The following is a 144,179-nucleotide window of genomic DNA, read 5'->3' as shown; positions in this document are numbered from 1 at the left end:
CCTCAATAGCTCATTCTGAGCCTTTATTTGCTTGAAAGAAGCCTTGGTGCTCTTGGGCTTCTTGCTTTGTTGTGAAGGGGAGGATACCTCCAAGCCAAGCTGTAAAGTTTGCTCCTGCTGAAAGGAGCTTGTCCCTGTGTGCTGGCTGCCCTCCTTGTCTCTTGTTGTACTGTTCAAGACATATTCAGTGATGTCTTCCACCTCTGGGGAGTCTGCCCTTTGCCTTTTGGCTTCTGGCTGGTGGGAGGATCCACTGAGAGGAGTGGACTCTTCTCTTTCTCTTTTCATTCCCCTTTCTTCATGTGCTGGGGTCTGCAAAATTGGGGCAGTCAATGGCTCAGTTTGTGGTGGTGGTGTTTGCATTATGGGGGTTGCTGGGGGCCCAGTTTGTGGCAGTATAGTTTGTCCTTGTTGCTGCTCTGTTTGCTGCTCAGTCTGCTGCTCAGTCTGCTGCTCTGTTAGAGGGGCTGACTTTTCCTTTCCTGCTTCATCTTCTGCACCCATTATGCCTTTCCCTTTGTCTATCCCTGCTGCTGATGTAGAAGGTGCCTGTGGTGCTGTCCTTGTAACCGAGGTCCCTTCTCCCACTGAGTGAGGCGGTCTGAAAGGTACCTGCCGCACATAATCCAGGTCAATAGTCTTCTCAAGCTCTTTCATATTTTTAAGCATTCTTTCTTCTTCAGTTAAGCTCTCATCTAGAGTGTCCAGCTGCCATTCTTGTAAGTTGGCATATTTTTCTATGTGTGGGTAGTGGCAGTGCTTAATACCTAGGAGCCTATACTTATTTCTCCTAGCAGTGATGAAACCTTGAGGGTCATAATGGACCCATCGAAAACTATAAGAGAGCTTATATTTATCCTTGAGGATCAGGTCTGCAGCTTCCCACCCTTCTTTCTTGTTCATGATGAAGGGGCCCAATTCATTTTTGAAATTAAGGTGGGCCTTTTTCTTGGAGCTGTGGAAATGGGTGAGGTCTGACTGAATTAATTGCCTGTAATACTCCAAGGCAAACAACCTCATAGGTACATATTTGGGGAGCCTGTATGGACAGAGCTCACATCCATAGATCCTGAATACAGTATGGTGTTCATACAGGTACCAGTCACCTATTTTATATTTCTTAGAGAGCTGCAGAGCTTTCTTAATCTCATTTGATATTCTGGGAGGAGGGGATTTCATCAGCATGCAAGAGATTGGGTACACAAATTGGTCAACAAATTCACAGTAAGTGTAGGGTGAATTTGTGACTTTGTGATAAACTGAGGTCCAGAAGATAACAGATCTTCTCTCTCCTTTATGATCCAGCCTTCTGATGTAGCATGGGAAGGCTTCAGAATGATGAAACATGAACAGGTGGTAGATGTAAGCTGAGTATCTGAAGACCCCCTGTCTGTCCACTTTGCTCAACTGATCATGGATCTTATTTGCTATGAACTTAGAAAAGTTATACTTTCGGGCAGGGGGTTGGCGTGGGCTGTAAACAGACAGCAACACTAGCATGGCTTTATCCACATGCTCACTGTTTTGGTATCCCAGCACATAGGTTATCATGTCTAGTAACAGCCTGCCTACATCATTGAAATGTGCATTCAGATAAGGGGGTGGCCCTGTAGGCTGGCACTCAGGTTTCATGAAGGTCCAGGTGACCTTTTGCAGCTCCTCACTGGTCATCTTGTCACCAGTTTCCAGTAAATAACTCATGGAGAATGGGATCAGCAACTCTGTCTGATCAAACTGTAACATCTTGTTGATGGACTCAGCGTTTATGTAGAAAAGGATCCTCCCTGATGGAGTATTGACAGCTCTGTGCTGCACATCATAGTGTTGAGCACATAGGTGAATGATCTCAGGGAAAACATTCACAGCTGGGAGACAGTAATAGGGCAGGTTTGACTCCCATATCCCATGTGTACCATGACCATCCTTATAATCTTCCCTCAGTTGAGTGAAGGTCTGCAAGAAGTCTCTTTTTCCCTCAAAGTCTTCAATGAGACAATCCTTGTCAATCAGTGGCAAGGCCTCCAGCTCCTTATTTGTTTGACTTAATGGAGCAACACTGAGGGAAGAGGATGCAGAAGCTGCCATGATGTAATCTGAGTCTGTACAGGAAAAGGTAATGATTTGACAAGTCCTTAAAGACTTTTAGCAGCAGGTCAACTGTAAACCCAGTCTGGTGTCCTCCTTTCAGTGGAAAATGTGAGTTGGCTTTTGTAGTTTGCTGCAAATTCACAAGGATGTGAATTGCTAAATGGCAAGCTACAGAGATAGTGAGGTTTCTTTGGTAAGAATGCAGGTGGTCTGTACTTGGCAAAAGGGAACAATGCCGAGCACTTCGGGGGCAATTTTACGGTTTCAGCCCGTGGAATGACCGCTCCAATGTCAAATTATAGTTCAGGGATGGTGCAGGTAGCTTTGGTTTACTTTGGGTGACAGGCAGAGCTGAATTCAGGAGTTTTACCAGTCTTTTAATGGTGAATTTACAGAGAATTTGGAAAGCATGGGAAAAAGTGGAAAAACTGGTGAAATACCTGGAAAGACTGGCTTGAAAGCTTGCGGGCCTGACTATGGAGGCTTAATGCCGTCGAATTCTGGACTTGTAGCGGTTGAAATGTTGAATTTGATGGCTGGAGGACAAATTTCGCGGCAGCTGGTCGACAACGGCTACTTCTTTTGCGCGTGAAAATGACCGAAAACGGCTCATTTGATTGCTTATAACGTTAAATTTGGAAAAAATACGAATTTGGCGCTTTTCCGCCGATGACGTCAGCATGACGTCATGGCGGGGCCCGGGTACGGAGGTGACGTGGCTGCTGAGGTGTCCGCCAGGGTGGCAGGACACGGTGGCGGGTAGATGCGGTGGCAAGTCTGCGTGGAGGGCCACGGGACGCGGGAGCGGGCATAGGTGAGGTGACGTCAGGATGACGCGCCCATGACGTAGGAGGGAAGGTGGAAACAGGAACGGTGGTAAGCGGGTTCCCCGCACCACCTTTGGGCAAAGGCGGTATCGGGGAGGGGGGCTCCGAACAACCCCACTGCCTGCCACGCGTCCCCTGTACGGAGCGGCAAAAACCGCTTTCCCCGGACGCTAAAGGTCGACAAGTCGGGGAACAGAAATGACCGCCCACCGTTGGATGATGGGCGGCAGGAGATCGACGGCTGGCGGGTCCTCCGACGGATCGTGCAAGTTGGGGGGGGACCCGCAGGACGAATAAAATATTCGATTTAATATTTCGGGCGGGGAACTTTAGAATAGTGGGTTTTTGTGGGTTTTTTGGGATTTGGCATAATTTCAAAGGGGTTATGGGTAGGATGGGGTTTCTATAGGGTTTTTTCTTTACAGATGAAGGTTTATGAGTGAAATGATTTGAAAATAGGGAGAGAGATGAAGTGGAGGTTCATCATAATGACCAGGTGCCATTTTGATTCCTTTTCAGAGAACATATGGCTATAATGCCAAGGGGAAGAATATTTATAGAGAATTTGGGGTTTATACACCATGGTGTTAATACTAGTAGGGGAAAGGTAAACTAGGGGAGTTACATAATAAAATTAGAGGTTAATATGGATGAGGGGAATGAAGGGGAAAACACTGAATCTGTTTGTAAAACACTTGGTTTAAAGAGTAGATCAAAATGAAAAGATTTTTACACAAGAAATGTGGCTTTTGAATGAACAAGAACTATCATGAAACCATGATCTTCTTCCATGAATCTCAGCTGATAAGGGGATGTTAGTAATGAAAAGAAAGGGGGAAGGAGGGAGGTTAGTCATGCTCCTTGCTGTAACTTGATGAAGATGAACACCTTATCAATTCATAGACTTTGCCTTGGTAAGCATATTTAATACATTTACAATGGTAAAGACAACCTTTCTGCAACCCCAACTACCTACCCAACTACTTGCCTAGCATTTTTTGTTTCTTCTTGTAGGGTGCACTTGGACTTGCAGACCCTTTGTGTGCCTTTTCTTTTCTTTGGCTTTTTCTTTGTTATTTCTATCTACTTCTACCCTTATCTCTTCCAAGGTCCCAGATTAAGCTGTTGGGAGCCTTTTCTTCTCTACCTAAACTACTTGTCTGCCAAGATTAAACAGTTTGGACAGACTTTCTTCTCTATTCTACAATTGCAAATTTAAACCATGGAATGATCCAGATTAAGCTGTTGAATCATCCATCAAAATTTGAAGCTCATACCAAGCTATAAGCATAGATTGGGTTCTCTTGGAAATATGTGATCTTTGAGTCATCAAAGCAGAACAAATTTGGACCTTCCATAGCCAATCATGAAATATGAAACCTATTGGTATAGGTATCTAACAGTGGCTCCACATGGGGATGGTTTTTCTTTTGAAAGACCAAGAACAGCAGGTCAGATTGCCTCGGTCCATGGCTGCCCAAATCATTTTTGAAGTTTGCTGCTTTGAAGTGCCAAATTTTGTGCTTCTCTTCTTGGTAAACCTCTGATTCTTTTCTCCTTTTGCTGACCAACTAATAACACTTGAGAGACTGCATTTTTCAAATTTAAAACAGAAAGTAATATATACATTTGGGTATGTACAATGGAAGCTCATGCTGTTCTTATGGGTGGTATTCAAAATAGTGCTTCAGCATCCTGCCATTCACAGGACCTTCATCCGAGTCAGTTTCACTAAGACTCTTTAGGAAGTAAGTGTTGTTACCTTGTACTGCCTGGACAGCAAATGGTCCTCTCCATAAGGAATCAAATTTTCCATGTTTTCCTTTCTCTTCTCTTCTTGCATCCCACTTGAGGACTTTATCACCAACATTAAAATCTTCTGCTTTGGTTCTTCTGTCAAATGCTTTCTTTAGTTTTTCTTGTAATACCTGAACTCTGCTGAAAACTTGATCTCTGGTTTGATGCAGACATATGATTTGATTTATCCTTCTTTGCATATTATTTGGTTCAGCTTGACTTTCTTGAAGAAGCTTCATAACAGGCACTCCTAGTGAAGAGGGGAATTTGGCCTCTAATCCATAAACCAATTCATATGGGCTGGTCCCAATCGATCTCTTGGTTGTTAGTCTATCTGCCCATAAGGCATTGACTAGTTTCTTGTGCCAGTTCTTTTTGTTCTCTTCACGTACCTTCTTTATAATGTTTACAAGGCTTTTGTTTGATGATTCAGCAAGGCCATTTCCTTGGGGATAGTATGCAGTAGAATGTCCCAAAGTAATATGGAATTTGTGACAGAAATTCACCATTTTCTTGGATCTAAAAGCAGCAGCATTGTCTGTAATGATTTTATCAGGGCAGCCAAATCTAGCCAGTATGTTGTTCTCCAAGAACTGAATGATTACTGAATCATTTGCTTGTCTGCATGGGGCAGCTTCAATCCACTTAGTGAAGTAGTCTGTGGCTGTTAAGATCCATCTATGCTGGCCTAAAGATGAGGGATGAATTTCCCCAATAAAATCCAATCCCCATTGTTGAAAAGGTCTCTCTGTTGCAACAGGCCTTAAAGGAAGTGGCAGCAGTTGTCTCTTTCCTTCAAACACTTGGCATTTATGACATGATGTGATAAATTTCTTGACATCAGAGAACATGGTGGGCCAGTAGTATCCAGCCCTTAGTATTTTATCCACAGTGGACTTCCAGTACAAGTGTCCACCACAATCTCCTGCATGAAACTCTTGCATGATACTGTTAGTTTCATTTTCAATTAAACAGTGGAGCAATATCCCTTCATGGTTTTTCCAAAGTAAATTGCCATCCATCACACAAAATCTTGATGTTTTCATTTTTAGGAACCTACACTTAGTTTTGGACAGTCCTGGGGGAGCACACAGGTTTTGTAACACATAACAGATATCAGAATACCAGGGGGATTGTTCAAAGGCTGCATTGATCTTTGGAGTCGCCAGCTCTGTTTCACTGTCCAGCTGATTGATTTCTAAGGCTTGAAAATTTGTCTCTGTCATTAATTTGGCCAAGCCTTGCCCTTTTATTAGTTTTGTAGGTTTTATCTCAATGTCAAATTCTAAGATGCTGGCAATCCATTTTCCTCTTCTGCCCTCTAAATTCTCTTGGGTGAGAATGTCTTTGACAATAGGGCTTGGCACATATGCTTTGACATGGGAATAAAGGATATAAATCCTAAAGTCTTTGATTGCTTTGACTAAAGCATAAGCTTGTTTTTCGTACTTCAAAGGTGCATCTTTGAGAGATTTGCTAAAGAAAGCAATTGGTTTCTCATTTCCTTGGTCATCCTTTTGTAATAAAACAGCTACAATAGTATGTTGGGAAGCAAAAGAGAAAATGATAAATTCTCTGTCAAACTGAGGGTTGGTTAAGACTGGGGTTTGGGTGAGGGCCAATTTTATGCTTTCAAATGCTTGATTGGCTTCAACAGTCCACTTTACTTTTGAATCCTTTTTCAGCATGTTGTTTAATAATCTGGTTAACTCTGCTAGGTTTGGGATAAACCTTCTTAAGAAATTGATTTTTCCCAAGAATCCTTGTAATTCTTTGACATTCCTTGGGTGAGGCATTTACAGGATAGCTTGTATCCTATCTGGGTCAATTCTGATGCCATCTTTTGAGATGATGTGTCCTAAAAGCTTGCCTTCTTCTAAACCAAAGAGGGATTTCTTAGGGTTCAAGGAGATTCCATATTTTCTGCATTTTAGGAAGATCTGTCTTAGATGTTTTATATGTTCTTGGTCTGATTTTGAGAAAGGTGTTAGGTCATCTAGATAAATGACTAAAAATTCATGAATCTCTTCTGCAAAAGCAATGTCCATTGCTCTTTGAAATGTTGCCCCTGCATTTTTCAAGCCAAAAGGCATCTTTACATATTTGAAAGTTCCCCATGGGGTTGTAAATGTTGTTTTGTCCTGATCATCAGGGTGAACTAAGATCTGGTTAAAACCTGAAAATCCATCCAGTAATGAGATCCTTGAGGCCCCCACCACCCTTTGAAGAATGTGATCCATCTTGGGTAAGGGGTAGTTGTCTTTTAAGGATACTTGGTTTAGATTCCTTAAGTCCACACACAGGCTGATCTCACCAGTCTTCTTTCTTGTAGGGACTAAATTTGAGATCCATTCAGAGAATCTGATTGGTGCTATGATGCCTGCTTTGAACATTTTATGTACCTCTTGTTCCATTGCTGGGAGAAGCATTGGGTTGATTCTCCTCAGTTTTTGTTTAAAGGGCTTTTGATCAGGCTTAAGAGGGATAGTATGTTGGATAACAGAGGTGTCATAGGACTTCAGGTCCTCATAACTCCAAGCAAAAACATCTTGGAATTCTTTAAAGAGGTCAATGTATTTAGGCTTTTGGTCAGGGGGTAAGGAAGCAGATAATTTAATTATCTTGGGTTTGTCAATTGTACCTATGTTGCATTCTTCAATGGCTGCATTTATGGGCTGCATTTTTGGCTTTCTGGGAATATCATTTGAATCAAATATGTCCTCCAGTGGAGTTAGGCCTGTGGGTAGAAAATTGTCTTTCAGTTCTATGACTTCAGTCTCAGTATTGGCCACCCCCTCTTCCCAGTCAACTTGTTGAATTTGCTGGATGCTTTCTGTATTGAAAATAGTTGGATTGAGCATTTGTTTTGCAGTTCTAGGTGACATTGGCTGAGCAGTCTGTTGAAACTGTATTTGTGATGGACTTGCTTCATTAAATATTTGTGATTGACTTGCTGTCTCAAGAATTTGTGATTGACATGCTGTCTCATTGTCAATATTTAATCCTGCAAATTCTTGCTGTAGAGTTAAAAAATGGTTTATTTGCTTGTCATCCTCAAATACTTGCCAATTATTGATGTTGTTTGGTATGGAAGGTCTGTGCTTTACCTCAGCTGTGAAACAATGGTGGGGCTCAAAGGGAAACTTGCAGGTACTTGCAAAGGTGGCTAAACTATGAGCATGTAGATTTTGGGTTCTGGGAATTTTAGTGATTTGGAATTCAGAGAAGAAGTTTAGTACCTCGGCAACAGCAGACCTATAAGTCCTTAGTCTTTTGTCATTGGTGACAAAGTTTCCTTTCACTTGTTGGATAACTAAATCTGAATCTCCCATGATTGAAACCCTGGCAGCTTGTAAGAATTTTGCCAACTTGAGTCCTAGTAAAAGAGCTTCATATTCAGCCATGTTGTTAGTACATCTGAAATTCAATCTATAGGCTCTGCCTTTTGCATGACTACTTTCTTTGTTGTGTATCCAAACTCCAGCTCCTGCCCCTAATTTGTTGACTGAGCCATCAAATTCAAGGAACCATAGAATATCCTGTTGGGGAGGAGGTTTTATGATCTGTTCTTGGGCTGGTAGTGTAAGTAGCAGTTGTGGTTTTTTCTCTAGCTTGTCTTCTAGGACAGTTCCATCATTCAATTGGATGTTCTTGACAACTAAGGCAGCAGCACTATCAAATGTTTGTTTGACTGTTGTTTCATGAGTGATACTACTCTCCATTGCATCTCCCTCCTGTATGGATATCTTGGTTTCAACTTCACCTTTTGAGGGAGTAGTTGCATCGTTGAAGAGAATGTATGAGTCTATGTCTGAATGGACAGCATATATAGGAAAATTTTGAGGTTTTTCTTCACTGCTGACCATGTACTTCATTAGTGTTTCTCTGTACAGTCTTTTTGGTTGCCCAAACACAGAGATGGTGGCATACGACATGTCTAATTGTAGGGAACCTTGAAGTTTGGCTCCCCATGATCTTGATAACAACATTCCATACTTAGGTGGGATATCAGCAACTACCACGTCCATTAGGATTGTCTTGTTTGGGTATTGAACTAGAGACACACATAAGTCTTTTATGAGACCTAGGCACTTGACTTGGCTGGAGTCAAAGGAAAACAGATCCTTGTATGGTCTTGTTATGTCTAAATTCAATCTCTCCATGACTGCTTTTGGCATAAGATTGTGAGAGGCACCTGAATCAAACATTGCATTATGTAGTATTTTGTCATGAATATGTAGACTGACATAGAAAGGCAGTACCCCTATGACTACCGTTTTCCCATCTACTTCTGGGCCAAAGAGGAGTTCTGGGGTGTCATCTAGTACATTGACATCATCTTTGTTGCTAGTGAGTTGAAGGGACCTTTTGATTTGCAATTTATAGCTGTCATGCTTGGCTAATTCCGAGAGAGGAATAGCTATTTTTATTTTGCTAATTTCTGTTTCAAGATCAAAAGGTTTTTCAGACTGGGTTTTGGGGTTATAAGTGACAGTTCTTTCCTTGTTCATTACATCTTCTTCTTGATTTTTATTTTGTCTTTGGGACTTATCCTTCTTAGTCATCTCTTGAGGAGTAATATTTGAATTAGGATGAGAAGATGAAGTGTCCAGAGACTGTTGTCTTGAGGACAGTGGTTCAGTGATTTCTTCAACAATCACTTCTTTGGTAGGTAAGTTTAGTTTGTCACCAGGTTGTGTGACTATAACTCTTTCAGGCTGCTGATTATCCTTTTTCTTTTCAGGCTGGCTAACATTCACAGTTCTGCTCCTTAACTTGTATTGTTTGTGTACTTCATAAACAGCAGTGTCATAGCCTTGTTTAAAGTCAAAGGATTCACCTGATTTAGTTTGGAACAGTTTGATTTCCTCATCCTCATGATCTTCTTGTGTTAAGAAAACTTGACTTTCACCGTCTAGCCCTATTAAATTAATCTCAGGATCTTCATTGGGCTCTGCTGATGTGGAAGTTTCTGCATAATTTTCTTGAAAAGGGGGTCTGATCTCTGGATCAGGGTTGGGCCTGCCAACATTCGGGTTTGGATTTCTCCTAAAATTTGGATTCCTAGGAGGATTGTTTTGTGGTGCTTCCCATGATGCTTTTCTTTCAACTGATTCCACCCTATCACCCAATCTTTTCATGCTGTTGAGTATGGCATCAAGCTTTTGATCAAAGGCTGTGGTTTCTTCTTTGTATATGCTTTTCTTTTCTAACCTTGCCCTGTTTCTTTTGGCAATCAGGTTTGCTTCTACTGTGACAGCAGCCTTCTGGGCGTCTTCAAGGGTCTCAGGTTCTCTTTCCTTTAACTGATATGCCATGTCAGAATCAAATCCATCAGGGAATTTGTATAAGGCCAAATCAGGAGGGGGTCTTAGGTTTTGTGGTATTGCATTGTACACATTGTTGAATCTAGCACAATACTCCAGAACGGTCTCTTGAGGACCTCTCTTGATTGTTTCATATTCACCAAGTATGTGCAGGGGATCTTTCTTTTTCTCCCATCTGGTGGTGAATGCCTGATAAAGCTCATCAGGGGTTGTGATAGTATTTGCAGCAATCGACCTGAACCAGGTTCTAACATCACCTGTCAGGCTTTGGACAAAAATTCTCATCCTCACACTGTCATCATCTATCTCATAGTTTTCAAAGTGATCTTGCATCCTCTTAGCATGTTGGATGGCAGAGTAAGGGCCAGTGGAGTCAAAATATGAGATTTTGGTTTGGTAATCCTGGGGTAGAGCTGGTGGATTAGCAGGTAGCCGCAAGGGTGCATATCTATTTGCCATATTTGGTGGGTTGGGTGTATTTATAGGGACTGCTGGGATAATAGGAACAGTGGGTACCACAGGGGTAACAGGTGAAGCTGAACCTGAATGATGGTTGAAGGGGATATGTGCAGTGAATGAGGATGAGGGAGGAGGACTTTGAGATGTGGATGGTGAACTAGGAGAACTTGGAACAGACCTAAAGAGGACTTTAAGTGGAGTAGAAAGGTTGGGAAAATCTGCAACTGAGGTCAAAATAGCAGGCTGGTCCTACTTTTGTTGCTTCCTGATGTTTCTTGGAATAGTGTTTGGATTATCAACAATGATGGGTGGATTAGGGTCAGGATTAGCCCTAGTATGTCGAGGATTTTTCTTAGGAGCCAGTTTCTAACTGTTTTTCAGGACTTTTATAGGAAGTTTTTATATATGCAAGGACTGGATGAAGATTTTGGAATGGCTATATATGTTTCAAAGCTAAGATGAAGATTCCCTAACTAGCTCTTCCCTAAAGCTGTCACTGTGGTACAGAAACAGTTCTAAGGCCTCTTGGCTGGTTTCAGGCTTGATGGTATCTTTGGAATATAGATAGTAATTGAAAAATCCTAAGAAGTCCCCAGTGGAGTCGCCAATTATGTTAACACCCAGGTTGTTCCCTATGACTCCCAAGGGAATACGGCCGGGGTAACCACTAACCAATCTTTGAATTGCAGCTTCTAGCCAAGCTGTAATCAGAGAGGGCTCTCTCTTAATGATTTGTCTCTGTTCTGTTTGGTGTTTTAGGCTAGCTGTGAAGTTCAACTTTGGTTTATTTGTTTGGTTGGAAAAGTTTCAGTCAAAACTTGCATGCTCTTATCAAATCTTATATAACATTGGGCAATGGAGTCAGAGGTCCTTTGGTTTGGTGTGTTGTGTTGATACTGTAACGAAAACTGCAGAGCGGGCTAATTGTCTGGGAAATAACGCTTTGAAATTGAGCTGAGGTGTGATATGTTCAGGATAAGAAAGGCACTTAAGGATCTTTCTATAAACTGATATGAAAGAAAGTAATTGTTACCTGGAAGCATTGAAGAATTTCTAGATAATAGTCACAACATGGAATTAAATATACCATGAGCATTTAAGAATTCATGTCTGTTTTAATCCTGAAGAAAACATTTACAGCAATATCAGATTGAGCACAGGGTGTGAAGAAACATGTCCTGAACTATTCTTTTTCTTTATTGCTAGATATGATGAAAACATGAAAATGAAATAACATAGGGAAACAGAACAGAGTTTAAAGAAAACATATCATTCCACCAGACAACACAGGGATTCTGCAACAGCACTTAGATCATCAACAAAACACCAGAGTTCCAGGAAATCACTGAGCTGAAATTGCTCTTTGTATTAAACTTTTCTGAAAGTACAGAGTATACATGCCTCAGAGTAAAAATTACCAACCCCTTATGCGTTACTAAGGGGAGTATATATACAGATTTACATAAGAAAATATCTGAATAGAGAGTGATTGTTCCATAAATGCTCAGCTAAATGCCAAAGTGTAGCCGCTGAGAGAGTAAATGCTGTAATCACTTTTAGTCCCTTAGCTGTCAGAAAAGGGTCAGAAACTGCTGACTTGGTGGCTGTTGGAGTTGGCTAAGGGTGCACTGCCAAAATTTGCGCATCTCTTTACCTTTTGGCTAGCCGTCATAGTTTGTATGCTGAGTTAGCATTCAGCTGCTTTTAATGCTAACTTTATCCTTCTGTTTGTCTGATAGTGACCTGGAGCTGGCAGTGACCAAACAGCTGGTGCTACCGTGGCAGAATTTGAAGCATTGCTTGCCACCAATCTTCCTTTGGCATCTGATGCCTCCTAATCTTTATTAAGGTCTCATCGGCCTCTGTATACCTGTAAAAATTAGGAGGAGTCTCAAAAAGGTGGTTCACTTCATTCTCAATAAAGAATAGGCCTCCTAGTTTATCATATAAGCTTTGTCCTGAGGGAGGCCCTGTCTGTTCAGACGTACTGCTAGATGCAGTGATCTGGTTCTCAATGTATGTTGCCATTCTATTGGCAAATTGGTCCTGGGAGACTAATTTTCCTGCACCAGTTAGGAGGCTGGGCAGGCCTTTTGCTTGCAGTTCTGCCAACTTAATCCTGAATTCCTCCACCTCTGCTCTGATCTCATTGCACTTCGTCTCCACAGTTTGTACATAGTTCCTGAGAGTGAGCACTTTCTTGGTAGTGAGAACGGCTTCTGTTCTGTTGGGGATACCTATGGCTGCCAATTCTTCCTGTTCCTGCCTATTCAGGAAATCTATCATCCTGTTGGCCTGTTCTGGTCTGTTTCCCAGCAGTGTTTTGGCCTTATTGATTTCTGTGTGTGCTTGGCCCAACAATTCCATCTGTTGATGTATCGTTTTTATTGATTTCCATTGTTGGGTAATGGATTGGCCTATTCTGGCCCATAAGATTCTTTTTATTTCGGCCAAAGCTGTTTCCAGGTTCAGTTCCTTTTCTAAGGCCTTTATCTTGTCCTGGAGGGCCTTTATTTCTCTGGTCTGCTCTGCCACAGTCATTTTAGACTTGTCATACTTGGAATCCAGCTCTGCCAATTTCTCCTTGGCTTTCTTTATTTCATTGGCCTGGAGTTCCATTTCTTTGACAGCCTTGGTCAATTCCTCTATGCTTGGGCTGGCATCTTGGGCTTCAGTTGTGTCTGCGGCTTCTGTTGTGGGGGCCCCTACTGCCCCTGACATTCCTGCTGTCGTGGAAGTAGTTGGAGGAGCTAGGGAAGTAGATTCCCCCTGTTTATCTTGTATTGCCCTTTCCAGCTCTTTCTCCAATTCTCGGATTCTCTGGTCCTGCTGCAATAGGAGGTCTAGTTGGTCCTCAGCCCGTTTTTCTTTTAGAAGCTCGGCTGTTTGTGGGTGCTCTGTGGGCTGCAGCTTGAATCTCTTCTTCATTGCATTGAGGTCATCATCTTTCTTCTTTAGGAGGGCCTTCACACCTGTTGGATCACTAGGATCATGTCCTAGGTCAACAATGATCTCCTCAAGAGACTTTATCCTATTGTCCTTGGCCTTAGAGGACATTCTCTCAAAATCCAGCTGAGTATTGGTGTTCTTTAGGGACTCTTTCAGCTCATGGGCCAATGTGGCCTTTTCAACCAAGGTAGCATAGACCATCTCCCCAGTCTGCTTGTGGAGTTCAATCTGGTCCATGGGATGTATGTCTCTAGCTAGGACCTCCACCCTCGTTTTTATGAAATCTGCAGCTGTCTTAGGCTGCGGCCCTGTGGGCTTAAAATGACTGAATATCATTTTTTCTTCCTTGATGTCATAAACAGACATCAGTCTCTCTTGCTGGGCTGGTGTAGCATCTATGAACTGTTTGTAGACCTCAGCCCTCAATAGCTCATTCTGAGCCTTTATTTGCTTGAAAGAAGCCTTGGTGCTCTTGGGCTTCTTGCTTTGTTGTGAAGGGGAGGATACCTCCAAGCCAAGCTGTAAAGTTTGCTCCTGCTGAAAGGAGCTTGTCCCTGTGTGCTGGCTGCCCTCCTTGTCTCTTGCTGTACTGTTCAAGACATCTTCAGTGATGTCTTCCACCTCTGGGGAGTCTGCCCTTTGCCTTTTGGCTTCTGGCTGGTGGGAGGATCCACTGAGAGGAGTGGACTCTTCTCTTTCTCTTTTCATTCCCCTTTCTTCATGTGCTGGGGTCTGCAAAATTGGGGCAGTCAATGGCTCAGTTTGTGGTGGTGGTGTTTGCATTATGGGGGTTGCTGGGGGCCCAGTTTGTGGCAGTATAGTTTGTCCTTGTTGCTGCTCTGTTTGCTGCTCAGTCTGCTGCTCTGTTAGAGGGGCTGACTTTTCCTTTCCTGCTTCATCTTCTGCACCCATTATGCCTTTCCCTTTGTCTATCCCTGCTGCTGATGTAGAAGGTGCCTGTGTTGCTGTCCTTGTAACCGAGGTCCCTTCTCCCACTGAGTGAGGCGGTCTGAAAGGTACCTGCCGCACATAATCCAGGTCAATAGTCTTCTCAAGCTCTTTCATATTTTTAAGCATTCTTTCTTCTTCAGTTAAGCTCTCATCTAGAGTGTCCAGCTACCATTCTTGTAAGTTGGCATATTTTTCTATGTGTGGGTAGTGGCAGTTCTTAATACCTAGGAACCTATACTTATTTCTCCTAGCAGTGATGAAACCTTGAGGGTCATAATGGACCCATCGAAAACTATAAGAGAGCTTATATTTATCCTTGAGGATCAGGTCTGCAGCTTCCCACCCTTCTTTCTTGTTCATGATGAAGGGGCCCAATTCATTTTTGAAATTAAGGTGGGCCTTTTTCTTGGAGCTGTGGAAATGGGTGAGGTCTGACTGAATTAATTGCCTGTAATACTCCAAGGCAAACAACCTCATAGGTACATATTTGGGGAGCCTGTATGGACAGAGCTCACTTCCATAGATCCTGAATACAGTATGGTGTTCATACAGGTACCAGTCACCTATTTTATATTTCTTAGAGAGCTGCAGAGCTTTCTTAATCTCATTTGATATTCTGGGAGGAGGGGATTTCATCAGCATGCAAGAGATTGGGTACACAAATTGGTCAACAAATTCACAGTAAGTGTAGGGTGAATTTGTGACTTTGTGATAAACTGAGGTCCAGAAGATAACAAATCTTCTCTCTCCTTTATGATCCAGCCTTCTGATGTAGCATGGGAAGGCTTCAGAATGATGAAACATGAACAGGTGGTAGATGTAAGCTGAGTATCTGAAGACCCCCTGCCTGTCCACTTTGCTCAACTGATCATGGATCTTATTTGCTATGAACTTAGCAAAGTTATACTTTCGGGCAGGGGGTTGGCGTGGGCTGTAAACAGACAGCAACACTAGCATGGCTTTATCCACATGCTCACTGTTTTGGTATCCCAGCACATAGGCTATCATGTCTAGTAACAGCCTGCCTACATCATTGAAATGTGCATTCAGATAAGGGGGTGGCCCTGTAGGCTGGCACTCAGGTTTCATGAAGGTCCAGGTGACCTTTTGCAGCTCCTCACTGGTCATCTTGTCACCAGTTTCCAGTAAATAACTCATCGAGAATGGGATCAGCAACTCTGTCTGATCAAACTGTAACATCTTGTTGATGGACTCAGCATTTATGTAGAAAAGGATCCTCCCTGATGGAGTATTGACAGCTCTGTGCTGCACATCATAGTGTTGAGCACATAGGTGAATGATCTCAGGGAAAACATTCACAGCTGGGAGACAGTAATAGGGCAGGTTTGACTCCCATATCCCATGTGTACCATGACCATCCTTATAATCTTCCCTCAGTTGAGTGAAGGTCTGCAAGAAGTCTCTTTTTCCCTCAAAGTCTTCAATGAGACAATCCTTGTCAATCAGTGGCAAGGCCTCCAGCTCCTTATTTGTTTGACTTAGTGGAGCAACACTGAGGGAAGAGGATGCAGAAGCTGCCATGATGTAATCTGAGTCTGTACAGGAAAAGGTAATGATTTGACAAGTCCTTAAAGACTTTTAGCAGCAGGTCAACTGTAAACCTAGTCTGGTGTCCTCCTTTCAGTGGAAAATGTGAGCTGGCTTTTGTAGTTTGCTGCAAACTCACAAGGATGTGAATTGCTAAATGGCAAGCTACAGAGATAGTGAGGTTTCTTTGGTAAGAATGCAGGTGGTCTGTACTTGGAAAAAGGGAACAATGCCGAGCACTTCGGGGGAAATTTTACGGTTTCAGCCCGTGGAATGACCGCTCCGATGTCAAATTATAGTTCAGGGATGGTGCAGGTAGCTTTGGTTTACTTTGGGTGACAGGAAGAGCTGAATTCAGGAGTTTTACTAGTCTTTTAATGGTGAATTTACAGAGAATTTGGAAAGCATGGGCAAAAGTGGAAAAACTGGTGAAATACCTGGAAAGACTGGCTTGAAAGCTTGCGGGCCTGACTGTGGAGGCTTAATGCCGTCGAATTCTGGACTTGTAGCGGTTGAAATGTTGAATTTGATGGCTGGAGGACAAATTTCGCAGCAGCTGGTCGACAACGGCTACTTCTTTTGCGCGTGAAAATGACCAAAAACGGCTCATTTGATTACTTATAACGTTAAATTTGGAAAAAATACGAATTTGGTGCTTTTCCGCCGATGACGTCAGCATGACGTCATGGCGGGGCCCGGGTACGGAGGTGACGTGGCTGCTGAGGTGTCCGCCAGGGTGGCAGGACACGGTGGCGGGTAGATGCGGTGGCAAGTCTGCGTGGAGGGCCACGGGACGCGGGAGCGGGCATAGATGAGGTGACGTCAGGATGACGCGCCCATGACGTAGGAGGGAAGGTGGAAACAGGAACGGCGGTAAGCGGGTTCCCCGCACCACCTTTGGGCAAAGGCGGTATCGGGGAGGGGGGCTCCGAACAACCCCACTTCCTGCCATGCGTCCCCTGTACGGAGCGGCAAAAACCGCTTTCCCCGGACGCTAAAGGTCGGCAGGTCGGGGAACAGAAATGACTGCCCACCGTTGGATGATGGGCGGCAGGAGATCGACGGCTGGCGGGTCCTCCGACGGATCGTGCAAGTTGGGGGGGGGGACCCGCAGGCCGAATAAAATATTCGATTTAATATTTCGGGCGGGGAACTTTAGAATAGTGGGTTTTTGTGGGTTTTTTGGGATTTGGCATAATTTCAAAGGGGTTATGGGTAGGATGGGGTTTCTATAGGGTTTTTTCTTTGCAAATGAAGGTTTATGAGTGAAATGATTTGAAAATAGGGAGAGAGATGAAGTGGAGGTTCATCATAATGACCAGGTGCCATTTTGATTCCTTTTCAGAGAACATATGGCTATAATGCCAAGGGGAGGAATATTTATAGAGAATTTGGGGTTTATACACCATGGTGTTAATACTAGTAGGGGAAAGGTAAACTAGGGGAGTTACATAATAAAATTAGAGGTTGATATGGATGAGGGGAATGAAGGGGAAAACACTGAATCTGTTTGTAAAACACTTGGTTTAAAGAGTAGATCAAAATGAAAAGATTTTTACACAAGAAATGTGGCTTTTGAATGAACAAGAACTATCATGAAACCATGATCTTCTTCCATGAATCTCAGCTGATAAGGGGATGTTAGTAATGAAAAGAAAGGGGGAAGGAGGGAGGTTAGTCATGCTCCTTGCTTTAACTTGATGAAGATGAACACCTTATCAATTCTTAGACTTTGCCTTGGTAAGCATATTTAATACATTTACAATGGTAAAGACAACCTTTCTGCAACCCCAACTACTTGCCTAGCATTTTTTGTTTCTTCTTGTAGGGTGCACTTGGACTTGCAGACCCTTTGTGTGCCTTTTCTTTTCTTTGGCTTTTTCTTTGTTATTTCTATCTACTTCTACCCTTATCTCTTCCAAGGTCCCAGATTAAGCTGTTGGGAGCCTTTTCTTCTCTACCTAAACTACTTGTCTGCCAAGATTAAACAGTTTGGACAGACTTTCTTCTCTATTCTACAATTGCAAATTTAAACCATGTAATGATCCAGATTAAGCTGTTGAATCATCCATCAAAATTTGAAGCTCATACCAAGCTATAAGCATAGATTGGGTTCTCTTGGAAATATGTGATCTTTGAGTCATCAAAGCAGAACAAATTTGGACCTTCCATAGCCAATCATGAAATATGAAACCTATTGGTATAGGTATCTAACACAAAGCAAGAAAAACCAAAGAGACAAGACAAACTCCAAGTTGTTTAGTCCGTAAACCAAACCGGAGATTCCTTGAAGTGGTGTTGATCTACTTCGCTAATGCAAAGCAATAGCGTTTCGAAGGCTACCTGGCCGTACTTCAGTCTCCGTCTAAAGTTTACAAATCAAACAACAAGATCTCCCCAGTGGAGTCGCCAAATTGTTGTGGAGGTAAATCCTCTCTGCGGACAGAGACGATGCCTACTAGCCCGGGTCTAGCAACAATCACACAATTCTACCACGCAAGTTCCTAATTGAAAATACAAAGTAGATGATGAGAACCTACTTGGATTCCAACGCTAATATTCGTCGAAGAGATGTCGCCCTTGTTCCTTTGCCTTGGCCGGTCACGATCCTCACGATCTCCGTGATTGGACACCTACACATGCAAAGAACAACACGAAAACAAGTATAAAATCTAGTAGATGCAATTATATATCAGTCAGAAAAGATATAACTCAACATCAAACATAGGACAATGAGAGTGGAACCATAATGATAGTCATCTATTATTAATAAATAACAAAGAAGAATACAACCATTGTTCTGACATCAAATCCTCCTTTGGCTGGGTAATCAACTACACAAGTCTTGCAAAGCTTGTTGGGATGAGGAACAAGCCTCTTTCTCTTTGGGTGACAAGAATCTCCTTACTTAGATTTGGCCTTATGGGTACAAAGAAGGCTCTTGCGGCTTCAAACTCTTAAACTCCTGGAACTATTGTAATTATGACTCTATGACTCTAACTACTAGCTTGCTCAAGGCATAGAGGCAAGCTTTTATAGATAGAGAGGGAAAGAGATAGGATCAACCACATTATTCATGGGATTGGCTTTTGTTGAGGGCCCCGAAATCGGGTCAAAAACAAGGGGGATACCCACCCGGTCGGGAACCTGGTTGGTGGCTCCGTGCCTGTTTGGTGTAGCGGGTCCGACTGGGGATGATGGGACTAGCTTCCCGTTCTAAGGGGTGTGTGTGTGTAGAAAATGGTGATGTGTGTGTGTAGAAAATGATAGTAGAAAATCTGTAATTATTCCTTAAACTAATCTAATTCTAAATTCTGAAATGACTTTATACTACTTTAATCTAACAAAAACAATACATCTAATCTACACTAACCCGGGACAGAATTTTTCCATTTATGCAATCTAGAAAGATTTCACAGAATAACTGGTAATGAAGATTATTCAGCTATTATGAGAATATAAATCAATTAAGATGAACCATCTTGCGTAAGAAGTTAAGCAAAACGGTTGTGAACAGCATATTGCATAATCAGCTATTCATGTATTAAGCACAAATCAATGACTCCACCGTACAAAAGTGCCAAATGGTAGTCCACTCATTCATACGTTAACATATAAATAACGTCAGCTGTATATTGCTCTAAGAATGCAAGCAGAAACTAGTCAAGAGATAAAAGTACCATTTATGACTGATTTTAAACTTACAGACCTTAAGCAATAATGATCTATTTCTACTTCCTTCTAATGCCTACTAAGAGTACAGAAGTGCAACATCAGTAGCAGGTATTAAAATGAAAACATAAATAAATCTTGATCCGTCCATTCATCAAAAACCCCCTCCGAGGGTGAAAAAGTGCATGTTCTGAGGACAAGTTTTTTGACAAAATTTCGGACCCTTCTCCAATGAAACGAGAAGGGTTAAATACTAGTAACCGACTAATTTTACTTTACACAAATTCAGGGAACGGCTTCAAATGACCGCTCTTTTACTAAAAACAAATTTATTTCTAAAAACTGAATCTAATTTCTAACCGTTTCTGTATCTGCTCCTTAGTGTTGTAAGCAATGTGTTGTTCGCCCTTAAAGAGTCGGCTGGTTGTCCTTTCCTTTTGTTCGAGCTTGAAAATTAGAAACAACAAGTGCTGACACCTCTTTCTGTTAGATTAGAAGATATTTTCGAAAACCTTTCTCTAGTTGGGTGTATTCGCTGTGCGCACACTTAGTACAACCTAGTTTCTTTTCGAACTGATTTTGCTGTTGCTATTTCGGTTTTCGGTCATGTGAATGACTCAATGAGTTAGAAGTCGCTGTATGGACAATCCCCTGTTTCGAGAATTGTTTCCGTTCTTTGTTCCAGGCTTTTCTGGAGCGTCTTTCTTCTCTTGCGCTTCTTTCTCTGCTTTACCAAGTCTGAGCTTCAGGATCTTTTGTAAACACGCTGCTTTTGTGCGCCTTTGACTCTGAGTCTTGGACAGTCTATTTTCATCAGTGCCTGTTGGGCGATACTCTGGAATCCGCGGTTCTGCTGCATGCGACATCCAATTGCGGAGGCATCTTCTCTCTGTTGTCTTATTGGCGCTCTTCCCTTCTCCTTATATGTTTCCTGTATATAGATTTATATCAGTTGCATGTCTTGCAGTTTACGCAAAGAATAAGGGAAATGACGAAAAGATTGACATGAAAGCATTAAATTCTAATGAATGTGAAATTAATGACATTCATCATATCTTGACTCTTCGATAAATGCGATGCAATCATTTCTAGATATTCGAGCATGCGATCATTAATTTCCCTTAAGGCGCGCTTTCAAATTTGGATCTACCGTGTATGTCGGAGAATTCTTGCGATGAGTTTTTTCTGCGATTGGTATCACAGTATCGATGGCTGTGACATTATTAAGTATTATCGCAGATCGCAGATCGCAGCTTTGTATGGTCACAGATCGCAGATATCGCAGATCGCAGCTTTGCATGGTCACAGATCGCAGATATCGCAGATCGCAGATATCGCAGATCACAACATCGCAAGGTTTTCACTTTGTCATTTTGTGTTGTTCGTGTGGCATTGCGACATGCGACGTCGCATATTGGCCTTCGGCGTTTCTTTAGGTTCTCCTTTTTCAAACGCTCTTAATGCGCGCGATGCAATGGGTTCTCGTATCGCTCCTTTTTAGTGTATTTATGCGCTTTGGGCAAGCGCTCCTTTTTCCGTTGCGACGCGATATAGCTTTTAGGGAGCTGATACAAAAGAATTTTTTAAACAAAAATATTTTTTGGATTTTTGGCTAAGGGTCCCCCTTTGCTTGATGTTATTACTAATATAAAATGAAGAGGGGGGTTGTTGGTGACCACAACAATGGCGATTCACTGTTAAGAACCAGTTATCTCTGCATTTCTATTGACCGTTCACTTCCGAAACAACAAAATTCTTATATGTCTAAATTTTGTTATGAACAGATAGAGTAGACTACCCCTCACCTTGTCAACGATACTTTGTCTCAACCTTTTTATATCTCAATTGCTTGCTTCCTCAGGTTTTTTCTTGCATTCGCACCAGACATTACTTGGTTTTGATTAAAGATAAAATAAGGTCTTCTCTGCGTACTGGCTTAAAAGTATACTCATTTGTCGTAGGTAGAGCCTCTGCTGCCCGCAAGCGTCCATAGCCTCAACAGGGTTACCATGTTATCCAGCAATGATCCTTTTTCCTGCTTGAGGTTACTTGCAACATTCCAGAGAAAAATCCTTTTTTACACACTTTTCCTTTTTTAATTCTCTAAAGAACAATGTCTTGGTTTGGTGGCCAAATTATGACACAGTCATTCACTTGATTTACACTTTTGCTGAACAAGCCAGCTCGTGATGAGACCTCTTGTCTTTTGATTGCAACAATCTTAAGTCGTTGCCCTGTTTTGATAGACAGTATTGGCAAAGTCAGCAAGTTATAATATTTGTGATCATGATAAGCCGGCTCGTGATGAGACCTCTTATTCTTTGAGATATAGTGTTTTGCTTGGATTATTTCTCTGAATGCTGCAATTCCCTTTTAGCAGGGAGGAAGTCATTGTTTTTCCTTAAGAAAGCTCTGGACGACAATAATAGAGTTTTTTGAAAACACAGCTTTGGAGAGAGTACTTATTTTATTATTGATGATACCTTTCATGGTGCTGATACAAAACATTTTTTTTTTTTACCAAAGGTTGCCTTCGTCAAAGTTCTTTGAGGTTGAAACTAATATCATAATCAAGGTGAAGTTAACTCTATTTGTTAATAATAAAATTCAGATTTTTCAAAAAAATTTCTATTTGTACAAGCGAAATCAAAATCTGATAGAGAATTGGCGTGCTCTTTTCATGAATCTTTTTCATATGATCATCTACAACGGGTTTTATTCATCAAAAAGAAAAAAAGCAAAACTAAATGAAATATAAAAACTAAATCTATCCTACAAAAACTAGAAGAATTTCTCTTCTATGGAAAGTATAATTTAAGAATCAATCCATTGACAGGTAAAGAATCTCTCCTACCTGCCAGATCCTGCAACATGAATGTGGACGGGCCTACGAATTCTACAATCTGAAAAGGGCCAAGCCACAACTTCAGGAATTTTGTATGTTTGCCCTTTTCTTCATGTTCCTTATCCCATTTCAAAACTAAATCACCCATCTGAAAGTTTTTTCTGGTTATGATGCTTGAGTCAAAAGAAGATTTTATTAGCGCTTGGTGATGTGCATGGGTTTTCCTAGCTTGTTCTCTTTGTTCTTCTAGTTTGATTATTTCCATTTGTCTTAATTGTAATGCGGAAGTAGGTACTTCATCGATGTACTGCACTAAAGACAAAGAGGGAATGACTAAGTGAGTTGGAAGAACCACTTCCCGCCCGTAAACTAAATTAAAGGGAGAAGTGCCGATCGAAGCTTTCTTTGTGATTCTATCAGCCCATAAAGCATTTACCAGCGCTCTGTGCCAATTCTTTTGGTTTTGGTCAACTGTTCTTTTGATAATTCTGATTAGGTTCTTGTTTGTTGATTCAGCCAATCCATTACCTTGCGGATAGTAGTTGGCAGAATATTTCAGTTTGAACCCTCTTTTGAGCGCAAACTCAGTCGTAGCATTTCCAGAAAAATATGAAGCGTTATCAAACATTAAGGCCGATGGCAATCCAAACCTAGTTATGATAAATTGGTCTATGAATTCAATAATGTTTTCAGAATGAACTGTCTTGAGAGGAACTGCTTCTACCCATTTGGTAAAATAATCAGTTGCCGTAAGGATATACTTATGCTGCTTAGAAGAGTGAGGAACGATCTCACCTATTATGTCCAAGCCCCATTGACTGAATGGTTGGTCGATGTTGACCGGCTGTAGCGGCATGGACGCTTTCCTTTGTTTTCCTGCAGCAGTCTGGCAGACTTGGCATTTCCTTACGTGATTGTATGAGTCTTTGAACAGCGTGGGCCAATAATATCCTGCACGCAAGATTTTGTGTGCAGTCGCATCTCCGGCATAGTGTCCACCTGCTGGTCCATCATGAAGTTCCTACAAAACCTTTTCGGATTCAGTTTTCTCAAGACACCTAAGAAGTACAGAATCATAATTCCTTTTAAACAGGACATCATTTATGAGCTGGTATTGTTTAGCTTTTAATCTCAGAGCTCTTTTCTTGGTATGATCCAGGCGTGATGGAGCATACCCGTTCTTAAGAAAATAAATGGTGTCAGCATATAATGATTCTGTGTCGTTTAGGCTTACCTCGTACGCGTGTACCTCTTCAGATGAGTTCTCGGGGATTTGCGATGCTCCAGCTAACATCTTGCAGAAGCCTTGACCTCTTACCATGTGTGCTAGCTTGATCTCAAGGTCGTATTCTTGTAAGGAGGTGATCCAATTCGCTCTCTTCTCGCCCACATCCTTCTGTATCAGGAGGTTTCTTACCGCTGGAAACGGTACTATGACTTTGGTATGGGCTTTTAGCAAGAAAGGTCTGAAATATTTGATTGCTTTGAAAACGGCATATGCCTGTTTCTCGATGTCAGAATAATTGAGTTCAGCACCTTGTAAGTTCGAGCTAAAGAATGCGATTGGGGCCTCTACCTTTTCGTGATTTGCTTGAGTTAAAATCGCAGCATAAGATTTTTCTGAGGCAAACGTGTATAAGATGAAAGGTTCTCAAAAATTTGGGGTAGCCAAAGATGGAGCGTTGATGATGGCTTGTTTGATTAAGTTGAATGCTTCGTGCTCGTCTAGACCCCCTTTGAAATTTGAATTCTTTTTTATCATATTTTGTAAGGGTGAAATAATACGTGAAAAATCCGGGACAAATCTTTTGACAAAATTGATCTGTCCAAGGAAGGATTGCATGGCTCTCTTGTTATGAGGTATGGATATTTCAGAAATTTCCTTGATTCTGTCGGGTTCTATGTGAATACCAGATTTAGATACTATGAATCCGAGCAATTTCCCTTCGCTTAATGCAAAGAAAGATTTCTTTGGATTGAGTGAAATCCCGTACCTCAAGCATCTTTGAAAGATTTGCTTCAAATCTTGGAGATGGTTGTTTCGTTTTCTGGAGTACACTGTTATATCATCCAGATAAATCACTACTGATTTATTGACCAATCCTTTAAACGCGATGTCCATGGCTCTCTGAAAGGTAGCTCCGTGTTATAGACATTTTTGTGCCTCGCATCATGGAGCATGAAATGTCAATAATCACAGGGATCCTCAGTCCCTAAACATGTTGTTCTTACCCCTAAAAGAACAAGGTCATCAAACAACAGCACTTCCAATCAGTTCTCCGCCTGAAAACACTTCAAAACAGGCTTATTTTGGATCATGTCAGCTGCTCCACTGAGCTTCTGCGCTGGAATGCAACTGTCCCTCCTTGTACCTGCGCTGGAAGTCAAATCTAATGAAGGCTACCTGCGCTGGGCGAGATTGGCCAAGTGGCACAGTCATTCTGCAAGGTGTCAACTGCCCAGGAAGCTTCCAAACTGACACTTGGTTCATGAGATTCGCCCTGTGATGAGTAAGAGGTACTTGATCACCATGTGTAAGCAAGGATCTCCAAGTGGACTCAAGAACTAAAGATTAACTGAAGAGGGAGAGGACACAAGGCAGCTTCATGTCAGTCTCAAGCTGACTCATCCTCTCTTCTTCTCTCCTATATATAGAGCTCTTCTATGAGGTCTAAGGAGGCTGGAATTTTGTGTAAAGCAAGGAGGTGCTGTTGGATTACAGTTAGAGCTATTGGGTGATTGTTTTACTAGAGGTGAAGAGGAGAGTTCTTGCTGCTGGGGAGGTGCTGCTGGATTGGAACCATCATTGGTTGTAACCTTCTCAGAACCCTGTTACTTCTATCAATAAAGCTTTGCATGTTCTCCTATATACTTGTATTACATTGATGGATTGTATTTACTTGTATATTTGATTCACTCTAATCCATGCATCAGTTATGAGTACATGTATCTTGTAGTTTCCTCTCTTGTTTTGTGCAGGATCTGTGTGTAGCTGGACCGGCAAAGAGAGCAAGGAGCTGGGAACAAGAGACAAAGAGAGAGGACAAGGATCGACTAAGCGAAAGACACCAGGTTGGTTAATCTTTCTTCATTCTCTTTGTACTTTCATAAAGGAAATCATCAAAACTTTACTTTCAGTTGTTGCTAAAGACTGTCACCTTTAGAGTAGGGATAGGGTCATCCGCATCGGATACTTTTCCCCACAACAAACTGGCGACTCCGCTGGGGAACCCAGTATCTTGTTGGTGTTTGTAGTATTTTTCTATTCATTTCTTGAAGAAAAGAGTACCAAATCGAAAAGCTTTTGACTATATCAAAAGCGAAGTAGAGGGTCTGCTACTCTTGCTCATTTGTTGAGCAAATTCAAGATTTGAAGAGCTGATCTACAAAAGACTCTTTACTCTTTTTGATAGATCTTCATCCTCTTGATCATCCCTTAGCCTGTACTTGACCTATAGCTTTTTATTTCAGCAAAAACAGTGCATTTTTGAGCTTTTTATGACCCGGAATTCTTTGTAGACGAAACTCTCGTGAGTCAGTGCAGGCTGTCCACAGGCAGTCTGCATTACAGCGCAGGTGCTCCCTTCGGGAACTGCGCTGAGAGTCAAACTGGCAGACTAGAACCTACGCTGGTCCAGTTAGCCTTTGTCTTGCTCAGTTTTCCCATTGTGTCTTGGCCCTGTTTTCACTGATTTTTTGCTGATTGCTTGTTGGTCATTGTACTTGCTGTAAACCACTTCTCCTTGACATTATTCCACCTCAGTTGTATGATGAAACTGTGAATGTTCTTTCAGTATTTCTTGTTTCAGTTACAGTTTCCCATTGTGAAAAGCGAACCAGTATAGCTGTGACCTCTTAGATCCTGAACTGTAAAAGTGTCTTTGTGATCTTATGAGCTAGTTTTATTACTGTTCATGGTTGTTTGAGTTTGTTTGCTTTTCATTTCATGGTTTGAATCTATACATTTCCTGTGTTTTAAACAAGTCTATCATAAGGTGTCTTTTTGATTGTGGACAAGCTGGTTTATTTCTACTTGAAATTAGATTCAAAATTATACAACAGTTTCCTTTCTGTCTAGCATCAACATTAAGGATAACGAAAAGAAATACATGCATTGTGCATTTTGCATTTGACTGTATGCTTGACGATTTAGGAAGATGTGCATTTTAGTGTGTGTTCTTTGATCTGTGGAAAAAGTTGTGTCTTTCTTTTCCCTCAAGTAGATTAAGGTTTTTCAAAGTTGAAAGATTGAAAAGATTTGCTTCTCATTCTTAGATTGCATATAGGAAGTTGTATATATACATCTCGTGGCGAACCTGAAAGGCAAACTGTTAAGAAAGATCAACATTAAAATAAACTCAATTTACATAACAACGCTTTGGAATTTAACGCAAACATCTAGAGGTCTAGGTAGAGACGTGTTCCGGCGTCGTTAAACATAGTGACTGTCGATCTCTACGAAGGTGGGTGATTCCTCCTGAGAGTCGGTGGCACTAACACGGACTTGAGCTCCCGCGTACCGTCGCGTATATTGGGAGACCCCTATAGGCTTTTATCCTTTATCCTTAGGAAACCGTGTCGGCCGCCCTACTGATCGCGATGCAGTGAACACAGCATTCACGAAGATCGACCACCCGTACCGTAAAACGTATTCTGTGGTTTCGCGAAAGGTTTGGCACACCCTCTGCCTAGATCTCCAGAGCAGTTTCTTTTGGCCCTTTTCAAACTCTATAACTGAAAAGGTCCAACCGAGCATTTGTCACTTCGGGCTCGTTAATACATCGAAGGCGACTAGAGTCATCTTTAGCTTTTTCTCGACTCTTAAAACATGAAAAAGCAAGTTTGTGTCTAAAAGCATCGTTAATAAAATTTATTTTAAGCGGAACATAATCACCTGTTATTCCCACGTTGATCTTTCAGTTGAAAAGTATGGAGCCCACCAACCAAGGAAGTAACCTTGGCGGAAGTCCAAATCCTTTCTCCTCTTGGGGAGATGTTGGTGCGCCTCATATGGCTACGTTGTCACTTCCAGGATTGACAATTGGCCTCCCTGTATGGCTCTTTTCAACTAATGTAGTCCAGATCGCCACTAATCCTAAGCAGTCGAATCAACAGTCAGAACAATCTAGAACTACCCACCAGCCTTCCACTTCTTATGACACTTCCTCTGATCCTTCATCTTCGCAAGGTAGAGCTGGCAAAAGTCAGCCTCCCAAGGAGAAGAAAGAAAAGAAGAAGGGAGAAAAGAAGCAGAAGGAGCCTCTGGCGAAGGCGACTGGGGGCAAGCATAAGAAAGCTGACAAAAACACACACACTGCACCGACCGGGCCTAAATCGCCATGTGTCATTTGCAAAGGGATCCACTTCCATCGTGATTGTCCTTGTATTCCCCGGATACTAAGGGACTGGTCCCCAAGGTTGCACAATCCGGTAGCATCAACCTCTGGTTGTCATGTTGATTGCATTCCGTCAACTAGCGAGAGTGAAGGACGAAGAAGGGGACCAAGATCACCCTGTCTATTGTGTGAAGGCAATCATGCCATCCACAAATGTCCATTCTTAGATGAGGCCAAGAGAGTTTTGGAAGATCGCCCGGTTTCACCGTTACGACTTCCTCCTGGATATCGAAAACTCGCGCCTAATCCCTCGATAGTTGAAAATCCAGTTGAACCACTCAAGTGGTCAGCTGAAGTGTCGGTCATTGAGAATGAACCTACTGAATCTAGACCAGACGAAAGTCTAAAGGTCGATACGGCAGTTGGCCCGGTTCTTCCTTCAGAGGTTCTACCGTCCAATGACTCCGTCATTGAAGACCCGTCTTCAAATGACACCGTCGCCGAAGAGTCATCTTCATGCGACACCCTCACTGAAGAGAATAAAGATGACACCATCCAGGTTCTTTTCATCAGCACCGACTCCGATGAGGGTCAGGGCAATGTGCCCATTCCTTTATCGCAGGAAGGAACATCATCAGAGTCATATCCGGCCGTATATTCGGTCCCACCACCAAGCAACCTGGTTGTATCCTTTGATTGGAATCAACTAGGCAGACCCTGGTTACCAGCCAGTGTACCATTCAGAATCATTGTCCAGATCTATAGAATGATCATGGCTGGTACTATCATTGATGAAGGGGCGTCTGTGAGTATCCTTTCCTCTGTTGCTTGGAAAGCACTGGGTTCCCCAGCGCTTTTACCTGAGTTGAGAAATCTCTCAGGTTTTGATAAAGGAACCAGTCGACCATTAGGGATCCTCCCCAATGTACCTGTTACATTGAAAGGGAAGACCGTCGAGATGAACGTGATGGTCGTCCAAGGACCTTTGGATTATAACTTACTCCTTGGGCGGGACTATATTTATTGCATGGGAGCGATAGTCTCCTCACTCTTTAGAGTAATGTGTTTTCCACACGAAGGAAGGGTGGTCAAGCTCGTAGACCAACTTTCATTTCCGGGATCTCGCATCGCAAATAGTCAAATACCATTCCTAAATGGTCTGTTCACTCAAGATTCGCCTCCACCCCCAGTCCTCCTTCCCGATGAGCGCGAGTGATTCGGAAAGAAAGACTAGGACCCAGGGGGCATGCACCCTGGTCTGCTTCGGGCAGAAGAAACTCCGGGTATAAGACAGAATTTCCGCAGAAGAACATGACTAGTCCGTACCCCGTCCGTAGGAAGTGGGGTTGTTCTGGAATAATGATCTTTTGTTAAAGTTATGTGTTTGACAAAAGTCATTCACCTTTGTCTAAAAAGTGGGCAATGCCCAAGTAGGAATTCCCTTATTGCAACAAGTAGTAACCATCTTTGAATTCAAGCCTCGCCCATCGAAACATATGTTTTGAAGGATAAGCAGGGGCAGTCTACGAAGAAGGAAACCATATTGTTGTGACAGAGGGTAACCATCTTTGGACAACCCAATGATAGACACCGCCGAAGAAAGAGATTGATCTGCGGCAGCAAATCGAACCGTTTTTGGAATAATAAGAAAGAGGAAAGCCTCCCTCAATAATACCAATGTTTTATCTTTGAGTGGTGTTCTTCTATTGTCACAAATAGTTGTTTATTAAAAGTGGGCAAGACCCCTTAGAATAACAAGAAGACAAGTATCGTTAACATTAGATTGGCAAGATGACAAGTAAATGTGAACACCCAGAGAAAAGCAGAGGTAGGGGAGAGGAGGGGCAGCCTCGAAATTCTATCCTATACCTGGGGGCATGCAAACCTTCTGGAGTGCAAGCTAGGGGCGGTTATTTATCTGGTTTTAAGATTAGCCGTTTCCAAACTTGCATGAAAGAAGCCTGTGGGGCAAAAGTAAAATTTGCCAAAAGTGAGCATAGCTGTGGTAAGGCATAAGCTCTATAAAAATTGGTCCTTACGGGAGGCGTTCTTTTTATGACTGGTATATCGAGCAGTTTTAGCATATAGTTCATGCTCGTTAAAAAATAAACGCAAAATTCGAGCAGTTTTAGGACTGAATTTATGCTCGTTAAAAAATAGAAAAGTGTGAGCAAACGTTTCCTCCAGAGTTCAAGCTCATGGAAAAAATGAACCGGTAAATAACCTTTTGAGATCGTAAATTCATCAGCCATAAGAACCTTGATCGTGTTTTCATCCATCACCTCCACTGTTCATTTGGCTGATCATTCACTTCCATTTGTGTGTTTACCTCTTTTGAGAAACAGCTGCGAAGAGTGATTTCACCTAGCCATCCTCGTAACACTGCCGTGATTGGAAAATTCCAACTTGTACCTGGAATCTGTAGCTATCCCTGTTTATCACTCGTTCCTCAAAAGACGAGTCTTCTTTCAGCTCTTTTCACTGACTCGTAAAATATGAAAAGTTTGCCGAGTTTTGGCCTTCCAGCTCGTTAAATGACCGGAACGCTATCCCTCCTCTAAATTTTAATCTTTTTGGACCTGAGGGATTATTACACAAAAAGATCGAGCGCTTGTCTTGTTCGGCTCGTAAAAGTACCGAATAGCCATCCCTTCTGTATTGTTTTATACTTTTTCGGACTTAAGGGATTAGATGACGAAAAAGGAATTTTGGAGTTAACTTTCTGTACCTTTTCAGACTCTCTAAAAATGAAAAGGACCGAGTTTTCTTTGTCGTTAGACTCGTTAAAATGATTAAATAACGACAAACTTGTCTTTAGACGAGAACGAGTTTCCCTATCGCTAGGCTCGTTAAATCATAGCGATGGGCTTGCCCGAAGGGCAGGTTATAGAACAAGCATATGTTATCCTCCTCAAGCTTGACAAAAATAAAGAGGTACTGGTCAGAAATGACTGGGGAAAAATTGGGAGAACATCAAAGTTTAATGGTAGCAAGTCACTCTTGAACATGACACTTTTCCTCCGTACCACATCGGGTTGGGTTGTTTCATTCACCGGTCTCATCGCCATGGTCCTCGCCAAACCATCCACGTTTGGGGTAATGCTACCGATCCATCGCATCAGTGTCGTTATATGTTCAAGAGGGGTCATTCTGAAAGTGTCAACCGTGTCCCATCCACTGCCATACATTATCCTTCATCCATTCATGATCGCCACCCTGAATCATATGTCACAGTTTGTTTTCACCTCCACTAAAGTCATTAGCTCCGTTCCGTGTCATTGATGTGGGATTCATTAAGGCCCTCCTTTGACGGATCGCTTCTTGTCGACTTCAGCTCATTATCCAAGAAGTTGATCTAGGAACACCCCCATCAGTACTTTGAAGCTTGCATGCCTCAATGGCAAGTTTCTCACTTCCGGCGACAGGTATACATCAATGACCTTCGACCAGAAAATTTTGCGTGGCGTTCGACGCCAAGTCCTTTATTCACGCCACGTGAATTGTACTGCAATACCTTGAGGGTCATCGTCATTATTGGTGATTCCTCTCGCACTTGTTAACGGTTTTCATTATTGACCGGTAATCAAGCGATGTCTTTCCATGTTCGACTTCAGCGAAATTCTCACATGGATCGACTTGTACTTAGAGTGAAGATCGAACGAGTTTGAAGACCCCGGATCTAGTTTCATCCATCCGGGCTGCGATATATATTCAGGAAAAATAAAAGCATTTGTCATGTACATCATTGCAGCAGATGATCATCCTATTCAAAGGATGATAATTTCAGCAGAAAATTATCAGTCTACCTTCAGACGATCGTCTGTCATATGTACCAAAATGTATTTATAAAAGCTGAGCATGGGAATGCCCGCCTCAGCTAGATCATGAAAATAGAATGAAAAATAATGTATTGTATTGTATTGTATTACAGGGCGCCTCCTCAGCACTGGAATGAACTTCGGACCCTCTAGATAAAGCATTTCACCCGATAAACGGCCTCATACTTTAGGGGGCAACTATTATAGACATTTTTGTGCCTCGCATCATGGAGCATGAAATGTCAATAATCACAGGGATCCTCAGTCCCTAAACATGTTGTTCTTACCCCTAAAAGAACAAGGTCATCAAACAACAGCACTTCCAATCAGTTCTCCGCCTGAAAACACTTCAAAACAGGCTTATTTTGGATCATGTCAGCTGCTCCACTGAGCTTCTGGGCTGGAATGCAACTGTCCCTCCTTGTACCTGCGCTGGAAGTCAAATCTAATGAAGGCTACCTGCGCTGGGCGAGATTGGCCAAGTGGCACAGTCATTCTGCAAGGTGTCAACTGCCCAGGAAGCTTCCAAACTGACACTTGGTTCATGAGATTCGCCCTGTGATGAGTAAGAGGTACTTGATCACCATGTGTAAGCAAGGATCTCCAAGTGGACTCAAGAACTAAAGATTAACTGAAGAGGGAGAGGACACAAGGCAGCTTCATGTCAGTCTCAAGCTGACTCATCCTCTCTTCTTCTCTCCTATATATAGAGCTCTTCTATGAGGTCTAAGGAGGCTGGAATTTTGTGTAAAGCAAGGAGGTGCTGTTGGATTACAGTTAGAGCTATTGGGTGATTGTTTTACTAGAGGTGAAGAGGAGAGTTCTTGCTGCTGGGGAGGTGCTGCTGGATTGGAACCATCATTGGTTGTAACCTTCTCAGAACCCTGTTACTTCTATCAATAAAGCTTTGCATGTTCTCCTATATACTTGTATTACATTGATGGATTGTATTTACTTGTATATTTGATTCACTCTAATCCATGCATCAGTTATGAGTACATGTATCTTGTAGTTTCCTCTCTTGTTTTGTGCAGGATCTGTGTGTAGCTGGACCGGCAAAGAGAGCAAGGAGCTGGGAACAAGAGACAAAGAGAGAGGACAAGGATCGACTAAGCGAAAGACACCAGGTTGGTTAATCTTTCTTCATTCTCTCTGTACTTTCATAAAGGAAATCATCAAAACTTTACTTTCAGTTGTTGCTAAAGACTGTCACCTTTAGAGTAGGGATAGGGTCATCCGCATCGGATACTTTTCCCCACAACACTCCGGCATTGATCAGACCAAATGGCATCTTCTGATATGCATAAGTGCCCCATTTGGTTCGGAACGTAGTCTTTAACTGATCATCGGGATGCACCAGTACTTGATTGTATCCTGAAAATCCATCCAGGAATGACATTAATTCTGAGCTTGCTACTGCTTATAGAATTTGCTCTATAGGTGGGAGGGGAAAGTTATCTTTCTGACAGGCTTTGTTGAGATTTCGGAAGTCGATACAGATTCTAATGTCTCCGTTTTTCTTCCTAACGGGCACCATATTGGATACCCATTTGGAATGCCTAACGGGAAAGATTATTCTGGCTCTCAACAACTTATTAAGCTCAGGTTTTATTTGGTTTTCTAGGTTAGGGTGTATTTTTCTGAGCTTCTGCTAGACAGGTTTCTCGTTGTCAGTCATAGGGATAACATGCTGAATGATGGAAGTGTTGTAAGTCTTCAGCTCATCGTAGTTCCAGGCAAAAACGTTTTTGTACTGTCTCAAAAGGCGGATATATGCTGATTTTTCTTCAGGGGCTAGGCCCTGGCCTAGATTAACGTTTTGCGGCTTTTCGTCGGTTCCTAGATTGACTGATTCGTAGTTCAGAGTTGAACTATAAAGCTTGGCATTAGCCTACCTTTTGAACCGACTTTTCAAGTCATATAAGTCTTCTAATTTGACCACCGATTTGGGTATAACATTATCAGTGATACTTTGTTGTATTTGGTGATCATGACAGTCTTCGTCAATTATCTGGTTTGTGTAGGATCCTTCAGAGGTGAGGAAACTTACGATGTCTGGGTCGTCATTGAACACTCTCCAGTTGGTGATATTGTCAGGAATGGAAGGTTTAAAAATTAATTCTATTGAAAACCTATCAGGACTAAAATCTTCAGAAGGGATAAGTCTAGAGGCTACGTTAGCTAACAGGTCTGCGCTTGCGTTTTGAATTCTTGGAATTGACGAGATGTTGAATGCTATGAAATGTGAAGTGAGATCTTGCACTAACGATTGATAATGCTTTAAATGACTAGACAGGCAATGTATGGTGTTACGTACCTGTTTTACGACGATCTCAGAATCTCCAAAGACTTGAAGATACTTAACATTCAATCTGATTGCTTTGTATAGGCCTTGAACCAAGGCTTCGTACTCCGCTGTGTTGTTCGTGCAATCGTACTCAAGTCTGCATGTGAGCATAATCTTGTTCCCATCTGGGTTGATCAGAACGCATCCTGCTCCTGCCCCCTCATTGGATTTAGATCCGTCAAAATATAATTTCCAAAATGAAGAAGTATTTACAGAATTATCTAAAAAACTAAAACATTTTGAGTCATCAGTTTGGGAGAAATTTTCAACTTGGGATAAAACTGAATTCTCTAAGTATGGCGAAATATGAGCACTGAAATTGCTTAGGAAAGAATCTATTGCGTAATTGCCTACAATGCTGCTATTGTATGTGATGGCTTCATTTTCTCCTTCTAGTTCTGTCACGATGTATTTTTGGTGCAACTCTCATTCAACCTTTATCTGATTTGGTTTACCATTGTATGGTAACCACATGTGCGACCAGTCGGTTGAGAAATATCCGTGGAGTTTCTCCGACCAATCCCTGCTAAGAATCAAGCCGTAGAAATCAGGGATATCGGCTACCAGAATGTCGATAACCTGACACACTTTTGGGTTAGACGACAATCTTATGGTCACCTGATTAAGTTCACCAATCACTTCGACCTGGGATCGATCAAGTTGAACTATACGTACTGCAGATTTTTGAGGTTGCACATTCAATTTGGCACATATTGACCTGGGTAAAATATTAGTTGAAGCACCAGAATCGACCAAGCAATTGTGCACGTTTTTGTTGAAGATTTCATATGTGAGAAGAAAAGGAGGAGTATGAGACCTTGATCTTCCTCCAATCAAGGCGATGTCATTTGGATCAATTTTATTTATCGTATTGGTTGGAGGTCTTCCCAGATTGTGGGAAGCCACAGCTATAGGTAAAGATGTAGTAGATACAACATGTAATTCTTTCATCATGATTTTCTGCTGGTGTTTCAGTTTACTCAATTCATACAGAGTGATATTAGCCCTAGTCTTCTTCATGTCGTCAATGATGTTATAATCCATTTCATCCGACACTATTAGTGTTCTTGATGGAGGTGCTTGTTTAGATTGGACTGGGCTAAACTGGGTCGCTTTAGCAGTTGTCTTTTTGGTTACGACCCTTTCTTTTGTTGCAGGGCTTGCGCCCTTTTGTTTTGGGGTAGTTTGGGGAGGATCAAGCTGATTTTTGCTTCTCGTGCTAACAGGAAATGCTTCTTGATCCTCTTCCTGTGGGAGGATGAAATCCCACATTCCTTGAAGTTCTACAACTTCTTCCTCGTCGGTCTGCCCTTCAGTGGTATTCTTTTCTTCTTCGTCTTCTTCAGACTCAATGTTTGAGACGACACTGGGTGGTTTTACGTCCATGGGAGGATTTCTTTTAAAAGTCCTAAAGGGATTTTTCGAAGAAGTCTCTGCTACTTGTTTCTTGATATCGACCATCTCATTGGACATGGCTTTCAACACTTTTTGCAACCCTTCCAAATCGAAAGGATCTTTCGTTTGCTTCTTCTTGGTGTCTTCTTTGAAAGAGATCTTCTTTGATTTGTGTTCTTCTATAGCAGATCTCTTTTCTAGGGCTACCACGCGTCTTTCCACTGCTAACGCTTCTGTCAAGTTGTCAACTAATGTGGTCTTGTTTGCCATATCTACGAAGATAGCCAAGTTTGGAGGTAAAGTCGTGATGTACCATTCACATCTTACTTCCTCGCTGGGTTGTGAAGCAGCGGGGATTTTGTTGAGGATCTTATTGAACCGTAAGTTAAAGTCTTTAATGGGTTCTCTAACCTCAGCCTTAAGATTAGATAGGTCATTAATCAATGTCACCGTAGATCGGTCATCACCAAACTTAGTGAGGAACTGACTTTGAAAAATGTCCCATCTTGTGATGGATCCGGAAGGTAACGAAAAGTACCATGACCCGACCGTTCCTTGCATTGTATAAGGGAAGAGCCGGACAACAGTTTCTTCGTTAGTAACTCCGTTGAGATTAACAGAAAGCATGAAATTATTGATATGTTCTTCGGCTAGCATACTTGCTTCTGGGTTGAATTTAGGTAGCCACTTCTCTGGATGGGCCGGTATAGGGCTCAGGGGTGGAGGCATTAAAACCGCCCCAGGATTGTTCCATGGAGACTGGGCCATCGTGGAGCTGCTAGCTAATGGAAGTGCAGAAACTAACCCCTGATGCTGAGAAGGTGAAGAAATCAGGATCTTTGATGTTTGAAGAGGAAGGTTTGTGGAAGACGTGTGAGTGAGTTGGAATGGAAAAGTGGGTGGTTGACTTCGCGGTGAGGGAGTTGATATGGACGAAGTGGATGAGAGAGTCTCTTCGTCAGACTCTTGAGGTGTTTTCCTTGCTCTTTTTATGGTAGGAAGAGGGAGTTCACTTGGTTGTATGCCAATTTTTTCACTCTTTAATCTAGTAAGGGGATGAGCAGGGTTGTACTGCGAAGTCACACTGCTTTTAGATTTATCAGACTTCTGGTTAAAAATGGAGAATTCCTGAAGTTTACGAATCAAAGTTTGAATTTAAGGGGGTTCAATAATAGATGGGTCTGATATATTCGAATATGTAGCAGTGGTGGATACTCGAGCGACTTCAAATTCCGGGTTTAACCGTGTTGGAGAAGTCGAGGGAGTTTATGAGGGTGTATTACTCTCAGAATGGTATTTGGATATTGCTTTAGGTGCCATTCATAGTTCGTGCCCTCCTTCTAGCGCCAAAATATGTTGAGGGCCCCGAAATCGGGTCAAAAACAAGGGGGATACCCACCCGGTCGGGAACTTGGTTGGCGGCTCCGTGCCCGTTTGGTGTAGCGGGTCCGACTGGGGATGACGGGACCAGCTTCCCGCTCTAAGGGGTGTGTGTGTGTGTAGAAAATGGTGATGTGTGTGTGTAGAAAATGATAGTAGAAAATCTGTAATTATTCCTTAAACTAATCTAATTCTAAATTCTGAAATGACTTTATACTACTTTAATCTAACAAAAACAATACATCTAATCTACACTAACCCGGGACATAATTTTTCCATTTATGCAATCTAGAAAGATTTCACAGAATAACTGGTAATGAAGATTATTCAGCTATTATGAGAATATAAATCAATTAAGATGAACCATCTTGCGTAAGAAGTTAAGAAAAACAGTTGTGAACAGCATATTACATAATCAGCTATTCATGTATTAAGCACAAATCAATGACTCCACCGTACAAAATTGCCAAATGGTAGTCCACTCATTCATACGTTAACATATAAATAACGTCAGTTGTATATTGCTCTAAGAATGCAAGCAGAAACTAGTCAAGAGATAAAAGTACCATTTATGACTGATTTTAAACTTACAGACCTTAAGCAATAATGATCTATTTCTACTTGCTTCTAATGCCTACTAAGAGTACAGAAGTGGAACATCAGTAGCAGGTATTAAAATGCAAACATAAATAAATCTTGATCCGTCCATTCATCAAAAACCCCCTCCGAGGGTGCAAAAGTGCATGTTCTGAGGACAAGTTTTTTGACAAAATTTCGGACCCTTCTCCAATGCAACAAGAAGGGTTAAATACTAGTAACCGACTAATTTTACTTTACACAAATTCAGGGAACGGCTTCAAATGACCGCCCTTTTACTAAAAGCAAATTTATTTCTAAAAACTGAATCTAATTTCTAACCGTTTCTGTATCTGCTCCTTAGTGCTGTAAGCAATGCGTTGTTCGCCCTGAAAGAGTCAGCTGGTTGTCCTTTCCTTTTGTTCGAGCTTGAAAATTAGAAACAACAAGCGCTGGCACCTCTTTCTATTAGATTAGAAGATATTTTCGAAAACCTTTCTCTAGCTGGGTGTATTCGCTGTGCGCACACTTAGTACAACCCAGTTTCTTTTCGAACTGATTTTGTTGTTGCTATTTCGGTTTCCGGTCGTGTGAATGACTCAATGAGTTAGAATTCGCGCTGTATGGACAATACCCTGTTTCGAGAACTGTTTCCATTCTTTTTTCCAGGCTTTTCTGGAGCGTCTTTCTTCTCTTGTGATTCTTTCTCTGCTTTACCAAGTCTGAGCTTCAGGATCTTTTGTAAACACGCTGCTTTTGTGCGCCTTTGACTCTGAGTCTTGGACAGTCTATTTTCATCTGTGCCTGTTGGGCAATACTCTGGAATCCGCGGTTATGCTGCATGCGGCATCCAATTGCGGAGGCATCTTCTCTCTGTTGTCTTATTGGCGCTCTTCCCTTCTCCTTAGATGTTTCCTGTATATAGATTTATATCAGTTGCATGTCTTGCAGTTTACGCAAAGAAGAAGGGAAATGACGAAAAGATTGACATGAAAGCATTAAATTCTAATGAATGTGAAATTAATGACATTCATCATATCTTGACTCTTCGATAAATGCGATGCAATCATTTCTGGATATTCGAGCATGCGGTCATTAATTTCCCTTAAGGCGCGCTTTCAAATTTGGATCTACCGTGTATATCAGAGAATTCTTGCGATGAGTTTTTTCTGCGATTGGTATCACAGTATCGATGGCTGCGACATTATTAAGTGTTATCGCAGATCACAGATATCGTAGATCGCAGCTTTTCATGGTCGCAGATCGCAAATATCGCAGATCGCAGATTGCAGATATCGCAGATCGCAACATCGCAATGTTTTCACTTTGTCATTTTGTGTTGTTCGTGTGGCATTGCGACGTGCGACGTCGCATATCGGTCGTCGGAGTTTCTTTAGGTTCTCCTTTTTCAAACGCTCTTAATGTGCGTGATGCGATGGGTTCTTGCGTCGCTCCTTTTTAGTGTATTTATGCGCTTTGGGCAAGCACTCCTTTTTCCGTTGCGACACGATATAGCTTTTAGGGAGCTGATACAAAAGAATTTTTTAAACAAAAATATTTTTTGGATTTTTGGCTAAGGGTGCCCCTTTGCTTGATGTTATTACTAATATCAAACGAAGAGGGGGGTTGTTGGTGACCACAATAGCTTTATCACTTGGAAACTTCCATGAAAGGTGGCAAACCACTTTCCCTTCTATGGAGATTCGAAGCCAAACCATCCTAGCTCAACATAGACTCAATTGGTGAATGGGTTGAAGAGAACCTTCGGGAGTTTGGCAGTTGAAAACTTTACTCAATTCAGTTGGCGCAAGTGCGACTCTGGGACAGAGCGCCAATGGCATGCCCTTTATGGAGGATTTCCCTCATTGGCGCGGGCAGTGAACTATGGACCTGTGCTAATGCAAAAAGAGCTGTTTTCATGAGTATTTTGCAGGAGATGTCTTCAGGGCAAATGAAGCTCATACTCAGAGGAATATAATGCAAGTGGTTTCAGGTTATGTCACTTCTCACAGGTCCCGGAATGAGTCCTCCAGTGTACAAGTGACGGGTAACAAGGACGGTGACAAACGGTGACAAATTGCTGTGTAACACTTCTTCTCTTCCTCTGTCGTTTTACTACATCTTTATGCCTTGGACTATGGAAGACATCCAAGGGAGGAATCTCTTCTATCTACAAAATGATTTGATCGGAGGGGTCCTTTGGTATTATTTCTACTTCCTTTGAACTGGGTAGGCCGCTGGTTCCACTTGGAACCTGTTGTGAAGTGGTTTCCTGTGTGTCTGCAGCTTTCGAAGTTTCGGTGTCCTTTAAACATTCTATACTATTGATAATAGAATCAAATTGCTGCCATTCCTGGAGCAGTTTTGGATCAATATGAGTATCCAAATTTACTTCTATGTTTCTCTGTTTCTACTCTTTAGTCTGGGTCTCCTCCCGCACTTTCTCCTGCTCTTTAGTCTGGGTTTCCTCCTGCGCTTTCTCTTGTTCTTTTGTTGTAACCGGAGGTTCCTTTGAATGTTGTTGTTCAGGCTCACTTGGTTTTGTTGCTGGGGTTGTTGCTAATAGATCTAGAGGCAGAGTTTGCAACCTCTGTTCTCTAAGTCTGTTGAATTCAGTTAACCCTTCATCTTTGTATTGCATTATGGCCAGCGATCTAACCTGATACATTGATTCAGCTGAAGAGAACAGGTCGTCAAACTGGTCTTCTACATGATCAAACTTTGTTAATTTGGCTTGTTCAAGTGCATTATAGGCGACTTTGTTGGGATCAAATCGCCTACTTGGGAGAGTTGCCAGAGTTAATGATTTGATTTTTGCAGCTTCTTTTTCTGCATGTTTGAAATCATGCAAAGTGTAGACACCACATCTCAGAGGAAAGGAGGGCAAAACCTGCTTCTTATTTTTCTTGAGAGTCTGTGTAACTCCCTCGGTAATGATCTGATAGGCTATCTCCCTTACCAGCAGTTTGTCAGGTATGTATAAAGGAAGGACATGAGGTTCGGCTTGGCTACCAAAAATTCTTACATAAGTAAATTTCTCCTCTCCGAACCATCTTCCTATTGATGTTAAGTCAATCCCTGCTTGGTAAGAAATTTTGGGAGTAGGTTTATAAAAATAGAATAATGAATGGGTAACATGAAGCCGTTACAGACTTGGTACAAATGGTGCTTGTAGGAAGTCTTCCACAATTTCTGGTGGTATATGTGAATAGGCGTGGGGTCTTGTGGAGTCCACCTCCAGCCGAGTACAGGAAACCCAGAATTAAAACACAGGGTATCTAGAATATAGGCACTGTGGTAGAATGGGGGAATAATCCTTTTTGAGACGGAAGTTTTAGTTCTAAAACTAAGAACTTTTTTCGCTAGCTTATCTGATAGTATGGTTTCCAAATCCATTATCCCGCTATTACATGTCGCTTCCATCAAGGGAACCATTTCTATAGTAAAATTAGCGGAATCGTGCAACCCCCACAATCTACACATCATTATCCCAGCATAACAATATAGAGAACAAAGAGAATCCATAGAGTACTTACCGGAAGTTTCATGCTTGTGTTTCACTGGATTTTGCCTCCATTCCCGAATGGGTTCGGATTCAGTTTCTTTCTCATTTCAGAATTTCTCCAGAAATGCCTTGTTGTATTTCTTTTCTGGCTCAGGAAAATGATGCATTTGCCTTAAATCATCAGCTTTGAATGAACCGAAGATTCTCCCATCTTTGGTGCAGAAAGTTCTATCTGTAATTGGTATTTCCTCAATTGCCCACTTTACTACATCCGTATATGGGAGAATTTGCTCCCGAGCCGCTATCCGATGAAGGAAAGAATCGGCCAAGTCTTTCAAAGTGCCATCAGATTTTCTACTGGAACCCGCTGTAGCTTGTACTCCCGTTACCTTTGGTTCTTCGGCTTCGATCAAATTATAGATACTTTGCCAAGTGCACTTGGCGAGTCCTAAGCATGTAATATCAGATATTAATCCTTTCTTTTTATTTGTTGGATCAGCGACGGCTTGTCCTGTGGCTGGTGCAGTGGAAGTGACTATGGTTTTCTTAGACTTCTTCCCCATTCTGCTTGAATCTATTACTTCAGAAGAATTTTGCACAAGAGTGAAAATAAGCGTAACACAGAGAATTGGTAGCGAAAACCAAATACGAGTGAGATATATTGATCAATGCGTGATGAGGGATTAACTTTAAAGTGGCCGCAGATACAATTTATGAGAAGATTTTAAGACTTGCTATTTCATTAAATGGCTGTTAAAACCTGCCAATCCTTTAAATGCCCATCATATCATTAATTGGCCGAATGATTTGTTTAAGCGTGCCTTGGATGTTTTGGCGGTTGAGTGCAGGTAAATCACTATTCGAAATATAAGTCCTTTAATATGAATAAATCGTAATATCCCTCTGCTTTAACGGTTTTTTGAAGTTTGCGCTTTTGGCTTTATCGCAATCGGGCGTCAAGGAAAAACTTAAATCATTATATTGACACCTTTCGAAATCCCCGATCGCCGATAGCGATATCGCATCGCATCACATTGGGAGTATGGGCTCTTTAAAAAGCATGCATGGTATATTACCGATTGCCGATAGCGATATCGCATCGTATCGAATCGAAAGACACTTTAAAAGGCATGAATAGTGTATCGTCGATCGCCGATAGCAATATCGCATCGCATCGGAGCGAAAGGAACTTTATCGCATCGCATCAAGAGTAAAAGGGCTTTTGTTATGCAATCTTTTATCATTGCCGATATCCGATAGCCTATTGCGTGTTGTCGCGCTGGAGAAAACCAATGGGCCTTTAAAGTATGCCTCCTATGTCATTGCGATATGCGATCTTGCGATCGCTTTATCGCAATGATAAAAGATTGATTATTTATATTATAAGACCAAAATTGGTTTGTTAAAAAGGTTTTTTTATAATGTTTTCATTTTTTTTTCGGATCTTTTTTGAATAACACAATGTTGATACCAATCAAAACTAAAAGGGACCCATTTCATATGATAGTTTTTGTGAATAAAAATGATATGAAATGGGGGGTTGTTGTAGAGCACAACACTCCTTTATCCTTTTTTCAAGAGCCCTTACCTCTCTTGTTCTTTCAACTATATTCTACTTTGATTTGTCATATTTTTCTTCCAGCGTAGCCAATTTCTCTTTAGCTACCTTTAGTTCTGCCATCTGTGCTTCAAGAGCCTCTAGTTCTTTCCTCATACTTTGCATGTCAAGGCTGGGTACCTGTTCTGATGTTGTTGTTGGTGTTGTCGCTTCTGGAGCTGGTGCTGAGCCTGAAGGGCATGCCTCTGATGTTTGTCCAGTGGGAGGACCTGCTGAAGTAGTTACAGGAGGCACATCTTCAATGGCTGTAGATGTCTGCGCTGGCTGAGTTGGTAATTCTCCTTGTTTTGCCTTTAATGCCACCTCCAAGGCGCCCTCTATTTCCACCAATCTCTTATGCAGGGTCAAGAGTAGAGCTACCACATCTTGATCTTTCTTTTGTTCTGCAACCCTTCAGTCTGAGGGTGATGGGTAGGTGGTATTTTAATCTGCTTTCTCAAAGCTGATATATCCTCATCTTTTTTCTTCATCAATGCCTGCACACCCTTAGGATCATTTGGGTCATGTCCTAGCTCTATAATAATTTCTTCCAAGGACTTGATTCTGTTGTCCTTGGCTTGAGATGAAGCCTTCTCTAGTTCTAACTGGGCAGTAGTGTTGTGTAGAGAATTTTGTAAGCGGTGTGCTAATATAGTTTTATCAGCCAATGTAGAATAGAGCATCTCCCCTGTTTGCTTGTGTAGCTCGATCTGGTCCATGGGGTGGATGTCTTTGGAAAATACCTCCAAGTTAGTTCTGATGTAGTCTGCAACTGATTGAGGTTGCTGTATAACAGGCCTAAAATGACTAAGAGTCATTTTTCCTTCTTCAATATCATAGGCCGACATAAGCCTTTCTTGATTGGTTGGTGCCATTTTGAGCAGCTGGTTATAAAGCTGGAATCTAACCGGCTCATTTCTTGCTTTTATGTCTGTAAACTGCTTCTTTATGCTAGAATCTGCCTTGGTGTGCTGCCTTGAAGAACTTACTTCTGTTCCTTGTTGCAGTTCTTGCTCTTGCTGTAAGGAGCTGGCTGATGTTTCAATGCTAGGAGGGAGCATAGTATCATTTGGCCTTTCAGGCATTTCCTCCTCAGAAAAGGGATTCAGCCTTTGCCTTTCTCACCCTGTTGATCTGTGGAGGTGGTAGGAGGAGTCTGTTCTTGTCTATCTCTTTTCCTTGTTCTTTCCTCGTTTGCAGGTGTCTGTAAGACTGTAGTTTCAACTGTCACCTCTTGCCTTGGAGGGATCTGCTCTTGGGTTTGCTGCTCTGTGGAGGCAGGCATTTTAGCCATTTCTTCTTGCTGCTCCAAATTGGGAAGTGACTCCTCTTGTTGTACTTCTTTGCCTTTAGTTATATTTGTTGCTTGACCAATTACTTTGGCAGACTGCTGGGGAACAGTGGAGGATGAGGCACTTTCTCCAAGATGTCGAGGGGCTGGAGACCTAACCTGTCCAAAATATTCCAAGTCAATTGCTTTTTCTAAATTTTTAATTGCTCTTTCTGCTAATTCTTCTTCAGAATAGTCCTCCACTAATGTGCCTTCTTTCCACTCTAGTTGGTTAGCATATTTTTCAATTTGTGGAATGCTAAAGTGATCGTAGACATCAAGCCTATACTTGATTCTTCTGAGCCTTATGAAATGATTAGGGTCATATGGTGCCCAATAGAAGCTTGTTTTCAACTGGAGGCTTTTTAGGATCTTATCTACTTCTCCCCAAGCTTCTTCCCTTTTATTAAAGATGAATGGACCCAGTTGGTGTTTAATTTTCAGCTGTGCTTTTTTATTTCTGCTATGAAAATGGATCATGTCTGCATTTCCAAATCGCCGGAAATATTCTAATGCAAAAAGTCTCATGGGAACATACTTTGGTAGTCTATAAGGGGCTAACTCATAGCCATATACTCTAATTACTGTGTGGTCTTGGTAGAGGTACCAATATCCAATGCTATAATTCTTTGAAAGCTAGAGGATCTTCTGCATTTCATCGGTGAGTCTAGGAAGAGGAGAACTCTACAGCAGAGACAAGGCTAGATAGATGAACAGATCAATGAACTCACAATAGTTGTATGGAGAGCAAGAGATATGGTGACATACTGGTGTCCAAAATACCAGTAACCTCCTGTTTCCTTTTGCATCCAGCTTTTTTAAGAAAATAGGGAAACTGTCAGGTTGATAGTATAATATCAAATGATATATATAGGATGTGTACTTGAATACCCTCTCTCTCTCCAAATTCATGAATTTCTCATGAATTTTGTCAGCAATGAACGTGGCATAATCATACTGGGAAGCAGGGGGCTGCCGTGGAGTGAACATGGATAGCATTACCAAGGTTGTTTCATCCACAAACTCACTGGTATTGAATCCTAAAATGCAGGATATCATATCCACTAGCAGTCTCCCTGTTTCATTGAACCAGACATGTAGATAAGGAGGAGGTTGCCGGGGCTGATATTCTGGCTTCATGAACAACTGGCCAATCCTTGTGACCTCTGAGCTGGGCAGCTTTTTTGAGTAGAAAATTCATAGAAAGGGGCACTCGAGGTTTAGTTGGCTTAAATTTTAGCATCTGATTTATGGATTGAGGAGTGATGTGAAATAAAATAGTCCCAGATGAACCCAAAACTGCTCTTTGAGAGGGTTCATAGTGTTCACAACACTGATGGATGAGGTCTGGGAACACATTGACTTGGGGAAGGTAATAAATGGGCAAGTTAGACTCCCAGATACCTATGTCATCAGCACCACTCATGTATTTTTTCTTCAGCTCACAAACAGTTTGTATGTGATATTTGTTACTTATCTCAACTGTTTCTTTGATTTGGTAATCTCGGTCAGCAAGGGCCAACCATTCCAGGTTCTTATGTGGGGCATTCAGGCGCGTAATATTCAATGCCACTAGGGTCTCCATTGCTTATTTCTCACTTGAAGTTGAATTTGTTCTTTTGTTTTACCAAACTGGCGGTGAATAGTAGATTATGGTCGAAGAGATGACTTGCAGAGATCAGAATGAAGGTGAATTGGGCTAACAGGGAGCAACAACTTGTTGAGAGGGTGAAAGTGACCAATGCTGGGGGTGAGTGCTGCCTTTTCAGTGGACTTTGTCTGCTAGTGGTTTTGAGTCGCAAATGCGCAGGAAGCTGTGAGAATTCAGTGGAATTTGACCAATGAGACCTTCTCCAGATGAACTTGGGGCTAAGCTAGCAGATGGAGGTTCTTATTAGTCAGGAATTTGAAGAGTTCTCATGCTTTTTTCTTTTCCTTTAATATAGTGAACTTGGAAGACCAGGGTATACAGAAGAAATAGGTAAATACCTGAGGACTGTGAGGACGACGGTGTTGGAGGTTGATGAACTCACAGCGCCAGCAGCTCAGGGCGGGAGTTTTGCGGTTGGCGGACAGATGATGTAAACGACATGCAAGGGTACATGGCAAGTGTCCAAATAGAAATACGAAAAAACGATGATTTTGGGTGAATATATGGAAAAAATAGGGATTTGGCGCCTTTTGGTAAATGACGTCAGCATGACGTCATTGGTCGGGCCTGAGTACGGTAGGGATGACATGGTGATGTATGACAGGGCTGACGTGGAGGGATGACGCGGCGGCGATGTCGGATAACAGTGAAACGGAAGTTGGCATGTCTACTGAAGTAGGCAATGACATAAGGGCGGGAAGCCGATGGTGGTAAGCGGTATTTATCGGACCGCTTTTGGTACGGGCCTGGTAATGGTCAGAGGCCGCCCAATCCACTAACAAATGGGCACGCGTCCCTGGCTCTATGTCATCCTCTGACAGTTTTCGGGCACTAAAGGATGGATAGTAGAGGGGCTCCGAAATGCCCGATGACCGTTGGATGAGAGTGCCCAATCCGACGACGGACGGGAGGACAAGCCACCAGCGCGATAGCGACGGGACCACACTATTAAAAAATTATTTCTTTTGATACCGCACGAAGAAACAAAACTTTGGGTAAATGGAAAATGTGGGTTTATGGAAAAATTACACAAGTGATGAAGAAACGAGGGATTTTAACATTAAGGAGGGTATAGCTGTTAGGCCCCTATACTACTAGTGTAACCCCTTATTGTTATTAGTACAACCCACTTATTATATTGATGTACCCATGTAGTGCCCATATTGTTACTATTGTGCCACATAGAAGCCCACTATTGTTACTGTTGTGCCCTAGAATATTATTGTTATGTAGGCTTTGATTGTATTGGGACCACTTAGACTCCTATATATAGAAAGGAGGTATTTTCATTTGTATCATCTAAGAATTGTTCATTTATGTAATGTAAAGGAGGTTGCCCCCTCGAAGAGGCTGAATTCTAAGGCGTGGATCTCTCTTTTCTATCTTTTTGTGAGCTGGTTTCATAACATTTGGTATCAGAGCTTTGGATTCTAGGGTTTCGCTGCTCCAAACAGACTCCTGAATTACACTCAAAACAGGTGACCTGGGGAAAATCGTCATAACTTTCTTTCTGAGCATCGGATTGAAATTTCGTAAGAAGGCCACTGTGGGAGATTGTGCATAACTCTTTCTTGGAGAATCCAATTTGGATCAGAATTGTGGAATTGGAAAGAGGACACAAAGGGCTACTACAGGTCACAATTTCAGAACTTAAAGATCTGAAAGTACAGAGTTACAGTCGTTCCAAGGTAGAGCTCCTAAAATCAAGAAAAAGCAAGATGAGGAAGTTTGATGGGAAGGATCCGGTAAATTGGATACTTCAGATGGAGCAATATTTTGATATACATGGTGTACAACTGTTACAAAAGGTATGTATTGCATCTTCATATTTAGAACCAGATCAATTTTTATGGTAAAAAGGGCTTTGTTCTCGTAAAAAACTTGTTACGTGGTCAATTTTCACAGAGGAAATGATAGCACATTATGAGGATACAAAGAGCAACACCTTCTTTAGAGCAACACCACAACAATTGGAAAGAGTAAAAGGGCTTTGTGACATAATGGAAAGCAAAATTATGGAAACCAGGAAGCATACCCCTCACAACTATAAAGATGGAAGTGTTGTTTCTCCCAACCTTCCACAACCTACAAGGGTTACACCACAACAATTGGAAGAAAAAAGAGAAAAAGGGCTTTGTTACAATTGTGATAGCAAATGCACTAAAGGTCATAGGTGTGCTGAGAAGAAATTATTTTACATAGAATATGAAGAGGAGGAAGAAAAGGATCAAGAAACATCAAAAGAAGAGGATATACGTCAGGACACTACCCCAAAGAAAGAAGAAATGAATCAGACCATATCTTGTAAAGCATTGGCAAGAATTACCACTCCTCAAACTCTCAATATAGAAGGACATATAAAGAAGAAAAAGGTGCAAGAAGTGAAAGATCACATCGAGAAAGAAGAAATGAATCAGACCATATCTTGTAAAGCATTGGCAAGAATGACCACTCCTCAAACTCTCAAGATAGAAGGACATATCAAGAAGAAAAAGGTGCAAGAAGTGAAAGATCACATCAACAAAGAAGAAATGAATGTAGCCATATCTTGTAATTCACTGGTCGAAATTACCACTCCTCAAACTATCAAGATAGAAGGACATATCAAGAAGAAAAATGTTCAAGAAGTGAAAGATCATATCGAGCGTCAAGAAATGAATCCAACCATATCTTGTAAAGGATTGGAAGAAATTACCACTCCTCAAACTCTAAAGATAGAAGGACATATCAAGAAGAAAAAGGTTCAAGCAGTGAAAGGTCACATCGAGCATCAACAACAAGTTCTCCAACTTTTAAAGGATAACACCACTTCAGCGCAAAATCAAATAAAACAACAGGTAGATCAACATCATAGTGGAAAATGTTTTGATGTAGGCGATTGGGTATTTTTACGGCTACATCTAAAGCAAGCTATTTATGAGAAGGAAATGTTGGCAATACTACATGCACTTAAAAAATGGCGACCTTACCGAATGGGAAGACTCTTCAAGGATGAGGATGTGGAAGCATTGTTTTGTGCTATTTCTATTATCCATCCAAATTGGATAAACAAAGAAAGGGATGAATGGAAGAAGGACGAAGAAGTATGGCCATTTATTCAAAAGTTACAAAAGATCCCAATTCAAACAATATTGCCAGAAATTGAAGAAGAAGGAAAAATCATATTGGAACTTGGAGCAGTCATAGAAACAAGAACCCAACAGCTACGAAATCGATCAATTTCAAAGTATCTCATCAAGTACAAGAACTTAACCACTGAAGATTCCACATGGAAGGACAAGAATCTTATACAGAAGCATCAAGAACTACTCAAGCGTTGAGGACAACGCTTTTTGAAGGAGAGGGGCATGTTAGGCCCCTATACTACTAGTGTAACCCCTTATTGTTATTAGTACAACCCACTTATTATATTGATGTACCCATGTAGTGCCCATATTGTTACTATTGTGCCACATAGAAGCCCACTATTGTTACTGTTGTGCCCTAGAATATTATTGTTATGTAGGCTTTGATTGTATTGGGACCACTTAGACTCCTATATATAGAAAGGAGGTATTTTCATTTGTATCATCTAAGAATTGTTCATTTATGTAATGTAAAGGAGGTTGCCCCCTCGAAGAGGCTGAATTCTAAGGCGTGGATCTCTCTTTTATATCTTTTTGTGAGCTGGTTTCATAACAATAGCACGTGAGGGTTATTAAATTAACCAGGTGTTAATTTAATTCCCGAACATAGCCTAAAGAAATGTACATGAAAGCCTTGGATTTTCTCATGCTTGTCGAACTTTGAAATATATGGCTATAATGCCCAAGAGGGGGGTTATGTACATATTTTTGGGTTTTTGTATAAAATATGATAATAGTAGGGGGAGGGGAACACTTAGGGAGTTAAATAGTAAGGTTAGAAGTAAATATGAATTGGAGATGTGGGAGGGGAACAGGGAGCTAAGGTTTTGAGGAGTCAACTTAGATTTAGGAGCAGATGAGAGTAAGCAATGATTTTACACAAGAAATGTGGCTTTTTTGTGTGGTAGAAACTAACACCTTGGATTAGTATTTCACAGAAGGTAAAGTGATGCTAGGACTTGTTGAGTGAATTCCAAGGTTTATTAGAGGGATGTTAGAAAAATATTTCCTGGGAAAAAGGGGAAGTTAGACATGCTTCCATATTTTGTTATCGAAATGCTAAGTAACAGATTTGTTCTTGTTGATATTAATTTTCTTTGTCAAGCTCACTCATGAAAGAAATCAGGCTTCGGCAACCCCTGACTACCTACCCATCTTAGTTCCTAGCATTTTTTGTTACTTCAGGGAAGGTGCACTTAGACTTGCAAATCCTCAATTGATCTTTTCTTTTTCTTTTCAAATAATTTTCTATCTAAGACTACCCTTATCACTTCCAAGGGCCCAGATTAAGCAGTTGGGCACCTTTGTTCTCTACCTAACTACCAATCTGCCAAGCTTAAACTGTTTGGACAGATTTCTCTTTCTCTAGTCTAAAACAAGCAATTTAAAACATGGCATGGCCCAGCTTGCACTGTTGGGCCATCTATCAAGATAGCAGTGGCATTTTGGTTGGCCACTTTCCTGGTCTTTCTTTGGGGTTCATTTCAATTATTTTTTCTGACCAATTCATTTTTCTTGCCTTTTGATTATTCTTTTAAGGCATACCCTCTTTACATTTTTTTTTTAACTCTCTGTCTCCTTCACAAAAATAGAACCTTTGTGTCACCAACGATGAGCACTTTTGGCACTTCCACTGTCAATCATGAAAAATGAAACCCTATTGGTATAGGAGGTTAACATAACGAGCTTGAACTCCATATAAAAATTGCTCATGATAATGGTCATTGATTTAATTTCATCGTTAATCACTTTGTTCCTTCAAAGGTTGTACTGCATGTTCAATTGCTTCATCAAAACCGATTAGAAATGAACAATATATGTTTCAAAATGAGTTAAAACACTAATATTTTACTCGAATTACGTGAAAAGTAATTTAAAAGTGGTTTTTTACCCCTCATTTTACCATTTCATTTGAACTTTGTTTTGTTAGAGCTCTGGAGGTGCTTTTCCCCCTTGATTTTCACCAGCTAATTTCGGGAGATTCTGTGGATGATTCTCGGCACCGTTTGGACCAGGTAGGAGCTAAACCTGAGCTCTTTAGTTGCATTCCTTCCTTTTTGAATTTTGTGCATGTTTCCCTATTTCTCTGAGCCTCTAGGGTTTGAAAAATTCACCTTGGCTCCATCGCACCCTTCCTATATCAAAAGTTGCGATGCATAATGGCTTGGACATTGGCTAGTCAGTATGCATCCCACCCAATACATTGTTGAGGGTGCTATGGGTGTGAAAAGGGAAATTTTTGCACTATTTTCTCGTGGGATTTTTGCCTTTTTTTTTTGCCAAATCAGGATCCTGACTCTTCTCTTGCTTGTTTTACAGAGATTTATTGGAGAAAAATGGCTGATAGATGGCGAGAATGCGAGCATGAAGAAGAGGACATGCTTGCTTTACATGATTCGATTATGGTAACTGCACTGCGGAATTATGGCCTGTTCAAGTTTTTCTGCATCTCTAGCATGAGGTAACTAATCAACTTGTTGCAATATCTTCTCGATGCATGGGATCCTACCAACTAGATGTTTCAGATTAGAGACAAATCTATCCCCTTGACTATCGTGGACATCTATTTTTTGACCGGTTTATCGAGGCGTGGTGCCCCTCTTTCACTATTAGGTTCTGCCCATGGGGGTGAATCCGTGAGAGATTATGTTCACCGTTATTGCAGAAAGGGATCTCAGTCGAGTAGGGACGGCAAGATCAACATCTGAGATGTCAATGACCGGTCCTTGAGGACCATTCTGTTCACTTTTGCTAGACTGGCTGGTAGTGCGGTTCCTCACGTGGCTAATAGGTCCTATATGCAGTAAGCCTTGGAATGCCTTGAACCAAAGGTGTTCAACTAGTGTGACACAGTACTCCCTGTGATGAAAGAATAACTGACAAAGGTAAAAAATGGAAAATTGAAGAACTTCGACTATGGTTCTATTTTGACCGCTTTCACCGTGGAAAAGATCCCACTGATGCAGTCGCAGTACATCTCACTTGGCTTACCTCCACCGACTAAGCCACGGATGTAGAGATGGGTCGACCTTATGCCCCGACATGCTGGTTAGTCCCAGGTTTCCTTTTCTAATCCTCTTTTCGAGTGGTTCAACCATTAGGAGATGGTTTCTTCCGAGTATCCATATGCTGGTATGGATTTCCGGGGTGACCCAGATTTCGCATTGCAGGCTGGTGAGCAGTAGGGTGCTATCGGTAAATTCTCTGACCATATCCCTATTCATCATTTCTTTTTATAATTTTCTTGTGCTTTCTTCTATCAGGACTAATCAAAACTCATGTGCTCATGCAGATATTGGACTAGTTTGGCCAGTAGTACGTCTGAGAGTACCAGCTGCCGCTCCAGCAGGAGAGGCTGTGGGGAGGGCTATCCTTCGCGACCTTGATGTGGCCGAGACTCTTTTAGCATTGCAGGATCAAGTCGAGGGCCTCACTCTTGGTATTCTGGACGTGAGGACCGACGAGATGCCCCTAAGGTTGCAGCGACATTCTACTGGCGTGCCGAGTTGATGGACTAGGCTTTTACGCATGATTGCAAAGACGGTGACTTGTTATCACTAGCATTATTAGACTAGGGTGCCCCTGGCATTTTGAGTTTTGGGTCATTTGACGATTTTTTGCTGGTTACAGAAAATTATGTATGAACCATAAACAGTTATATATATATATATATATATATATATATATATATATATATATATATATATATATATATATATATATATATATATATATATATTTGATTTTCGAAGCTTTATTTTCTTTTAGTTACATGATCTTGATGCAAATATTTGATGAAATGCTTCTTTTATAAATGTTGCAAATGTCTATCTAACACATAATTTGCCAATGAGTCTGTTAATGTGTTTAAGTTTCTGTAAATATGTTGATATTGAATAGAATCAAATTTCCTTTCCAAAATCTTGACCCTTAGGAACATGCGATAGATAGCTGGATTCCGTAAGGAGTAGATACCAGTGACCTGTAGGATGACGAGTTGTGAGTCTAGCATGACGACTAGTCGGCGTATGCTACGTGTAATGGCATCAGAGAGGAGCTCTATCAACGCATTGTATTCAGCAATATTGTTCGTTGACCGACCAATACATACCCCTCTGAAACTTACTAACTTGCTTCTTGGATCTAAGATGGCCCAGCCCGTAGAAGATAGGTTCCGCAAAATACGACTTGCTCCATCGACATATCCAACAAATGATTCCAATAGGTTCGACATTTGCAACAAATGTAAAAGTGGATCACTTAACCAAAACAAATACCCTTAGCGAAAACAAAAATGTAACAAAAGCATAGGGGTTACTATCTTGAGTCGAGCATAGTAACGCTTAAGGTACAACCCGTTGCGAGGTTGTGCCAGTGGAAAATCCCATGATCTGTGACTATGGCCCGTGGAATGCCGAATCTGGAGACTACATGATTGAAAAAAAAGAGGGCAGCCATTTCGCTGCTGTTTTTTAATGTAGGCATCGCCTCGACCCATTTGGTAAAATATTCTACTGTGACTATGATATACCCATGCCCCCTAGCCGAGGTAGGGTTATATGTCATGAAATCTATGCCCCATTTGGCAAATGGCCCAACAACAACTACTGGTTGAAGAGGTGCGGGTGGTATTCTAGTTTTTTGATCAAAGATTTGACATGCATGGCAACTTTTGACTACAGTTATGCAATATTTAAACATTATTGGCCAGAATTATCCTACTCGTAAAATCTTTTGTGCCATAGCATAACCAGATTGATGCCCCCCACACGTGCCTGAATGGCAATCATTCAGGACTTTTTTGGCCTCCTCGTGTGTGAGGCACCTCCTTAGAACTGTATCGACACCACGACGGTAAAGTGTATCACCGATGATCATGTAGTCTTTTTATTGGTATCGAATGCGTCATTGTTCCAAGAAGGAGGTATTAGACCTATATTTTTGGGTTTGGAGATAGATTATTATGTCACCATACCACGGATTGCTTGAAGATATCAAAAACAAAGATTCGTCCACAATTTCTTCTTCTGACGTTACATCGTTGGACAACGATGGGAGATCGCATAGTAACTCTGCAAAAACCAGGGATTTATTCAATTTGGATTTTATAAATTCCATATCAAACTCTTGTAGAATTGCTATCCATTTTGAATATTTTCCCCTGAGAAACTGTCGCGACAATATATAAGTCATGGGGTTGGAATATGACAGAATGGTAGTTTTTCGAAAGAGGATATAGTGTCGAAATCTCTGTATCGCTTGAATAGCTGCGAGAGCTAGATTTTCAACGTAGGAGTACTTGATTTCTGTATCATTTAAGTTTCTACTTAAATAATATATAGGATTTTCAATTCCATTGTCTTCTTGAACTAAAACCATTGCGATGGTTGTACCCGCTGCAGCTAGATACAGGTTAAAGTCCTTTTGATAATCAGGAGCGTACATTAATGATGATTTTATTAGTGATTCTTTTAAAGCATCAAAGGAAGCTTGCGTGACCTGATCCCAGATGAAGGGTACTTCTTTTTTCAATAGACGAGTATAACCTTTAGCAAGTTTGGCGTAATTTGGAATGAACCTCCTCAGAAAGTTTGCTTTCCCTTGGAGTTTCTGAATCTGAAACAAATTTGAAGGTGGAGGCAAATTAAAGATTGCCTGAACCTTACATGGGTCGAGACGAATCCCGTTCTTTGAGACCACAAAGCCAAGTAAACAACCAGAACTGACACAGAATACACATTTGTGTGGATTGAGTCGTATCTTGTAGTGTCGGCAACGTAGAAATATCGCTCTCAAATGTTGTGGGTGATCGGTCCGCTTTCGAGAATGAGCCGGAAGATTGTCGAGATGTGGTTGAACGATGTTTTTGATGTCATGGGAGGCATAATTCATTGCCCTCTGAAATGTTTCCCCTGCGTTCTTTAAACCAAAGGGTAGCTTGCGATATGCAAATTTGCCCCACGGAAAAATAAATGCAATCTTTGACTGGTCCTATGGGCGGATATTTATTTGATTATACCCGGAAAATCCATCCATAAATGAGAAGATTTCACATCCGGCGCATTCATCAATTATCTGGTCAATGAAGGGTGTAGGGTAGTTGTCTTTCGTACAAGCTTGATTTACATCCCTATAATTGATGCACACTCTAATCGTTCCTCGTTTTTTCATTACAAGAACAATATTCGATACCCAATCGGTTAGAGGAACTAGGTAAATAAAACCAGCATGGAGAAGTTTTTCAAATTCTGCCTTGATGGCAACGGCTTTCTTAGGGTGCACCTGTCGTAGCCTTTGTCGTACCGATTTGACATCTGGATACATCTTAATTTCATGTTCAACTATGCTCGAGTCAGTGCATGGCATTTCATCATACAACCAAGCAAAGACATCTCTGAATTCATGAAAAAGAGCGTTATATATTTCTAGTTCTGAAGGAGAAAAAGATTTGCAGACATTAATATTCTCTACAACATCTGTTTTGGTCGAGATATTTATGGCGATAGTCTCTTCAATATTGGACAAGTTTCTCTTGGAATCCACCATGTTTACAGTATTTGATAGGAAACCAAAAACTGAGGGATGATGAAGGTCACTAGGAGTATCTTCTTTGTAATCTAGAAGATGGGAATGATGGTGGTAATCTTCCCATGGTGCCCCGTCAATCATAATTGACTGAACAATTCCTTTGTCTGTATAATGTACTTGCGACCAAGGATTTGAAGGGGTACCATATTCCTTAGACCTATCTATCCAAACGCTTGATAAGCGTTAATTTGGGTTTGCCTCCCATGCCAAAAACATTGATTACTACAAGATTTCTATTAGGCTTCGAGGCAATACCTACAGATGATCCATTTTAATATCATTTTCAGAGATCTTTTGAATATAAGATATCATATTGTAGGTTCCCACCATTTCCACTTCCGCCAGATTGATTGGAGGCGTTAGGGCAAAAGTTCCCATTAATATAGGGTCTTTTAGTAGGCCTACTGCAATATTTTGAAGCGAGTGAGGGCTTCCGTGGATCATCGGAATGCTTCCCATAACTTGTGAACTATTGGATAGAAATGTCTATTGGTCGATGATTGTAATTCCTCCTTGAAAGGGAAATACAATCTTCCTGAAGTATGTTGAAACAACGGCTGCCATAGCATATATCTAGGGCCTTCCCAGTAGGATGTTGTAATCGAGGTTTCAGTCAATTACTTCAAAATCTATTTCTACTGTTTTCCCCCCACTTCAACTTGCAAGTTACTTGAAATACCATATGGGGTGTATGTTCATCCATCAAATTCTTTTAATGTTGTCGAAGATCGCGACAAGGGTGGAGATCCTAAAGTTTTCCAGCAACTCATCGACATAATACATGTAGATTCCCCTCATCAATAATTGTTTGATGAACAGTTTTTTTGAGGTCTTTCACTTGAATAAGGAAAGCTAGTTGAGCTGGTAACTAAGGGTCATATCCTTTATGATCAAAGGACACAAGATTGGAATCCGTTGGGTCAATCCCACCTATCACTGATAATAAAGCCTTCTTTTGAGAGGGGCAATTTTGCAGTACCTCAAGTGTCGACATAGCGGATGGAAATTGGGCCAGATCCTCCACTATATTATAATGTTGTGCTGCTCTGGAACAAGGATTAAATGTCGATTTGTGTACTACTCCCTTTGGCGGCTTTATCATTAGTTCAGGAATGATGGGTGGCACAACTTCGGTCGAAGTCATTGTCGAACTACTGGGTTGATCATTGGCCTTGTTGTCTGATAGCTATGGATTTCCGTAATCTTTATTCCTTGTCAATATCAAAGCATCATTTTTCTGCTTTGAAACTGACAACATTAGCACTTGGGACGGGGAAGCATTGTCACTAGCAACCAGATTTGTTCCTAGATTTGGAAACAGATCAGTCAATACTGCCGAGGTTTTTGAATTATTGAAGAATTTTCTAAGCTCAACTTTATACGGACACTCTCTTGTCCAATTATCCTCATCACATATTAGGCATGGACGATTTGGTTTCCTATCTCCAGAAGGGTTTGCAGAAGATTTTTCAAGGGACGACTCTTCATGTTTCTTCTTCTTCCCTTTCTTTTTCTCCTTGGCTCCTGGTTGCTTGGTTTCTTTGCCTTTGTTAGTCAATATGGCATTTACTTCCGAGGCAAGAAGTTCTTCATTTTCATTTTGACCTGAAACCGTATGGCTTTCTTCGACTTAGCCTTTATGGTTTTCGTTCTGGTCATTCCTATCACGCCGTCCCCAACATGAGAGTCTTTGTTTGATTTAGGAGATGGTGGAATGGAAAATTCCGATCTAGGAGCATCAAGGATTTTATCGTAGAGCATGCCAGACTGAGTATAGATTAAGTGTAAATATTGCGCATGAGAATTACTTGCTCTTTAGTGATGACTCCTCCCTTTGCCACATCTTCCGTAATAGAAGGTAACAACGACTTAATAAACCATTCAACGAACAACTGATCAGGAACATATGTTTTTACCATTCTACGACGACGTCGCCACTCATGAATATGATCGGATATGTGAGTGGCCATCGTTTGCTTGAAATTGGTAAGAAGCTCTGTTCCCATTTCGTACCTTATGGGTAGCTGAAAATGGGTTAAAAAGGTTGTGGCTAGGGTACTGAAGTTATCAAACGAAGCTCTAGGCAATTCAATATACCATTTTGTTTCCGAACCAGTTAATGTTCGCTGAAAAAGGAAAATCCTAATCGAATCATCATTTAGAGTGTTAGATGAACACCACAGGTGAAAGGTCATCACATGATTCAATGGGTCTTCACCAGGATTTCCATTAAATTTAGGAATATCTGACGGAAGTTTATGAGGAATCTCTGGCCACCAAGGGGTGTAAGCGATTGGATCGTTTGTTAGCCGGTTTAGATCTGGTAACTCTAAAGTTGCCATGAAGGGCAACTGTTGATTCAGGTTTGGTGAAGCATACCCAGGATAAGATGGGATTGCCTGAGCAGTGGGTCTTTGCATACCAGCATAGTGCATTTGATGTTGATAACTTTTGGTAAAGTTGATGGGCATAACCATTATAAAATGGTTGAGGTTGACCATTTTGTATATACGACTACCCATTACTTGCAAAGACTTGGTGCTCGGATCCTTGGTAAACTTGTTGGAATTGTGGTTGTTGATATTGCACCAGCCATGGTTGTGAGACCATGTGCTATTGTCCAATACTGGCTGGTTTGAGCCTGGGTCATTCTAGTTAAGGAGCCACTAACCGATGATTGTGGTGGCATCGCAGGGACAAGGGGTTGTTGGATTGTGACCTAAGACACTTAACGTTGGCATACAACAGGTAACGCTTGTACTTGCGACACCGTCACAATAGCCAGCGTAGTTGGGATATTTGACATAGGCATACTTTGTTGCATTGAGTATACAACTCTTGGTTGTTGAGGCAGTATTGGTATCCAACCACTTGGCGTAATTCCAGCATAACCTAAATTTTGTTGTGAACTCTCGTATGTTTGACCTCCCGAAGGAGACAATGAAAGGGCATATTGCCCCCCATATGGAGGTAATCCAGTACTTAAGGGAATTATTTGCCTTTGAGGACCGGACTACCCAAATTGACATTGCAAAGGATCAATTCACTCAGACTCAACATAAGAGATTCCAAATATTATTCCAGATGAAAAAATGGGAACAGACCATACCGTCGAAATAGCCCCTGGATGGATCCCATCCAGTGATTGAGAGCTAGTTGCGACAGATGGTACGCCGGTGAACATTGTCAAAGTAGTAGTAAGACGTTATTTTGTTGCTGTGTCAGATGACACAGTCCTAGATGTCAATGATTGTTCAGACATACCTAGTATATCCAAAAGGTTTCCTAGCGATTCTACAGGAACTTCCGATAACAGTGTTAGAGTTGGTCTGGTTAGTCCTACGTCAGAGATCAAAACTCTTTATGCATTTCATTTTTAGGAGTCCCACTCCATTCACTCAACTACATTTCGCTAGGGGCATGCCATAGTCTGACGGAAATGGTCATGCTAGTCATTCCCCCCCGTGTCTGGCTCCTACTGGCTTAGGCCTTTTGTCAATGATCACCAAAGTCCATGACAGTCAAGGTCTGGTCCTTTAATGGACAAAAGTCATTTTCGATCATTAGGTCTAGGGATTAATCAATTTGGTCTTTAAATATGTCTAGTAAAGCCATGCAGGCTAGAGTGAGGCCCTTACAAAGTAATGATTCAGAGACTTTCATCGTCATATTGATAAACTTCAACTGTTCTTCAAAACTCTGTTTTGAAGAAAAGTCAAACAATGTCATTTGTGATAAAATTTTCAAAAGGTCGCCAATTGATTTCTTCAGATGCAGTCATGGTTTCCGTGGCCAAATGTCCTGTCATGCAATCCCTGCAAAAAGTGCCGAAAACTCCATCATTTGAGCTAAAATTTCAAGCAAAAATGAAAATCAGTGTTGCTTTAAGTCAGTGAAAAAGTGTCAAAACATAACATTAGAAAAATGGGTTTTTGGAGAAGCAAAAATTTAACCCATCACTTCCAAGTCTTTATAAACAAGTTTCCACCAAAATCAAAGTCATTGTGTAAAGCAAGTTCATAGGGAAACATTGCAAAGTGTTTGAGTGTGCATCGTGTGTGTAATGAGCAAGGTTGGAGGCGGATTTCAGGGCGTGACGCATATACACAGGGGCGCAACGCACAAAGAGGGCACGACGCACACAGAGCCAGCCCTCAGTGTATTTTTCCAATGAGCACGGTGCACACCCAGGGCACGGCGGACTAGGTTTTGCGTGCGGCGCACACCCAGGGCGCGGCGCACTGTGTTTTGCGTGCGGCGCACACAGACAAAGCGCTCAGAACCTTGCCAAACTTCCTCAAATATTTTGTGAAGCCCACCAAATTGCAAGGTAGGCTCTATAAAATCACTTGTTTATCAAAGTTCATAAATGATATGGTAGTTGTATGCCTATGATTGAATGTAAAAAAAAACTCATAAAACCAACCACAAGAAAATACCAAAAAGTCATTGTTGTTAGGGTTGTATATGTACGGTGTTGATGCCAAGGTTCCATTTTCCTTCCTCACCATTTTTTCCTATCCCCCTATGCTATTGTTTCCTATTCCCACTACCCTAAAATAATACCAAACTCATATTCCTTATCCCTCCACTATTTGGTCAATATAATAACCAAACCCTACCTCATTAAAACCCCAAAAAACCTACCTTATCAAATACCCAAACCCCCTACATATCCCTAAACAATTTTCTTCCCATAACCCCTATTCCCATCACATTACTCCCCTCCTAATACTCCTTTTGTTTCATTGTTCCCCTTGGTATCACAAAAAAAACACTCAGCTTCACCATCGTCAAAGGGTAGCCTAACTACAGTACATAAACAGTAGTCATGACATCTGAGGGTTCATCAGAGTATGAGGTGGAAATTCACAGTGATACAGCTTCAGGAGAACAGGCTCCTAGGAGACATCACAAGAGTGGCAAACATGCTAGGGATGATCCAAACACCCTCACTGAATTACAGGGATGCTCTCTTGCTATGTCATGTTTCCAGCACCTAGCATGTTTTGAATTTTGTCAAAGGGTGGCTAATGTTAGAGTTCATCGTGAGTTGGCCCGTCTTTTTTTTCTTCATCTACATGGAGGACAGTCTATCTTGGCCGGGGTCACCTTCACATTGACACCCGAAACTATCTCAGTGGCAATAGGCATACCAAATGTTGGAGAATAGTGGCATAAGAAGAAGAAGGTGGATAGGCAATACTATGAGCCTTGCATTAAGGCCAGTTGTTTGAGGCAGCTCACAAGAGTCTTCCCATTCAAATATTTGAAATATGAGTATGCTCCGCTCATGAAATTGATCATGAAGTACTTCAGTTGTGAGGGGAGTTTCTCTCGCCTATATGCCTATCACATCAGGTTGCTCATGCACTTTACCAGGGTGTGGGTGATGAACCTCCCATTTTTCATTTGAAGGAACATAGAGAGGATGAACAATTTCATGCAGCATAAGACCCCTCAACAACAACTTAACAATGTTTATCACTTTGCTCTTATCCGGATTTTGGTGGATCATCAGTTGGGATTGTAGGGCATTGCTTGGGAGGACTTCATCTCCTGTGAATTCTTCAGCACTCCACAGGTAGTATCAGAGGCAGAGCATAAGATAGGTGGTCCTTCTCACCAGTATGAGCGCCATGAGGCCGCTACTATGCCAGTATTCATCACCTATCAGATAGGCAGTAGACATTTGTTTGTAGCAGCAAAGCGAGTGTTATCTCCACCCGGGGTGGAAGGGGCCTCGCTTCCGGCATCAACGACACAGGAACAGGACAGAGGTAAGGAGCTAATGCATGATGAGGGGCCTTCAGGTGAGCCATCAGGTGAACGAGAGACTGAATTTGTTCTCCTTCATGATGATGAGACAAATACAGAATCGACAAATGCAGAGCTTAGAGAGATCATCCAGGAGCAGCAATCAGATATCGAAGCCTTGTCCCTTGATCTAGAAAGAGCCAGATGGAACATGAAATATCTAGAGAAGAGGAACAAACAGCTTGAGGATCAGCAAGCGATCATGGAGCTACAAAACATTCATGAGCAACGCCAAGCTGCACAAAGGAGAAGAGCTGAGCTCACATCATTGGAGCAAGAGATAAATGAGGATCGGGAGGCCAATCTCAAGAGAGTTAACATGCACTTGGAGAGGCTTCTGGACAAGGCCGACAAGGACCATGCCTTACTGAGAGACACAGCCTTCCATTACAGGGCATGAAATATGAGTGCAAAGGCCTGGATAAAGATCTTGAAGGCAAAATTGAGCAAACCAACAAAAGAGGCAAAGAGCAATATCAACTTCAAATATTGGCTGAAGCTTCCTTGGCATAGCATAGCACTTCATAGAGGACCTCCAGCCCAAATTTCAAGAAATTTGGGGAAATTTTGGTCACATGAAAAAATTTTGGGCAAAACACAAGTTTTTTCTCCCAGTGGCGCGACGCTAAAAATTGGGAGCTCCAAATGAAGAATGGTTTGTATTTTTGGATTCAACATGAAAAATCACGACTACTGGTGCTTGGAAAAGAAATTTGGGCAAGATCCGAGTCTCCAGGAAGTCAAGAACACCCAAAAAATGACCTCTCTGCCCCTATTTTGACACACAGGAAGCAGTCTTGGGAGAATGAAGATTTGGAGGGGCAAATGAGCATCAAATTCAGAAATTCCACTTGGGTTAGAAAGTAGACAGGACAGGATTTCCATCAAGCACACTTGGGCACATTTTTGACTCCTACAACTGCCTCCAAACAGGCTCCAAAGTGGCACAGCGCACACAGAAAATGGTGCAGCGCATACAAGAAAAAAGCCCAATTTTACCTCTGTTTTGCGAAATTTCGATTCGCGACTTGTCCAAGTGGGCCCGCTCATCTACATTTCAGATTTTTGGCACCTAAGGTGGCATTTAAAGTATTTTCACTCCAGATTGTCTTCTATCCAAGTGGCAAAGGAAGGAAAACGGTTACCCAAGCCATTTGTCATGTTTGTAACGCTGCACCTGTAGCTAATGGTTGGCTTTCCACTTCCATTTTGTAATGATTTGAGTAACTCCCCAACCCCTGGGCATTCTATCTCTTCATGGCACATTCTATATATTGTATGAAAACCATTTGTAAAGGGTTGGTTGGCTGGTAACTTCTGGGAGACTGTGGGAAAGAAACCTTGTTTCTTCATTGTATGTTTTTGACAGAGAATTAATGAAAGGCAGCTGCTCTGTTTCATGAGATTCATGTGGTTGTGAGTCCAGTGAAATTTTCTGAGTTAGATAAGGTATAATTCAATTTTATTGCTCTGCCTGTGGGAAAATTTCATGTTCAGTGTTCTTCTTCTGTTGAAAAGGATTCATGAACGTATGCCCTTTTCACTCTCCTAAACAATCTCTCCATTCCACGTTATTTTGAACTAAATTGCTACACTTTCCACCTGTCTTTCCTCACGAAGTAATCTGTGCCTTTGTATTAAATTCTCTGTTCATTGTTGTCTGTTGGTCCCATACCATCCCAGAAACTCAGTCATTCATAAAAAATTGTTTCTTGTATCCATATTCACTTACTAGCCTAAGATCAATATTTCACTGTAAGTCATCTCAGACTGTTTCGTTTATCTATTCACTGAGCGTGACTCGGAGAGATCCCTCTCCTGTTATGGTAGTGTTAGCTACCAGACTGAGCGTGATGTGTGGTTACCCTGAATTTTGCCTTCCTTCAGCCTAAGGCAAATTTAGGTGCTAACATAGTGGCGACTCCACTGGGGATGAAAATGGTTTGCTTGAAGATTGTTTTGCCCCAGTACATATCTCAAGTTCAGAGCTGATTGTTGATGGTGAACACTGATCAGACATAGGAAGACGACTGAAATAATTCACCTGGCAACTCCTTTCACTGAAGAATCCAGCAACCGGTGCTTCATGGTGACTCCACTGCAGAGGGATCAGTAGCTTTGATATTTTTTAAAATGGAGTAGATTGCAAGAAGATACGCTCCCATGAGCCAAGATCACATTCCAGGCTTTCCAAATAAAATTCTGAAGGTAGATTGGTCAAGGAATCTACCTACGTTTAAAGATGATGGTAAGAAGGACGTTGCTTTACATCTAGTTCGATTTCACATGCATATTCGCAAGTTGAAGGTTGATTTTCCTTAAGATTTCTTGGTGAAGATATTCATGGCCACTTTGGAAGGTGAAGCCCAATCTTGGTATGAAAGTTTTCCACCTACTTGTATTTACTGTTTAAAGGATTTTCATGCCATGTTCATTGAGAGATATAAAAAATCTTATCCATCATTAAATTTAGTTCAGGATTGTTGCAAGAATGCTTATGGTTTTATTGAAAACCTTGAGAAATATTATGAGGATGATAATTTTATGGATGATGAGATCATGGAAGCCTTGTACGAGAATCCATTTCAGCAACATGAAAAGAAACTAAAGGAGTCCCATCAAGATGCTCAGGAAACGTTGCAGCAGAATCAAGATCTTTGTACGGTGGAAAATGAAGGAATTTTTCATCTTGACATTCAACAAGAATTACATGAAATGGATCAGCTATATGAGGAAAATTTGTATACCCCTTCACTTGAAATTAATGTAGACAATCACTATTTGAGCAAGAGAAAACAAAAAGTGTTATCTCTTCTGTCTGAAAATGAGATAGATCAACTCTTGAACGATCAGGTTACAGCTAGAGTTAACGCAAATTTGTAGTGTGCACATGGTCAAGATGGTGACAATAGAACTTCTTCCTCTGGTGAAAATGATGATAGTATTGTAAGCAGCTTTATAGATCAGCAGGTTGAAGATTTCCATATGGTTGAAAGTGATGAAAGAAAAAGTGTCGTTTCAGATCTATCCATAGAAGAAGACAACATGCAAGGAAGTCAAGTTTCAATTTCAGAATGTGATAATGTCCAGTCAGCTATTTCAGATCAAGAGACAGATGATGAGGAGGAAAAAAAGAGTTGCATGGTTGAGGCTGCCTCAAATGGAGAGAACGGAGGTACAAACCTAACTGACCTTATCTCACCAAAACTAGACCTTCATGAGGAGGTAGCTCATTCCCTCTATGAACAGAGAGATGAGATCTTTGTTCAAGTAAGTGAAAAATCTCTGGATGAATTTATGGTAGATGATATAAATGATTGTGTTGGGTTTCAAGAATCATTTGAGGTTTCTTTTCTCATGATTGATGAATGCAAAGACAATCTGGCTGTCATATCATATGAAGATGACCTACAATATATCCAAACTTCAGTAGACCAGACTATTCAGGATTCCCTTTCAGACTCTTCCTCATATGTCTCATGTTTTGAAATTTTCTTTGAAGAGGAAATATGCTCGCCCATTTGTTCAGAATTTTTTGAAGACCAGGAGCATACTCTTATTTATGAAGAAAGACTAGAATCAAAAGAAAAAGACATCTTGTTTCCTCAGTAGGAGGTAAATCTTCATGTTTTTCATGATCCAATGGAAAATTTGTTGCAGTCAGCAGTGAAGGTGATTATTGTAGTATTCACTGATGAAGGGGATCATGGTCAATTATGTTTTTGGATGCCTAGTTACCAGTATCAATTGTTGACCAGAAGATCTGATCAGAAGAATCAGTCAACAAGCCATCTTCTTGATTTGTTACATTGGCAGTTTGATATAGTTTGATGGTATATAGTCTTGTAAGAAATGCAGGTGGTCATGTACTACCACCAATCTTTAAGTTTTAAGTTCAGTCCTTAGTATTTTGAGTTAGTTTGTTAGAGTCAAGTTTTTTCAGTCATGTCAATTTGCATTGAGTCAGTTTCAGTCAAGTTTCAATCAATAAATTGAGTCATGTTGGTTTGTCGGAATAATGGACTCCATAGCCCAATGGATGGAGGCACTTTCTAGCTCTTCCAGAGATCTGCTATTCTTGGCACCTCCAAGGAGCTACCATCCCCCATTGGAGCAAATGTTAGAGTCGGTCTTGTTAGTCCTCCGTCAGAGATCAAAACTCTTTATGCATTTCATTTTTAGGAGTCCCGCTCCATTCACTCAGCTGCATTCCACTAGGGTCATGCCATAATCTGACGGAAAGGGTCATTCTAGTCATTCCCCCCCATGTCTGGCTCTTGCTGGCTTAGGTATTTTGTTAATGATCACCAAAGTCCATGACAGACAAGGTCTGGTCCTTTAATGGACAAAAGTCATTTTCGATCATTAGGTCTAGGGATTAATCAATCTAGTCTTTAAATATGTCCAGTAAAGCCATGCAGGCCAGAGTGAGGCCCTTACAAAGTAATGATTCAGAGAGTTTCATCGTCATATTGATAAACTTCGACTGTTAAGAAAAGTCAAACAGTGTCATTTCTGATAAAATTTTCAAAAGGTTGCCAATTGATTTCTTCAGATGCAGTCATGGTTTCCATGGCCAAATGTCCTGTCATGCAATACCTACAAAAAGTGTTGAAAATTTCGTCATTTGAGCTAAAATTTCAAAGGGAAAGTGAACATCAGTGTTGCTTTAAGTCAGTGAAAAAGTGTCAAAACATAACATTAGAAAAATGGGTTTTTGGAGAAGCAAAAATTTAACCCATCACTTCCAAGTGTTTATAAACAAGTTTCCACCAAAATCAAAGTCATTGTGCAAAGCAAGTGCATAGGGAAACATTGCAAAGTTTTTGAGTGTGCATCGTGCATGTTAGGAGCAAGGTTGGAGGCGAATTTCAGGGCGCGGCGCATATACACAGGGGCACGGCGCACACAGAGCCATCCCTCAGTGTATTTTTCCAACGACCGCGACACACTGGGTTTTGTGCATGGCACACACAGACAAAGCGCTCAGAACCTTGCCAAAATTCCTCAAATCTTTTGTGAAGCCCACCAAATTGCAAGGTAGGCTCTATAACATCACTTGTTTATCAAAGTTCATAAATGATATGGTGGTTTTATGCCTATGATCGAATGCAACAAAAACTCATAAAACCAACCACAAGAAAATACCAAAAAGTCATTGTTTCTAGGGTTGTATAAGTGCGGTGTTGATGCCAAGGTTCCATTTTCCTTCCTTACCATTTTTCCCTATCCCCCTATGCTATTGTTTCCTATTCCCACTACCCTAAAATACTACCAAACTCATATTCCTTATCCCTCCACTATTTGGTCAATACAAACACCAAACCCTACCTCATTAAAACCCCAAAAAACCTACCCTATCAAATACCCAAACCCCCTACATATCCCTAAACAAATTTCTCCCCATAACCCCTATTCCCATCGCATTACTCCCCTCCTAATACTCCCTTTGTTTCATTGTTCCCCTTGGTCGCAGATATCACAAAAACAACACCCAGCTTCACCATCATCAAAGGGAAGCCTAAGTACAGTACATAAACAACAGTCATGACATCTGAGGGTTCATCAAAGTATGAGGTGGAAATTCACAGTGATACAGCTTCAGGAGAACAGGCTCCCAGGAGACATCACAAGAGTGGCAAACATGTTAGGGATGAGCCAAACACCCTCACTGAATTGCAGGCATGCCCTCTTGCTATGTCATGTTTCCAGCACCTAGCATGTTTTGAATTTTGTCAAAGGGTGGCTAATGTTAGAGTTCATCATGAGTTGGCCCGTATTTTTGTGCTTCATCTACATGGAGGTCAGTCTATCTTGGCCGGGGTCACCTTCACATTGACACCCGAAACTATCTCAGTGGCAACAGGCATACCAAATGTTGGAGAACAGTGGCATAAGAAGAAGAAGGTGGATAGGAAATACTATGAGCCTTACATTAAGGCCAGTTGTTTGAGGCAGCTCACAAGAGTCTTCCCATTCAGATATTTAAAAGATGAGTATGATCCTCTCATGAAATTGATCATGAAGTACTTCAGTTGTGAAGGGAGTTTCTCTTGCCTATATGTCTATCACATCAAGTTGCTCATGCACTTTACCAGGGTGTGGACGATGAACCTCCCATTTTTCATTTGTAGGAACATAGATAGGATGAACAATTTCATGCAGCATAAGACCCCTCAGCAATAGCTTAACAGTGTTTATCACTTTGCTCTTATTCGGATTTTGGTGGATCATTAGTTGGGATTGCAGGGCATTGCTTAGGGGGACTTCATCTCCAATGACTTCTTCAACACTCCACAGGTAGTATCAGAGGCAGAGCATGAGATAGGTGGTCCTTCTCACCAGTATGAGCACCATGATGCCGCTACTATGCCAGTATTCATCACCTATCAGAGAGGCAGTAGACATTTGTTTGCAGTGGCAAAGCGAGTGTTATCTCCACCTGGGGTGGAAGGGGCTTCGCTTTCGGCATCGAAACACAAGAACAGGATAGAGGTAAGGAGCCAATGCATGATGAGGGGCCTTCAGGTGAGCCATTAGGTGAATGAGAGACCGAATCCGTTCTCCTTCATGATGATGAGACAAATATAGAACCGACAAATGCAAAGCTTAGAGAGATCATCCAGGAGCAGCAATCAAAGATTGAAGCCTTGTCCCTTGATTTAGAAAGAGCCAAATGGAATATGAAATATCTAGAGCAAAGGAACAAATAGCTTGAGGATCAGCAAGCGATCATGGAGCTACAAAACATTCGTGAGCATCGCCAAGCTTCACAAAGGAGAAGAGTTGAGCTCACATCATTGGAGCAAGAGATTAATGAGGATCAGGAGGCCAATCTCGAGAAAGTTAACATGCACTTGGAGAGGCTACTGGACAAGGCCAACAAGGACCATGCCTTACTAAGACACATGGCCTTCCATTATAGGGCACGAAATATGAGTGCAAAGGCCTGGATAAAGAGCTTGAAGGCAAAATTGAGCAAAGCAACAAAAGAGGCAAAAGAGGAAAAAGAGCAAGATCGACTTTGAATCTTGGCTGAAGCTTCCTTGGCACAGCATAGCACTTCATAGAGGACCTCCAGCCCAAATTTCAAGAAATTTGGGGAAATTTTGGTCACATGACAAATTTTTGGGCAAAACACAGGTTTTTTCTCCCAGTGGCACGACGCTAAAAATTGGGAGCTTCAAATGAATAATTGTTTGTATTTTTGGATTCAGCATGAAAAATCACGACTACTGGTGCTTGGACAAGAAATTTGGGCAAGATCTGAGTCTCCAGGAGGTCAAAAACACCCAAAAAATGACCTCTTTGCCCCTATTTTGACACACAGGAAGCAGTCTTGGGAGAATGAAGATTTGGAGGGGAAAATGAGCACCAAATTCAGAAATTCCACTTGGGTTAGAAAGTAGACAGGACAGGCTTTCCATCAAGCACACTTGGGCACATTTGGACTCTTTCAAGTGCCTCAAAACAGGCTCCAAAGTGGCACGGTACACACAAAAAATGGCGCGGTGCATACAGGAAAAAAGCCCAATTTTACCCCTGTTTCACGAAATTTCGATTCGCGACTTCTCCAAGTGGGCCCGCTCATCTACATTTCAGTTTTTTGGCACATAAGGTGGCATTGAAAGTATTTTCACTTCAGATTGGCTTCTATCCAAGTTTCAAAGGAAGGAAAATGATCACCCAAGCCATTTGTCATGTTTGTAACATTGCACCTGTAGCTAATGGTTGGCTTTCCACTTCCATTTTGTAATGATTTGAGTAACTCCCCAACCCTTGGGCATTCTATCTCTTCATGGCACATTCTATATATTGTATGCAAACTATTTGCAAATGGTTGGTTGGCTGGTAACTTCTAGGAGACTGTGGGAAAGAAACTCTGTTTCTTCACTGTATATTTTTGACAGAGAATTAATGAAAGGTAGTGGCTCTGTTTCATGAGATTCATGTGGTTGTGAGCGTAGTAAATGTGTATCTTATGTTTCATATGTATTTTGTAATGTTCATAGTTCAATTCATATCCATTTCCAGTGAAATTTTCTGAGTTAGATAAGGTAGAATTCAATTTTATTGCTCTACCTGTGGGAAAATTTCATGTTCAGTATTCTTCTTCTGTTGAAAAGGATTCATGAACGTATGCCCTTTTCACTCTCCTAAGAAATCTCTCCATTCTGCATTATTTCAAACTAAATTGCTACACTTTCTACCTTTCTTACCTCATGAAGTAATCTGTGCCTTTGTATTAAATTCTCTGTTCATTGTTGTTCGTTGGTCCCATACCATCCTAGAAACTCAGTCATTCATAAAAAATTGTTTCTTGTATCCATATTCACTTACTAGCCTAAGATCAATATTTCACTGTAAGTCATCTCAGACCGTTTCGTTTATCTATTCACTGAGCGTGACTCAGAGAGAGCCCTCTCCTATTCTAGTAGGGCTAGCTACCAAACTGAGCGTGGTTTGTGGTTACCCTGAATTTTGCCTTCCTTCAGCCTAAGGCAGATTTAGGTGCTAACAAATGGTAGACTAATTTCTGATGAAGAAGGATATAGAGTGACCCCTACTCCAAATTGCGGTGGAGTACTAGATGGTGGATCCTCCATAATCTCTTCTATAGCAATCAAACTAGGTGGAAGAGGTAGACGGTCAGGTCCATAAAATATTTCCAGTGCCAAAGAAGGTATAGATTCTATAGTGACTGATGTTTGGGGAACAAAACCTTCTGAATCAGCTATAGATTGAGCCGGTTCAAGTATACTAGGATCAGTTCTACTGACCTCTAGTGGCTGCAGAACTTCTTCTATAAAGGCAGGGGTACCAGAGATGTTTGGAGTAACCGGAGTCTCTGAGGGTGTCGGAACACTTGTTCCAACCCGACCAGGGGAATTTGAGCCGATTAAATGAGTTCGCTTTGTCCGGAATAGTTTTGATTCTGGATACAAAGACGGTTGACTCGTAAGTCTCCGCGAATGACGGGGTTTTAATTAACTTTCCTCCACGATTGCGGATTACTCAATCAACTAAAAATAAAGGGGAAAATGTTTTCGAATTAAATTAATTTTAGACACTTTGACACAACTTGTTTTTCAATTTTTAAGAGTTGAGAAAAAACAATAGATGACTCTAGTCGCCTTCGATTTTTAATGAGCCTGAAGTGACAAGTGCTCAGATGGACCTTTTCTTTTAAGGAGTCTAAAAAGGAATGAAAGAGACTACTCTGGAAATCTAGAAAGAGGGATTACCAAACCAATCGCAAAACTTCAGAATACGTTTTACAGTATGGCAGTTAATCTTCCCGAATGTTGTGTTTAGTGCATTGCGATCGATAGGGCGGCAGACACAGCTTCCTATGGATAAAGGATATAGCCTATTATGGTCTCCCAATATATACTCGACGGTACGTGGGAGCACAAGTCCATACTGGCACTTGTCATCTCAAAGAGGAGGAATCACCCAACCAACAGTGAAAGCGACAATTACCAGGCTTTACGACGCCAGAATACGTCTCTAGCCTAGACTTCTAGATGTTGTGCGTTAGGTTCCAAAGTGTTTTTAGGTTCACTAAATTTATTTTACATTTGATATTTCTCTAGAAATTTTCCTTTCAGGTTCACCGTGTGATGTAGATGTGAAATTCCTAAAATGAAATCTAAGATGATAAACAATTGTTTAATCTTCTTTTTGCAATGAAAATCCTAGCTACTAAAGAAAGAGAGATGGTATTTTTTCAACATAGAGCAGAGAGCACACACTAGATGCACTGTCCTAAATCAAACCAACAAGCAGTCTAAATGCAAATGCACATGCATGTCTTTGTTTTTAGCTTTCTTAATTTGTGAATGACAAGAAGAATGCTAAGTACAAATCTGAATTATCTTTTCAAAGAGACAGTACTAACAAATTTCTCTTCAAAAACGAAAGGAAGATAATGACGACACTTTACTATTTTGAATTGAAAGCTGCTTTCGACACTTGAAAAACTAATAATTCAAATCAAATACAAGAGTAACTATATAATCGACCATCAAGAAAAATAGAATTCTTTTCTTTGACTAAAAACGACACTTGCGACACTTTCAAATCAAAAGACGACAGTTCTACTATGCTACTACTTTGTAAAAGAGAACTAAAAATGGCGGAAAATACATAAAAACATTCACAGTTATTTGCACAATGGAGGTGGAATGATGGAAAGTAAGGGGGTTTCCACAGTGGTATACTAATCACAGACAACAAAACTCCTGAATAGAGCTGAAGAGAGTGAACACAGAAACCAAAATCTGAGAGGAGAAGAGCTCTTGTCTGATCAGCACACCTGTAACATAGGGAAAGTGCGATGCAGCACACCTACTGCACACGGGAAGTGCGATGCATCCAGATTCCCAAGAGTAAAAGGTTCGATGGTCCAGGGATGAGACTTCAACTAGGTTTTGGGTCACAATTTGTAGCTCAGTTCATGGATTTAGGTCGGGCAAGTGATGCATAGTAAATAGAAATCACAAGGGCTGATCTAATGAGGTTACTAGAGCCACCACTAGGGGAATTAGAAAGTTTGCAAATCGATTGTTCAGTTTATAAACAAAACTTGGAGATAGACTGTAGTACCATTGATCTACTTTGCACTTGCATAGAAAATGCAGTTCACCAACGAATTCCAATCTTGTGTCCTTTAATCACAAAGGATATGACCCTCAGTTACCAGCTTAACTAGCTTTCCTTATTCAAGTGAAAGCCCTCAGCAAAACTGTTCATCGAACAATTATTGATGAGGGGGCATCTACATGTATTATATCGATGAGTTGTTGGAAAACTTTAGGATCTCCACCCTTGTCATGATCTTCGACAACATTAAAAGCATTTGATGGACAAACATACACCCAATACGGGATTTTAAGTAACTTGCAAGTCGAACTGGGGGCAAAAATAGTAGAAATAGACGTTGAAGTAATTGACGGAAACCTCGATTACAACATCCTACTAGGAAGGTCCTGGATATATGCTATGGCAACCATTGTGTCGACCTATTTCAGGAAGATTGCATTTCCATTTCAAGGAGGAATTACAATCGTCGACCAACAGACATTTCTCCCCAACAGTTCACAAGTTAGGGGAAGCATTTCGATGATCCACGGAAGCCCTCACTTGCTTCAAAATATCGGAGTAGGCCTACTAAAAGACCCTATATTAATGGGGACTTTTTCCCTACCACCTCCAATCAATCGGACGGAAGTGGAAACAGTGGGAACCTGCAATATGATATCTTCTATTCAAAAGATCTCTGAAAATGATATTAAAATGGATCATCTGCAGGTATTGTCTCCAAGCCCAATAGAAATCTTGTAGCAATCAATGTTTTCGGCATGGGAGGAAAATCCAAATCAATGCTCATCAAGCGTTTGGATAGATAGGTCTAAGGAATATGTTACCCCTTCAAATCCTTGGTAGCAAGTACATTATATACATGAAGGAATTGTTCAGTCAATGATAATTGACGGGGCACCATGGGAAGATTACCATCATCGTTCCCGTCTTCTGGATTACAAAGAAGATACTCATAGTGACCTTCATCATCCCTCAGTTTTTTATTTCCTATCAAATGCTATAAACACGGTGTATTTCGAGCGAAACTTGTCCAATATTGAAGAGACTATCGCCATAAATATCTCGACCAAAATAGATGTTGTAGAGAATATTCATGTCGGCAAATCTTGTTCTCCTTCAGAACTGGAAATATATAACACTCTTTTTCGCAAATTCAGAGATGTCTTTCCTTGGTCATATGAGGAAATGCCAGGCATTGACTTGAGCATAGTTGAACATGAAATTAATATGTATCTAGATGTCAAACTGGTACGACAATGGCTATGGCAAGTGCACCCCAAGAAAGCCGCTACCATCAAGGCAGAAGTTGAAAAACTTCTCCATGTTGGTTTTATTTACCCGGTTCCTCTAACCGATTTGGTATCGAATATTGTTCATGTAATGAAAAAACAAGGAATGATTAGAGTGTGCATCGATTATAGGGATGTAAATCATGCTTGTCCGAAAGACAACTACCCTACACCCTTCATTGACCAGATAATTGATGAATGCACTGGATGTGAAATCTTCTAATTTATGGATGGATTTTCCGGGTATAATAAAATAAATATCCGCCCACAGGACCAGTCAAAGACTGCATTTATTTGTCCGTGGGGCACATTTGCATATCAGAAGCTACCCTTTGGTTTAAAGAACGCGAGGGCAACATTTCAGAGGGAAATGAATTATGCCTTCCATGACATCAAAAACATTGTTCAACCATATCTTGACGATCTTCCGGCTCATTCACGAGAGCGGAATGATCATCCGCAACATTTGGGAGCGATATTTCTACGTTGTTGACACTACAAGATATGACTCAATCCACACAAATGTGTATTCTGTGTTAGTTCTGGTCGTTTACTTGGATTTGTGGTCTCAAAGGACGAGATTCATCTCGACCCATGTAAGGTTTAGGCAATCATTAATTTACCTCCACCTTCAAATTTTCTTTAGATTCAGAAACTCAAGGGAAAGCAAACTTTCTGAGGAGGTTCATTCCAAATTACACCGAAATTGCTAAAGGTTATACTCATCTATTGAAAAAATAAGTACCCTTCATCTGGGATCAGGTCATGAAAGCTTCCTTTGATGCTTTAAAAGAATCCCTAATAAAAGCATCATTAATGTACGCTCCTAATTATCAAAAAGACTTTAACCTGTATCTAGTTGCAGCGGATACAACCATCGCAATGGTTTTAGTTCAAGAAGACAATGGAATTGAACATCCTATATATTATTTAAGTAGAAACTTAAATGATACAGAAAGCAAGTACTCCTACATTGAAAAGCTAGCTCTCGCAGCTGTTCAAGTGATACAGAGATTTCGACACTATATCCTCTTTCAAAAAACTACCATTCTTTTAAATTGCAACTCCATGACTTATATATTGTCGCGACAGTTGCTGGGGGGAAAATATTCAAAATGGATAGCAATTCTACAAGATTTTGATCTAGAATTTATAAAATCCAAATCGAAGAAATCCCTGGTTTTCGCGGAGTTACTATGTGATCTCCCATCATCGTCCAACGATGTAACATCAGAGGAAGCAATCATGGACCAATCTTTGTTTCTGATATCTTCAAGAAATCCGTGGTATGGAGACATAATAATCTATCTCCAAACCCAAACATATAGGTCTAATACCTCTCGCTTGGAACAATGACGCATTCGATACCAAGCAAAATACTACATGATCGTCGGTGATACACTTTACCATCGTGGTGTTGATACAGTTTTGAGGAGGTGCCTCACCCACGAGGACGCCGAAAATGTCCTTAATGATTGCCATTCAAGGGCATGTGGGGGGCATCAATTTGGTTATGCTACGGTGCAAAATATTTCACGAGCAGGATACTTCTGGCCAACAATGTTTAAAGATTGCATAACGACGTCAGAAATTGCCATGCATGTCAAATCTTTGATCGAAAAACCAAAATACCACCCGCACCTCTGAAACCAGTAGTTTTTGTTAGGCCATTTTCCAAATGGGGCATAGATTTCATGACATGTAACCCCACCTCGGTTGGGGGCATGGGTATATCATAGTCACAGTAGACTATTTTACCAAATGGGCCGAGGCGATGTGTACATTAAACAACAACGCGAAACAACTGCCCTCTTCTTTTTCAATTATCTAGTCTCCAAATTCGGCGTTCCACAGGCCATAGTCATAGATCATGGATCAAATTTTAGCAATCACATGATGGTTGAGATGGTTGCTAAGTTAGGTCAATCCCACAACAGCTCTACTCCATATTATCAGCAGGCTAATGGACAAGTTGAGGCAATCAACAAGGTCCTGAAGTGAATGCTGCAAAGGATGATTGGAGTCCACAAAAGGAGTTGGCACCTGATCCTGTACTGAGCCTTGTTGGCATATCGAACATCGGTGAGGAATGCAACCGGGTTTACACCTTTTCAATTGGTGTATGGCCTGGAAGCAATCTTAATGGTTTAGTGTGAAATCTCGTCCCTCAAACTTGCAATTGACCTTCTCCCCAGAACTTCAGAAGAAGAGGCTCGTTTCTTGGAACTAATCCATTTGGATGAAACTCGTCGTGATGCTGCTTTGGCTAACGAAGCCCATAAGAAACGAGTCAAGGCGCAGTTCGACAAGAATGTCAAACCCCGTGTCTTCTCAGAAGGTGACCTGGTCTTACTTTACGACCAGGAATCCGACAAATTGGGAGTAGGTAAGTTCAAATCCTTATGGATGGGCCCCTATATTTTTAAACATGTTGTTAGCTACCTATACCAATAGGTTTCATATTTCATGATTGGCAAGGAAAGTTCCAAATATGCTCTGCTTTGATGATGCAAAGATCCCATATTTCCAAGAGAAGACAAGCTGTGCATATAGCTTGATATAGACTCAATTTTGATGGATGGTCCAACAGCCTAATCTAGATCATGCCATGTTTTAAATTTTCAGTTGTAGAATAGAGAAAGAAGTCTGTCCAAACTGTTTAATCTTGGCAGACAAGTAGCTTAGGTAGAGAAATAAGGCTCCCAACTGCTTAATCTGGGACCTTGGAAGAAATAAGGGTAGCATTAGATAGAAAATCAAAAGGAAAAAGCCAGAGAAAAGAAAAGGCAAATAAGGGTCTGCAAGTCTAAGTGCACCCTCCAAGAAGGAACAAAAAATGCTAGGCAAATAGATGGGTAGGCAGATGGGGTTGCAGAAGTGTCATTCCTTATAATTGAAGGTGTGCTAACCTATTTCACAAAGCAAAATCAATCGATTGAGAAGTCCTTCTTCTCTATTAGGTTGCAGCAAAGCAAAGAAGTATGTCTAACTTCCCAATTTTCCCCTTTTCCATTCATTACTAACATCCCCTCATCAGTTGAGATTCATGGAAGAATTGGTGGTTTTATGGAGGTTCCTAGTCCTTTGAAAGCCACATTTCTTGTCTAAAATTCTTTTCATTTTGATCTACTCCCTAAGCTAAGTGATTTTCAAATGAACTTAGTGTTATTACTCCCCATCCACCCTTTTCATCTATATTAACCCCTAACATTTATTATATAATTCCCCTATGTTACCCTTTCCCTATTATTATAACACCATGGTGTATAAACCCCCAAGTATTCTATAAATATCCCTCCCCTTGGAATTATAGCCATATGTTCTCTGTCAGGGATCAAATTGACATCTGGTCAGCTTGAGAAACCTAAGCCTTACCCCCCTTCTCCCTTCTGAATCCAGTTGACCCATTAAACCCTTTTTTGGCTAGGAAAACCTTATGTACAACCCCTTTTACCCATAACCCGCTTAATCCGAAAAAAGCACATAAAAACCCACTTTTTGCACTTATCCAAAGTATCGGCGCCATATTGTTTTTATTTGAAAATGCATTGAAAAACCATTACAATCCGCCTCATCCCAAAGGTTTCCGCCGAGCACAAATCCCGAAAGAAATATTAAATTAATCCCGCCCCCCTTCCGTATTGTCCGATCACCTCACCGATCCGTCAACCGTCGGATCGGACCCCTTTGATCCGACGGTCGTCATCCATATCGGACCGGCCCCGACGTCCGACAAATACCTTCCGATGTCTGTCAGAGGGTGACGTCAGGCCTCTGCCACGCGTCACCCCCACAGCGTATCGGAGGTACGCCTGACAATTCTACCTCCGTATCAAAAGTGGTGCGATGAGAAACCGCTAACCACTTCCGGTTTCGGTCGATCCGCCCGTCCAGCGTCATCACCACGTCAGACCCACGTCAGTGCCACCCCGCCGTCGCGTCAGCACCCTTGTCCGCCCCTGCGCTAATATGCCTGCCACCTCATTATCCCCGTGGACCAATCACAGCTTGCCACATCACCCGATGACGTCATGCTGACGTCATCCGGCCTTGACCCCACCCGATGACGTCATGCTGACGTCATCCAAAAAAGGCGCCAATGTCCCAAAAAATCCATATTTTGGCCGAATTTTCGCGTTTTTCATACTTTTTTCCAAAACGCTGTTGCTTTCTCTGCATGGTTTTTACGTTCAAGCGTTCACCACCTTGTTGAATTCGACTTGAAGACCTTCAGTGCGTCATTCCTACCTGCACTCGTGACCGTTGCTCACTATATACCAGGTATTTATCCTCGTAAATCCTTCATACACTTGATTTGTCTGTAAATTCCCTCAAAAATCTTAAGAGACAAAGAAACCTGCAATTCACCGGCAAAATCCCCGTGCCTAGTCCCCATTTGCAACTGTAAGGTCGAAAATCATCAGCTGAGCCTTGTTTGCCTAAATTTTCACCAAAAAATGCACTCTGTTCGCGCAATCGCGAACCGGTTACTCAAACTGTACCTACTTGCTATAAGAGAGAGATTAAGACCAGACATTAGTCTTATCCGCACTTTAAAGCAGTATTTCAATTGCTGCAGCTGAGCATTGATCCTTTACCCCTGAAAAATTCACATTTCTCTATTAAAGAAGACTCCTTTGTGTTGCTCTGCATAGCAACTCCCATCTATAATCCTAGGAGAAACCATGGATCCACCAGTAGCTCCTGTAGCATTGAACATTGCTCCATTGAATGCCCCTCAGAGAGAATTGGAGTGGCAACCTCTAGCAGACATGGACTATCAAATCTCAGAGGAAATGCTAATGAGAACCAAGTTCCACATCCACCTGCTCAATGAATTGAAGGCCAAACATGAGACTGGAACAGATGTGCTGGGCATATGGGACTCTTTTCTCCCTATATTCAAGCTTCCACAGGTCAATCAGTTCCCTGATTTGATCCACTTATGTGCTGAAAACTATGACCCTACTCAGAGGGCAGTTCTTGACCCTTCAGGCTCAGCTGTGTTCTATATCACTCCAGAAGCTATCAAAGAGATGCTCTGCTTCAGGACTGAGAAGAAGTTGGTCCCTCTATCACACATAGACTTGATAAATCAAGGAGCTAGATTGACAGATGCTCAGGTCACCAAATTTAATCAGATGTACATTGGCTCTGACTCTGTGAAGTATCCTCCTATCAATCAAGTATACCTCAACCAATTGGGCAGAGATCTTGCAGACATGATTAGTCCCACTTTGGGCTATAATTCGATTGAGTTTGTTGATGAAACTGTATTAGTAATGATGCTTATGTTTGCCCCTGGCAAGTCTCCTATCTGCTATGACTATGCCACCTATATATCAGACAAAATACATGAGCAATTAATGAACCTGGCAAGAGAAAGGGTGTTCAGATACACCTCTTACATTTACCACTTAATCTTATATCATCAACATCAGAAGTTCTCTTTTCCAATCAAAAGAGTGGATGCCCAAGGCAATCCAAGATCAGTGGTCTATTGGTCCTCTGCCTTCCACTACAGATCTCACTCTCCATACACTTACTGTGAGTTCATAGATCTCTTCATCCACCCAGCCATGTCTATGTTGATGAGCTCACCTCCTCCAAGGCTCACTGATGACATGCAAAGGATCCTTCAGTTATCCAAATCATACAGCATTGGGGACTGGTACTTCTACCAGAACCACACAGTCATCAGGATCTATGGGTGTGAATTGCCTCCCTACAGACTACCCAGATATGTGCCTATGAGGCTGTTTGCCCTAGAATACTTCAGGCAGTTTGGCAATGTTGATGTGATTCACTTTTCAGGAAGAGGCAAGAAAGCACAGCTGAAGGTCAGGAACCAACTTGGCCACTTTATCTATAACAAGAGGGAGGAAGGTTGGAAGGAGGCGGATAACATGTTAGAATCCCTTGGCCTTCAAACCAGTTTCCTTTGGAAACCTTATGACCCCAACCACTTCATAACTTTGAGAAGGCTCAAATATAAGCTGTCTGGCTATGATCATGTGAAGATTCCTCACATTGAAAAATATGAAAACCAAGTAAAATGGAGGAGAGGAACCTTAGAAGAGCCTGTTACACAAGAAGAGCTGAATCAAAGAGCGGTGAGGAATCTAAAGAAGATGGCTGACCTTGAACTTTGTTCACAGGTACCCACTCTTCCAAGCACACAAGTGGGAGCAGTTGCATCCTCCTCGACTGCAAATCAGCAAGCACCCAAAGCCACTGAAGATATATCTAGCAAAGGCCAGGAAAAGGAAATGGAGACAGAACAGCCACCTCATGAGAAGGCGCAGCAACAACAGCAACAGGTAGAACAATAACAACAACAACAGGAATTACAGCAAGAAGAAGGGCAGCATGACAAAGAGCAGCCCCCACAGCAAGAAGGGGCAGTGGAAGCCCCAAAATCGACTGAGCAACAACCACAACAAACTGTGCCTACAAGGCAAGAAACATCAGCTGAAGCATCAATCCTCCAAACTCCACAAAAGGAGGATATAAGCAGGAAAAGGGACAGAGAGACTCCCTTAACCACATCAATAAGTCATGGTGAGAAAAGACAGATATTGAATCCTTTCTCTGAGGAGGAAATGCCAATAGGGCAGTCTCTGGGCATGGGCCCACCTAGTAGAGAAGCATCTGCTAGCTCCTTCCAGCAGGGACAAGACAGAACAATAGGAGGAGAAGTTAGCTCCTCAAGCCACCAAAGAGAAGCTGAAGGAGGAATCAAACAGCAGTTTATTGATATTAAAAGGAGAAATGAGCCACTTAGAATACAGCTCTACAATCATCTGCTGAAAATGGCTCCTACCAACCAGCAAAGACTGATGTCTGCCTATGATGTACAGGAGGGAAAAATGATCATGAGTCATTTTATGCTAGTTGTAGCACAGCCCCAGTCCCCTGCAGATTATATAAGGACCAATCTTGAGGTCCTTGCCAAGGACATCCACCCAATGGACAAAATTGAATTACATAAGCAAACGGGTGAGATGGTGTATGCCTCCTTGGCAGACAAGACATTGGACAATTATAGGCTAGAAAATAGCCTTAATAATACAGCTGCCCAACTTGAGTTGGAGAGAGCATCCTCTCAAGCAAAGGACAACAGAATAAGGTCCTTAGAAGATATAATTATAGAGATTGGGTATGATCCCAAGGATATCAAGGGCATACAAGAAATATTGAAGTTGAGGGATGCAGACATGGCAGCTTTGAAGAGAAAGATCAAAATTCCAGCCACTATTCACCCTCAAACAGATGAAGTTTCCCAGCAGAGGCACGATCAGGATGCCTCAGCTTTGCTGGTGTCCCTATATAAGCAGCTAATCCAGACTCAAGAAAAGCTGGGAGAATCAGAGGCTGCACAGGCAGCATTACAGGTAGCTTTGAAGCAAAAAGAAGAAGGTCAGACCTCCCAGCCTTCTCCTGAAATAATAAACCTTGAGGAAACTACTCCAACTATTGTTCCTCCTCCTCAACAAACAGAACAGGCAACACCACCCACCTCAGCACCACCACCAACAACAGAGCAGGCCCAAAGCCTGGACATGCAAAAGCTGAGAAATGAGATTCAGGCCTTGGAAGCACAAATGTCAGAACTAAATGAGGCCAGGGAGAAATTAGCCAAGGTAAATGAAAGATACGACAAATCCAAGCAGACTGTGGCAGAAAAGGGCAGGGAAATAAAAGCCCTCAAAGACAGGATAAAGGAGCTAGAGAAGGAGCTCCAACTGGATAAAGTAGTGGCTGAGATAAAGACAGTGCTATGGGCCAATATTGGCCAGTCTATTACTGACCAATGGCAGTATATTGAGACAATCCATGAGCAGTTGGAGCTCATTGCAAAAGCACAAAAGGGAATTCAGAGATCAAGGGCAGCTCTAGGCAATATGCCTGAAATTGCCACTAGGATGATCAATGTGCTCAATAATAGAACAAGTGCTCAGTTAGCAACCATGGGAATTTCTAACAGAACTGAGACTATTTTGTTGATAAAGAGGGTCCTTACACTAAGAAGTTTAGTGCAGACATTAGAGAGAAGGACCCAAGACATGTAGACCGAGGTGAACAGATTTATGGACAAATTTGTGGTATTACAGAACAGAGGTCTCCCTGGCTTACTGAACAGTGCAGGAAGACTGCTTACCCATGAACAATATGCCAAGAGGGTCAATACATTCGCCACAAGTCAGATCACTGAAAGGCCCAGCACCTCAGAAGAAACAGGGCCAGCTACAGGGCAAAGTCTCTACAACAGAGTGGAGAATCTATTCTTTATAATGAGTGAAATTACACAACTGTTTGAAGTGCCTCCCAACTTCTATAAATACACAGAGGCGGATGAGACTATGGATGCAATTCTTAGGCATCAACTGCCCACACAGGAATGGTGGACAAAGGCAATACAGATGATTCTATAGACCAGGAAGCCATTCTTCAAGTTTTTCATCAAAAAATACAAATGGGCATGCACAGGAAAACTTAGTAAAATCAGCATGCATGAAAAGATAAAAGCTGAGCCAACTCAGCGGAACTTTCGGCCAGCAAATCAAGATGGACAACTGCAGGTGACAGGGCCGAAAAGTTACAGCAGAGCAGCCACATCAGCGCATTTTCCAGCATTAAAGCAGATCATTCCAACCGACTCAGTGGCCTCCAAAGGCCAAAATATCTTATGACTGATAGAAATGAGCATTGATGTTGTATTAAAAGCAGCAATAACTTCTTATCGGCTGTTCTGTACAAAGTTGGTGAAACATTTATTTCTCAGATGACTCAACGCCTTGGATATTTTGTATTACCGATTGTATATATTTGCCCCTCGCATAAGCTTGCAGGGATGGTTGTTGATCTCTTTTGAAGAAATTTCCTATGCTGTAATCTTTGCAGAGTTTAATAAAAGAAGTGATGGAATTTCTGAAGTTTTGAGTTGTTTGAATGCGTTCATGGTGTTTTTTTGAAGTTGCAGGATCCCTGTGCATCTCATATACAATAAGTTTTCTGTAACTCTCTTCGTTTGTGTTTTCAATCTTTTACAACCCATAAATGTTTCTAAGTTCTAAATATTTAGCAGCAAAGAAGAAGAATAGCCTTCAGGATTTATTCATGGAATACCCTGGGCTCAATCTATGTTGTTAATGAATGTTTTCCTCAGTTATAATCTTGATAAGTGTAATTCTGAATTGCTACACTTTCAGAATATACCTTTCACAGTGACTTTTGTTTCAGGAATTCAAGTTTGCTCCTGAACAAGATATTTCACTTTCACAACATTAGCTTAATGAAAAATTCTTGATTGTTTTCCATTGGCTAAACATGCATCATCATACATCATCACTTAAGCTTTAAATTTTGTTTGTTGAGATACCCAATAGGCCCTGCAGTCTGAACATTCCCAGTGAAGCATTTCAAACATTTCACAGCCCTAGACTCCATTGCCCAATGAAATACAACCGTCTAAACATTATATCTTAGATATTGAAAGACATCCTTCAACCAAAACATAAACAAAAACCTGAGCATAATAGCTAGCCTAAAACACTATCATAACAGAGACAAATCATAAAGAGAGAGCCCTATCTGATTACAGTTTGGCTAGAAACTGTAGTCCAAAGATTGGTTAGTGGTTACCCCGGTCGTATTCCCTTGGGAGTCATAGGGAACAACCTGGGTGTTAACATAATTGGCTACTCCACTGGGGACCAAGCATACTTTTCAAACCGTTGTCTATCCATAGACAGTGGTTCTAAAAAGGCTTAATCAGTCCCTTAAACAATTCTAAAGTATCTTAGAAAATACCAAAAACGAATTCAGAAGCTGGCTCCTAGAAGGGAAAACAGGCACACTAGGTCAAACCCTGACCCAAATCCACCAGCTGTGTTTGAGAATCCTAATATAATCCCTAGAATCATTAGGAAGCAGCAAAGGGAGGAAACTCCTACTGATTTGACTCCTGAGACAACCCACCCTGAGCCAGTTCCAACCCCAATCAAGGTTCTATTTAGGTCTACCCCTGTCTCCCCAGTTCACCATATACATCTCAAAGCCCTCCTTTCACATCTTCACCCACTGCACATATCCCCTTGAACAACACTCTAGGTGCTACTACACCTGTTACCCCTGTGGTACACATCGTTCCTTTTATCCCAGTTTCTCCTGTAAATCCCCCAAACCTTGTGAATATGGCTAACAGATATGCACCCTTGCATATACCAGCTAACGCTGCAGCTCTACCCCAAGACTACCAAACTAAAATCTCATATTTTGACTCCATTGGCCCTTTGACAGCTATTCAGCATGCCAAAAGGATGCAAGACCATTTTGAGACCTATGAAATAGATGATGACAGTGTGAGAATGAGGATGTTTGTTCAAAGCCTAACTGGGGATGTAAGAACTTGGTTTAGATCCCTGAATGCAAATTCCATCACAACTCCTGATGAGATTTATCAAGCCTTTACTAGCAGATGGGAGAAGAAGAAGGATCCTCTGCACATACTTGGTGAATATGACACTATCAAAAGAGGTCCCCAAGAGACTGTTTTGGAATATTGTGCAAGATTCAAGAATGTATATAACGCAATCCCACAAAACTTAAGACCTCCTCCTGATTTAGCCTTGTACAAATTCCCTGATGGTTTTGACCCTGACATGGCGTATCAATTGAAGGAAAGAGCCCCAGAAACCCTTGAAGAGGCTCAAAAAGTTGTTGTCACAGTGGAAGCTAACCTGATTGCCAAAAGAAACAGGGCAAGATTGGAAAAAAGAACCACTTTTAAAGAGGAACCCTCAGCATTTGATCAAAAATTGGATGCAATACTCACTGGTATGAAGAGACTGGGTGATAGAGTGGAATCTGTTGAGAGAAAGTCATCATGGGAAGCACCACAAAACAACCCTCCTAGGAATCCAAATTTTAGAAGAACTCAAAACCCAAACGTTGGCAAGGCCAGTGCTGACCAAGACATAAGACCCCCTTTCCAAGAAAACTATGCTGAAACTTCCACATCAAATGAACCCAATGAATATTCTCAGATTAATTTAATGGGTCTAGATGGTGAAAGTCAAGTCTTTTTGACACAAGAAGACCATGAGGATGAGGTAATCAAGCTGTTCCCAATCAAATCAGGTGATTCATTTGACTTTAAACAAGGGTATGACACAGCTGTTTATGAAGTCCATAAACAATACAAGCTAAGAAGTAGAACTGTAAATGTAACACAGCCTGAAAAGATAAAGGATAGCCTGCAGCCCAAAAGAGCCAGAGTCACAGAGCCAAAGGACACAACGGAATTACCTGCAAAGGAAGTAACCATTGAAGAAATCATTGAACCATTTTCTTCAGAACAGCAACCCATGGCTACATCATCTTTGCACCCTAACCCAAGTGTCACTCCTCAAGAGATGAGCAAGAAGGGCAAGCCTCAAAATCAGGATAAGAATCAAGAAGAAGAGTTAGTGAACAAGGAAAGAAATGTCATCCACAGCCAAAAGACCCAATCCGAAAAATCCTTTGACCTAGACATTGAAATTAGTAAATTGAAGATAGCAATTCCTCTCTCAGAATTGGCCAAACACAGCATTTACAAACAACAAATCAGGAAATCCCTCCAACTTACTAGCAACAAAGATGATGTTAATGTGTTGGATGATACCCCAGAGCTACTTTTTGACCCTGAGGTGGATGGAAAGACAGCAGGTGTAGGCATTCTACCTTTCTATGTCAGCCTACATGTTCATGACAAAATATTACACAATGCAATGTTTGACTCGGGTGCCCCTCACAACCTGATGCCCAAATCAGTCATGGAAAGACTAAACCTGGATATTACCAGACCATACAAGGACCTGTTCTCCTTTGATTCCAGCCAAGTCAAGTGCTTAGGCCTAATAAAAGATCTATGCGTGTCTCTTGTTCAGTACCCAAACAAAACAATTCTAATGGATGTGGTAGTTGCTGACATACCACCCAAGTATGGGATGTTGTTATCAAGATCATGGGGAGCTAAACTTCAAGGTTCCCTACAGTTAGATATGTCATATGCTACCATCACTGTTTTTGGGCAACCAAAGAGATTGTACAGAGAAACATTAATGAAATACATGGTCAGCAGTGAAGAAAAGCCTCAAAACTTTCCCATATATGTTGTCCATTCAGACATAGACTCATACATTCTCTTCAATGATAATACAACTCTCTTAGATAGTGAGGGTGAACCCAAGAGACTCATACAAGAGGAAGACACTAATGAGCAAACTGCTATCCAAGAAATAATGATTAAGCAAACATTAAACACAGCTGCTGCTCAAGAAAGCGAACAGGTTCCATCAAGTGAGGAGACTGCCCTAGAAAGCAAACCAGATGGAAAACCAGAGCTGCAACTTACAATTCCAGCACACAAGGAGGTCATCAAATTCTCCCCGGAACAAGAGATCCTATGGTTCCTTGAATTTGATGGGTCAGTCAACAAATTAGGGGCAGGAGCTGGAGTTTGGATACATAATAAACAAGACAGTCATGCAGAAGGCCGAGCCTATAGACTGAACTTCAAGTGTACTAATAATATGGTAGAATATGAAGCTCTTTTACTAGGCCTGAAGCTAGTAAAGTTCTTACAAGCCACAAAAGTCTCAATTATGGGGGATTCAGATTTAGTCATCCAACAAGTAAAGGGAAATTTTTCACCAATGACAAAAGACTGAGATCTTATAGATTTGCTGCTGCTGAACTACTACAGTCCTTCACTAAATTTCAAATTACCAAGATTCCCAGAACCCATAACTTGCATGCCCACAGTTTAGCCACATTTGCAAGTACCTGCAAGCTACCTTTTGAGCCCCACCACTGTTTTACAGCTGAGGTAAAGCATAGACCTTCTGTCCCAAACAATGTCAAAGACTGGCAGGTATTCGAAGATGATGCACAAATAAACAACTTCTTGACCTTGCAACAAGAATTTGCAGGACTAAATATTGACACTGAAAGAGCAAGTCAATCACAAATACTTGAAAGAGCAAGTCAATCACAAATACAGTTTGAACAGACTCACCACCCAATATCACCCAAAACAGCAAAACAAATGCTAAATCCAACTATTTTCAACAAGGAGAACATACAACAAATTCAGCAAACCAATCATGAGGAAGTAGTTGTGGTAGAGGCTGAAATCATAGAGCTGAAAGACAATTTTCTCCCAACAGGACTAACTCCATTAGAAGACATCTTTGAATCAAATGACATCCCTAGAAAACCAAAATTGCAGCCCCTAAATACAGCCATTGAAGAATGCAACATTGGCACTGTTGATAAGCCCAAGATAATAAAGCTATCTGCATCTCTACCTCCTGACCAAAAACCCAAATACATTGACCTTTTCAAAGAGTTTCAGGATGTCTTTGCATGGGGTTATGAAGATTTAAAATCCTATGACACCTCTGTTATCCAGCATACTATCCCTCTCAAGCCTAATCAGAAGCCATTCAAACAAAAATTGAGAAGGATTAACCCCATGCTCCTCCCTTCGATTGAAAAGGAATTGCAAAAAATGTTTAAAGCAGGCATCATAGCACCAATCAGGTTCTCTGATTGGATTTCAAATTTGGTCCCTACAAGAAAGAAAACTGGTGAAATAAGGCTTTGTGTGGATCTTAGAAACTTGAATCAAGTGTCCCTCAAGGACAATTACCCCTTGCCCAAGATGGATCACATTCTCCAAAGAGTGGTAGGTGCCTCAAGGATTTCATTACTTGATAGATTCTCAAGCTTTAATCAGATCCTAGTACACCCTGATGATCAGGACAAAACTGCATTTACAACCCCATGGGGAACTTTCAAATATGTAAAAATTCCTTTTGGATTGAAAAATGCAGGGGCAACGTTTCAAAGAGCAATGGATATTGCTTTCGCTAAAGAAATTCATGACTTCCTTGTCATTTATTTGGATGATCTCACACCTTTCTCAAAATCAGACCAAGAACATTTGAAACATTTGAGACAGATCTTCTTAACATGCAGGAAATATGGAATTTCCTTAAATCCCAAGAAGTCTTTGTTTGGTTTGGAAGAAGGCAAGCTGTTGGGACATATCATTTCAAAGGATGGCATTAGAATTGACCCACATAGGATACAAGCTATCTTACAAATGCCCCACCCAAGAAATATCAAAGAATTGCAAGCATTCTTGGGAAAGATCAATTTCTTGAGAAGGTTCATCCCAAACTTAGCAGAACTGATCAGATTACTGAATAATATGCTAAAGAAGGATTCAAAAGTGAAATGGACAGTTGAAGCCAATCAAGCCTTTGAAGGAATAAAATTGGCCCTTACCCAAACCCCAGTCCTAACAAATCCTCAATTTGACAGGGAATTTATCATATTTTCTTTTGCTTCCCAACATACTATTGTTGTTGTTTTATTACAGAAAGATGACCAGGGAAATGAAAAGCCCATTACTTTCTTTAGTAGAGCTCTTAGAGATGCTCCTCTAAAATACCAAATCATGGAGAAACAAGCTTATGCTTTGGTCAAGGCTATCAAAGAATTTAGGATTTACATCCTCTATTCACATGTTATAGCTTATGTACCAAGTCCCATTGTTAAAGACATTCTCACCCAAGAAAATTTAGAGGCAGAAGAGGAAAGTGGATTGCCAACATTTTGGAATTTGATATTGAGATAAAACCTACAAAACTAATAAAAGGACAAGGTTTGGCCAAACTAATGACAGAAGAAAACTTCCAAGCCTTAGACATCAACCAGCTGGACAGTGAACCGGAGCTGGCGACTCCAAAGATCAATGTAGCCTTTGAACAATCCCCTTGGTACTCTGATATATGTTATGTATTGCAAAACCTGTGTGCTCCACCAGGATTGTCCAGAACTAAGTGTAGGTTCCTAAAAATGAAAGCTTCAAGATTTTGTGTTATGGATAGTAATTTGCTTTGGAAAAACCATGAAGGGATATTGCTAAACTGCTTAATTGAGGATGAGACTAACAATATCATGAAAGAATTTAATGCAGGTGACTGTTGTGGACACTTGTATTGGAAGTCCACTGTGGATAAAATACTGAGGGCTGGTTACTATTGGCCTACCCTGTTCTCTGATGTTAAAAAGTTTACTACATCATGTCATAAATGTCAAGTGTTTGAGGGAAAGAGAAAGTTACTACCACTTCCCTTAAGGCCTATTGCAACAGAGAGACCTTTTCAACAATGGGCCTTGGATTTCATTGGGGAAATTCATCCCTCATCCTCAGGCCAGCACAGATGGATTCTAACAGCTACAGACTATTTCACTAAGTGGATTGAAGCTGCTCCATGCAGACAGGCAAATGATTCAATAATCATTCAGTTTTTGGAAAACAACATATTGGCTAGATTTGGCTGCCCTGACAAAATAATAATAGACAATGCTGCTGCTTTCAGATCTAAGAAGATGGTGAATTTTTGCCACAAATTTCACATTACCTTGGGCCATTCTACTGCATACTATCCCCAAGGAAATGGCCTTGCAGAATCATCAAACAAAAGCCTGGTAAACATTATAAAGAAGGTGTTAGAAGAAAATAAAAAGAATTGGCATAAGAAGCTTGTCAATGCCTTATGGGCAGATAGGCTAACAACCAAGAGATCAATTGGGGTCAGCCCATATGAGTTGGTTTATGGATTAGAAGCCAAATTCCCTTCATCACTAGGAGTTCCTGTTATGAAACTTTTTCAAGAAAGCCAAGCTGAACCAAATGATATGCAAATAAGGATCAATCAAATAATATGCTTGCAGCAAACTAGAGATCAAGTCTACAGCAGAGTTCAAGTTTTACAAGAAAAGCTAAAGAAAGCTTTTGACAGAAGAACTAAGGCAGTAGACTTTAATGTTGGAGACAAAGTCCTCAAGTGGGACTCAAGAAGAGAGGATAAGGGAAAACATGGAAAATTTGACTCCCTTTGGACAGGACCATTTGCTGTTCAAGCAGTACAAGGGAACAATACTTATTTCCTCAAAAGTCTTGATTAAACTGATTTGAATGAAGGTCCTGTGAATGGCAGGAAGTTGAAGCACTATTTTGACTACTATCCATGAGTGCAGCCTGAGTTTCCATTGTACATATTCAAGTGTATATACTACTCTCTGTAGGATGTAGAACTGCAGTTTCTCAAAATTTTATTAACTATCAGCAAGAGGCAAATAGGATCAGAGATCTACTAAGATGGGAAGAGCACAATTTTGGCATTTAAAGCAGCATACTTCAAATATTGGTGAAAGCAGGCAAAGGCCAAGGCATTCTGACCTGCTGTTCTTGGTCTTTCTAATGAAAAACCATCCCCATGTGGAGCCACTGTTAGCTACCTATACCAATAGGTTTCATATTTCATGATTGGCAAGGAAAGTTCCAAATATGCTCTGCTTTGATGATGCAAAGATCCCATATTTCCAAGAGAAGACAAGCTGTGCATATAGCTGGATATAGACTCAATTTTGATGGATGGTCCAACAGCCTAATCTGGATCATGCCATGTTTTAAATTTTCAGTTGTAGAATAGAGAAAGAAGTCTGTCCAAACTGTTTAATCTTGGCAGACAAGTAGCTTAGGTAGAGAAATAAGGCTCCCAACTGCTTAATTTGGGACCTTGGAAGCAATAAGGGTAGCATTAGATAGAAAATCAAAAGGAAAAAGCCAGAGAAAAGAAAAGGCAAATAAGGGTCTGCAAGTCTAAGTGCACCCTCCAAGAAGGAACAAAAAATGCTAGGCAAATAGATGGGGTTGCAGAAGTGTCATTCCTTACAATTGAAGGTGTGCTAACCTATTTCACAAAGCAAAATCAATGGATTGAGAAGTCCTTCTCTATCAGGTTGCAGCAAAGCAAAGAAGCATGTCTAACTTCCCAATTTTCCCCTTTTCCATTCATTACTAACATCCCCTCATCAGTTGAGATTCATGGAAGAATTGGTGGTTTTATGGAGGTTCCTAGTCCTTTGAAAGCCACATTTCTTGTCTAAAATTCTTTTCATTTTGATCTACTCCCTAAGCTAAGTGATTTTCAAATGAACTTAGTGTTATTACTCCCCATCCACCCTTTTCATCTATATTAACCCCTAACATTTATTATATAATTCCCCTATGTTACCCTTTCCCTATTATTATAACACCATGGTGTATAAACCCCCAAGCATTCTATAAATATCCCTCCCCTTGGCATTATAGCCATATGTTCTCTGTCAGGGATCAAATTGACATCTGGTCAGCTTGAGAAACCTAAGCCTTACCCCCCTTCTCCCTTCTGAATCCAGTTGACCCATTAAACCCTTTGTTGGCTAGGAAAACCTTATGTACAACCCCTTGTACTCATAACCCGCTTTATCCGAAAAAAGCACATAAAAACCCACTTTTTGCACTTATCCAAAGTATCGGCGCCATATTGTTTTTATTTGAAAATGCATTGAAAAACCATTACAATCCGCCTCATCCCAAAGGTTTCTGCCGAGCACAAATCCCGAAAGAAATATTAAATTAATCCCGCCCCCCTTCCATATTGTCCGATCACCTCACTGATCCGTCAACCGTCGGATCGGACCCCTTTGATCCGACGGCCGTCATCCATATCGGACCGGCCCCGAAGTCCGACAGATACCTTCCGATATCTGTCAGAGGGTGACGTTAGGCCTCTGCCACGCGTCACCCCCACAGTGTATCGGAGGTACGTCTGACAATTCTACCTCCGTATCAAAAGCGGTGCGATGAGAAACCGCTAACCACTTCCGGTTTCGGTCGATCTGCCCGTCCAGCGTCATCACCACGTCAGACCCACGTCAGTGCCACCCCGCCGTCGCGTCCGCACCCTTGTCCGCCCCTGCGCTAATATGCCTGCCACCTCATTATCCCTGTGGACCAATCACAGCTTGCCAAATCACCCGATGACGTCATGCTGACGTCATCCAGCCTTGACCCCACCCAATGATGTCATGCTGACGTCATCCAAAAAAGGCGCCAATGTCCCAAAAAATCCATATTTTGGCCGAATTTTCGCGTTTTTCATACTTTTTGCCAAAACGTTGTTGCTTTCTCTGCATGGTTTTTACGTTCAAGCGTTCACCACCTTGCTGAATTCGACCTGAAGACCTTCAGTGCGTCATTCCTACCTGCACTCGTGACCGTTGCTCGCTATATACTAGGTATTTATCCTCGTAAATCCTTCATACACCTGATTTGTCTGTAAATTCCCTCAAAAAGCTTAAGAGACAAAGAAACCTGCAATTCACCAGCAAAATCCCCGTGCCTAGTCCCCATTTGCAACTGTAAGGTCGAAAATCATCAGCTGAGCCTTGTTTGCCTAAATTTTCACCAAAAACTGCACTCTGTTCGTGCAATAGCGAACGGTTACTCAAACTGTACCTACTTGCTATAAGAGAGAGATTAAGACCAGACATTAGTCTTATCCGCACTTTAAAGCAGTATTTCAATTACTGCAGCTGAGCATTTATCCTTTACCCCTGAAAATTCACATTTCTCTGTTAAAGAAGACTCCTTTGTGTTGCTCTGCATAGCAACTCCCATCTATAATCCTAGGAGAAACCATGGATCCACCAGTAGCTCCTGTAGCATTGAACATTGCTCCATTGAATTCCCCTCAGAGAGAATTGGAGTGGCAACCTCTGGCAGACATGGACTATCAAATCTCAGAGGAAATGCTAATGAGAACCAAGTTCCACATCCACCTGCTCAATGAATTGAAGGCCAAACATGAGACTGGAACAGATGTGCTGGTCATATGGGACTCTTTTCTCCCTATATTCAAGCTTCCACAGGTCAATCAGTTCCCTGATTTGATCCACTTATGTGCTGAAAACTATGACCCTACTCAGAGGGCAGTTCTTGACCCTTCAGGCTCAGCTGTGTTCTATATCACTCCAGAAGCTATCAAAGAGATGCTCTGCTTCAGGACTGAGAAGAAGCTGGTCCCTCTATCACTCATAGACTTGATAAATCAAGGAGCCAGATTGATAGATGCTCAGGTCACCAAATTTAATCAGCTGTACATTGGCTCTGACTCTGTGAAGTATCCTCCTATCAATCAAGTATATCTCAACCAATTGGGCAGAGATCTTGCAGACATGATTAGTCCCACTTTGGGCTATAATTCGATTGAGTTTGTTGATGAAACTGTACTAGTAATGATGCTTATGTTTTCCCCTGGCAAGTCTCCTATCTGCTATGACTATGCCACCTATATATCAGACAAAATACATGAGCAATTAATGAACCTGGCAAGAGAGACGGTGTTCAGATACACCTCTTACATTTACCACTTAATCTTATATCATCAACATCAGAAGTTCTCTTTTCCAATCAAAAGAGTGGATGCCCAAGGCAATCCAAGATCAGTGGTCTATTTGTCCTCTGCCTTCCACTATAGATCTCACTCTCCATACACTTACTGTGATTTCATAGATCTCTTCATCCACCCAGCCATGTCTATGTTGATGAGCTCACCTCCTCCAAGGCTCACTGATGACATGCAAAGGATCCTTCAGTTATCCAAATCATACAGCATTGGGGACTGGTACTTCTACCAGAACCACACAGTCATCATGATCTATGGGTGTGAATTGCCTCCCTACAGACTACCCCGATATGTGCCTATGAGGTTGTTTGCCCTAGAATACTTCAGGCAGTTTGGCAATGTTGATGTGATTCACTTTTCAGGAAGAGGCAAGAAAGCACAGTTGAAGGTCAGGAACCAACTTGGCCACTTTGTCTATAAAAAGAGGGAGGAAGGTTGGAAGGAGGCGGATAACATGTTAGAATCCCTTGGCCTTCAAACCAGTTTCCTTTGGAAACCTTATGACCCCAACCACTTCATAACTTTGAGAAGGCTCAAATATAAGTTGTCTGGCTATGATCATGTGAAGATTCCTCACATTGAAAAATATGCAAACCAACTAAAATGGAGGAGAGGAACCTTAGAAGATCATGTTACACAAGAAGAGCTGAATCAAAGAGCGGTGAGGAATCTAAAGAAGATGGCTGACCTTGAACTTTGTTCACAGGTACCCACTCTTCCAAGCACACAAGTGGGAGCAGTTGCATCCTCCTCGACTGCAAATTAGCAAGCACCCAAAGCCACTGAAGATATATCTAGCAAAGGCCAGGAAAAGGAAATGGAGACCGAATAACCACCTCATGAGAAGGTGCAGCAACAATAGCAGCAGGTAGAACAACAACAATAACAACAGGAATTACAGCAAGAAGAAGGGCAGCATGACAAAGAGCAGCCCCCACAGCAAGAAGGGGCAGTGGAAGCCCCAAAATCCACTGAGCAACAGCCACAACAAACTGTGCCTCCAAGGCAAGAAACATCAGCTGAAGCATCAATCCTCCAAACTCCACAAAAGGAGGATATAAGCAGGAAAAGGGACAGAGAGACTCCCTTAACCACATCAATAAGTCATGGTGAGAAAAGACAGAGATTGAATCCTTTCTTTGAGGAGGAAATGCCAATAGGGCAGTCTCTGAGCATGGGCCCACCTAGTAGAGAAGAATCTGCTAGCTCCTTCCAGCAGGGACAAGACAGAACAATAGGAGGAGAAGTCGGCTCCTCAAGCCACCAAAGAGAAGTTGAAGGAGGAATCAAATAGCAGTTTATTGGTATTAAAAGGAGAAATGAGCCACTTAGAATACAGCTCTACAATCAAATGCTGAAAATGGCTCCTACCAACCAACAAAGACTGATGTCTGCCTATGATATACAGGAGGGCAAATTGATCATGAGTCATTTTATGCCAGCTGTAGCACAACCCCAGTCCCCTGCAGATTATATAAGGACCAATATTGAGGTCCTTGACAAGGACATCCACCCAATGGACAAAATTGAATTACATAAGCAAACGGGTGAGATGGTGTATGCCTCCTTGGCAGACAAGACATTGGATAATTATAGGCTAGAAAATAGCCTTAATAATACAGCTGCCCAAATTGAGTTGGAGAGAGCATGCTCTCAAGCAAAGGACAACAAAATAAGGTCTTTAGAAGATATAATTATAGAGATTGGGCATGATCCCAAGGATATCAAGGGCATACAAGAAATATTGAAGTTGAGGGATGCAGACATGGCAGCTTTGAAGAGAAAGATCAAAATTCCAGCCACTATTCACCCTCAAACAGATGAAGTTTCCCAGCAGAGGCATGATCAGGATGCCTCAGCTTTGCTGGTTTCCCTATATAAGCAGCTAATCCAGACTCAAGGAAAGCTGGGAGAATCAGAGGCTGCACAGGCAGCATTACAGGCAGCTTTGAAGCAAAAAGAAGAAGGTCAGACCTCCCAGCCTCCTCCTGAAATAATAAACCTTGAGGAAACTGCTCCAACTACTGTTCCTCCTCCTCAACAAATAGAACAGGCAACACCATCCACCTCAGCACCACCACCAACAACAGAGCAGGCCCAAAGCCTGGACATGCAAAAGCTGAGAAATGAGATTCAGGCCTTGGAAGCACAAATGTCAGAACTAAATGAGGCCAGGGAGAAATTAGCCAAGGTAAATGAAAGATATGACAAATCCAAGCAGACTGTGGCAGAAAAGGGCAGGGAAATAAAAGCCCTCAAAGACAGGATAAAGGAGCTAGAGAAGGAGCTCCAACTGGATAAAGTAGTGGCTGAGATCAAGACAGTGCTATGGGCCAATATTGGCCAGTCTATTACTGACCAATGGCAGTATATTGAGACAATCCATGAGCAGTTGGAGCTCATTGCAAAAGAACAAAAGGAAATTCAAAGATCAAGGGCAGCTCTAGGCAATATGCCTGAAATTGCCACTAGGATGATTAATGTGCTCAATAATAGAACAAGTGCTCAGTTAGCAACCATGGGAATTTCTAATAGAACTGAGACTATTTTGTTGATAAAGAGGGTCCTTACACTGAGAAGCTTAGTGCAGACATTAGAGAGAAGGACCCAAGACATGCAGACCGAGGTGAACAGATTTATGGACAAATTTGTGGTATTACAGAACAGAGGTCTCCCTGGCTTACTGAACAGTGCAGGAAGACTGCTTACCCATGAACAATATGCCAAGAGGGTCAATACATTTGCCACAAGTCAGATCACTGAAAGGCCCAGCACCTCAAAAGAAACAGGGCCAGCTACAGGGCAAAGTATCTACAACAGAGTGGAGAATCTATTCTTTATAATGAGTGAAATTACACACATGTTTGAAGTGCCTCCCAACTTCTATAAATACACAGAGGCAGATGAGACTATGGATGCAATTCTTAGGCATCAACTGCCCACACAGGAATGGTGGACAAAGGCAATACATATGATTCTATAGACCAGGAAGCCATTCTTCAAGTTTTTCATCAAAAAATAAAAATGGGCATGCACAGGAAAACTTAGTAAAATCAGCATGCATGAAAAGATAAAAGCTGAGCCAACTCAGCAGAACTTTCGGCCAGCAAATCAAGATGGACAGCTGCAGGTGGCAGGGCCGAAAAGTTACAGCAGAGCAGCCACATCAGCGCATTTTCCAGCATTAAAGCAGATCATTCCAACCGACTCAGTGGCCTCCAAAGGCCAAAATATCTTGTGACTGATAGAAATGAGCATTGATGTTGTATTAAAAGCAGCAATAACTTCTTATCGGTTGTTCTGTACAAAGTTGGTGAAACGTTTATTTCTCAGATGACTCAACGCCTTGGATATTTTGTATTACCGATTGTATATATTTGCCCCTCGCATAAGCTTGCAGGGATGGTTGTTGATTTCTTTTGAAGAAATTTCCTATGCTGTAATCTTTGAAGAGTTTAATAAAAGAAGTGATGGAATTTCTGAAGTTCTGAGTTGTTTGAATGCGTTCATGGTGTTTTGTTGAAGTTGCAGGATCCCTGTGCATCTCATATACAATAAGTTTTCTGTAACTCTCTTCGTTTGTGTTTTCAATCTTTTACAACCCATAAATGTTTCTAAGTTCTAAATATTTAGCAGCAAAGAAGAAGAATAGCCTTCAGGATTTATTCATGGAATACCCTGGGCTCAATCTATGTTGTTAATGAATGTTTTCCTCAGTTATAATCTTGATAAGTGTACTTCTTAATTGCTACACTTTCAGAATATACCTTTCACAGTGACTTTTGTTTCAGGAATTCAAGTTTGCTCCTAAACAAGATATTTCACTTTCACAGCATTAGCTTAATGAAAAATTCTTGATTGCTTTCCATTGGCTAAACATGCATCATCATACATCATCACTTAAGCTTTAAATTTTGTTTGTTGAGATACCCAATAGGCCCTGCAGTCTGAACATTCCCAGTGAAGCATTTCAAACATTTCACAGCCCTAGACTCCATTGCCCAATGAAATACAACTGTCTAAACATTATATCTTAGATATTGAAAGACATCCTTCAACCAAAACATAAACAAAAACCTGAGCATAATAGCTAGCCTAAAACACTATCATAACAGAGACAAATCATAAAGAGAGAGCCCTCTCTGATTACAGTTTGGCTAGAAACTGTAGTCCAAAGATTGGTTAGTGGTTACCCCGGCCGTATTCCCTTGGGAGTCATAGGGAACAACCTGGGTGTTAACACGTGTATTAGCAAAAGGAGCCTACGAGTTAGTAGATTATGATGGGATTCCACTGGCGCAACCTCACAATGGGTCATACCTTAAGTGTTACTATGCTTGACTCAAGATAGTAACCCCTATGCTTTTGTTACATTTTTGTTTTCTCTAAGGGTAATTGTTTTAGTTAAGTGATCCGCTTTTACATTTGTTGCAGATGTCGGACCTATTGTAATTTTTTTTGGATATGCCGACGGAGCAAGTCGTAGTTCACGGAACCTATCTTCTGCGGCCTGGGCCATCTTCGATCCAAGCGGCGAGTTAGTAAGTTTTAGAGGGGTATGTATTGGTCGGTCAACGAACAATATTGCTGAATATAGCATGTTGATAGAGATCCTCTCTAATGCCATTACGCATGGCATACGCCGACTAGTTGTCAGGCTAGACTCAGAACTCGTCATCCTACAGCTCACTGGTATCTACTCCGTACAGAATCCAGCTATCTATCATATGTTCCTAAGAGTCAAGATTTTGGAAAGGCGGTTTGATTCTATTCAATCTCAGCATATTTCCAGAAACTTAAACACATTAATAGACTTATTGGAAAATTATGTGTTAGATAGAAATTTGCAACATTTATAAAAGAAGTATTTCATCAAATATTTGTGTCAAGATCACGTAACTCAACCAAAATAAAGTTCTGAAAATAACTATTTATGGTTCATACATAATGTTCTGTAACTAGGAAAAAATAGGTTAAATGACCCAAAGCTCAAAATGCCAGGGGGCACCCTAGTCTAATGATGCTGGTGATAACAAGTCACTACCTGTGCAATCATGCGTAAAAGCCTAGTCCATTGACTCGGCACACCAGTAGTATGTCGTTGCAACCTCAGGGGCAGCTCGTCGGTCCTCATGTCTGGAATACCAAGAGTGAGGCCCTCGACCTGATTCTACAATGCTAAAAGAGTCTCGGCCACATCAATGTCACGAAGGATAGCCCTCCCCACAGCCTCTCCTGCTGGAGCGAAAGTTGGTACTCTCAGACGTACTACCGGCCGAATTGGTCCAATATCTGCATGAGAACATGAGTTTTGATTAGTCCTAATAGAACAAAGAACAATAACATTACAAAAAGAAATGATGAACAGGGATATGGTCAGAGAATTTACCGATATCACCCCACTACTCACCAGCCAGCAACACCAAATCCGGGTCACCCCGGAAATCCATACCAGCATATGGATACTCGGAAAAAACCATCTCCTGACAGTTGAACCACTTAAAAAAAGGATCAGAAAATGAAACCTAGGACTGACCAGCATGTCTAGCCATAAGGTCGACCCATCTCTGCATCCATGGCTCAGTCGGTGGAGGTAAGCCAAGTAAGATGTATTGCGACTGCATCAGTGGGATCTTTTCCAAGGCGAAAGTGGTCAAAATAGAACCATAGTCGAAGTTCTTCAATTTTAAGTTTTTTACCTTGGTCAGATATTCTTTCATCATAGGGAGTACTACGTCACACCAGTTGAACACCTTTGGTTCAAGGCATTCCAAGGCATACTGCATATAGGACCTGTTAGCCACGTGAGGAGCCGCACTACCAGCCAGTCTAGCAAAAGTGAACAGGATGGTCCTCAAGGACCAGTCATTGACATCTCGGATGTTGATCTTGCTATCCCTACTCGGCTGAGATCCCTTTCTGCAATACCGATGAATATAATCTCTCACGGATTTGCCCCCTCGAGCAGAACCTGATAGTGAAAGAGGGGAACCACTCCTCGATAAACCAGTAAAAAAATAGATGTCCACGACAGTTAAGGGGATAGATTTTCCTCTGATCTGAAACACCTAGTTGGTAGGATCCCATGCATCGAGAAAATATTGCAACAAGTTGATTTGTTGCCTCATGCTAGGGATGCGGAAAAACTTGAACAGGCTAGAATTCCGCAGTGCAGTTAACGTAACTGGATCATGTAAAGCAATCATGTCCTCTTCTTCATGCTCACATTCTTGCCATGTAACGGCCATTTTTCTCCGATAAATCTCTGCAAAACAAGCAAGAGAAGAGTCAGGATCCTGATTTGGCAAAAAAAAAAGGCAAAAATCCCATGAGAAAACAATGCAAAAATTTCCCTTTTCGTGCTCATCGCACCCCCAGCAATGTATTGGGTGGGATGCATATTGACTGGCCAATGGCCAAGCTAGTATGCATCGCACCTTTCGATATAGGAAGGGTGCGATGGAGCCAGGGCAAATTTTCCAAACCCTAGAGGCTCAGAAAAACAGGGGAACATGCACAGAATTCAAAAAGGAAGGAATGCAACTGAAGAGCTCAAGTTTAGCTCCTACTTGGTCCAAACGGTGCCGAGAATCGTCCACTGAATCTCCCGAAATCAGCTGGTGAAAATCAAGGGGGAAAAGCACCTCCAGAGCTCCAACAAACCAAAGTTCAAATGAAATGGTAAAATGAGGGGGAAAAAACCACTTTTAAATTAATTTTCACGTAATTCGAGTAAAATATTAGTGTTTTAACTCATTTTGAAACATATATTGTTCATTTCTAATCGGTTTTGATGAAGAAATTGAACGGGCAGTAAAACCTTTGAAGGAATAAAGTGATTAACGGGGAAATTAAATCGATGACCATTATCACGAGCATTTTTATGTAGAGTTCAAGCTCGTTAAAAATTAAACATAAGAAATGAGCAAATGTTCCCCCAGAGTTTAATCTCATTAAAAAATGAACCAATTTCCGGTAAATAACCATTGTTAATGCATTATCATCATCTTTTGAGACCTGGTCGTGTTCTCATCATCACCTCCACTCTATTTTAGCCGATCATTCACCTCCATTTGATTGTTTTCCCCTTTTTGAGGAACAGCTGCGAAGAGTGATCCTGTTAGCCATCCTTGTGACACTGTCGTGACTGGAAAATTCCAAACCTTACCTGGAACTAGCTGCTACATGAAATTATCACTCGTTCCTAAAAAACGAGTCTCCTTTAAGATCTTTTCACCTGAATCGTAAAATATGAAAAGATTGCTGAGTGATTGGCCTATCCAGCTCATTAAAGTGATTGGAAGTGTTATCCCTCCTCTAGATTTTAATATTTTTGGACCTGAGGTATTATTACACAAAAAGATCGAGCGCTTGTCTTGTTCAGCTCGTTAAAATTACCGAAAATTCATCCCTTTTGTATTATTTTATACTTTTCTGGACTTAAGGGATTATATGACGAAAAAGGATTATTGGAGTTTCCTTTACATCCCTTTCAGACTCTCTAAAATTGAAAAGGACCGAGTTATCTTTGTCATTAAACTCGTTAAAACCGAATAGCGAAAAACTTGTCCATACAGACAAGAACGAGTTTCACTGTCACTAGGCTCGTTAAAATATAGCAACGGGTTTTCCCGAAGGGAAAATTATAGAACAAGCATATGTTATCCTCCTCAAGCTTGACAAAAATAAAGAGGTACTGGTTAGCAATGACTGCGGAAAATTTGGGAAGAAAACTTGAAGAAACTTTATTGGTAGAAAGTCGCTCTTGAACATGACACTTTCACTCCGCATCCAAGTCAGGTTGGGTTGTTCCATTCACCGGTCATATCACCATTGGTCCATCACACCATCGATATTTGGGGTTAACGCTACCAATCCATGTTAGTGTCATCGGTATGTTCAAGAGAAGTTGCTCAGAGAATTCAATTGTGTCTCATCCGCTACAATACATTCACGCTCCATTCTTTCATGATTGCCACCCTGAACCCTATATCATCAGAATTTTTCACCTCCAAAATCATTTACTCCATTCCGTGTCGTAGATGTGGGATTCATTAAGGCCCTCCTATGGTGGGTCGCTTCTTGTCAACATCAGCTCATTATCGAAGAAGTCAACTTAGGAACAACCCTTTCAGTACTTTGAAGCTTGCATGCCTCAATGGCAAGTTTCTCACTTCCAGTGACAGGTTTACATCAATAGCCTTCGGCTGAAAGATTTTGTGCGGTGTTCAACGCCAAGTCCCTTATTCACACCAATGCGAATTGTATTGTAGTACCTTGAGGGTCATCATCATTATCGGTGATTCCTCTCGTGCCTATTAATAGCTTACCTCATTAGCTGGTAATCAAGTGATGTCTTCCCATGTTCGACTCTAGAACATCTTTCACATGGATCGACTTATATTCCGAGTGAAGATTGAACGAGTTTGAAGACCCTGGATCTAGTTTCATCCATCCGGGTTGCGATATATTCAGGAAATAAAGACATCAAATGTACATTGTTGTTGCACAGATGATCATCTGAATCAAAGGATGATGACTCTATTAGAATCATCAGTCTCCTGCACAGACGGTTGTCTGTCTTATGTACATGAAAATGAATTTATAAAGCTGAACATGGGAATGCCCGCCTCAGTTAGATCATGAAAAATATTATTAAGATAATTTATTGTATTGTATATTATTATAGGTCGCCCTCCAGCTTGAAAAAACTTCAGATCCTCATGATAAAGAATTTCACCCGACATCAAAAGATTAACGACCTCATGCTTTAGGGGGCAGCTGTTATAGACATTTTTGGGCACTGCAACCCCAATCAAACATGTCCATAAACCAAGGGCTCGTAAGTCCCTAAAAGTATTGTTTCATACCCTAAAGGAACAAGGTCAAATAATTACATCATCTCCCAGAAGTTCTCCACTGGAAACTGCTCAGAACTGATCAAAACTAGACCATACAGGTTGCTCAGTGCCAAGGGTGCGATGCATCCCACCTGCCTAGTGAAAAGCATGTGATGTATACTAAAAATCCCTTCTGTATGGTGCGATGGGCGAGAGTGGACAAATGACAGAGACAGTTTGCGAGGTGGATGATCATGGAATCTTCCAGAAACTCCTCCTGTGACACTTGCCTCTCCGAATTCGCCCAGGGATGAGTAAGAGATCATCAATCTCCAAGTGGAATTAATAACTATCAAAGAGAGGACACTAATCAAAATCCCAAAAGCTGACTCACCCCCTGCAATCATCTATATATGGATCCCTCATCCCAGAGATCCAAAGGCTAGAATTTTGTATCTTTTAAGGAAGTTTTGTTGGTTTCTTGTTGGAATATCATAGTGTTGGGTGATCTAAGCTTTTCATGAGGTGAAAGAAGGGCTTTCATGCTGGAGGATGACGCTGGGTCAGAACAATTGTTTGTAATCCTCTTTGCTATTCTTGATATTAATAAATCTATTCAAGTTTTCCTCCACATTCTTGTATGTTTGAAGATATATGCATTTGTGTGGTCAATATACATCTGGTAGTATATTGTTTATGATTGTAGATATTTGTTCTTCGATAGTATTATGCTACTTTGATTTCACAGGTGCTCTTTGAAGCTGGGTAGACGAAGGAGAAGTTGCAAGGATCTGTTAGAAGGGAGAGGAATCGAGCAAGGAACCAAGTGCAAGACTGAGGTTAGTGTCCTTCATTCCAATCTTATCTACTTCTCATAAAGGAAAATGAAAGTAGTTTTAGTTTGTTTGTTTCTAAGATAGCTACCAGTCTTAGTGGGACTAGCAGCTCCGAGTGGACACTAGATTTCTCGATAACACGCTGGTGTAACTGTTGGTGCTAAGAAAGCATCCAACGTGGGGGACACTACTGTAGAGACTGTAGGAATGACAGTCTGTGGAGTGGTGGCCAACTCACTCTGTCTAGACTGAATCAAGTTATCGAGCTCTTTCTCTGTTTCTTTTAGTTGAACATTCATCTTAAGGACTATGTCTATAAGCTCTTCCTCCTTCCGAGTTTCTAATACTTCAGCTATTTGTGGATGATGCAGAGGAGTAATTTTAAGCTTCTTTTTCATGTCATCATTTTTCTTTTTAATTAGCTTTTCTGCAACCTTTACATCCTTGGGATCATCTCCTATCTCTATGATTAAGTCCTCTAATGACTTGATCCTGGTATCCTTGGCCTGTGAAGAGGCCTTCTCTAACTAGAATTGCGTTGATATATTATTCAGCGAATTTTGGAGTTGATGTGCTATAATGGCCTTGCTGGTCAATGTAGAATAGACCATTTCCCCAGTCTATTTGTGTAATTCTATTTGGTCGATAGGATGTATATCCTTCGCCAACACCTCAAAATTTGTCTTCAAGTAATCTGCTATAGACTTGGGCTGCTGTGTGGTAGGCTTCATGAAAGTCATTTTCATTTTCCCTTCCTTTTCATCAAAGGCTGACATTAGCCTTGTTTGATTTGTGGGAGCCATTTTAAGGTATTATGTATAACTTTGGGCCTTCAATCTTTCATTTCTGGCCTTTATTTCTTTGTATTTCTCTCTAATGTCCCGGTTTTGGCCTATTGGAGCCCTGAAGGAGGATACTTCCACGCTCTGTTGTCTCTCTAGCATTTGAGCCTGTGAAGTGGAAGGCTCTTGAGTACCTCCAGAGGGAGTGGTTTGCTTGCTTTCTACTCTTTCTGTACCTATGTTTCCAACTGTTTCCTCTGTGAATTCTTGTTTTGAAAAAGGATTTAACCTTTACCTCTTGACATAAGTCTGTGTAACAAGTCTTCTAGAAGCAGTGGCCTCTTCTCTATCTCTTTTGGGATTCTTCTCCTCATTTAGAGGAGTGTGCACAATAAGAGGATTACTCATGATGTGTTATGGCTGAGCTAGCTCTTATGATATTTCTGGTTGCTTCTATTCTTCTTGATATTGAGGTCCTTATTCCACTAGTTTCTCACTGTTTTCCTGTGTTACCCTTTGGGATTGGGATTCTCCTGGCATGTCATGAAACCATCTCACAAAAAGATAGAAAAGATTGATCAATGCCTTATAATTCAGCCTCTTCGAGGGGGCAACCTCCTTTACATTACACAAATGAATGATTCTTTGATGATACAAATGACAAGCCCTCCTTTCTATATATAGGAGTCTAAGGAGTCATAATATAATCAGAGCCGACATAACAATAACAATGTAAGGGCACAATAATAACAATAGTGGGCTTCTATGGGGCATAATAGTAACAATATGGGGACTACATGGGTACAAAAATATAATAAGGGGGGTTGTACTAATAACAATAAGGGGTTACACTAGTAGTATAGGGCCCTAACATGCCCCTCTCCTTCAAAAAGTGTTGTCCTCAACACTTGAGTAGTTCTTGATGCTTCTGTAGAATATTCTTGTCCTCCCATTTGGAATCTTCAGCGGGCAAGTTCTTCCACTTGATGAGATACTCTGAAATTGATTGATTTCGTAGCTATCGGGTTCTTGTTTCTATGACTGCTCCAGGTTCCAATATGATTTTTCCTTACTCTTCAAGTTCTGGCAATATTGTTTGAATTGGGATCTTTTGCAATTTTTGAATGAGTGGCCACACTTCTTTGTCCTTCTTCCATTCATCCCTTGCTTCGTTTATCCAATCAGGTTGGATAATAGAAATAGCACAAAGCAATGCTTCCACATCCTCATCCTTTCTTGAGAGTGCATCTGTAACAAAATTTTCCTTCCCTTTTCTATAGATGATGTCAAACTCATAACCCAATATTATTGTGACCCATTTTTTCTATTCCTCTATAGATAATATTTATTCTAAAAAGTATTTAAGACTCATGATCCTTTTTTACCTTGAAGTGTCTTCCCATTAGGTAAGGTCTCCATTTCTTAATTGCATGTAGTATTGCCAACATTTCCTTCTCATAAATAGCTTGCTTGAGATGTAGCCGTAAAAATACCCAATCACCTACATCAAAACATTTTCACTGCGATGTTGATCTACTAGTTGTTTCATTCAATTCTGCACCAAAGTGGCATTATCCTTTAAAAGTTGGAGAACTTTTTGTTGATGCTCGATGTGATCTTTCACTGCTTGAACTTTTTTCTTCTTGATATGTCCTTCTAGCTTTAGGGTTTGAGGAGTGGTAATTTCTTCCAACACTTTACAAGATATGGTCAGATTCATTTCTTGATGCTCGATGTGATCTTTCACTTCTTGTATATTTTTCTTCTTGATATGTCCTTCTATTTTGATAATTTTAGGAGTGGTAATTCTGGCCAATGCATTACAAGATATGGTTGGATTCATTTCTTCTTTCTCGATGTGATCTTTCACTTCTTGAACCTTTTTCTTCTTGATATGTCTTTCTATCTTGAGAGTTTGAGGAGTGGTAATTATTGCCAATGCTCTACAAGATATGGTCGGATTCATTTCTTCTTTCTCTGGGGTTGGTTCCTGGTGTATATACTCTTCTTTGGATGTTTCTTGATCCTTTTCTTCCCCCCCTTCATAATCTATATAAAATAATTTCTTCTCAACACACTTATGACATTTAGTGCATTTTCTATCACAATTGTAACAAAGCCCTTTTTCTCTTTTTTCTTCCAATTGTTGTGGTGTCACCCTTGTAGGTTGTGGAAGGCTAGGAGAAAAAAAACTTCCATAATTATAGTTGTGAGTGATTGGATTCCTTCTTTCCATAATTTCACTTTCAATTTTTCTTGCCCACTTGAATGCCTTCTCCAATGAATCAAGTTCCCAAAGATGAAGCTCATGTTAAATGTTATCCTTTAAAGCACCTATGAAGACATCAATCCTTTTCTTCTCTGGAATATCATTTACCCTTATATTCAATTTTTGAAAGTCCTCAATGTGTTCTTCCATTGAACACTTTTGTTTAAGATTTATCAATTGGATAAACAAGGTGTTTCTCTTTGTATCCTCATAATGTTATATCATTTCCTCCGTGAAAATTGACGACGTAACAAGCAGTTTACGAGAACAAAGCCCTTTATACCATAAAAATTGATCCAGTTATAAATATAAAGATGTAATACATACCTTTTGTAATAGTGGTACACCATGTAGATCAAAATATTTCTCCATCTGTAGTATCCAATTTATCGGATCCTTGCCATCAAACTTCCTCATCTCGCTTTTTCTTGATTTTAGGAGCTCGATCTTGAAACGAATGTAACTCTATAATTTTAGATCTTCCAGTTCTGAAATTGCGACCTGTAGTATTCCTCTGTGTCCTCTTTCTAATGCCACCAATCTGATCCAAATTAGATTCTCCAAGGAAGAGTTATGCCAAATCTCCCATGGTGACCTGATTATAGACTAGTTCAGTAGATTGAAATTGTGCGATGTGCCACGTGTTACTGTTTCAACCTTTGGATCTAAAAAATATACATAAGAAACTACAGTCTATCATGTTTCTACAACTTCTTATGAAATTTCAATCCGATGCTCAGAGAGAACGTTATGAGGATTTTCCCTAGGTCACCTATTTTTAATGTAATTCAGGATCCTGCAAAAAGACCAATTTCCTTAGATCATATCTCTATAAATATATCGAAAAAAGCTCTGAAATTCACATCCAAGGTTTAGTGCGATTTCTTCTCAAATGGGTTTTTTTTCTCTTCTAAAACGTCTCAAAAAAAAAAGTTATAACGAAAATGCCACAATGACCTATTTGGAGCAGCGAAACCCTAGAATCCAAAGCTCTGATACCAAATGTTATGAAACCAACTCACAAAAGGATATAAAAGATAGATCAACGCCTTAGAATTCAGCCTCTTCAAGAGGGCAACCTCCTTTACATTACACAAATGAATGATTCTTTGATGATACAAATGACAAGACCTCCTTTCTATATATAGGAGTCTAATGAGTCATAATATAATCAGAGCGGACATAACAATAATAATGTAAGGGCATAATAATAACAATAGTCGGCTTCTATGGGGCACAATAGTAACAATATGGGGACTATATGGGTACAAAAATATAATAAGGGGGTTGTACTAATAACAATAAGGGGTTACACTAGTAGTATAGGGGCCTGACATGGCACCTGTACAAAGGAATCTTCATCAAGTCTTCTTTCTAGGTCAATCAACACATTATTGACAGAAATTTATGTGTTATCACTATCTAATAGAGTGTTCTCCACCCATTCCAGTTGATTTGCATATTGTTCTATTTCATGAATTTGGCGGTGGATGTAGGGAGACAATTTGTTTTTCTGTCTTTTGTTACAAATGACATCAAAGGGGTCATATCTCCATATGAAGCTTTGTTTGAGTTTGAGCCCTTGAAGGATTTCCTCTGCAACTCTTCCAGGTTCTCTACTATTACACACAAAGAGGCCTAGCTGGTCTTTTATTCTGAGTTGTGCTTTTTTCTTGGCCTTCACAAAATGTACCTCATCAGAGTTGATTATTTTCCTATAGTACTCCAGGGTAAATAATCTCATTGGGAGGTATCTTGGCAATTTGTAAGGTGCCAATTCGTAGCTATATATTCTGATTTCAGTATGACTTTGGTACAAGTACCAATCTCCCACTTTGTACTGTTTGGAAAACTATAGGACCCTCCTAATATCTGCACTGATTCTTGAAGGAGGACTTCCTATCAGCATGGTTGCTACTGGATGCACAAATAGATCTATAAAATCTGTATATGTATATGGAGATTAATATTTGTGGATTAAAGGGGTCCAAAAGACTACTGATCTAGGATTGCCTCTAGTGTCAAGCTTCTAAATAGTGAAGGGAAATTTTTCAGCTTGATATATAGAAAGAGATGATATAATACTGATGAGTACTTGAATACTCTCTCATTTTCCAATCACATGAACTGATCATGCATTTTATCTTAGATGAATTTGGAATAGTCAAACATGATGGCAGGGGGCAGCCTAGGAGTGAAAATGGACATGTAGGCAAGAATAATTTCATCTACATACTCGCTAGTAGTATAGCCTAAAACACTAGATATCATTGATATGATGTCTTTGCCATGCTGAGAAAAAAGGATGACATATAAGGAGGGGGATCCCTTGGTATGTGTTTTTCTTCTACAAGGAAAGTTTGAAATAATTGAGCAATTTTGGAAAGGGGTATCTTAGGGAATCCGTCAAGCAAGTCTCCAATAGAAAGGGGAGTAATATTTTGACCAGGTTGCAACTGCAGCATTTCATTTATGGATTCAACAGTGATGGTGAAAAGTATTTTCTGGTCGAGGGACATCACCACTTTTAAGGTGGGATTGTAGTTCACATGAAAATAGTGAACAATTTCAGGGAAGATATGGATGTTGGGGAATTAGTACTTGGGCAGGTTTGATTCCCAAAGACCTATTTTGTCTGCATGGTTCAAGTACTGGTCTTTGTACCTACAGCATAATTTCAATTGGGATTCTTCAACAGAGATGTCTTCAATTTGAAAGTCTTTGTCTGCCAATGGGAGATGGTTTAAATCCCTGTGGGCAGTAGAAATTGGTAGGACATTCAATGCAACTAGCCCATCCATCCTTAGTTCTTGTGGATTCATGGACAGGGACGAAAGGTTTTCTGTCAAACTGGGGCAAACTGGATCAATTCGTTATGGTTTGGAGTTTTTGGGCACTTGTTTTACTGAATTACTTAATAGCTTAAAGCAATTGACTAAAGGTTTGGGAATTAAACAAGGTTTATCAGTGATTTTGGGTAAATACCTGGTTTTAACTATGATCGGATTAATGGGTGACTGTGCACAGTTTGCAGGAAGCGTATGCGAATGAAGGGTGGTCTGGGAGTCTAGCAGCTTCAGTAGGTTGGTAATTGGATGTGGGTTGACGGTTGCATGTACTTTGGTGCATGCATGGAGGTCTGAGAGGTCTTTTTCATGATAAAACTAAAAACAATGATTCTTTTAGTTTTATTTGCAAAGTCAACTATTTTGGCGGGTACACAGGAAAGGTACGTTTGGAGTTAAGCGGGGGATGAGACGTTTTGTCGTTTAGCAGGAAGTGGTAAGCAGGTTTAGATCACACCACTTTTGGGCTGGAGTGGTTTCGGAGGGAGGCCACCCAATGCCACTCATCAGATGCCACATAGAAATTGGGTGAAAAGTGAAACCACCCATATCGGGTAGGTAAAGGTTGGCCTTCGGAGGCTACCCAATATGATCGTCAAACTTTAGATCAAATGAGGCCTGATTGTACAGTGATTGGGGCAAGAATTTGACATGAGGTTTAATGGAGGGGCCCGACAGAAATTTAAGAGTGGCAGGATTAAGGGCGTCGGGGGTGATTTCATTGGTAGAGGTTGATTATTAATTAACCATAGATTGGCTAATTAATTCCTTTTATTTGGCAATGTGTTTTGGTTCTTAACTAGGCGCTGATTGACTAATTTTTAACCCATTAACCATTCATGATATTAATAAAGTTTATGTTTCAAACTTTGGGATGGGATATTAATATTAAGGGGGTCTTAATAAATACATAGGGAAAATGGTTATTTTCTCGGGAGTTTAATATATAAATAAAGTCAAAAGTTAATATGAATGAAGGCAGAAAATGTTTTAGTGCTAAGTACAAAATGAGTTCTTTGCCATTTGTTTTTTCTTCTCACATAGAAAACATAAAAACTTAGGCTAAGTATGAATTTGTGGGTTTTTGTGAAAAGGGGTTTTTATGGGGGGTGATCACCTTTCTAAGGTTTTTATTCTTAGAGAAAGGGGTTTATTAGGGGAAAGTAAGTTTATTTGGGAATATGAATGAATTTGAAGGGGGGTGAATGCTAATGAGGGGACCTTTAGTACTTAGGACCTATAAGTTATTGGGTCGAGGGTCTGGTCCCTCCAGAAATTAGAGAAATGCTCTGAGCCCCTATAACTTAATATTTTAGGTACTTTAAGACTTTCCTTGGAAATTATTTAAGTAAAAAATGTAATGGATGAGGGAGGTTAATCAGTTGACTTTGTGTGCTTTGGTAAATGCTCAATATATTTAGAAATTTGATGATGAAAGTGAATTATATGATCTTATCTAATCAAGCATCACAATTCTGCAACCATTAAACTACTTACCCATCTACTCATCCTACCATTTTTACTGCTCTTTATTAGGGTGCAATTAAGATGGCAAACCTTTTATCAAAACTTTTTCTTTTCTTTTACAAAAGTAATCTATCTATGTGTTACACAAAAATATCATCACCATGATTATTTGCAGTCAGTATGGGTCTATCATCACTTGTACTGTCCTCCTAAGCAAGTCTCAGACCTCAGTTCTTCAAATCAAGCTTTGGAAATGAGAGAAAGACATTAAAAACCAATGTAACTCTGGTTCCGCACTATCTCTCATGGTCACCTGCGGTCCCGCACTTTCTGTGTACAAAAACTGTGGACCTGCCCGCTCTGTCCTTAACGGTGTAGGTGCGGACCCCTGTGAAAGTCAAAAGGCGCAAGTTTTATCTTTAAAACCTCACTTTGGGTTAATTCTAGAGGTTTCTAGAAGGAATTTTGACGTGGATTGTTCGCTCTAAGGTGTTTCATGCATCCCAAAAGAGAAGGAGCTAATCCCTTGATGAGAGGAGCTATCCCTTTGAAGGAGGGCTTTATCCCTTTGAAGGAGGACCTAGTAACCTCCCTCCATTGCATTATAAATATAGGCATTGGGCTGGTTGCTGGAGAGGTTAGAAGCTGAACATTTTTGAGGGTAAATGCTGGTGAAATCAAGACTTCCTAGTTGAGCTTAAGAGGAGAGATCACACATCTTTTTGGCTTCATTGGGGAGTGAGTGAAACTTGTCATAGTAGAGGAGACTTCTTGCTGGACCTTGGGAGGAGCTTGTACAGCGTCAAGGCAAAGGTTGTGAAGTTCTTCTTCTTTTGAATTAATACAATCAAACTCATTTTTCTGAGCAAGTATCTTATGTTATTTGTTTCATGGACTCCTTGACTTTCATGTTAAATATGTTTTATGCAATTGGCTTTTCAGGTGCTATTTAATTTGTTTGCCTTGTTTGTGTTTGCAGATTCATGAAAAGGAGCTCATTTGGATCAAAGGAGCATGGGCATCCACAACCTTGCGTTGGACCTAAGGTAGGCCCTAAAAACACTTGTTTGCTATTGTTTATTAAAGCATATTTAGAGAAAGATAGTGTCTGGTTGGTTTGCTTGTCATTAGGTCTTCTTTAGATTCTAGGAAGGTCTATCTTGTCCACAAGATCGACTTATTCCGCGTGACAAAATGGCAACTCCACTGGGGACTTGATTGTTTTCCTTGTTTTTACTTTGACCTGAGAAACTCTATTTTTGTTTCTGTTTTTGGCTTGTTGTGTGTAAAATTGGGTAGAGTTTTTAGATACAGGGTTATTTTTCATTTTTCATAGCTTTGGGAGAGGACCGCACCCTAGCCGTTTGACACAGTGCGTACCTACCCGCAGCTTGGCTTTTAGCACAGAGCGGGACTGCACCTGTGCCAACTGTGGGCCTGCAGACCCTGTCAAAATTTTGAAAACCTTTAGATTTCCTCTGTTAGTCAGCTTAGTTTGTGTTTAGAAACTGTTATCCACTGCCAAGACCTGCATATAACTTGTCAGAAGGTTTCCTTGGATTGATTTCATTAGTGTTATGGTTTTAGGTGAAATTCCTAGGAGTTTTGCTTGTTGGGTTTGTTTTTCATTATGGTTGTGTAGTGGCTCTGAGCTTAGAAACTGTAGGGACTTCAGATCACCTTAGTGTCTACCAGCCTTCTTATGAGTCTGACCATTTATGAAATCTCCCCTTGTTTGAGGAATCCGCTTTGAGTTTTCTATTTACAAAACTTCGAAAAGCTTGTGCTTAAAAGTTTGGATTTTCATTTTCAAAAAGAAAACAAAATTGGTTGTTCTTGACTGATTTGTGATTCTGCATAAATTAGTCCTTAGCTTGCATCTAGCTAAGTAAAACATCCTTAAAAAAGACTTTTAGTAGGCTTTGACTTCAAATAGGTTTTTTGTAGTTTGTAGATCTCAAAGTTAGTCATTTTCATTAGTTTTGAGTGTTTTATTAAAAAATATAAAAAATCTCTTTTTGAAAAAAGTTTTTTTTTTGTAGTGTTTGAGTGCTTTGAAACGAAAAAGGGAAATTTTTGTGAAATAACTAGTTGTCTCGTTTTGAGTGCTTTGGAAAGGAAAATCTCTTCTTTTAATTTGCTCAATTGAGAAAGATTTGTGCTTACAAAGTATTTGCATTCTCAAACTCTTTCTTAGTTTAGAAGTTCATCGAAGAGAAAAGATTGTTTAGATCATCTTAGGTGCATTTTTAGTGATTTTGAGTCGAATCTTCATACCACGAGTTTCATCTCCGCACCTTTGGACTTAAACAAAAACCACTAAAATTAACGCTTAAATTAAAATTCACCTAGTAACATTTTTATTTCTAGGGCTCTGATACACCAACTTAGCTTAGGCTAGTGTCTTGGAGTATGAGAGTAATTAACTCTCCAAGACAGTAAAAACAAACAAGTAGTTGTATATTGTGGTAGGGAAGAAATCCGATTGTGCATTTATGCTCTGGGAAAGCTCCTCTTAAAGGAGAAGCACGAGATCGTGTCCGAACCAGTGTGGGAATCAATCCTTCCTCATTGGGAACGACGCCAGATATTCACGTATTAAAAACAGTAAACCTCGGATTAACCATTGTCGAGGAGCTTGGGGTCACTTGTTGGTAAACCTTGGATTATGTCAAGGAGCCTTCAAGGGGATTGAGCTTGCTACTTTGCCCTTGCGTGCGTATCGGATCGTAGACTGTTCCCCCAGGTGTATTTGTCTCAGTTGGTAACCTTAGTGGCCATATTCTTTAGGACTCTTCCTGAGGTGACAGTGGTGGGAAGATCCCACTGTACCTGGAGCAGACGTCGGCTAGACTCACTTGGATTTTTTGGGGGGTTCACTTCACTCAAGACGGTTAAGTGGAGGAACTTGTGCCAGTCTATTCATTAAGCAGGTTGTCGGGGTAACTGTTCCAACCTCCATTTCTGTATTGAACTCTGCGACATTGGATTTCATCACCAACTAGTTTTTTCAGTCCATAAAGTTAATGTTTGTGTGTGTTTGATCTCCTAGATTCTTTAGGCGTGTGATTCAAATTTTTTTGGTTCTTTAGAGACTTTAGGTGCTTTTCATTGAGATTTAACTTTGTTTGCGTGTGAAGTAGTTAAAAGTTTTCAACTGTGACTGAATTACCAAGACAGTCCTATAGACTTCGGGGCCAGTCTTTTGAGTTTGTAAACATGGCTGAGTTACTGAGGAAGTCCCGTAGACTTCGGGGCCAACCTCCTGAGAAAGTACCGAGCCAGCTCGAAGGCTTGAAAGTCCTCGTAACTCCTAGAGACAGTAGAGTTGGGTCACCTGAGGAAGGAGAATCTTATTTGATAGTACATCCTAATTTTCAACTGTTAGTAGCGTATTATAATCCACAGTCAGTGTCTGTCTCTGAAATCGTTGGTAGCTTTTCATCTACCAGTGATATATGTGAAGAACCCGAAATATCCGAGCCTGAAAGTGAATTTGTTGCTACTCTGACATCGGGGTTTGTTTCTCCAACTTCTAGTGGTCCTGGTTCACCTATGGTAGAAAGAGTAATCACCCAAGATCTTCCTTCTGGACTTATTGCTATTAAAGAACTTGCTTCGGAAGAAGTAGGCATCCCTATCCCTGAAAATCAACCTGTTATTGAACTAAGGGAGCGTGAAGCAATTTTTTACAGTCCACTGTTGTAGGGAAAAGTATCCGACTCGGATGACCCTATCCCACTCTAAGGGTGACAGTTCCTTAGCAACAACTGTAAAACAAACTACTTAAGGTTTACTTCTTTATGAAAGCAAAAGAGAATGGAGAAATGCACTAACCGTTGCCTTGCGCTTAATGTTGAATCCAAACTCTTCTCTTTGGCCGCTTGCTCCTAGCTCTTTGTTCTTCTGCTCGCCTAGCTACAATGAGATCCTGCAAAATAACAAAGAAGGAAACTACAAGAGGCATGCAATCATAACTGGTTCATGGATTAGTGTAAACCAAACATGCAATCATCACAATATATTATTGAAACAAGAGCACATAGAAGAACCTCAATAGCTTTTATTAATGAAGAAATAAAGGTTCTGAGAGTATTACAACCATTGAAGGCTCCAACCCAGCAACACCTCCCAGCAGAAAGAATTGCTCTTCTTCACCTCTCTCAAACAATCACCCAATAACTCAATAGTGAAACCAACAGCATATCATTACTTTGCACAAAATTCCAGCCTCCTGAGCTCATAGGAGAGAGCTCAATATATAGATGAATTGAGAAAGGATGAGTCAGCTTGCAACTGATGTGTAGCTGCCTTGTGTCCTCTCTCTCTTCAGTTAATCTTTAGTTGATCTTCAGTTCTTGAGTCCACTTGGAGAACTTTGCTTCCACTTGGAGAAACAGAGCCTCTGACTCATCACAAGGCGAAATACCTAATCCAAGTGTCATTTTTGGAAGATTCCAAAGCAATGACTCATTGTGCCACTTGTCCCATCTCTCTCAGCGCAGGTGGCCTTTGTCCCACTTACTTTGCAACGCAGGTACACCATGGAGCAACTGAGTTTCAGCGCAGAAACCTAGTGGAGCACCTGCTTTGATTTCAGGATTGCTTGTTTTTGAGTGTTTTTAGGTGGAGAACTGATCTGAGAGTTGTTGGCTTGCTGACCTTGTTCCTCTAGGGGTAGGAACATCATGTTTAGGGAACTTTGGATCCCTTGGATTATTGACAATTCATGCTTGTTGCTGTAAGGCACAAAATTGTCTATAACAGATGCCCCCTAAAGTATGAGGTCGTTTATCGGGTGAAATGCTTTATTGAGAGGATCCGAAGTTCATTCAATCTGCTGAGAAGTGTCCTGTAATAAGATACAATACAATACATTATTTTTCATACATTTTTCATGATCTATCTGAGGCAGGCATTCCCATGCTCAGCTTTATAAATACATTTTGGTACATAGAACAGACGATCGTCTGATTGTAGACTGATAATTCTCTGCTGAAATTACCATCCTTTGAGAAGGATGATCATCTGCTGTAATGATGTACATATCAAATGTCTTTATGTCCTGAATATATATCGCAGCCCGGATGGATGAAACTAGATCCGGGGTCTTCAATCTCTTCCGATCTTCACTCGATGTACAAGTCGATCCATGTGAGAATTTCTTGAAGTCGAACATGGAAAGACATCGCTTGATAACCGGTCAATGATGTAAATCGTTAACAAGCGCGAGAGGGATCACCGATAAGGATGATGACCCTCAAGGTACGGCAGTACAATCCACATGGTGGGAATAAAGGACTTGGCGTCGACCACCATGCAAAATCTTCTGGTCGAAGGTCATTGATGTATACCTGTCGCCGGAAGTGAGAAACTTGCCATTGAGGCATGCAAGCTTCAAAGTACTGAAGGGGGTGTTCCTAGATCAACTCCTTGGATAATGAGCTGATGTCGACAAGGAGTGATCCGTCAAAGGAGGGCCTTAATGAATCCCACATCAGTGACACGGAACGGAGCTAGTGATTGTGATGAGGTGAAAACAAACTGTGATGTATGATTCAGGGTGGCGGTCATGAAGTGGATGAAGGATAATGTATGGCAGTGGGTGGAACACGGTTGACTCTTTACAGAACCACATCTCTTGAAAATATAACGACACTGATGTGATGGATTGGTAGCATTACCCCAATTGTGGATGGTGTGGCGAGGACCATGGTTATGAGACCGGTGAATGAAACAACCCAACCCGATGTGATACGGAGGACAAAGTGTCATGTTCAAGAGCGACTTGCTACCATTAATGCTGTGAGGTTCTCCCAATTTTTCCCCAGTCATTGCTGACCAGTACCTCTTTATTTTTGTCAAGCTTGAGGAGGATAACATATGCTTGTTCTATAACCTGCCCTTCGGGCAAGCCCATCGCTATGTTTTAACGAGCCTAGCGATAGGGAAACTCGTTCTCGTCTAAAGACAAGTTTGTCGCTATTTAATCATTTTAACGAGTCTAACGACAAAGAAAACTCGGTCCTTTTCATTTTTAGAGAGTCTGAAAAGGTACGAAAAGTTAACTCCAAAATTCCTTTTTCGTCTTCTAATCCCTTAAGTCCGAAAAAGTATAAAACAATACAGAAGGGATGAATTTTCGATTTCTTTAACGAGCCGAACAAAACAAGCGCTCGATCTTTTTGTGTAATAATCCCTCAGGTCCAAAAGATTAAAATCTAGAGGAGGGATAGCTCTTCTTGTCCTTTAACGAGCTGGAAGGCCAAAACTCGGCAAACTTTTCATATTTTACGAGTCAGTGAAAAGAGCTCAAAGAAGACTCGTCTTTTGAGGAACGAGTGATGAACAGGGATAGCAGCAGATTCCAGGTACAGGTTGGAATTCTCCAATCACGGCAGTGTCACAAGGATGGCTAAGTGGAATCACTCTTCGCAGCTGTTCCTCAAAATGGGTAAACAAACATATGGAGGTGAACGATTGGCCAAATGAACGGATGGAGGTGAAAACACGACCAAGGGCTTTTAATATGGCTTTCAAAGGTTACATTTCTCCAGGCTATTTACCGGTTCATTTTTTCTGGATGAGCTTGAACTGTAGGGAAAGATTGCTCACAACTTGTGTTTATTTTTTAACGAGCATGAACTCTGTACAAAATTGCTCGAATCTTGCATTTATTTTTTAACGAGCATGAACTGTGTGCTAAAACTGCTCGATCTTATGCATGCCCCCAGCATCATAATGACGCATGTCAAAGGAGGGTGCCCCCCAAGCTTCATTGCATTCAACTTGGTCGTTGGAATGAAGGTTTACCTTTGAATTTTGAAAAGGGGATTTGTTTCATTTTTTTTTTTTTAATGAGGTTGACACAGTAAAAGAACTATCCTCATGATTCCTTGTTTCATTTTTTAACGAGGTTGACATGAGATAAGAACCGTCCTCGGGGCCCACTGTATTTACAGTATTTCCATTAGGGCGACGATCCATGCTGACAAAATATTTAGGAATCTTCTGAATCCGTTGGATATAGAAGATTTCATATTGTAGGTTTCCACTGTGGCTACTTCCGCTAGATTACCTGCCGGCGGTACGGCAAAAGTACCCATTAAGATAGGGTCTTTTAGGAGACCTACTCCGATATTTTGGAGTGATTGATTACTTTCATGGATCATTGTGCTGCTTCCCGTAACTTGAGAACTGTTGGGGAGAAATGTTTGTTGGTCGACGATTGTAATTTTTCCTTGAAAAGGAAATACAATTCTCCTGAACTAGGTCGACACAACTGCAGCCATGGCATATATCCAAGGCCTTCCCAGTAGGATGTTGTAATCGAGGTTTCCATCGATTACTTCAACATCAACTTCTACTATTTTGCCCCCCAGTTCAACTTGCAAGTTATTTAAAATCCCGTATGGAGTGTATGATCGTCCATCAAATGCTTTTAACGTCGTTGACGATTTCGACAAGGGTGGTGAGCCTAAATTTTTCCAGCAACTCATCGACATAAGACATGTAGATGCCCCCTCATCAATAATTGTTCGATGAACAATTTTGTTGAGGGCTTTCACTTGAATAAGGAAAGCTTGTTGAGCTGGTAACTGAGGGTCATATCCTTTATGATCAAAGGCGACAAGATTGGAATCCATTGGGCCAATCTCACCTATAGCTGATAATAAAGCTTGCTCTTGGGAGGTGCAATTTTGCGCTACCTCAGGCGTCGACATAGCGGACGACGATTGAGCCAGGTCCTCTATTATATTGTAATCCTGTGTTATTTTTTCACGGGGATTAAATGTCGATTTGTGTACTACTCCCTTTGGCGACTTTATCATTGGTTCAGGAATGATGGGTGGCACGACTTTGGTCAAAGTTGTTGTTGAACTACTAGGTTGTTTATTTGCCTTGTTGTTCAACTGATTTGGATTCCTGTGATCTTTATTGCTTGTCAAAGCATTATTCTGCTGCTTTGAGGTGGACAACATAAGCACTTGGGATCGGGAAGCATTTTGATTAGAAACCAGATTTTGTCTTGGATTAGGAAACGGATCAGTCAATACTGCTGGGGTTTTTGAACTTTTGAAGAGTTCCTTAACTTCAGCTATATGTGGACAATCTTTCGTCCAATGATCCTCATCGCATATATGACACCCTGTCGGGGGTCTCCCTTTCCTTTTCTTTTTCTTCTTGCCCCCTGGTTGCTTCAGTTGTTTGCCCTTGTCGGTCGACATGGCATTTACTTCCGAGGCAAGAAGTTCCTCATTTGCATTTTGACTAGAAATTTTGCATTCTCCAGTCACGCCATTACTGGTGTGAGAGTTAGTATTCGATTCAGGAGGGGGAGGAATTGAAAATTCAGGTCTGGGGGCGTCAGGTATTTTGTCGTAGAGCGTGCCAGACTGAGTATATACTAAGTCTAGATATTGAGCACGAGCAATGACCTGCTCCTCTGTTACGACCCCCCCCTTGGCCACATCTTCCGTTATAGCCGGAAGTAACGACTTTATAAACCATTCAACTAACACCTGATCGGGAACGTAAGTTTTCACCATCCTACGACGACGTCACCACTCACGTATATGATCAGATATGTGAGTGGCCGTTGTCTGTTTGAAGTTGGTAAGGAGTTCTGTTCCCGTTTCATACCTTATCGGTAATTGAAAATGGGTTAAGAAAGTCGTGGCTAAGGAGCTGAAATTGTCGAAAGAGGCTCTTGGAAATTCAATGTACCATTTAGCTGCTGGACCTGTCAATGTCCTCTAAAAAAGGCGAAGTCTTATCGAATCATCATTCAGGGTGTTTGATGAACACCATAGATGGAATGTCATCACATGATTCGACGGGTCTTCTCCTGGATTTCCATTGAATTTAGGAATGTCGGATGGAAGTTTGTGCGGAATCGCTAGCCACCAAGGGGCATAAGCAATTGGATCATTCGTCAGCCGGTTTAGATCTGGTAATTCTAGAGTTGCTACAAAGGGCAACTGTTGGTTCAGGTTAGGCGAAGCATATCCAGGATAAGATGGTATCGCCTGAGCAATGGGTCTTTGCAGACCAGCATAATGCTGGCAACTTTGACAAGGTTGATGGGCATAACCATTATAGTATGGTTGCCCATTACTTACAAAGACTTGTTGCTCAGGTTCTTGATATGATTGCTGGAATGGCGGTTGTTGACCAATACTGGGTGATTGACCAGGATGAGGAGTCACAGTAGTTGTTTGAGCCTGAGTCGCTCCAGATAAGGAGGCACTACCCTGAGATTGCGATTGAGTCGTTGTGACAAGAGGTTGTTGTATTACAACAGGTAGCGCTTGTACTTGCGACGCATTCGCCATAGCAGGTGTGGTGGGAATATTCGACACAGCGTGTACTGGTTGCATTGAATATGCAACTCCTGATTGTTGAGGCAGTATTGGTACCCGACCGCTAGATGTGATTCTAGTTTGACCTGAACTTTGTTGTAAACTCCCACATGGTTGTTCTCCGGGAGGGAACAATGAAAGAGCATACTGCCCTCCACATGGTGGAAATCCAGTACTTAAAGGGTAAATTGGCCTTTGAAGACACATTGGATCAATTTGTTGAGTTTCAACATAAGAAGTACCAGATGATAATCCGGATGAAGAAATAGGAACTAACCATATTGTTGTCCCTGATGGGACTCCGGCTTGCTGTTGGCAATTTGCCGGGACAGATGGTATACCAGCAAACATCGTTGGAGTAGCAGTAGGAGGTTCTGCTGCTGCTGTGTCGGACGACACAGTCCTAGATGTCGATGGTTGTTCAGACATATCTAGTCTATCCAAAAGATTTCTTAGCGATTCTACAGGAACTTCCACTTGTGGTGGACTAACTTCAAAGATCAACGAGGGAAGGGTGATGATTATTCCGCTTAAAATAAATTTTATAACGACGCTTTAGACACAACTTGCTTTTTCAGTTTTAAAGAGTCGAGAAAAAGCTAAAGATGACTCTAGTCTCCTTCGATGTTTTAACGAGCCCGAAGTGACAAATGCTTGGATGGACTTTTTCAGTTATAGAGTTTGAAAAAGGCCAAAAGAAACTGCTCTGGAGATCTAGGCAGAGGGTGTGCCAAACTTTTCGCAAAACCACGGAATACGTTTTATGGTACGTGTGGTCAATCTTCGTGAATGATGTGTTCACTGCATTGCGATCAGTAGGGCGGTCGACACGGCTTCCTAAGGATAAAGGATATATGCCTATAGGGGTCTCCCAATATGTACTTGACGGTACGTGGGAGCACAAGTCCGTATTAGTGCCACCGACTCTCAGGAGGAATCACCCACCTTCTTCGAGATCGACAGTCACTACGTTTAACGACGCCGGAACACGTCTCTAGCTTAGACCTCTAGATGTTTGCGTTATGTTACAATGCGTTGTTAGGTTCATTCAGTATATTTTAAGTTGATCTTTTTAAAGTTTGCCTTTCAAGGTTCACCACGAGATGTATATGACAAATTCCTAAATGCAGCCTAAGATGAGAAGCAAGCTTTTTCAAATCTTTTTGACTGATGAAAATCTTAACTACTGAGGGAGAAGAAAGGCAAATTCTTTTCACACAGCTCATACAGCACAAACTAATGCACTTTCTCCTAAATCATCATGCAAACTTTTTCAAATGCAAAATGCACAATGCATGTATTTTCTTTTCCCTTTCTTAATGTTGATGTTTTACAAAAATAAAGTTGTTATATAACTTTGATTTCGATTTAAAGTGAAAACAAACAAGCTTGTCCAAAATCAAAAGACACCTTAAGATTCACTTGTTTAATCACTGGAAATACATGAAATCAAACCATAATGACGAAAGTAAAATGACTAATCAGCTATGGACAGCAAACAAGCTAACTCTTTAGACCAGCAAAATGCCTAACACAGGTTCAGATCTAAGAGGCCAAAAGCAAGACTAGTTTACTCTTCATTATGGGAAATTGTAAATGATTAAGAAATACAAAAGAACAAGTACAATTTCGTTATATAACAGAGGCAGAATGATGGCAAGTAATGTTGGTTTCAGAACAGGTGCAAGACTAGTAACTGGCAGCCAAATCTATAGTGAAAACAAGCAAGAGAAAAGGAGGAAACCCCAACAGCACTAGGCAAAATTGGGCCAACGCAGGTGCTGCACAGCCAGTCTGGCTCTCAGCGTAGGTAGCCCCTTCGGGACCTGCGTTGCAAAGCAGGTAGCCTGTGTACTACCTGCTTTGGAAAACGAAAGTTGCGTTTTCACAGTTTCCGGGTCATAATTTTCTCAAAAATGCACAGTTTTTGCTCAAATCAGAAGCAATCAGTCAAGCACACTCAAAGGGATGATAAGGAAGGTGAAAAGCTATCACTAAGAGCTTACAAGGATCCTTGTGGATCAGCTCTTCAAATCATGAACTTGCTCAGAAATGAGCTAGAGTAGCTGCCCTCTACTTCGCTTTTGATATAGTCAAAAGCTTTTCGATTTGGTACTCTTTTGTTCAGGAAATGAATAGCAAAATACTACAAACACAATCAAACGGATACGATCCCTAGCGGAGTCGCCAGTTTGTTGTAGGGAAAAGTATCCGACTCGGATGACCCTATCCCACTCTAAGGGTGACAGTTCCTTAGCAACAACTGTAAAACAAACTACTTAAGGTTTACTTCTTTATGAAAGCAAAAGAGAATGGAGAAATGCACTAACCGTTGCCTTGCGCTTAATGTCGAATCCAAACTCTTCTCTTTGGCCGCTTGCTCCTAGCTCTTTGTTCTTCTGCTCGCCCAGCTACAATGAGATCCTGCAAAATAACAAAGAAGGAAACTACAAGAGGCATGCAATCATAACTGGTTCATGGATTAGTGTAAACCAAACATGCAATCATCACAATATATTATTGAAACAAGAGCACATAGAAGAACCTCAATAGCTTTTATTAATGAAGAAATAAAGGTTCTGAGAGTATTACAACCATTGAAGGCTCCAACCCAGCAACACCTCCCAGCAGAAAGAATTGCTCTTCTTCACCTCTCTCAAACAATCACCCAATAACTCAATAGTGAAACCAACAGCATATCATTACTTTGCACAAAATTCCAGCCTCCTGAGCTCATAGGAGAGAGCTCAATATATAGATGAATTGAGAAAGGATGAGTCAGCTTGCAACTGATGTGTAGCTGCCTTGTGTCCTCTCTCTCTTCAGTTAATCTTTAGTTGATCTTCAGTTCTTGAGTCCACTTGGAGAACTTTGCTTCCACTTGGAGAAACAGAGCCTCTGACTCATCACAAGGCGAAATCCCTGATCCAAGTGTCATTTTTGGAAGATTCCAAAGCAATGACTCATTGTGCCACTTGTCCCATCTCGCGCAGCGCAGGTGGCCTTTGTCCCACTTGCTTTGCAATGCAGGTACACCATGAAGCAACTGAGTTTCAGCGCAGAAACCTAGTGGAGCACCTGCTTTGATTTCAGGATTGCTTGTTTTTGAGTGTTTTCAGGTGGAGAACTGATCTGAGAGCTGTTGGCTTGCTGACCTTGTTCCTCTAGGGGTAGGAACATCATGTTTAGGGAACTTTGGATCCCTTGGATTATTGACAAATCATGCTTGTTGCTGTAAGGCACAAAATTGTCTATAACATCCACCTAGGAGTAGTTCTTGGTATCTTTCTTTGACTAATTTTCTAGAAAATTCAGGGTTAAGTTTTTCACCACCTCGTGCTCCTTATCACCCAACACCTAGAGGTTTTTATACTCCCGTCAATATGGCAGGACAGTCATCTATGTTTACTCAATCGCCCAAATCGTTTTTGTACGGCGGTCCTTCTGTTCCCTCTGGGTATCAGTCACTTTCTGGTACTTTTTCGGGAGCATCTTCTCAACCCATTGAGCAAGGGTTATTAACTGGAAACAATGGTACTAAGCCATTGAGCGTAGAAGACATTCCTATGATGTCAAGTTCTATTCTCAATCCTCAACCTCAAGGTGGCCAGTTACCGCCTGGGGGGCAGCCTCAATTAACACCTGGGGGGCAACCTCAAGGACAGTACATACCTATGGGACAGTACGTTCCTCAAGGTCAACCCCAGACTCAATATGTACCCCAAGGTCAACCCCGGTATCAATTTATACCTCAAGGTCAACCCCAGTATCAGTATGTGCCTCAAGGGTATCAACCCCAAGGTCAATACTCGAACCAAGGTTTCCAACCACCTCAAGGTCAAACGTTTGTTCAAGGAATGGGAAATGTACCTTTCAATTATCAATCCTACCCTCAACCCGGTTATGGTCCTCAGTATTCTCAACCAGTTATGGGTCAGTACCCCGGAATGAATATAGTGTGGGATCCATCACAAACCCAATAGGTGTTGCAGTCGAGTGTACAATTGTCATCTCAAACTGGACAACCCTTAGTTTCTGGTACACCCTAGCAACCAGTCCAGTCTAACATTCAAACTTTTGTACCTTCAGTAGCTTCTCAGTCTGGGCCTAGTACACCTCGTACTCCGCCTCAAACGACTGCTACAACTGCCGCAACATCTGTTCAATCTACGCCACCTACTTCTGGAGTATCAACTGCTCTGGTTTCTACTATTCCTGTATCTACTCCTCAGACATCTTTACCACCGTCTGGATCTACAATTCAAAATTCGGTTCAGATGCCTGTAGGACAACCTGGTTTAAATACGGTTGTCACAAGCCAACCAAAATTCACCTATCAACCGTACCAGGGACAGTACCAATTCGGTCCTACTATCCAGCAGCTAGTCTATCAGTATCAACCGTATCCTAGGTACACTTATCAACAAACCTAGTACGGTCCGGTTAATCCTGGTTTTCCGGGAGGATACAATATCCCGAACGCCATTCCCATTCCTAGTTATCCTGGATATCCTCCTCCTGGGGCTGGTCTCATGACCCAGAGTTTTAGGGATCCTAATCGGCAGTTACCATTTATCGCAACTTTGGACTTACCTGACTTGTCGCGCCTAATGAGCGATCCCATTAATTATCTTCTGTTTTGGCCGCCAATGCCGAATAAGTTTCCCAGTGACATTCCCAAGTTCGAAGGTAAATCAGGAGAGGACCCATTGAACCATGTGATGACTTACCACCTCTAGTGTGCGTCTAACTCCATCACAGATGATTCAATCCATCTTAGACTTTTCCAGCGCACTCTAATTGGTCTCGCGGCCAAGTGGTACATTGAGTTACCGCGAGGCACTTTTTATAATTTTAGTCAGTTAGCTACCTCGTTTTTAACTCATTTTCAATTGCCAGTCCAATATGAAAATGGCACGGAATTGTTAACTTCGCTAAAACAATCGACATCCACTTACATTTCAGATCATATTCATGAGTGGAGACGTCGACGGCGTTTAGTGAAGGTATTTATTCCAGATCAGATCTTGGCTGAGTGGTTTGTAAAATCTTTGTTGCCAAAGATCACTGAAGATGTTGCTAAAGCCCAAGTTGTTACTGAGGAGAAAGTAATTGCTCAAGCACAGTACCTTGACTTGGTCTATACTCAGTCAGGTACGTTACACGAAAAAATCCCCGATCTTCCCAAGCAAAATCAAATTGCTGCAGCTCCTTCGGGATCTCATGCCGCTGATGGTATGATTGGTATGGTTAACACTAAAAGTAAGAAGGAGTCTTCCAATAATTCTTCTCCTATTATAACCTTGCCTGATTCCCCAACAGGAGATTCTTCTGCAGAGATTTCCGCCGATATTCACGTTGTAGAGTCATCTACAGCCAAATCAAAATCCAGTGGGAAGAAGAAAGGAAAGAAGAAGAATAAAACAGACAAAAGTTCAAAGGAGAAACCTGAAAAGGCAGAATCCAATGATGAAAAGCGCAAAACTCGTTATCCTTGTCTCATTTGTGACGATGAACATTTTACAAGAGACTACCCTCATTGTGTAGAGGTTGCGAAGATTGTCAAAGGTTCCCAAACTCTTGCTGTTTTGAAGGATCCTTTTCTGACTCAAGACAGTAAGATGATAGGTTCATCCTCGAGTGCCAATGAAGAACCCATACTAATGATGTCCCATGTTAGGATTGCGACTTGATCGCAAGATTATGGTAGTAAAAGTCCTGTTGATGGTAAAGAAGCAGAATCTTCTCATTCTAATCCATCAACCTCAGCTCCCGGTTCCGATCCACTACAGATCGAGAAACCTAATCCAAACTTGGTAATCAAACCGCCCGCCAAGGGTATACTTTGAAAGTCAGCTTTCAATCCACATGCGAGAGCGGCTCATAATTATAACATTGTTGAGGATTTAGTTGTTTCACCCTCAACAATGTCGGCTTTGGAAGTGCTGCAATCATGCCCAGCACAACATAAATTTCTTTTGTCGGCTATAGGAGTTGTTGATGTTCAGGACCAGAACCTAATAATCTTCGATCTAGAAAATAGTACACCGCGTTTGCCTCATCAAATGGCTTTCTAGATTCCAGTGATAGTCATAAACAGGCCTATTTATCGGACTATAATTAATGAGGGAGCCTCAACGTGTATTATGTCGATACAGTGTTGGAGATCGTTTGGTTCTCCTTCGCTAAATCCATCCCTGAAAATTCTAAAGGCCTTTGATGGCTGTGGGTTTCATCCTTTTGGCATTCTACAGGATTTGCCTATAGGGTTGAAGGAAAAACCGTTAGTCTAGATGTGGAGGTGGTTGATGCCCCTCTAGATTACAACCTTCTCTTGGGTCGAAGTTGGTCATACGCTATGACAGCAGTTGTTTCATCTATCTTTCAAGTAATAAAGTTTCCACATAATGGAAAGATTGTAACAATAGACCAGCTGGCTTACTTTTCATCCGACCCAGCCTCTTCGGAGAGTATTCAACATGTTGGTAAAATGACTATCCCATATAAGGATGTTGGAGTAGGATTAGTTAAAGATGTCGATTTACTGGGAAATTTTCCTTTTCCTCCAATCAACGCATCATCTTCATTTGCAACCATTCATATGATTACATCAGACACCATTATTTATGATGATCCTTGGATCATCTCTTCTGAATCTGAGATAGACTCATTTGGTAATTCCATGCCTTTGAGTCCATATGAAATTGCCTATGAAGCCATGCATTCTTTTGCCGACTCGTGTTCAACCAAAAATGACTTAATGAATGTGGTCCATGAGGAATCACTTTTCACATCAACCTCGGATTTAACTACATTTTCTAAACTTGTTCACTCTGATGAGCAAATTCGTGAAATCCTATGTGTAGATGATTTACCATGGGAAGATCTCCATCACAGATCTTCGTTTTTACCTAAGGATGATCGTTTTGAAAATGATTTCTCATCAATTTTTACAGCTGAATATGTCAAGGAACCTTAGAATCCAATGAAACATCCCGATTCAAAGTTAAATTTGGGAAACATCTCTCGAACTATTCCTATTGACATTTCGGTTAAGCCCGAAATTGTTGAGAACATTCATCTAGGTGCCTCGTGTACAGATGATGAAATTCAATTATATAAGGCCCTATTTCAAGAATTCCACGACGTGTTTGCCTGGTCCTATGAGGAAATGCCAGGAATTGATCCCGCGATTGTTGTTCATGAGATCAAGACTTACCCGGATGCTAAACCCGTCCGGCAACGTTTGCGTCAGATTCACCCACAAAAAGCTGCTGCAATTAAAGCAGAAGTTGAAAAATTGTTGAAAGCAGGTTTCATTTATCCGATCCCTTTAATGGATTGGGTATCGAATATTGTTCCGGTTAACAAAAAACAGGGAACAATAAGAATATGCATCGATTATAGGGACATTAATCAAGCCTGTCCAAAGGACAATTACCCAACCCCCTATATCGATCAAATCATTGATGATTGTGCCGGCAGTGAAATATTTTCCTTCATGGACGGTTTTTCCAGATACAATCAAATCAACATTCTACCTATCGATCAACCAAAAACAGCTTTCATTTGTCCATGGGGGACATTTTCTTATTGCAAATTACCTTTTGGGCTTAAGAATGCCAAAGCAACTTTTCAAAGGGCGATGTCTTATGCGTTTCATGACATCAAACACATTGTGCAACCGTATCTTGATGATTTCCCTGCTCATTCCTTACATCGAGCTGATCACCTCGTCCATTTACGAGCAATCTTTATGAAGTGTAGGCATTATCGTATTCGGTTGAACCCACACAAATGTGTCTTCTGTATAGAAATGGGTCGATTGTTGGGGTTTTTAGTTTCAAAAGCCGGCATTCGCGTTGATCCCTCAAAGGTCGAAGCTATCATCAAATTGCCTCCTCCTTCGAGTCTTCGCGAACTCCAAAGTTTACAGGGGAAAGCAAACTTTTTACGACGATTCATTCCTAACTACGCCGAGGTTACAAAGGGTTTTACCCGGTTGTTGAAATAGAATACTCAATTCTATTGGGATGAGATAGCTCAAAAATCTTTTGATGCACTCAAACACGCGTTGACCCATGCACCGTTGTTGCATCCTCCCAATTACAACCAGGATTACTTCTTGTATCTCGCCGCTTCTCATTCCACCATTGGAATGGTCTTAGTTCAGGAAGATGAATCAGGAACGGAACATGTGATATATTACCTTAGTCGAACGTTAAATCCAACTAAGCTAAAATACTCACATATGGAGAAATTGGCATTGGCAGCCGTTCAAGCTGTCCAACATTTTCGTCACTACATTCTACTACGTAAAACTATGGTAATTTCAGATTGCAACCCTATGATCTACATTTTGACCAAGAAATTTCTAGGGGGTAAGTACTCTAAATGGATCGTTATCCTGCAAGAGTTCGACTTGGAATTTGAGAAACCTAACTCTAAGAAATCTTTAGTTTTTGCGGAGTTAATGTGTGACTTCCCGCATGCTGACACAGAAACTGTGGCGGAGGAGCCCATTGCGGACGAATCCTTGTTTCTCATCAGCACTTTAGATCCGTGGTATGGGGATATCATCATTTATCTCCAGACCCAATCCTTTCGGCTAGAAATTTCAAGTTCAGAACGTCAGAAAATTCGATTCCAATCCCAACAATTCAGGATTATTGGAGATACTCTTTATCGCCGTGGGGCGGACTCTGTTTTTCAACGTTGCTTAACTCACGAGGAAGCTGAAAGGGTTCCAAATAACTTTCACTCTGGAGCGTGTGGCGGTCATATGTCTGGGTTTGCCACAGCCCAAAGATATTGCGCGCTGGCTACTTCTGGCCGTCTTTATTTAAAGATTGTATTACGGCGGTCTGAAAATGCCACAACTGCCAGATTTTTTATCGTAAGATGCGCGCTCCGCCTGCTCCTCTCCACCCTATAATTGTCTTTAGTCCTTTTGCCAAATGGGGTATCGATTTTATTACATGTAACCCTCACTCGGTCGGGGGGCATGCGTATATCATCCTTGCAGTAGATTATTTTACTAAGTGGGCCGAGGTGATGCCTACATTCGAGGCAGACGGCAAGACAACTGCAATTTTCATGTTCAATCATATAATTGCTAGGTTTGGTTTCCCACAAGCAATAATCATTGATCATGGGCATCATTTTCGAAAGGTTATGATGACCAAACTTATAGGCCAGCTTGGTTTACATCACGATAGTTCAACCTTATTATCCACAAGTGAATGGTCTGGTTGAATCCATCAACAAAGATTTAGTTATCATGATCCGAAAAATCATTGGGATTCATCGGTCGAATTGGCACAACATGCTATTTTCAGCACTTTGGGCGTACCGAACTTCAGTAAAAACATCAACAGGGTTCACTCCTTTCCAACTAGTCTATGGTTTGGAAGCTGTGTTACCCATTGAATGCGAAATCCCGTCACTACAAATGGCCATCGAGTTACTTCCAGTCACTTCCAAAGAGGAAAAGCGTTTGTTATACTTGGCTCAATTAGATGAGAATCGACGTGATACTGCATTGGCGATCGAGACTCACGCAAAACGAATGAAAGCTTAGTATGATCGAAATGTGACCCCTCGAAATTTTTCGGAAGGAGATCTAGTCTTAGTTTACGATCAAGCTAATGATAAATTAGGCGCTAGAAAATTCGTTCCTGTGTGGCATGGTCCCTATGTTGTCAAGTGAAACTTAGCCAAAGGGGCTTATGAATTGGTAGACTTTGACGGGGACTCTTTGGGTAAACCCAGAAATGGCCTTGGAGAGGTATTATGCTTAAAAGAATGGGTATGGAGATTTTTAGTTAGAATAGTTTTTTCTTTCTAGCTGGTGTGTTTTAGTTTAAAACAGTGTGCTTAGCTTAGAGAGTGTTTTTTCGTCATTATTCCTGCTTATCTTGGTTTTACTCTTGATATTGCAGATGTCGATGCCTCTCCAAACGTACATTGGTTTCGCTGATGGTGCTTGTCGTAATACATGGAACATCTCTTCCGCAGCTTGGGTTATCTATTCGCCCTCTGACGAGTTAGTATCTATGCATGGGGTAAGCCTCGGTCAAACAACAAACAACATTGTCGAGTATAGTGCAGTGATTGAGTCTGAATCTATTTCATTTGGGATTCGGAGTTTGATAGTGAGGTTAGATTCTGAACTCGTTGTATTACAGCTTAATAGAGTGTATGCCATTAGAAATCCAGTGTTATTAAGATTATTTTTGAGAGTGCGTCTCTTGGAACGTGAATTTGATTATATTGAATATCAGCATATTCCAAGGTCATTAAATACATTAGCAGATGCAATTTCTTCTCGAATGTTAAATAGACATTTGCAATAATCATACATGTAAATTTAAAACCATCCCATAACATGATTTACAAGATAAGCCGGTAATAGTGATATATATATAGGAGTGTGTCAAAAAATACATCGTCCTCAATCATAGGTTGAAAAACACCTTATGATCGGCAAAAATGATAAGTACAAAAAACAAAAATGTCATGTGTGCCCACAATAAGCGATCATCCTATCACTGGTGATGATCTCTATAAGAAACCACTGCACGGGCCACCTTACAAAGGAACCTCCTAAAAGGTCTTGGGACTCCAATCACATAACGCTGAAGTCGACGAGGAATGTCGTCTATAGTGGTCTCAGGCATATCTCCTGTCAAGCGCTCGAGATGACCCTCCAACTCGACCAAAAGCTCTGTTGATTCGTCCTGTGGGGCTGGCGCGGGTGCAACTGGTTGCCTCCTCTCATAAGGTCGGAGAGAAGCTGGTCATTGTGGACCCACATCTGCATTTGAAATTTTTACTATCAGTTTTGAGACAATGAAAAAATAACAAAAGATTAAAATAGAAAAATGTTGAAAAGGATTTTACCTGACTCGTCCCACTGCTCTCCTGGTGGAAGAACCATGTCTGGGTCACCATGAAAATCTATCCTAGCGTAAGAGAAGTCCTGAATAGAAAAGACCTGGTTTTCCAGTCATTGGAAATACTCAGGTTTGAATCGAGAAACCTCTGTCCTCTCGTCCGGGTGACGGACCATGACTGCGACCCATCGCATCAGTTTGGGCTCTCAAGGAAGCCCAGCTCCAACAGTAAGGTGTTGTGGGATCAGCATAGGAACCCTCTCCAGGCCAAAACTCACGACTAAAGCCCCATAAACAAAGGTCTTTAGTCGTCCGTTCTTGGCCCTGGTCAGTTGGTCTTTCACATTGGCCAACACGGCATCGCACCAGTTGAAGATGGTGCCTCGAAAGTAATCAACTGCCATACGCATCTGGGATCCGGTGGCAATATGTAATGCGGCAGCTCTGCAAAGTCTAGTGACAGTGAATGCAATCACCATGAGCTCAGGGCTAGATATCATCTTTATGTCTATCCCTTTGTCTCTAGCCTGGCTGTTGCAGTACTCTAGCCGGAGGCTATCGACAGACTGACCACCTGGCCTAGTCCCGTGCAGAGTCAAGTCTTCGCCTCTCTTGGGCAAACCAGTCAAGAAATATATGTCCACCAGCTCGATTTCAAGCTGGTGGCCGCCGATGAGAAAGCACTGGTCCTGTATGCTCCACCTGTCAACCAGCCGCTGTAAGAAATCCACCTGAGCCCTCATGCCAGGAATGGGCCAGAATTTGTACAATCCGCACGCCCTCAAAGCATCAAGTGAAGGTTGATGATTCCATGCAGCAGCATCCCCGTCCTCATGCTCTCGTTCACACCAATCTAGCATGATGTACTCTTTGCATCAATCATAAAGATAAATTAAATGCTAGAAAATCATTTCTGTGGTCCATTTTTGAGAATTTTTGGGTTCAAAACCCTTGCGGCGGGGACCACATCCTCCAGGTTAGACACCATGCGTGGGACCGCACTTTGTCTACATGGAAGGTGCAGACCCCGAGCTTTTTCCCAATGGAGAAAAAGTCGGGATCCGCAGACCCGCAATGGTAAACCTGTGGGCCCCCGCGCGCGGGTTTTGCGCCTAAAAACCCTCCCAAAAATGAAATAAAGGACTAAAACAAAAAATTAAACGGTTAAAAATTAAGAGTGGGATGATGTGGATTACTTGGAGAAGATGGCGTTCGATTCCGACGGTTGGATTTTCCGCAATCTTCACGGGAAGTTTTTTGAGCAAAAGCACTATTTTCTCACCCAAACTCAAACGGTAAAAATGAATTGACTAAGGCCCTTTTTATAAGTTTTTTTAGTAAATAAATTGCAAATTTGTTTATGATTCACTTTGAAAAGGTATTTTGCGAAATTTTTATCCATTTCAAACAGGTATGAGTAATGTTTGTGTTTTTGTGTAGAATAAAGGATTATTCAGGAGAAATCTATCATTTTCGACGGAAAAACATGTAGAGTCATCTTTAAGCTCTTTTCTGACTCCTAAAACATGAAAAGATTGTTGAGTGTTTCTTTTAGACTTGTTAAAACGGAATTAAAAGATGATCCACTTACAACTCTTTTTCGACCGTAAAAACATGAAACGATTGCCGGATGTTTGTCGTTTAAAATTCGATATTGGTTATAAAACGACGTGTCATTGATCACTTTTTTACTCTTCGGGTCAAGGGCACTAATGACAAAAGGTACTCCTTGGTCGTAAAAGATCAAGCAGTTCTCTCAAGTATTATTTTATACTTTTTTCGGGCTTGGAAGACACAAATTTACGAAAAAGGTCAACCCCAGAGTCTTCTTATGTTTTTCAGACTCTCTAAAATTGAAAAACGCCGAGTTTCTCCTATACTGGACTCGTTAAAATTTCACAGTAAAGGACCTGTTCAATTACAAACAGGAACGAACCACTCCTTCTTAGGGTTCGAATTTAAACTAAGTTGGACTCATCCGAAGGATGAGCTTATAATCAAGCAAATGTTATCCTCCTCAAGCTTGTCAAAAATAAATAGGTACTTGCCAGAAATGGTGGGGGAAAAGAGAGAAAAATGATCATGTTTTTCATACTTTGTAACCACTCTTGAACACTTTCATTCACCTGGGTTGGGAAATCCTTTGCCTAACAGTTGATCAAACCACATTGAAAGTCTTCTGCCAGTTTCTGGGTATTAACTTTGGGTCAATTTTCACCAAACCATCTGTTGTGTCGTTATGTGTTCAAGAGGTCACTGCCAATAAGCCATTCATCTACAAAATATCTGTCATCCATCTTGACCATCCCTGAGTCAGCCCTTGCAACTAAATTTCTTCAACTTGATCTATGATTTCATGTTGTGGGCTTGCCTACGACGGATCGCTTTCTATCGACATCAGCTCATTATCTAGGAAGATGATCTAGGAATCATCAGTACCTTGAAGTCTGCATGCCTCAATGGCAGGTTTCTCGCCTTTGACGACAGTTTACATCATTGACTTTCAATCAAAGGATTCCGTGACATGTTCGACATCAACACATTTATTCGCATCTCATGGATTGTACTGGGTACTTTGAGAGCCATTGACATCACTGGTGGTTTCTCTCACACTTGTTAACAGTTTACATCATTGACTGGTAATCAAGTGGTTTCTACCATGTTCGACATCAACACATTCATTCGCATGGATAGAATCGTACTATTTCGGGAAGTAAAAATGAAGACCCTGGATCGAGGAATTTTGTATTCATTATATAATGGACTATTCATAAATAGATGGCTGCGTCCATACTGTGTCCACATGAGTCTATACTTGTGATGTTTTACAAGATCATTCTTGTATCAGAGCAGTAGTTAGTTTTTCTAGTCAGTTTTGATCTGAGTATGGGAACGCCTACCTCAGCGATGATATGATCTCATATATATATCTTGCATTGAATGTTTTTACAGGTTCCAACCGGGCTCTCCACAAGATGATCCTCGAAATGATAAAGTACTTCACTCTTCCTAAATGATAAGAAATCCTCATCTACTACAGACTTCGCACTTTAGGGGGCAATCTATTACACAAAAATATCATCACCATGATTATTTGCAATCAGTATGGGTCTATCATCACTTGTACTATCCTCCTAAGTAAGTCTCAGACCTCAGTTCTTCAAATCAAGCTTTGGAAATGAGAGAAAGACATTAAAAATCAATGTAACTCTAGTTCCGCACTTTCTCTCATGGTCACCTGCGGTCCCACACCTTCTGTGTACAAAAACTGCGGACCTGCTCGCTCTGTCCCTAACGGTGTAGGTGCGGACCCCTGTGAAAGTCAAAAGGCGCAAGTGTTATCTTAAAAAACTCACTTTGGGTTAATTCTAGAGATTTCTAGAAGGAATTTTGACGTGGATTGTTCGCTTTGAGGTGGTTCATGCATCCCAAAAGAGAAGGAGCTAATCTCTTGATGAGAGGAGCTATCCCTTTGAAGGAGGGCTTTATCCCTTTGAAGGAGGACCTAGTAACCTCCCTCCATTGCACTATAAATACAAGCATTGGGCTGGTTGCCGGAGAGGTTAGAAGCTGAACATTTTTAAGGGTAAACTCTGGTGAAATCAAGACTTCCTAGTTGAGATTAAGAGGAGAGATCACACATCTTTTTGGCTTCATTAGGGAGTGAGTGAAACTTGTCAAAGTAGAGGAGACTTCTTGCTGGACCTTGGGAGGAGCTTGTACAACGTCAAGGCAAAGGTTGTAAAGTTCTTCTTTTGAATTAATACAATCAAACTCATTTTTCTCAACAAGTATCTTATGTTATTTGTTTCATGGACTCCTTGACTTTCATGTTAAATATGTTTTATGCAATTGGCTTTTCAGGTGCTATTTAATTTGTTTGCCTTGTTTATGTTTGCAGATTCGCGAAAAGGAGCTCATTTGGATCAAAGGAGCGAGGGCATCCACAAGCTTGCGTTGGACTTAAGGTAGGCCCTAAAAACACTTGTTTGCTATTGTTTATTAAAGCATATTTAGATAAAGATAGTGTCTGGTTGGTTTTCTTGTCATTAGGTCTTCTTTAGATTCTAGGAAGGTCTATCTTGTCCGCAAGATCGACTTATTCCGCGTGACACTATGTCTAACCTTATTACATCCAAGGGCTCAGATTAAACAGTTGAGCTCCTTTTATTTACTCTAATTAATCTAATTATTTGCCAAGGTTAAACAGTTTTGTTAGATTTTATTCTCTATCTCTAAGCATAAAATTAAACCATGAAATAGTCAAGTTTAAACATTTTGACCATCCACGGATTGTGGTAGAGCTACACACAATCTTTTCTTCTACATCAAAAGTAAATACTAGTGGCATTTTGTCTTGCATGCTTTCATGGTATTTTTTTTCTTGGGGTTCATTTTCTCATCTTTTCTGACCTTTTTATTCTTTTTGTCCTTTGATTTTTCTTTTAGGACATACCCTTTTTACATTTTTTTTTTGAGTTTTTGAATATGGAAAACATTTGCAGAAAGCAAAGGTATGTACATATTACAATTTTAATCTCAACCATTCAAAAATTATGACTCTTATTGGTATAGGAACCCAACACAACCAATCCTTTCTGTGGACGGAAATGATCCCTCTATTCCTATGGTAGGATCTAGCAATAAACTAGAAAAATATGAGCAAACTTTCCTAGCTTATACCAGAAAACACAAAGGAAGATAGATGACCTACGTCGCTCTGATGCTAATGACCGTTGGTGTCATCCTTGATATTCTCACTTCTAAGCTCAATCCTCTCTACGTCATTACGGATGAATACCTACAAGTAAGATAAAACATAGATGATAAAATCATACATAGCATAATTTATTCTATCATAAACTATCTGATAGATCAAGGAGTATCACACTAAATGAGCAATGATAGACACATTTATGGAAAGTAAAAACATAATGTATTATTAGTAGAATGTAAAGGGAAGCATTACAACCACTTAATCCTTGATTTTGGAAGCCTCCTTTAGGTGAGTTTCCAATTCCAAGCCTTAACCTTCAAACACTCCTTTCTCCTTAGCAAAATAGGCAGAATTTGGGCATAGTTTAGCACTAGGACGGAAACCAAGAAATAGCCAACTAGTTGTGGATAGTGGGGCTCTCATTTATAGGGAAGGAGAGGGAGTTAAGAATCCATAAAAGGAGGGAGAGGCTCCATATCTTAAGGGAAAAATCCATAAAAGTAGGATCAACGACCAAGAAAAGAAGATCTCGCTCTAATCCTTACTCACCTGTAACCAACTCGTCGTTCTCGAGACTTCTAGTAAGAGAAGCTTCTCCTCCACTTTAGGAAAAACTACCTAAATAGGTTCAGTGCAGATTGTCCTTATAAATGTCACGTTGATAGTGCTAGGTCAGTATAGTGCAACAAGTTACCAGCACATATTATCAGTGATGCAAAAAGCATAGATCCAAAAAACAAGGTTTTTGACAAGTTTGTCCATAAATCTTTTAAGGCAAGTTTTTATTCTTTTCTTCAGGGATGCTTTTGAACATATTTCATGGTGAATACACTAACATATTTCATCATTTTGATGCTTCAGGATACGGGACGAGAAAGGTGACAAAATATTGTATAATCGAGATGCTTCCTCGCCCTTCTACAAAATTCTTGATAATTTAAACTTGGCCTTACAAAACAAATCATCATAAGGATATGTTTCATGTATATACTTCTTCATGCCCATAGTGACACAATGCTAACCAACAATTCCTAAGGGATCATGGAGTTTTAAAGGAATTTTAGCTAGCTTGAGTGTGAATAAGTTAATTAATTATTTTTGCGCATGATGGAGATTTTGGTGTAAATACTGAATTCAATTGAAAAAAAGGCCATAACTTCATTGAGCTTCTTTGAAATTTAGCTGTAATTCTTGTTTCAATTGTATGATAAGTGATTTCCTTATAAACTAGCCTATCAGGAAAATAAATCGGTAAATCATGTGGAGGAGCTTAACAACCATATATCCTTATGAGAAATTATCTTCATAATACTAATCACCAATTCTTGCAATGCAATCTTTGGCTTCTTCTAAAATTCTAGGAGGTTTAGAGTTGAATATTGTTTCAAAAGTAGGGATGATTAATGAAATGATAGATTTGATAAAAACAGTCAAAATATTTCCTCCCATAGCTTATTATTATATATATGGATAAACAGTTTTTCAGCGGAAGTCCACTTCCATCCCATTAGAGGAAAGAAGGTATAAAAGAAAATGTCATCCATAACTAAAACTGACATATAAAAAGGGGGATTATGAGTGGAAATTTTAGCAAGGTAGAAATAATGGACGAGTATGGTTAGGTTATTCGACAAGATGTTTGCCAAATTGAAAACATAGCATTCAGAAGCTCTCTGCATAAGGGGAATCCATCCAAATGAAAATTTGTAACATCTTTTAGACCAAAGAGTTGCTAGAGCATAGAAGAAAGAAATGTGAAAGCAACATTCAAAGAGGCAATAGGATATTCTTTAGAAGTTTCTTCTTTAAATTTGTTTTCATTTATCCTCCATTCTTTAATTAAATCATCCATTTTCCTATTATATTTCACAATTTTTTCTTAGATGAACTTTTCTACAAATGTGGCATTATATGTAAGATCATGTTGGGGAAACTTATACATGACCCTAGAGGTTGTCAGAGGGAAAGGAGCTGACAATTATTCCATGAGTAATGAAAATTAGTCGCTCTGTAGTATCTACAGCCTCAATAACCTAGTGTACCATTTCAATATAAGGTAGTATGCTGGGGTGAGAAAAAATCTTGTGCAGGAAATGCTTCACAACTTTTTGGATAGATGTGTTTAGATTTCCTTTATCTCCTCCTTCATCCAAAGGAATATCAATCACATTATCATGCAATTATTTTTCTAAATTCATATCCATTTAGTTCCATGAATATGTCCCACATCTTTACGAATTACTATATCTAAAAACAAAAATACATTCATATTCTTAGCATATACTTCTTCAAGAACTGGTTTAGTTGGCTTATGCGCTGGCTTCTTCTTCTTAGGTTGCTTACCCATGTTCAAAATTCTTGTTGAGCTAGTGGAATGAGTATATTGCAACAAGGGAGGAAAACAACATTATGGCATAAATTAGATATTCGAGGCCTAATTAGAATGAAAGCATACTGTTAAGGGATAAAGTCCCCTAGGGCTTTGGGTCAGAACCGTAGCAGAGCAAGAGTAATCCACAACAAGAAACAAGCAAATAACTCAGGCAAAATTCTTAAACAATAAAAATATGAGAAGATGTACATACCAGGGGTCCTCCGTTCGAGTAGTTTCAGCCAGGGTTAAAACCCTATGCAACTCCTCGTGATCTTTGAACCAGCAAAACGATCAATTCAAAGACACACAACAGCATATAGATAAATCATTATAGTGAAACCAGCTTTATAGCATATAAATAGATGGCTAGTTATACGTTGAAATAGTCATTCATACATAAACCATAACAATAACATCAGATAAATGAACAAAGTTGATATCAGGAACAAGACAGTGTTTCTTTTATTGTAGATAGCTATAATCAAAACATAGAAAGAGTTCACCTGAGTCTTCCTCTTCCAGCTCCAAATGAAACCATCCTCCAGGTCTGTCCAGTCCCGGTCTTCAAAAGGCTCCTTCCATAACCAACACAAGGATATCTCCCACAAGTGAAAGGATATCAACTCTCAAGGAAACTAGGGTTTCCTGAACTTGGGGAAGTGCTTGAAGCACAGGGATCTTCAGACTTGATCAGTGGATAATCTCAGTAGAGTAATTCTCTATTTTCTCTCTTCCTTAAGGCCTTCCCATTGAAGTCTTTTTATACTTCTCCCAAAGTAGATTTTTAGTTGGGAAACAGTTGGGAACGGTTGGGCCACAAGCACTAATAGGTAATTAACAGGTAAAACCTGTCATCTCCGCCCATAATTAAGGAAATTTAATTTTTTTAAGTGTTAAGACATATATGCGGGTTGGGTATTGATTGACCCACATGTACACGCGTTTAATACAGGGAAAAGTCACGTACAGGGAGTAAAACATTGTTTTTTGAATATTTTGACCATGTCTAGAAGGAGGGGTTTCCCTAGGCCATAAACCAAGCATCACAAATACATAAAGTGGTATTTGGAGCTATAACAGATGCCCCCTAATATATGAGGTCAGAAGGGGAACATAATGGCTGAAATGTATTAAGTATATGGAAAGGAAACCTATCAAAAATTGGGAGGACTTCACCACATTCAGAGAAAGTAAAGCATGTATGTTATGAAACCAGCTCACAAAAAGATAAAAAGAGAGATCCACACCTTAGAATTTAGCCTCTTCGAGGGGGCAACCTCCTTTACATTACATAAATGAGCAATTCTTGGATGATACAAATGAAAATACCTCCTTTCTATATATAGGAGTCTAAGGGGTCATAACATAATCAGAGCCGACATAACAATAATAATGTAGGGGCACAATAATAACAATAGTGGGTCCTGTGGGGCACAATAGTAACAATATGGGCACTACATGGGTACATCAATATAATAAGTGGGTTGTACTAATAACAATAAGGGGTTACACTAGTAGTATAGGGGCCTAACAATGTCTGCCTATCAAGTACAAGCGGATCCACTGTGTATACAATTATAAGAAACTGAAAGTACATAATGGATCATCTGATCACGATCGAACAAGTCCATGTCTGAATATCACATATAAGAAGATGATCAATAAAGCTGAAAGATGGAGCTGATCACTGATGTAAAAAAGTTGATCCCAATATCACCAAAGGAACATGATGGAATAAGATGGTACTACATCGCAACTTGGATGCCAGCATATAAGATGTCACTGTGAAAGACTACAACATATAATGTGGAATGGTGTCAACTAGCAGTAACAGGAGCAACTGAAAAGTGAACCAAAGAACACTGATGCAACCCGAGGTCTTCACCAACCACCATCGTACATTTCTACACAATGGGAATAAATGATCTGAAGTTGACCATGTGAGAAATCATTTGATTACCGGTCATTGATGTATGCCATTAACAAACGCGAGACTATTCACTGATAATGATAATGAGACTCAAGGTACCCAGTATAATCTAACAAGTGCGAATAGATGTACTGAAGTCAAACACCTATAAGAATGTATCAATCAGGAGACAATGATGGCTTCCCACTGTCCATAGCAAAGGATTTTCCACTGATGACTGCAAACCCCAAGGTACTACCAAATGGACTCTAGACCTTTGCCCCAGAGAAATGAGTCATAGTCGATAGGTAAGGATCTGCTAGAAGGAAGACATTAAGGCATCCTTCATCAATCTAGAGTGAGTGTAACCCGTAGGCCAATAATGTGGAAGGAATTAGATGAAAAAGATGTACTAACCCAATGGAAGCACGTTTCGGGCGTACACAAGATGTAGCTAGCACACGATAGAAACCCTATGAACCAACCAATAATGAAAGCTGACACAGAGGCAAGGAATCCACCAATAGGGTCAAATGGAAACCAAGGCACTACAAGAATCCCAATGTATGATAATGGAAGTTGATGTCGAACATAAGGGAAACCACTCAGTCAAAGACCCATTATACTGATCGATGTTGAGCACAAGGTGACCTATCAATAATGAAAATATGGCGAGTGTGTAGCTCTAGGCCTGTCCTTAGAGAAATATTTCGTTGTCGATAAGGAAAAGACCTGCCAGCAAGAAGTCAATGGAGACCTTCTCAAGCTGGCATGAGTGAAGCACCAATATAACTGATGTGATGATAGACAAGACACTGACAACCAGGGATGGCCGACTGAAAAATAGGTCAAGAGACATCACAGAGAGGCTGACTCATGCTTACTTCCCTTGAACAAAAGCACGACTCAATGATGACCATGTGGCAACATATGATGACTCTGTATAAGTTCATCATGCAAGGGGCACAAACGAACTCTCCATATGATTGGAAGAGATAACCAATCGGAGGAGAACTGACTCAATAACAAGGTTAAGGCGTACCTAAGTCAAACTAAATCCTGCCCAAATGGAGGAGAGACTTTCTTTTGAGTGCTTTGTTCAAGGGCGACACGACTAACTCTAGCTGCCAACAATAAATGGAAATATTGTCCCGTTCTCACTCTTTTTGGAATATATAATTTTTTTTGTCTTTTTCTTTAAGATGGAAAGAGAATAAAAGAATGCTATAGTACAGTGGAAAGAACGAGTGTCAATGAAACACATGATCTAGTTCCTGGGATGGGAACATTCCTATGCTCAATGAAGGAAGGTGAAACTAGTCAAGGACACTCAAAGGGATGTTCCTTCCACGGGTCTGAAGGTATGTCAAGTTGCAGAAGCTAAGGGATTGCAAGTTTTATTTTTGCAGAGGACATGGTCATAAAGTGGCTTAAACATGAGTCCTAGTGAAGCCGGCTCAAGGTGAAAATGGTCAAAATGCAATGCAGTAGTACAACTCAACACAAAGTAGCCTCTAGGGTATAAGGCCCAAATGAAGCAAAGAAGTAAAGAGGAATGAGTCTCAATGCACAAGTCATGGCAGGACTACAGAGGACTCCCAAGCCTACTCAACAAAGCAGCATGGGAAACCAATGTCAGTGAGGTGCTAACTATGATGACCATGAAAAGGATGGCTCTACCATCGTGTTATGATTTAAAAAGTTGGCGAATGAAGATGGTTTATGAACCATAACATGATGGGCTTGACCCTACGGCAAGTGTATTGAAAAATGGAGGCTAGTATACAAAATGCAACGGAAAAATGGCTTCCCTAACCTATATGCCAATGAGTAAACGATACTTTCCATGACAGGTTGGCAGTCATGGAACCGAATTGAAATTCTTGAAAAAGCGTTCAAAATGTCTTGAAAAACAATTCTCAACACTCCAAGCTCCCAAGTTAAAAGATACATGAGACAAAACAAAATCAAGTTTTGAAAAAATTTGACATTTTCAATGCTTATAAAATATTTTTTTTGACTCACCATTGTTACCATTTGTGCTGAGAGAAAAGCTATGGAGAAAAAGAAGCAATCTTGCCTCCCAAAGAATTTGACCATTCAAATTGGCTCAAAATCACCAGGTAACCCCCAAATCTACCTTGCATCAATTTGTGATTGTTTTTAGAAATTTTAATTGAGGTTTTACCGTTGGAAATTATGTTAAAAATTGCAACGCTGCATATACACGGGTTGGTTATGAGAAACATGCGTATACGTAGGCCCTACATGTGACTTTGTATGAAATGGACTCGCGTATACGCGGTTTGAATTTAAAACATAAAAATCTAATGGTTAAACTTGATTTTCTTTCAGGATGAGAATCACCTGGAGGGAAAGGGAGCATGCTACTATTGATGAGGTTATGAATGATCAACAGGCCTTGGATGCCTTGAGAGGATGCAGTTTATTAACATTATTCCAAATGCCAAATATGAATGCAAACACTCGCTTGCTTGAAATGTTGATCTGTTACTAGAGTATCGAAGATGATGCGTTCATTATTGATCAAATGCCTTTAAGGATAGAGATAGAAGATATTTACTTTATCACTGGACTCTCCCGGAGAGGAGAAGTGGTGCATTCGACTGGACGATCACGAGGTAGTCTTTCAGTGGAAGACTACATGCATATATATTTTCTGAGGCATCTGGAGAAGATTGGAAGCCAAATTCCAATCAAACATGTAGATATTTTGTCCTTGAGGATCATTTTTTTCACCATAGCTAGGGTAAATGGATCGGCCTCATTGTACCAAGCATCATGACTATCCATGAGCTTGGTTGTAGATTGTCTCACTAATGTGTTCGACTGGTGTACACCTCTTCTAACCAATATGAAGAGTCAGATATCCTCCATATAGAAAGGACAAACCAAGAACTTTGGATATGGGACCATTTTGTGCTCCTTCTTCTTCGAGAACGTTCTAGGGTTACATACCAGAGTATCATTTCCTATCAGTAGCCTGTGAGATCCATGGATGGGTAGGTGGGCTAACCTGATGAAATGCCTAGGAGGCAGAGACATACCGCGGACTGCTTTTGATGATGATTTCTTCTCCTGGTGGGAGCAGCAAATCATCACTGTAGATGACTATCCCTATGCTGGTATGGATTTCAGGGGAGATCTGGATCTGGCATTGCCACCAGATGCAACATGGGGAGAGATAGGTAACCATTTTTTAAAGTTTTGTCAATTTTTATGATTTTTATGTGTTTTTCAAATATGAAAATGATCTTAAAGATATTTTTGATGGGATTAAATGATTGATATAATGATCATGTTCCAAATGTGTATCTAGTACGACCAGACAGATTTTCGCGGCACAGGCGTCGTGAAAGAGGTGCCAAAGAGGTGGCTGCGGAGACTGAGAGAGTCTTATATGTAGTCCAGTGAAACTTGGTGAGATTGACTCATCAAGTACCGATGGAGGCCATAGAAGATCTATGAGAGGATATGCAGCGCTGCATGTTAGGAGTACCAGGTGACTAGGTTCACCTTTTTCGGTGTATGGCCAAAGTAGTGGTCACCTACTTAGTCGCTCATCTTGGGTTAGGTCATTAGACGTACTGGACATGATTATGGGCATTTTAGTCTCAATTTTGTACATTATTTTTGACACACTTTATGTACACACAGGCAATTTTATGATATATATATATATATATATATATATATATATATATATATATATATATATATATATATATATATAGTTTTGACTTTTTGATGTTTGATTTTATCTTGATGAATGAATGATGTGCCAATCTAAAGCTTGATTAGCGATAGAATCTACTAATGAATTATTAGATCGTGGAATGTGAAAATAAGTGATATAAACAAATGATCTTTGCAACACCCTCACTCTCAAATATTGGCAATATAAATTAGGATCCCTAACCCGATAGATGTTATTCAATTGTGACACTACCAGTTGTGAATCAAGATAGACCACCAACAAATAGATTACATAAGAAATAGCTTCAGATAGTAAATTAATTATGGTAGTATACTCAGCCATATTATTTGATGTCGAACCAATACATACTCCCCTTGATACCATCAACTGACCAGTTGGATAATAGATCACCTAAGCTATGGAAGCGAGGTTCCAAGTGTGTCGACTAGCACCATAGGCGAATCCAAAATAGACCAAGTCGTCCATCAACACCTGCCAAAGTAGATCAAAAAGTGTTGATATCATGAAAACTCCCAATAAGATATGTAAGAAAATACAAAATATACAAAGAAGCCATTGCTCAACCAAAACCTAGGAAAAGTACTTCTTGAGGTAAATCCCATTTCAGGGCTCCACCAACTTGTTCCCTTCAAAATTGACTAATTCATAAGCCCCTTTTTCTAAAACTTGTTTCACTATAAAGGGACCATACCACATATACTTGAATTTGCCTGCCCCCAAGGTGTCTTTATGGTCATAGACTAGGACAAGGTCGCCTTCAGAAAATACTGGAGGACAGATAGCTCTATCATACTGAGTTTTAACCCTTTTCTTATGAGCCTCATTGATTGTGGTGGCATCTCGACACTGCTCATCGAGATGTTCCAAACGAATGAGGTGTTCTTCGGGACTAGAGGTCTTTATAAGGAGCTCAACAGCTAGCTTTAGAGATGGAATTTTGCATTCAACAAGAAAGATAAATTCTAGCCCATAAACTAACTGAAAAGGTGTAAAACCAGTAGCAATGTTTACCGAAGTTCGGTACGCCCAAAGAGTCAGATACAACATGAGATGCCAAGTGGAGAAATTTCTGTCAATTTTCCTTTGCAGGATCGTCTTAAGGGACTTATTCACGACTTCTACTTGGTGATTGGCTTGAGGATAATATGGAGATGAATGCTCCTGCCGGAAGCCCAATTTAAGAACCAATTCAGACATCAGTTGGTTCTGGAAATGACTACCATGATCAGTGACAATCTCTCTCGGGATACCGAATCGTGAAATAATCTGATTGAAGAGGAACAATGCTGCAGTTTCACTATCATTTTTATAAGTGGCCATGGCCTCAGCCCACTTCATAAATTAGTCTACGACCACAATAATGTACTTGTGATTCACAAATGAAGGTGGATTACAAGTAGTAAAGTCAATACCCCACTTTGTAAAAGGACCAATAATGATAACAGGGAAAAGAGGAGCTAGATGCGCGTGCATCTTCCGAGTATAGACTTGACAAGGGTGGCAACATTTGACCGCTTCAATACAATCTTTAAAAAGTGAAGGCCAAAAATAGCTGGCATGGAAGATTTTCCAAGCTGTAGCAAGCCTTGAAAGATGACCACCATAGGCTCCACTATGGTAATCATTAACCATAGACTCTACTTCCTCTAAGGTTAAACAATGCCTAAGGATTAAATCAACCCCTCAGCAATATAATGTATCTCCAATGATCACATATTTCTTAGCCAGGTGACGTAATTTCCAATGTTCATCCTTGGAGGCAGCACAAGGGAACTTCAAAGTCTGGAGATAGATTATGATATCTCCATACCAGGGATCTTGTGAAGAGATGAGGAACAAATGTTCGTTGGGAAAACTTTCCTCATAAATAGTATCCTCTCCACAAGGCAGCTCGAAAATTAATTCAGCAAAAACCAATGATTTCTTAGACTTGACCAACAAGAACTCGAGATCGAATTCTTGTAAA

The sequence above is a fragment of the Pinus tabuliformis genome, chromosome 7, assembly GCF_031772625.1.
Source record: "Pinus tabuliformis cultivar Carrire ecotype Pingquan chromosome 7, CPIR1, whole genome shotgun sequence".
NCBI classification, from domain to species: Eukaryota; Viridiplantae; Streptophyta; class Pinopsida; order Pinales; family Pinaceae; genus Pinus; species Pinus tabuliformis.
Note: the sequence above shows the minus strand (reverse complement) of the source record.